This window comes from Empidonax traillii, unplaced genomic scaffold (assembly GCF_003031625.1).
Source record: "Empidonax traillii isolate 1590-97213 ecotype Southwest subspecies unplaced genomic scaffold, ASM303162v1 scaffold448:size1359114, whole genome shotgun sequence".
Classification (NCBI taxonomy): domain Eukaryota; kingdom Metazoa; phylum Chordata; class Aves; order Passeriformes; family Tyrannidae; genus Empidonax; species Empidonax traillii.
Window position 1 is genome coordinate 814,909 of NW_020955641.1, and position 128,373 is coordinate 943,281.

The 128,373-nt window shown below is 59.4% G+C and overlaps 17 protein-coding genes across 31 annotated transcripts in view; 10 read left to right on the top strand and 7 right to left on the bottom strand.

Moving 5' to 3' along the window:
- The window catches only part of CTNNBL1 (catenin beta like 1), a 48,293-nt gene extending 24,104 nt beyond the window's left edge, over window positions 1-24,189 (bottom strand). The window contains exons 1-10 of one of the 2 annotated variants that reach the window (XM_027894993.1): window positions 24,092-24,189; window positions 16,978-17,166; window positions 14,638-14,744; window positions 13,634-13,773; window positions 9,872-9,969; window positions 7,495-7,588; window positions 6,791-6,882; window positions 4,134-4,206; window positions 3,799-3,857; window positions 3,325-3,473 (exon numbers count right to left, since the gene is read on the bottom strand). In XM_027894993.1, the coding sequence (XP_027750794.1) occupies window positions 3,325-3,473; window positions 3,799-3,857; window positions 4,134-4,206; window positions 6,791-6,882; window positions 7,495-7,588; window positions 9,872-9,969; window positions 13,634-13,773; window positions 14,638-14,744; window positions 16,978-17,166; window positions 24,092-24,121 (1,031 nt within the window). In that variant the 5' untranslated portion in view covers window positions 24,122-24,189. The remainder of the gene's footprint in view (window positions 1-3,324; window positions 3,474-3,798; window positions 3,858-4,133; window positions 4,207-6,790; window positions 6,883-7,494; window positions 7,589-9,871; window positions 9,970-13,633; window positions 13,774-14,637; window positions 14,745-16,977; window positions 17,167-24,091) is intronic. The other variant, XM_027894994.1, reaches the window with a different exon arrangement.
- Window positions 24,190-37,526: 13,337 nt separating this feature from the next.
- LOC114063055 (WAP four-disulfide core domain protein 2-like) lies at window positions 37,527-40,124 on the top strand. Of its 2 annotated transcripts, XM_027895067.1 has the most exons (4): window positions 38,253-38,562; window positions 38,821-38,955; window positions 39,696-39,848; window positions 39,929-40,124. In XM_027895067.1, the coding sequence occupies exons 1-3, from the start codon at window positions 38,268-38,270 to the stop codon at window positions 39,845-39,847; spliced, it is 582 nt and encodes a 193-aa protein (XP_027750868.1). In that variant the 5' UTR covers window positions 38,253-38,267; the 3' UTR covers window position 39,848; window positions 39,929-40,124. The 2 variants fall into 2 exon arrangements, with proteins under 2 accessions (XP_027750867.1, XP_027750868.1); XM_027895066.1 differs by lacking the exons at window positions 39,696-39,848; window positions 39,929-40,124 and having other exon boundaries at window positions 37,527-38,562; window positions 38,821-39,492.
- Window positions 40,125-40,935: 811 nt separating this feature from the next.
- LOC114062983 (WAP four-disulfide core domain protein 8-like) lies at window positions 40,936-43,220 on the top strand. The gene is made up of 6 exons (XM_027894956.1): window positions 40,936-41,401; window positions 41,531-41,671; window positions 41,808-41,956; window positions 42,585-42,720; window positions 42,902-43,045; window positions 43,188-43,220. The coding sequence occupies exons 1-6, from the start codon at window positions 40,936-40,938 to the stop codon at window positions 43,196-43,198; spliced, it is 1,047 nt and encodes a 348-aa protein (XP_027750757.1). The 3' UTR covers window positions 43,199-43,220.
- Window positions 43,221-44,327: 1,107 nt separating this feature from the next.
- Window positions 44,328-49,311, top strand: LOC114062984 (keratin-associated protein 16-1-like). Its single transcript, XM_027894957.1, has 13 exons — window positions 44,328-44,513; window positions 45,522-45,671; window positions 45,953-46,096; window positions 46,332-46,472; window positions 46,723-46,857; window positions 46,967-47,110; window positions 47,220-47,369; window positions 47,557-47,706; window positions 47,798-47,944; window positions 48,029-48,148; window positions 48,654-48,788; window positions 48,873-49,007; window positions 49,301-49,311. The coding sequence occupies exons 1-13, from the start codon at window positions 44,435-44,437 to the stop codon at window positions 49,309-49,311; spliced, it is 1,641 nt and encodes a 546-aa protein (XP_027750758.1). The 5' UTR covers window positions 44,328-44,434.
- A 9,928-nt stretch (window positions 49,312-59,239) lies between these two features.
- Window positions 59,240-63,715, top strand: DNTTIP1 (deoxynucleotidyltransferase terminal interacting protein 1). Of its 2 annotated transcripts, XM_027895075.1 has the most exons (13): window positions 59,246-59,380; window positions 59,455-59,525; window positions 59,681-59,777; window positions 59,936-60,034; window positions 60,508-60,576; window positions 60,920-60,976; window positions 61,225-61,286; window positions 61,727-61,772; window positions 62,232-62,290; window positions 62,472-62,532; window positions 62,851-62,922; window positions 63,160-63,215; window positions 63,525-63,696. In XM_027895075.1, the coding sequence occupies exons 1-13, from the start codon at window positions 59,294-59,296 to the stop codon at window positions 63,661-63,663; spliced, it is 975 nt and encodes a 324-aa protein (XP_027750876.1). In that variant the 5' UTR covers window positions 59,246-59,293; the 3' UTR covers window positions 63,664-63,696. The 2 variants fall into 2 exon arrangements, with proteins under 2 accessions (XP_027750877.1, XP_027750876.1); XM_027895076.1 differs by lacking the exon at window positions 62,851-62,922 and having other exon boundaries at window positions 59,240-59,380; window positions 63,525-63,715.
- A 407-nt stretch (window positions 63,716-64,122) lies between these two features.
- Window positions 64,123-86,924, top strand: UBE2C (ubiquitin conjugating enzyme E2 C). 3 transcript variants are annotated; one of them, XR_003572495.1, is made up of 7 exons: window positions 64,123-64,405; window positions 64,489-64,516; window positions 64,621-64,707; window positions 64,868-65,072; window positions 65,197-65,256; window positions 65,402-65,510; window positions 82,169-82,181. XR_003572495.1 is itself a non-coding variant. In XM_027895073.1 (6 exons), the coding sequence occupies exons 1-6, from the start codon at window positions 64,305-64,307 to the stop codon at window positions 86,813-86,815; spliced, it is 1,029 nt and encodes a 342-aa protein (XP_027750874.1). In that variant the 5' UTR covers window positions 64,123-64,304; the 3' UTR covers window positions 86,816-86,924. The 3 variants fall into 3 exon arrangements, 2 of the variants coding, with proteins under 2 accessions (XP_027750874.1, XP_027750875.1); XM_027895073.1 differs by lacking the exons at window positions 65,197-65,256; window positions 65,402-65,510; window positions 82,169-82,181 and adding exons at window positions 84,276-84,294; window positions 86,039-86,924 and having other exon boundaries at window positions 64,868-64,884; XM_027895074.1 differs by lacking the exon at window positions 82,169-82,181 and having other exon boundaries at window positions 65,402-65,594.
- On the bottom strand, window positions 65,689-78,196 carry LOC114063062 (regulator of G-protein signaling 9-binding protein-like). Of its 2 annotated transcripts, none has more exons than XM_027895079.1 (2): window positions 78,186-78,196; window positions 65,689-66,634 (listed from the first exon to the last, which is right to left on the bottom strand). In XM_027895079.1, the coding sequence occupies exon 2, from the start codon at window positions 66,549-66,551 to the stop codon at window positions 65,814-65,816; it is 738 nt and encodes a 245-aa protein (XP_027750880.1). In that variant the 5' UTR covers window positions 66,552-66,634; window positions 78,186-78,196; the 3' UTR covers window positions 65,689-65,813. The 2 variants fall into 2 exon arrangements, with proteins under 2 accessions (XP_027750880.1, XP_027750881.1); XM_027895080.1 differs by lacking the exon at window positions 78,186-78,196 and having other exon boundaries at window positions 65,689-66,247; window positions 66,359-66,730.
- TNNC2 (troponin C2, fast skeletal type) lies at window positions 67,381-69,137 on the bottom strand. The gene is made up of 6 exons (XM_027895081.1): window positions 69,037-69,137; window positions 68,225-68,276; window positions 67,985-68,128; window positions 67,784-67,898; window positions 67,571-67,707; window positions 67,381-67,492 (listed from the first exon to the last, which is right to left on the bottom strand). Exons 1-6 carry the CDS (start codon window positions 69,037-69,039, stop codon window positions 67,461-67,463), a joined length of 483 nt encoding a protein of 160 aa, XP_027750882.1. The 5' UTR covers window positions 69,040-69,137; the 3' UTR covers window positions 67,381-67,460.
- Window positions 70,950-72,980, top strand: SNX21 (sorting nexin family member 21). The gene is made up of 3 exons (XM_027895072.1): window positions 70,950-71,292; window positions 71,435-71,589; window positions 71,892-72,980. Exons 1-3 carry the CDS (start codon window positions 71,019-71,021, stop codon window positions 72,561-72,563), a joined length of 1,101 nt encoding a protein of 366 aa, XP_027750873.1. The 5' UTR covers window positions 70,950-71,018; the 3' UTR covers window positions 72,564-72,980.
- On the bottom strand, window positions 73,343-75,625 carry ACOT8 (acyl-CoA thioesterase 8). The gene is made up of 6 exons (XM_027895004.1): window positions 75,495-75,625; window positions 75,261-75,397; window positions 74,841-75,066; window positions 74,439-74,596; window positions 73,881-74,072; window positions 73,343-73,713 (listed from the first exon to the last, which is right to left on the bottom strand). The coding sequence occupies exons 1-6, from the start codon at window positions 75,623-75,625 to the stop codon at window positions 73,595-73,597; spliced, it is 963 nt and encodes a 320-aa protein (XP_027750805.1). The 3' UTR covers window positions 73,343-73,594.
- ZSWIM1 (zinc finger SWIM-type containing 1) lies at window positions 75,668-77,921 on the top strand. Its single transcript, XM_027894947.1, is given in 3 exon segments — window positions 75,668-76,065; window positions 76,107-76,334; window positions 76,494-77,921. Coding segments are annotated over 3 exon segments (1,389 nt in total). The 3' UTR covers window positions 77,257-77,921.
- NEURL2 (neuralized E3 ubiquitin protein ligase 2) lies at window positions 79,296-82,138 on the bottom strand. Its single transcript, XM_027895078.1, has 2 exons — window positions 81,007-82,138; window positions 79,296-79,647 (listed from the first exon to the last, which is right to left on the bottom strand). The coding sequence occupies exons 1-2, from the start codon at window positions 81,680-81,682 to the stop codon at window positions 79,532-79,534; spliced, it is 792 nt and encodes a 263-aa protein (XP_027750879.1). The 5' UTR covers window positions 81,683-82,138; the 3' UTR covers window positions 79,296-79,531.
- CTSA (cathepsin A) lies at window positions 82,422-89,388 on the top strand. 2 transcript variants are annotated; one of them, XM_027895071.1, is made up of 16 exons: window positions 82,422-82,501; window positions 82,688-82,857; window positions 82,929-83,040; window positions 83,162-83,212; window positions 83,488-83,574; window positions 83,669-83,824; window positions 84,174-84,265; window positions 84,390-84,474; window positions 84,607-84,698; window positions 84,903-84,981; window positions 85,072-85,220; window positions 85,294-85,369; window positions 85,481-85,570; window positions 85,701-85,802; window positions 85,945-86,048; window positions 89,379-89,388. In XM_027895071.1, the coding sequence occupies exons 1-15, from the start codon at window positions 82,460-82,462 to the stop codon at window positions 86,026-86,028; spliced, it is 1,467 nt and encodes a 488-aa protein (XP_027750872.1). In that variant the 5' UTR covers window positions 82,422-82,459; the 3' UTR covers window positions 86,029-86,048; window positions 89,379-89,388. The 2 variants fall into 2 exon arrangements, with proteins under 2 accessions (XP_027750872.1, XP_027750871.1); XM_027895070.1 differs by lacking the exon at window positions 89,379-89,388 and having other exon boundaries at window positions 85,945-86,050.
- Window positions 86,816-91,202, bottom strand: PLTP (phospholipid transfer protein). Its single transcript, XM_027895068.1, has 16 exons — window positions 91,033-91,202; window positions 90,162-90,277; window positions 89,861-89,960; window positions 89,660-89,788; window positions 89,376-89,531; window positions 89,176-89,239; window positions 88,996-89,059; window positions 88,788-88,879; window positions 88,482-88,658; window positions 88,274-88,333; window positions 88,014-88,175; window positions 87,760-87,827; window positions 87,642-87,684; window positions 87,425-87,488; window positions 87,261-87,337; window positions 86,816-87,167 (listed from the first exon to the last, which is right to left on the bottom strand). Exons 2-16 carry the CDS (start codon window positions 90,268-90,270, stop codon window positions 87,009-87,011), a joined length of 1,524 nt encoding a protein of 507 aa, XP_027750869.1. The 5' UTR covers window positions 90,271-90,277; window positions 91,033-91,202; the 3' UTR covers window positions 86,816-87,008.
- A 1,674-nt stretch (window positions 91,203-92,876) lies between these two features.
- On the top strand, window positions 92,877-104,380 carry PCIF1 (PDX1 C-terminal inhibiting factor 1). Of its 3 annotated transcripts, XM_027894944.1 has the most exons (18): window positions 92,877-92,986; window positions 93,230-93,338; window positions 95,927-96,065; window positions 96,243-96,367; window positions 96,818-96,955; window positions 97,108-97,238; window positions 97,474-97,628; window positions 97,834-97,981; window positions 98,196-98,279; window positions 99,026-99,125; window positions 99,312-99,474; window positions 100,666-100,838; window positions 101,250-101,336; window positions 101,821-102,005; window positions 102,101-102,194; window positions 102,399-102,574; window positions 103,334-103,611; window positions 103,926-104,380. In XM_027894944.1, the coding sequence occupies exons 3-17, from the start codon at window positions 95,942-95,944 to the stop codon at window positions 103,584-103,586; spliced, it is 2,136 nt and encodes a 711-aa protein (XP_027750745.1). In that variant the 5' UTR covers window positions 92,877-92,986; window positions 93,230-93,338; window positions 95,927-95,941; the 3' UTR covers window positions 103,587-103,611; window positions 103,926-104,380. The 3 variants fall into 3 exon arrangements, with proteins under 3 accessions (XP_027750745.1, XP_027750743.1, XP_027750744.1); XM_027894942.1 differs by having other exon boundaries at window positions 103,334-104,380; XM_027894943.1 differs by lacking the exon at window positions 93,230-93,338 and having other exon boundaries at window positions 92,970-92,986; window positions 103,334-104,380.
- A 2,079-nt stretch (window positions 104,381-106,459) lies between these two features.
- LOC114062972 (E3 ubiquitin-protein ligase RNF182-like) lies at window positions 106,460-107,631 on the top strand. Its single transcript, XM_027894945.1, has one exon. It carries the CDS (start codon window positions 106,570-106,572, stop codon window positions 107,293-107,295), a length of 726 nt encoding a protein of 241 aa, XP_027750746.1. The 5' UTR covers window positions 106,460-106,569; the 3' UTR covers window positions 107,296-107,631.
- Window positions 107,632-111,374: 3,743 nt separating this feature from the next.
- ZNF335 (zinc finger protein 335) lies at window positions 111,375-120,139 on the bottom strand. 6 transcript variants are annotated; one of them, XM_027894939.1, is made up of 27 exons: window positions 119,853-120,139; window positions 119,249-119,522; window positions 119,019-119,096; window positions 118,471-118,800; window positions 118,208-118,339; window positions 117,974-118,132; window positions 117,608-117,866; window positions 117,337-117,514; window positions 117,143-117,255; window positions 116,932-116,950; window positions 116,607-116,723; window positions 116,445-116,521; window positions 116,193-116,353; window positions 115,849-116,075; window positions 115,662-115,773; window positions 115,485-115,579; window positions 115,078-115,361; window positions 114,825-114,966; window positions 114,365-114,754; window positions 114,136-114,278; window positions 113,654-113,787; window positions 113,356-113,456; window positions 113,198-113,275; window positions 112,926-113,009; window positions 112,725-112,790; window positions 112,469-112,550; window positions 111,375-112,125 (listed from the first exon to the last, which is right to left on the bottom strand). In XM_027894939.1, exons 1-27 carry the CDS (start codon window positions 120,051-120,053, stop codon window positions 112,007-112,009), a joined length of 4,155 nt encoding a protein of 1,384 aa, XP_027750740.1. In that variant the 5' UTR covers window positions 120,054-120,139; the 3' UTR covers window positions 111,375-112,006. The 6 variants fall into 6 exon arrangements, with proteins under 6 accessions (XP_027750740.1, XP_027750739.1, XP_027750737.1 ...); XM_027894938.1 differs by having other exon boundaries at window positions 111,375-112,122; window positions 113,356-113,459; XM_027894936.1 differs by having other exon boundaries at window positions 113,356-113,459; window positions 119,853-120,138.
- Between the last annotated feature and the right edge of the window lie 8,234 nt (window positions 120,140-128,373).

Genomic DNA, 128,373 nt, shown 5'->3' on the forward strand with positions numbered 1-128,373 from the left:
TTGATTTTATTTGAAATATTTATTCTGCTGGAGGGCAAGCAGTTTATCTTAGTCTCATCTGTGCTTATCGAGGGAACTTTCAGCTGAACACTAATTTACAGACAAGCATATGTGAGGATCACCAAATGGGGAGGGACCTCAGTCTTCATGGGAACTCTGAATTACAGCTTTATTCACTAACCATTGTTTTCCTCCTTTCAACACCTTTACATCCGAGAGAACTCCTTTGGTAAATCTATTAATTCAAAAAAAAGAGGTGCTGACATTATTTGGACTTTCCACATTAGCAGAACACAGCCTCTCACTTTCCAAAATCCTGGCTAAACCAGAATACTTGATTTCCTGGGAAAAGTGCTGCATAAAATGGTTCCGTTTAATTAACCAGAAGATTTAGTAAAGAGACAGCCTAAGTTTTCACGGGGTCATTAGGAACAGCAGGACAAGAAAACATAAAAATATTTTAATAATCATAAAAAACATATACCCTGAAATAGCCACAGCCAAGCCTCAGGGAGCTGCATGGACTTGACTGTTTTCACCTTGTTTTTCTGAGCAGGAGCAAAAGCTTTATTGAGGGTCAAGAAAAGCCTCGGAGCAGCTGCAGGACACAACATCGTGCTGCCCAAGTGACACAGGTCCCTGGGAGCTCCCTGGGTTGCCTTTGTCCCTGTGCATACACATGTTCCTCAGTTAATAGCAGGGAAAGCCACACATCATTTTCACGGAGAATCTCCCTGACAGGTCCCTTGGGAGCGGCGCGGCCGCATCTCCTCAAACCCGGCACAGTTCCACAGCCAAAGCAATGAGCTGCCCGTCAGTGTGGGCCAGCAGCTGACAGGACAAGCACGTTTTCCTCTCTTTTGGCCTTGGAAGGTACACTGCAGTTGGGTTACCAAGGCAAGGCCGAGGGACTGAGCACTAAGAAGTGCTTCCGGACCTAAAAAGAAAATTAAATTAAACTCTACGGGACATTTCTAAAAACTTTCCACTGGCGGCTACCACCTTGGTAAACCATCTTGTTTGTGATAAAGATGCTACACAAAATAGATGAGCCTTCCTTGGTGCAGAGGTGTAAATCAAATAATTATATCTACCTGTGCTCTCATCCTACTTCCAAACCTCCTACTTGCAGTTCTGCTGCCGTCGACTCAGCCCCTCTCAACTTGCTCTTCTCCCAGACCCTCTGCTCTCCTCCCATGTACCTGTTCAGTGAGGCCCCCATTCCTCAGGGCCAACTGCAAGTCCCAGACCCACCTGCATGAGTGCAGGACCCAGCTGGCCACGGACATGCACATGAGGCACATCAGCCCCACCAGGCTCATTTTCAGGCACTACCCCTTTCTCCCCATAAACGAGGAGAAGTTCACATGACACAACATCACCTTTCGCTGTTGGCCACCCATTTTAAGGCTCAGCACAGCAGAAACCATCCTGTTCTTATGACTGTCTCTAGGAATATCAGGAGCACACTAAATACTCATCCAGAAGCTGATGCCCCTCTCTGCAGGTCTGTGTGCACGACCATCAATAACAGAATGGCTTGGCTGGACGGACTGGGCAGCACCAGACACAGAAGGCTGTGTTCCCCACGACAGTAATGGAGATTCAAGCCTGATATCTCTATTCTCACACAGCTTATCTATCTCACATCATGTCAATACACTTTCAACTTTGCCTATTTGTCCTTTCATCTGCACAGGCTGTGGTACAATGATTAACCACCTCCGAAGTAAAACCAAAACGTAACAGATCTCTGCCCCTGGCCTTCAGAGGACACTGACAGGAGAGAAAAATACTCTGCCTTGTTTGTGGGCGAGGTGGTCAATCACAGCTGAACGGCACACCTGTTCTCTGCTGTTTATCTTGAAGGTAGCAAGAAGATACAGATGTTCGATACACCCGGGGCAGCTCCAGATCACAACCATCCCGGCTCGCTCCCTGTTTACAACATCAGACTGTGGTCACCTAAGCCACTCTGTCCAAGAAAAACTGAGCACTTGTGAGAGCTTCTAAGCACCAGAATTATATCAGAAGAGTTTAAAAAACGTAAAATAATCCACTGTCAGTATAGCCCATGCCTGTGGACAGTAGTGACAGAAGCTTCTAGAACTCGTTCTGTGAAATGTTAGTTTTTCCCCTCCCTGTCACTTTACCAACCCCATTCAAACTGTACAGTGGGTTTGGGTTCTAAGCATCCACAGCTTGAGGTCCTGGAAACTCTGCCTATCAGACAGAGCTGCTGCTGCAGATCAGTCACGCTCTGTCCCTCTCAAGCCCTTTGCAACTACTGCAGGGGGCAAAATGCAGCCAGGGAGAAATTTTCCTGTTGTCATAATTTTCCAGCTGGGATCTCAGTACAGAGAGTGGTAAACAGTAGAGTCCAAAAATGGGGAAAAAGCTATTAAAAATCCAAACACTGGAGTCCCACCCACATGGCATAAGAACTCCAAGTAATTAGTTCTGCAAGGCTGGCTTAGCAGCTTAGGACTCCAGGCAGAGGGAGGCCTCCCTCCCATTCTTAGTTTTGGAGCTTTTCCTTAATTAGCCTCCAGAAAACCCAGTGTTCCTATTTGAATAATCCATGTTGGGTTATTTATTCAGTTCCCTGCTGCCGCATATTCCCCAGCCCTGCGCTGCGGGAACTCAGCATTCCTGGCTGGTGTTTGCCAACCTGCCAGCACACAGCCTGGCACTCCAGGGACAGCCAGACAGAGCCCACTGTGCCCTCCTGCAGGCCTGGGGAGCCAGACAGCCCAGCAGGCACAGCTCGGTGCCAGGCCAGCAAGCAGAAGCGAAGAGGGAGCAGAGAAGCCCCAGAGGTTCAGGGTGTGACAAACCACGGCACAAGAAATGTGAACTTATGCCCCGCTCACTAAAGCAATTCCTGTATCAGCAGCCACAAAAATTCAGCAGCTCAGAGCCTACACAACACAGTGGAGCCTGAACTGGGGAACAAAGGGAAAAATGCTTTCCCTAGAGACATCCAAAGGTTCTCTCCTGCCCTCTTAGGGGTCTTTTAAATCCTTAGAGCATTAGTGGCCTGAGTAGAGCGTTCTCTGTGGCAAACATCCAGTTGAAAGATCTGCACTGCTGCTTTCCAGCAGCTACTGTGGCACCCCCAATTCTTAGGAAACAAAGCTAAAGGCAAAAAGTGGAGATTCCATGTCTGAGAAGGTCCAGTTTACTTGCTGGGGGGGGGAAAAAATGCAAGAAAGACAAATATCCTAACACAGAAATTTTACAAACGGAAAACCACAATTATCTAACCAGAACATGTGTTGGTACATCAAAAGCAGGAAGAAAATCACAACATTAATGGGGCACCTGAGCATCAGGTTCATCAGCTGCAGACCTTCCCCCTTCAGGAAGCGATCACGGTTGGAGCTGAGCATTAGGCAGGAGCAAAGGGAGTCAAACAGGTTCTCCATCATTTCCTGTTCCTCTGCTGTGCTCGGGTTGTGTCGTTTAAACACCTGCATGACAAACAAAGCACAGTTACCCTCAAATGCCCCGTGCTTGGAATGAAGAATGCTGGAGACAGCCCAATTTCAACTCTGCCCATCTCCATAAAACCATAACACAAAAACTTAACTTCTGTGTACCTCAGTGTTAACATCTCTCAAACGGGGATTAACCGCCCTGACCGCGGATGACACACTGCGAGGAAGGCATTCAGGGACTGTGCCACACCACACATGACGCACTGCTAGGACAGCACTGCACCCTGGATCCCTTCCACCCCTCCCACCCAGCCCACCAGTCTCCCTGTGGCAGAGGGGGTGTGTGGGAATTACTCACAGATAACTGCTGAAGCAGCACATCGATCCCATCCAGCTCCCCAAGCAATTCTCTGTTGTCTAGACGGAGGTGGTGGGGGGGAAGGGGGAAAAGAGAGAGAAAAATGAAGCTAACTGTCAAGATTTTACAGCCATCTAACACTGATACATCAGCAAACAAAATCAATACGGCTTGACAGAGCACAAAAGCTGCAGAGAAAGAGAGGGTGGAGGCGAGGGAGCACACAGGGCAGAAAGAGCCAGCAAAAGAGAGCTGGAGGCAGGAAAGGGCTGCTGTGATCTGGGAGAAGCCTGGATCCTGCCCTCACAGACAGCAACACCACGGGCATGGCTCACCATCATTATTCTGGAGCAGAATTGCCAGCACCTCGCTGCAGTACAGCTTGTTGGCGTCAAAAGGCATCTTAGCCTGTGGGGGAAGGAACAAGAGACCCATCAGGGCACAGCTCTCCGTGTCTCACTGATTTGAAGAACACATTAATCAAATCACCGAACGTATGAGCAACACTTAAGGCAAAACACAACAGCACTAACTCTGCATTTTGCCTCAGTGGCACAGGAGTAATAATTCTCTCTGATTCAGGGGTGATGGGGGGCAGGTGTGAGCTCATGCACATGTGTTGAATCTCCACTGTGATCCTTCCTGCTTCCCTACTGCAGTAGGTTTGGCCAGCTTGGCTCAAAACCCCTGAGAACAGCCTGCAGTTGTTTGCAACATGGAATCTCTTTCCTGTGATAGATTTTCCACAACGTTACATGGGTGCATGGGGCTCATCCCTGTTCTGAAAGTCTGCACCTGTCAGCAAAACTGGAATTTCAGAACATACATCACAGTAACACTAAACAGAGACTGCCAGAGTTTCGTAGGAGGGTCAGTGTCGCAGTCAGAACATGAGATGGGTTTCGCCTGCACAGTCACATAACTTCCATTTCAGACACTCCCTCCATACTCAAATATGCTAAAAAAAAAATAAAAATCCATAATGAAATCAAAACACTGAACTTGAACAACAAAAATAAATCCCTGAAGTGGGTTCTGAACTGGATCCAACGTTTTTGAATGCTGCCAAAGCCGCTGCATCTACAGAAACAGACTGAACATTAACCCATCGGATAATAGCGCAAACCTGTTCACCGAGGGGATTCATAAAATAAAGCAAGTTTAAAAATCATCAGTTACAGCTATTTCTACTGGTCAGGAGGGGAAAGAGCAGAAGAACTAGGCTTAAAGCACATAATTTGTCACCCATTTTTTCCCCCGAACACACAACTGCCCACAGCACGATGGACAGTCCTGCCTGTGCAGAACTGCAGGGATGATCATCCCACCCTGCTGCCACAAAACAGGGCACAGTGCACAAGACACAGAAACATGGAAAGCAGGAAGACCCCAAATGCCAAAAGGTATTGACTTTTAATAAAACTTTTCATTCTAAGTTACTCCAAACCGCTCTGCAGAGGACAGTATTTACAGCAACCAGATGACACCTGCAAGCAGCCCTTGGAGGAGAGGGGAAGGTGCTCGGTGCTACAGAGCTCTGCCAGCTTCTGTCATGGGGTGACCAACTGCTGCCCTGCAGTGCTAGGAAACAACATTCTGATCTCCCAAGTCTGCATCCAACATCACCAAACCCTGCCTTGTGTTTGGAGAAGCCAGCTAGGAGCTCTCCACCTGAGCTTTCCGAGGCACCTCTGACTGTCATAATATAATTATGTGACCTGAAATGTTGTCAGAAAACAGCAATTCATGCTCTGTGCTGTGTGCCAGATGTCCTCTCTGCCATCCAGACAGAACCCCGATCCTAAAACTCATCCCACAGACATTCCACAATGCTCTACCCAGCTGCCAAGATCCTGGGTTAATCCCAATCACATCTGTCGGGGCAAGAGATCTGAGACCAAGCACTGCCAAGAGCAAAGTGCCTGGAGAGGGGTTCATTAGCTCCCCACAATAGCATGCAGGCAAGAGAAAGCCCTGCCTGATCCCAAACCCAGGGATAACACAGCCAGGGCAAAGGACAGACACACCCTGCACAAGCTTGGAATCCTCTGGAGCATTCATGTTCTGTGGCACCAAGCAGGGGAATCCTAACTGGGATTATTTTGCTTGTCCAAGTTTCTCAGTCTTTCAGCTGCCAGAATAATTCCAAGGCAGGCAGCAGTTCCTATCTGCCTGGACTAAAATTAACTACACTTTTTTTTTTTTTTTTTTTTTTAGGAAAAGAATGTAATTACGTTACTACCTGTAGTGAGAAATTACAGGTTACTTCTGCTAACAAGGATGTGAGGTGCACAGAAGGGCACCTGCACTTAGACAGCTGATGGAGCATTTCTGGGATTCAGAGGCTTTCTAATCATGCAGACATTTAAGCATGGAAGTACTAATGCCTTACTGACAGGGTTAGGGAACAGCCAGAATCTGTTTGCTAAATTTCCCTCACTAGCTCTGTGAGAGAGCTGAACTACCCACTCCTTTCCTGCAGCATTTTCCAGGGAATGTTTAGGCATCTTTTCACACAAGACAGAGTTAAACTGTGTAACTCATTGCCACAGGATGCAGAGTACAGAAAGTAGGTTTTAATTCAAGAGGCAATTAGATGAGCTGAAAGCAAAAGCTGCCCCCAGCAGCAATTAAACACAGGCAGCACTTAAAACTCAAAAAAGAGTGAGAAACATGGGAAGCAAAGGCCATTAAATGGTTAATATTAGTGTCCCTGCTCACTGGTCAGCTTTTATATTCCTACAGGTCTCAGCCATGGACTAGAAATCCACCCTACAAGAATCTTCATACGAAAAGAAAAGAGAGACAACTTCTACTGCAAGATGTTTATAAAGACAAGACAGAAGCGTGTCTGTTTAAACTAAAAATCCTGAGGACATAAGCCCTGAATTATAACTTTTTGTCCTTGTTTTTTCAAAATGCCCATGCAAGCAAAACAGGCTTATTTTAAGTGATGACTGGTCTGCAGAAGGAAGGTGGGAAATCAGCTCACCTTCAGCCTCTTGAGCAGCCACTGCATGAGGCCCTGCTGTGCAGCCTCGGTGCACATCTCCGGCCGGAACTCTGCCATGTTCTCCACAATTCCTGAGAAGAAAGACACAGAAAAAAGACATTTTTCCCCACCAAAAATTCCCAACCCCGTGTTTCTGGTCTCTCTCATTCTTCCAGTCTGGGGAGATTAGAATCCTGAATGAGTGCAAGGAGTGGAATATGGTCTGTCTGACTGCCAACAACACCCTGCAAACAAAGATTCTGTGCTGTGCAAAGATCAGGGAGCAGAGAGGCAATGATGTCCTTCCTTGAAATGCAAATGTTTTACTACCTGAAAGTTAAATATATTGCTAAAACAGAAACAAAGCACAGCTCCCAGATATGTACACAGTAAACACATGGCAGCAGAGTGCCTTCCTGGAGGGATTTAAAAGCTGTGTGATGTGGCACTTGGGGACATGGTTTTGTGGTGGCCTTGGCAGTGCTGGGGTAATAGTTGGACTCTGATCTTAGAGGTCTTTTCCAGCCTAAACAGTTCTGTGATTCCTGGTGCAGTGCCGTTTCATCCTTGTATGTGCACTTCCCAACAAAACTAGTTTGGGAAAAAGCACATTTCAAGCAGCCAAGGGACAAACTCTGGCTCCAGGGAGCAGAGTTTATCACAAACCACAGAAAGAAGTGAGGGGCTGCACAGCAGCCACTTACCCAGGGTGTTGTGAACACCATCAGCTTCCTCTTTCACGCTTTCATCGAGGCGCTCTAAATTCTGGACCAACAAGGCCACGACCTGGCCCTCCACCTAAATCCCCAGGGTCACAGGAGACACAAAAAGATAAGAAACGAGGCTGAAAAAGGGAAGATAAAGGAGCAAGAATGGCAGGAGGGGTTAATAAATAATAAAAATCAGAAAGCCCTACTGAAACACCCTGCCAGAGGCATGATCAGAAGACGTGAACAACCCTGCTGGAAAATCTCAGAGGAAGCAAAGGAATCATCCAGTAAATCTGTGGCTATGTTTGTCCTAATTAATTAAACAACTTCTGTGTTTCAGATTAAACAGAAACCCATCAGAATGTAAACTTGCACCTTGTCACAGTCTTATTTCCTGAACCAGCCTGATTGATTCATAATCCCTCAGAATTCTCAAGCACGAGGTGCACAAACCACCATGAACAGGAGAACTGTCAGCTCTGTGAGCGGCTCCACTCTCAGCTGGTCACTGCTGTCTGCCTACACTGCTCTTGTACCTTCCACCCTGGCAGGTACAAAAAGCTGAGAGAACAACACTCACACCCTCAGCTCCAAACCCAAAAGCTGAACAATCACCAGCTGAAGTCCTGCATTTAAATCCCCTCGAGATGAATGCACCAAGTGGACTTACATGAGCTAAGGAAAGCCAGACAGCCCCAGGGCAAGGGGGAGTCCTCAGATCACAGAGCCACAAATACACCTTTAAAGCTTCAACTGGACAGAGTCCAGCTTGAATCATGAACTTTCTGTTGTGGATATGAGCTTGGAAGTTAAAATAACATTTCCAATTCCAACACTGTTAACCAGCTTGGGACCCAGTGAACATGAGGCAAAAAACAAGTATGGGTTGCTGTGGAATACAATGCCACAATCTTCACTGATACCCTACAACCTTACACCTACTTGCTTTGAAAAAAAAAAAAAATTAATCTAAAAAGCAGATATCTAAACATTTCTCCCAATATAGGCCTGACCTGTTTCTTTCCAAGAGGACAAAGAAAACTCCAAAACTTGGTTTTTATCAGTGGGCTGGTGACAAGGAAAACAGAGAAAGAACTTCACTTGATTTAGTACCTCTCTGCACATTTTATTGAAAATGTCTTCTCTAGCAGCTCCTCTCTCCCATTTCATTCACCCAGCAATCTCCCCACCAAGGCACAGTAATTAACAACAGCCCAGAGGCCAGCTGGAGGAAGCAGGCTCCAGGCACTGTCATTAACCTTGGAAGGTAACATTACAGTGACTGGACAAGAAGGATTGTAGGAGAAAACAGAGTAGCCAAACAAAGCAAACAAAAGAAAAACTGTAATTCCCTGTCTTCCAATTTCAACACAATAGTTACAGACCCAGACACAGCCACAGCGACCCACAAACGCAGCGGTTCGTCAGCAGAAGCTGCCCCAAGGAAGGACAGACCTGCAAATCTCAGGTTTGGCTGGGCATCACTTGTCTGGAGGGCTTCTGCCTGGTTCTGCATCCACCTCCCACAGCTGGGGAGCAGGAGACATCCAGCACAAACACCAGAAAGAGGAGAAATCCACCCCTACAGAGGCCAAGAGGCACTCGGAGAGTTAACAGTGCAGGGAGGACTCAGTATCAACCAATGCATCTCCTACTGCACGTAGGTAATTTTCTGGGGTGATTCAATCTCCACACCAAAAAGCATCCTTATGTCTAAAACCTCCTCCCCCCTGAAGCGCATTAGCTCTGCTACATGAAAAATTTTCAGCTTTTACATGTTAAGAAAAATCCCATCCGTGCTGCAACAACAGATGTCTCAGTGCAAGCATAGAGTTTTGGGTTTGAATCAAGAGTCACTGGGTAGAAAGCAACCAGTCTCCTGTGCAAGAGGTTAGACTGAAAGATCACAGTGGCATCACTGTCCTTCAGGTAACAGTCCCTGCCACAAACTTCAGTTTTCCATGGGTGAACACAGGTCACCCTTTTCCACAAGAGGGAAGGAAAATGCAAACAAAGCTCCTGATTTCAACAGGACACTGCCCAAGTCACAAATATTATCACTTCCTTCTCCCTCCCTGCATGAAAAAATATCCCAGCCTACACAAATTTTGTAATGGGAGTGTTCCTTCCAAAAAAGAAGTGGTGTAGCAACATGCAAAAACCACCTACTCCCCAGACTCTGGCATTCCATCAAAAACACCCATCGTGGTCCTCATCACAGGCCTCAGGTACAGAAGAACAGCCTCCTCCTGGCTGCCTCCATCGTGATGTTGGTAGCACAGACACCCACAGCTGCAGAATGCAGTGCTCACTGCTGGGCTGTGACAGGCAGACTTTGAGGCACTGAAACAATCTGGAGTTTCCTACTTACAAGAGCGTCTATGAGGACTTCAGCTCCTTCTTCACTCTCATGGAGAGTATCTATATCAGTCAGCTCTTGCAGCAAGTCCACCACAGCTATGGAAACATGTGCTGGGTGTTAAGGACAACCAACAGGGAGGCAGACACATTTAATATCAAAAGCAGATGGCTCTTCGGCCAGTGTGTTCGTCGCACGACCCAAAACAACTGGCAATACATTAGCAACGTGTTTACAGTCCTACAGCAGTAGGGCACAGGATGTCAAGGGATAAAAGCACAGAGACTACTGCAGCAGACCCTCTCCTTAAGCACCAAAATTAAGGAATCCTAACAATTAGGAATCATAAAAACAAATGTGACTCTGTGCTTACTGTATCAGGCAATTTCACTGTTTCTTCGCAGTAGTTATTTTTTTTCTTTCTCCAATCAAACACGCTGGGGCTGCTACAACGAGGCAACCATCTTGCATCGTCAAGATTGAACACAGGCAAAGAGAAACGAGTTGTTATAATAATGTGATTTGGGTATTCTGCTCTCAGTGATAGCCCTGCTAACCTGACACACACACACCCCCCTAACGAGGGCACTGCCGGTAGCAGGAGCCATCACCCCCCTCTGCCCGGCCCAATTAGGGCAGCGCGCTCCTCCAACCGCAGCCCTCGCAGGAGCAGCGGAGCTTCTGCCAGCCCAATTTTCACTCATTAACTCCAGGCTGCACAACACACAGCTCCCCTGCCTGCTGCACAGCCCCCGTGTACGGCGAGATGTATTCCAGCTCATTAGACCCACTTCCTTATTCTCTCAGACGCGCTGATCAATCCTGCCCACGTCCCAGGGGCAGAACAGGAGATGTGGTTTCCTGCATGTCCTAAATAACCACTCTGTGATGGATCTCTCTCAAGTGCCCAGGCTGACAAACCAGTTCCCAGGTCTCCTATTTGTGCATTTGCTCAGACACACAAGCAGCGACAGGAACAGTATTTTCATCTGTCTCTTGCTAGTGAGGTTCAGTGGGGCTGGTGGAGAGGTGAGCTCTGCAGGAGAGAGCCCGGACCTTCTGCTGGACAAGCTGCAGGCGAGTCACCACCCTGTCACCTCAGCAGTGTCACCTCAGCCATGTGACGCTGCAGTGACAGAGGCTAATCACAGACTGCACTGCAGCAGCAGGAGCCAAACCAGCAGGTCAACAGAAGGAATTCTTACCTGCTCCTTGGCACTCAAAGGGCAACCTGCAGAGTATTTTGTTCAGGTATGGGCTTTCCCAATAAATGAGAGACCTTGATACGCTGGGCTTGGGAGAGAGGAGGACTGCTGAGGTGGTCAGAGGGGCCCAGGACACGATGGATGAGGACAGACTGAAGGAATGGGGTTTGATCAACTCAGGGAGGAAGCAGCTGAAGATTTCTGCTGCCTCCTGGGTGCTACAAAGACAGCAGAACCAGGTTCTTCTGACAATGCACAGCAAAGAATTTCAGCAGCAGGGTTCATCTTGCAGGGCATTCCTGTCTGGGGAGCTTCTGTTGAGGCTTGCAGTGAGAGTATCAGCTGCCCTATAAAATTTAGGAGATAGGAAAGCAAAGCCTCGCTTGAAGCTTTCCCGTCTTCCATTAATAAAATCTTGTTGGTGATCATCTTTCATTCACATGTTTTGTGCAAAACTGCATGAATCATTCAACAGATTATTTGCTCCCCCTGGACATTGCTTTTGTCTCCTTCCATTACTCCCTCAAGATACTACATTTAAATGGCATCTGAAGAGCCATTTGTTTAGCTCTCTCCTTGAAGAACTCCTTTTAAAAATATTTTCCCATCTGTTTTAACACAAAACATCATTAGAAAACTTGAGCTGTATCAATTTGGTTTTATGTCTAGATGCTTCACTTTAATAGAACTTCTACTCTGCACATAAGCAGCAGAAGCACAACTACAGCCTCTGACCTGCTTCCAATGGATCTCCAAACACTTCAGTAATTTTACAACAAGAAATACACTTTTCCCAAAATTGCATTTCTCAGGCCAAATTCCTACCCCTAAACTCACTGACAGGAAAGTTGCAAACCAAATAAAAAACAAGTTCACAGTGGAAACCCTGACAAGTCTTTGACAGCAGCAGTGACCCCAGGGCACAGCTTTTCATGGCTGGCAGGACAAAGCAAGCTGTACTCCTGTGCACTTCAGCTGGAAAACAGCTCTGCTATCCCAGTCAATATTCCCACAGTTCATTTTTTCCATGTGACTGAGAAATTCAGTATAGTAGTGCATAGTACATAAAAACTCTGTGGAGTCTGGTAAAAAATAAATAACAAAACTACACAAAACTGGTTTTGCATGGGAGGAGCTTCCCCCAGTACAACATCCACTGTTAACAGTTACTGGAGAGCCATTTCCTTACAGATCTTGGAAAAGGGAGGCTGTGGGATTTGCTGCCTTACAGGGACCAACACTCACCACATCAAGGTTCCAACAGATGCATGTTAAAATACCCAAACACATAAGCAGTGCTCTCTAATATAAACCGGCAAGCAATAAAATATTTATGTTTTGGTTTTAGCTTCTGATCACTGCACCCACTTAGAAAGAATGAATTATGAATTCTCAACAGACAGTGCTGTAAGGAAAAGTGCTAAAAAAGAAAACCAAGATCTGTGCATCAGACCACAACGTTCAGCACTAACAGGCCTTTTCACATTGCGTATTCTGCAACACCTCAGGAAAGCTGGTAAGTGTTATCTTCTGCTTTGCACATAAAGAAGTAAAGAATAAATGACTTTCCTAAGGTCATGGATCAATAAAAAGGGAAAAAGAAAAGCCTGCTGGAGACCCAAGTCGACATCCAGTGCCCTTTCCATGGGGCGTCACTGCTCCCTCCACTCACTGATGTTTGCCAGGGCACAGACATGTGATCTCCCAAGTCATGCCACAATTTTTCAGCTTAATCTGCTGTAGAATATTTTACAAGCAACGTGGGCTGAGCTCTGCTTTAACAGACTGTACAGTGGTGAGCCAGGCATAGTTCCAGTTATCAGCTGACAGCTGAGGATCAAGGCACCAGGATACTCAAAAAATGACATTGTTTTTGATTAAAACTACCAATATCTTCAACAGTACAGATAGGAAGCTGTCTCTGAGGTGTCCTCAGATCTTCAGAGATATGAGAACCAGGTGCACATAGGGATCAGGTTCAGTGACACCAGAACTCACTGATCATGGAAGTGTCTCTGGATATGAACTTAATCAGAGGGGCCACCTGCAGCCTCGAGCTCTGTGCACACCAAACTAAAGGCATGGGCCCGTGAAGAGCCTATCACATTTACAAACTGAGGTGTAGCATGTGGTGAGCCAGTCCAGGACAAACAGCTGCCAGCCTGATAGCTCTGCTCTCATCAAAAAGGGGTAAATGAGTTTAATTTTCACTGGGGCTATTCCAGACAAGGTTTGCACAGTCTGAGGTTATCGCTGCTAAGCCCAGGCCTTCAACTTCTCCTCTGCTGCTCATCTGTTCACACTCTCACACCACCACTCAAAACTAGATGAAAGGGTCATAAAACAAGAAAGGAGAATAACAGCACTGAAGAAATTCCAAATCAATATTACTTGAACAAAGAAGACTTTCACTGGGAAAAAAAAAAGAAAGACAACCAACACCTAAATTCAGTGTGGTGGGAAGAAGAGAAAAACACCTACAGGAGCCTGGGAAAGTGGATATGAGAGATTACAGAAAAGTCTGTAGAAAGCCTCTCCCATGAGAGCTGCCCTGAGAGCTGAAGGATATCTGTGTTGTCGTGTCCCAGCAGCCCCAGCAGAGACTGCACAGCGTTCAGCTCCACCAGCAGGTGATACAGGCCGGGCATCGTCGCGATCACGTGCATCTCCTGAATGATGTCATTCAAATCCAGTTCCGACTCCATGAACCTGAGGCAAGACAAAAACGGTCAGTAAAAAGTGCAAGAAAAGACCACTACCTTCCAGGAGACACCAGGTAGGACTTGCCACCTCAGGTGCACATGGCTCTGGCATTTCTGATCCTCCCTGTCCTACACCAGCCCCTTGAAGTTTAATCCCACAGCAGGATAAGCCTTTCTGCTACATAATTTACACGGAGTAAATAAGCAGATTTGTTCCAATTGTGCAAATCAGTTGTAGAATTTCAATTAAAAAAATCAAAGTCGAGATGCTGTAGCTACTACACATGGCAAAACCTTGCATATAAAATAAATTCTGCAGAGCACTGCACCTTCCCTAGTTACCACACATTAGTATGTGGGTTGAAGTATGAGACTGAAGTCCTTAAAAATAATTTGGGTAAGGGGAAAGAACAGCAAACTGGACAAAATAAAATGGCACTCAAGTGCAGGAAGAAATCCCTTTAACATGAATAACACCCTGAAGGGAGGAAGAGGCTCACTAGAACACACACAACACATCTGGCTCCCTGTGCCCATTCTGCTCCTCACAGCACATGTAATTCTGTGACATGAAATTATTTCCTCCCCACACAGATCTCTGGCTCATAGGCAAGCACAACACCTTCACATCAAAAGATGGGATGAAACCTTTAATTATTGCCAACCATCCTTTTCGTGCTGGTGGCCATATTTTGGTCACACTAGAGTCTCAATAATGCCATCTTTAATTAACAACGTCAATTTAGGAGGAATTACGTGGCAATACCTGCTGTTACATAAGCCTTATGTAACTGCAAATGTCTGTATATTCCAGAAGTTGATTTAGGGCTGAAACCTAGAATCAAAGGAAAAAAGCTGAGCACTATCTTACTTCTCTGGATTGTCAGGAAACTTGATCCGCAGCTCCTGGTTTTTGTAAGATCTCTTCTCAAAGGTGAGAATCATCTTCTTCACTGAACTTTCATCCAAAGGTTCCTCCTGACCAAATTGGAAAAAGCAGAAAAGTGAGTGAACTGGAGCAATTTACAGGGATGTGGTGGGACTGCAGCCGGGCCCAGAGCCCTCGGAACAAGCGGCCACCCCTGGGAGTCTCACTGCAGGGAGCTGCCAAACACGTCAAACACCATCACTACCCACTGACTTAGCCCAGCTCTGACCTCAAGCTGCTCTTCTACACCTCTTATTACCCGGCACTACCAGAACCCATGGAGGTTTTTTGCTTCTGAACAAAAAAAAAGAACAAACCTGAGCTGGTGCCTGTGCCCACAGAGAGTTTCTCTGCAGGAGTCCCCTGTGCTATTGCTTTTTGTAAGTCTACATTTAACTGCCCTGAGTTTATGTTCTTTCTCATTTTCCTCACTTGGATAAGCTTTCACTGCTACTTTAAAGCCTTTTTCTAAAGAAAAAAGAAATCAATCAATATTTTACTCTAGTACTTTCTCTTTATTTTGTAAATGTTCCTAAGGTGTTTGTCAGTTGGCATTGGATATTTACTGTACAGCAGTAATGTAACCCCAGCTGCCTCCCTGACAACTACAAACCTCATTCCTCTATTTTCCTTGTTTTATGATTTTAATGCACTTCTTTTATTAAAAAATTGATGATATAGATTTTTCCTGTGTAACCTCTTCCCTCTCTTCTGTTTGACTGTGTTACCACCACTATTTAAGAGCAGCTCTCAAAACAAAAGCCAAACCAGACCCCCTCACATCTTAAGCCAGGCTTTGTGTCCACCTCCTGCTCAGGATTAAATCAAGAGTTGCTCCTGGCTTTGAAGATTCTTTGGTCAGTGACTCTAAGCAGCAACCTGCTATGAGAGAGAAAAAACTCCATTTCTTCCCCAAACCCCATTACAATAACAACTCCAGTCCAAGCCTTCTGCTGTTATTGGATTTCCTTCATTCCTGTGCCCAACCTGTCTCATTGCCATCCCACTCATGTCACCACCCCATTCAGGGAATCAATACTACAGTGCCCAAAGCACATTCTTCCTGCAATGGGATTTCAACCCACACATGCTGACACTGCTTCCCTCTATTCCCTTTGATTTTTTGCTTCCTCTAACACGTATCACTACAATATCTCCATTAGGATCAGCTTTGTATCTGGTATTTCATTTGCATTCAGTCTCACAGTGTCCTACAGATTAGCTTCTTCCCATCAAATTTACTGGGACAAAGCACATTTTAATGGCACTTATATTAACTGCAGTCCAAGGTAATAAACGAGAGATCTGAGTTCTAAAGAAACCTTGGACTTCCAGTCTTTAAAATCTCTGTCTGGCTGGGAGGACTCCACTTGACAAAGACGAGGGACTGGCACGCTGCAGGAATCCAGAAGACTCCTGCCAGTCAGGAGGACTCTTGGTTCTGTCCATCCATCCTCCCTGGAGCTCAAACGCTACAGAAATCCTGCGTTATCTTTCCCTGCTATCAGCAACAACTGTCATGGCAATAGCTCAACATCAAAAAAACGAGGGGGATTCTCAGAGATGGATGCTGGCAGTGCTGTATACAGAGGACAATGATATTTTACAAAGCTACATGATTCTGCAGTGCTGAATATCACTTGTTTTTTTATCAAACAGGACACGGGCAGCAGGAAGCAAATATCTCCCAGATTTATACCAATCCATGTGTCACATTTATAAAGTGATCTTTTCCCTGGCCCTTGGCAGAAAGGCCAATGCAGCATTGGATTTCTGTCTCTGAGGCTTGAAATCATTTACCCTTGACAGCTGCTACCCCCCTCCTCTGACCCAAGACCTTTCTTGTAGAGAAGAATGTTTGTTTATTTGCTGCTGCTGCACAGCTACAAAGAGGGGGAGAAGCTGCATGGTTGGGGGTACTGATGAGAACAATAGTCAGGAAACTGGGTAGAACACAGAAATATCACCTAAAAATATATTTTAGAGGGTGATTTGGGTATTCCCAGACCAAAACAGAGATGAGGCTTGAAAGCCCCCTCCCTTTTGCCCTCACTTCAAACCTTCAGCTGATATGTTTGAGAAATTTGAAATTAATTAATATGCTTCAGGGCAGGAAAGCAAAACCACAACCTTAAGCTCTGTGAGGCACAGGAAAATCAAATTAGTCTCATCATCTACACGGTAAGAAATGGAAATCACAGAGAAGTGGTTCAGTGTTTAGTTTTTCTCTTATGGCTTAGAGTTTGGTTATTCTCACGGCCTCTCCTTTCCCACAGGACTTACTTCTTCATCTTCCTCTTCTCCATCCCTCTCAATTATCTGAAGGAGTTTCTTCTTCTCATCATCAGTTTCTTCCAGCGCAGCAGACTCCTCTTCCCGGTGCCGGCTGAGCTCTCGAGCACTCGCTTGTTTCCGACGCGCTTTGATTTCCTCTTCCTCTTCATCGCGGGGTCTTTTTGTCCCTCTGTTGGGCTGAAGTCAGAGAAATGAGTGAAGACAAGTCTTTCGTGGCCCCTTGCAAATCAGGACACCAACATCACAAGCCATACCGAGGAAATTCTTACAAGTTGTTTAAACCATTTGCTTACACGATGCTTAACAACTCTGAAAACTGGAAAGGAAATTAATTTAGTGAAGTGGAACATCACATGAGCAGATGAATGCCTCCGCCAAGGGCTGTGTCAACATCCTACCTTGTTTGATCTATGGACATGATTCATGGGAAAATATCTTCATAGGCAGCAAGGACAAGGAGTGCACAGACAAGGAGTGGTCGAACGGCCCTGCTCAGTGGGGTCATCAGGATCCCCAAATCTGCTGACTCAGCTGAGACAACCCCACATTTCACAGCCAGCACGCTCAGCAGACAGCAGGGAGAGAGAATTTTTCACCCGTGATGTATATGAGGTTATACTGAATTCCTGTGTGCGTCCCATTTCACCCCCATCCTTCTGCCTGAAGTTTGCTGACAGTGAAAGCAGAATCAGCCCAACTCGGCGTGGGCAGGACAGGAGCATTGCTGCTGGCTGCAGCTTTGCAGGGGCTTGGCACGGGATTAAACACTGCCCAAAACGCCTTGGTTTGCTTGGAACCACCTATTATTTTATTCCACTATTTTATGTGAGTGACAAAATTAAAGGTAATTCGCCAGGGACAAGAAAAAGCCCATTAACTCTAATCCCATCTTCTAATTTAGGCAGAAAGAAATGAAAGATTTTGCAGTGGAAGAAAAAACTCTCCCTTCAAAAACTACATCAAGTTGGGTCCAAAGAAAGATGCACAGGGAATAGGTGACAGTGCCCAGGTCCAGCACAACTGTGGGCATCAAAATGGGAATTTCCAGTTCCCTGGCAGGTTGGGAACTTTTGTGCTGCTGAGGGCAATAAACCTTCCAGGTTCATAAGGGAATCCTGCTGCAATTCCAGCAGCACAGCCCAGGGAGCAATCATCCAGGGATTTACTGCAATACAAAGGACAAGCTGGCAAACGAAAGCTCTTGTTCAAGAAAACACTGCTTTGGGTGTTAAAAAAAAACAAAACAAATACTCCCCTAAAAGCCCTTGAGGAGTTAATTATAATTAAGAAGCAAATGGACAGCAGCCTGGCCAAGATCACCTTGTTTTCAGGGTTACCGGGTTGTCATCACCTTAAGGAAGATGCAGAATCAAGTTTCCCAGACAACACATTAGCACAAATCAAAGCTCTAGCTGCTTGCTCCCAGGCAGACCTGTTCAAGCCCTGTTATCTGTCTCCTTTCCCCCTACATCTTCTCTGCCATTTCCATTACAGATGGCACATTCCCGACTTAAAACTCTTCCAAAGTGCCTCCATGCACTTTTAAAGCAGTTACTCAGCTCATAATTCAATAGCCATGATGTGAAAGCATACCCGGAGATTCTTTGAAATGAAAAATTTATTTGCTAGGAGGGTTTTGTGGATTGGGTTTGGTGGTTTGTTTTTTTTTTTTAAAGCATATTCCTATTACTTATCTTCTAGGTACATTAAAAAATAATTTCACGTGGATCCATTTGGAAACGAATGTGCCATTGACAACAACCAATAATTCAAACGCTCCTGAGCAACCAGCGACCCAATAAAGAAAAGAAAAACGAGAAAGGTGCTCTTCTAAATGATACAATCCAAGGAAAAAGCTTCAGAAATCCATATTCCTTCCTCAGTGCTCTCGATGGCACACAGATCCCTGCCCTTCTTATGCCCTTCCACTCACTCAATAACACCCAACTCATCATAAACCACCTTTGACAGATTAATGCCACAAACATAGATTCAGCAATTAGTGACATTAAGTGCTGAAATCCACCGCAAAATCCCAACACGATTCGCCTTGGATGTTCCCAGTCTGGGGAGTCAGAATCTCATTCCTCACTCTGATTCCTGAACGTCAAAAAGGACCAAAGCCCCGGTGAGCCTGAGGTGCCACGAGAGGCTGAAGGAGCTGGGGGGTCTGTGACACACGAAGTCGTGCCACGGGAAGGGACGAAACCCCCAATCAAAGCTCCATCACGAAACCCACTCCCATTTCCTCCATAACTCTCGGTACCAGAATTCACACCCTGCTTCCACCTCAGTTATTGCACCCCTTTTTTTTTTTGTATTTATGCCTCGTTGGGGGGGCGTCTGGAACACAACAGAGTCATTATGATCAATCACCGTGTGCGCTCATTAGCGCTGCCAGCAGCCCGGCAATAGGCAGTAATTGAATTCCGGGCAAACGCTATTAAGCAGCATTAAGGCTTTGCCTCTCTCCTTATTGATGTTATGCAAAACCTCCCTAAGAATATTCCCCTTTTCCCAACCAGCGCCATTAAAGCCACGAAAACCCACGGTGGAGCGGAACACCTGGGTCCTGCTCATCCCACAGTCAGGAACAACTGATTTAAGGCAGGCATTAGTTCCTGTTCATCGACTGTCATCTTGGCTTTGCATTTGTGTTTTCCGAAGGGCTCTTACCAGCCAGCAAGAATTAAGACCCTGCCTGGTGCATTTCGCTCAGCAAACACATATATTGTGTCCAAACACGTTTGTTTAACCAATTCCACAGCTTCACACATATATACAAGAAGGGTTTTTTTTTCCCTCCCTGGCAGAAAAGAGAAAGTTAATCATCTGATAAAGAAAATGTGGGGTTTTGTACTCAGTTGTGCTAAGGTGAACCTGGCAAGAAGATGGAATTCATTAAAAACTGCACGAGAAAAGCATTTTAAAATTGTTTTGTTAGCTAAGCTTAATTCTGTTCCTGTTGAATGCGGGGCATTCGCAGTGATTTATTCAGAAGCCATTTTCATTTAAATCTAACACTGATATCCCCACGCAAAAACCAATGAATACAAAAGGGTTTAAAAAAAAGCTGCCGTTTATAAAATATGATAAAATAAACAAAAGCTGGTGATCGGGAAAGGGAGAATTATCTTTCCCTTTCTCTTCTAGCCCCAGAGCTGTAGTGGCTCTGCCTGTTACTTGACATACCCTGAGCTGTCACCGCCTGGGGCCGAGCCTTTGGGCACAGACTTTCTCCAAAAACACCTCTGACACGGGTCCTGGTCTGTGCACGGCCAGGTAAGGCAGAGCCTCATGTGCCACAAGGGACAGGAAAAAAAACATCCTAAATCAAAGCACAACGACCTGCCAGGGCCCCTGGGCTCCCTCCAAGCAGTGACTGCACATTAATATCAAGTTAAGTACCCCACAGAACCTGAACACACATTGTTGAGGCCCTTGATTGCTTCAGCCTTCACCAAAAGAGCAGGAATGGTTTAGAGAAGTCTCGGTAGTTTCATATTACTCAGGAGATACTCAGGAGTTTCATATTAGTAAGGTATCTGATTTGTAAGTAACCTCGTTACTGTGAAGCTCAGAAATTATTTGTTAATGAAATCTGAAATAAATCTTCATAAATGATGCAGCTGCTTCTCTGCCCACGTCCCAGCCCGCTCCGACAGTGACGCACCAGCTGTCAGTCTCGAATCCTAAAAAGAAGCCCAAATCTCCAGAGGCATCTTCAATAACTTCCTAATTTTGTTTCCAATGTTTGTGATAAACCAGGCTACCATCAATCTCACTTTCCCTTGTTCTTCCTTCCTGAAGCACAACAGTTCTCAGTGGTGCAGGATCTGAGCGCTAAAACCTGGAAGAACCCCTGGGTCCTCCAGCCTCACTCATGAGGTTCCAAACCACCTGAGGAGCCCGTCAGGAAGGCACAGGACCAGGATCTTTCCTGACACACGTTTACAGCGCTCGGGTTTGGTGGTCAAAGACGACACACTGGGAAGTAAACCAAAGATTCACTTGTAACCCTGTGAGAGCACCAAGACAAGTCTGGCAGCGTGGGGTTGTACTCCCAGGAGCAGAGCTGAGCTGGGGTCAGCTCCTTGTTTCAACCTGCCAGCAGGAGAGGAGTTACTGGGGTCATAATGCTGTAAGCAGTCAATGACCTGCTCGGCTGAGCTGCCCCTGCCATCAAACGCGTCCATTACACTGCAAACTGACAGTAAATTATCTGTACCAGCAGCAGAAATGATGATGTGCCTCCATGGATACAGAGAGATCCACACGCTGCACTCAACCCACTCAGACAGCGAGGAGATCACCCAGCCCGGCGCGGTCTGACCTCACCCCATTAGTTACTGCTTCTCCTGCTATTTGATTTGACTAATATCCCATTTAAAAAAAAATTAGCAATTTGTAACGATCACTCACAATGATGAAGTCTGCCTTTGATGAGAACTCAAATAATCTCCCTTATTCCCTCCCAAGACAACCGAAAGAGGACTCTGAATAGCCCTGGATTTGGCTTTGTCCCCTTAATTACCCTCCAGAATCTGAGACCTAACACGGAGGATCTGGGCAAACAGCAGCAATATTTAATCATCACTTTAGACCATCTGCAACTGTTTTGCTGCAACACGTAAAGTTTATGCGTTCCTGAGCTTTGTATAAACTGCCAGGTGCTGTTTAATTGTATTTTTTGTTGCAAGAGGTTCCTTTTCCCGTTCTGGCAGGCACTTGGTGCTGAATTGGTGGCACAGTGCCTGCAGTCTTCCACGCCAAATTTGGCACCGAGGGAGAACATCTTCTTGCTGAAGCAAGGGCACAGATTACACATTTAGAGGAGAAAATTCAAAACAGCGTAAGGGAAAAGCAATTATTTTGGGTTGTGCTGAGGGAGGCTGAGAAGCCCAATTCATTTGCAGCAAGAGATTAAAATCAGGAGAGCTGAGGAGCCCACACCCCCCCCCCCAACAGCCAGTGAGGACAAACAAGGAGACCTTGAGCCAGCCCACACCTCAGCCCAGAGCAGGGAAGCTCCCAGATCCAGGGCTGGAGTGGGCCAGGAGCTGCTGGGAGAGCTGCCAAGCCACCCTCCTCTGGCCACCAGCCCCTGGCCATCATCTTCATGCCACCCTCCCCAAAGACAGACACCCCACACACAGGATGGGGAAAAACTGCTGTTTCCAACTATTTTTTTTCCCTATCTCTCAGCCAGAAATATCACCACAGGAGGGGATCTCATTTTCTCAGAACCAGAGCTAGTTCACCTGTCTCCTGCTCCTTCACTCACCATTTCACCCAGTCCTGGAGGTCTGAATTCAGCGACACCCCAGTCCAACGGCAAACCCTCCAGGAACCATTTCAGCAGCTGGTGGAAAGCTGCAGAATGTTTTTCCTCACAGCTAAGAACGATTTCAGCAGCAAGGAATGAAACTAAAACTCAGATCCCCAGCAGCCAAGCAGCACTTCTTTACCTCCAGAGAACACAGGCCCTGCTCTCACAGGCAATCACCCCCTTGCCATGTTCAGAGCTCATCCGAGGGGAAGCTGTGCCACATCCAAGTGAGCAAAGCGAAGTGGAGGGACATTCCCCCCTCCAGAGTGGGAGCTGTATATTGTATTATCACGTCTTTTCCATATGAAGACCACCTATATTAAAAGTGCACATTTGCTTAGCTAAACCACATGTTCTATGGTATCTTCTTGTAATAACAGAGATTTCCTCAAATGTTTTCTTCAGTGGTATGATTTCCAACATTTGTGTCACATTCTCTTGCATATGTAAAAAATAACCCATCATAAATAAATTGAGAAATAACTCAGAGAAGTCTTTGAAAAACAGAGGTGTCTGATTTGCATTTGCACACACACATTTGCAGACTTTCACCTCCTCAGAGCGAGAGAAAAAGCAAACAAACAAAACCCCAAACCAGAACCTGGTTAAAAGAACTTCAAAGTTCAAGTTTGCCTCCCTGTGCCTTAACCTGCATCCCAGACATTGCTATCCTTTGCAGAAGGCCAGAGAATTAAAGGAACACAAGGAATGATAATTCTAATTTGATATCAAGAAATCACATTAAAAAAAAAAAAAAAAGATAAGAGAAACACAGAAGTGGAGCAGATCTCAGAGCAGCAGGGGAAAGATGTGGAAGGATGCTCAAGACAGAGCAACACGTGGGAAATGTCCTGGAGATTATCAAGGAGGAATCCAGAGGAGCTCCAGAACATTTCGACATCACTGGGAAAAACGATGAGGAACTTCTCAAACCCAACTACAACTTTCCCTCTTTCCCCTGAGCATCTCAAAACATCACACCCCCAAAACAGGGGCTGCTCCTTTCACCCCTGTGTCCCGCAGGCACACCGGGATGGGCTGGGAGCAGGGAGCTCCATAAGGAATCCCGTGCTCCCAGCTCAGGGGCAGAACTGCCCGCAGAACTCCCACACCCACGGGACAGGTCCAGGGGTGTTTTCCCTCACCCGGGAAACCCCACAGCTGCAGGTGGGCTGAGAACTGAAGCACAGCCAACACCATCACAGCAAAGCCACCAAAACGCCATTGCAAACTGGTAAACTCCTTACTGATACAAGGGGAACCCCCAAATCTCCCCCCACGGGGGCAATAAGTCCCCGCACCCGACACGGACAGACCCGCACGCAGAGAACCACCAAAGGCCACGCTGCGAGAGGAGGAAAACGCTGCGAGTAAAGGGGAACTTCTGTGAGGGAAACTTTTCAAAAAAGACTTCGGTAAAAATGAAATTAAGCGGGGCTCGTCGCGAAACGGGGAGGGAAAAGACGAGGGACGAGCTCAGGCCTCACTCCGGGGAACCCTCCGGCCCGCCCGTGTCGGAAGCGGCGCAGGAAGAGCCGGGGCCTCGGGGGAGCCTCCGGTAAGCGGGTCCGAAGGGGGCGGAGAGCCTCCCAAAAACCTGGCGACGCCGCAGTGGGACCCCGCGCGAGCGCACTGAGAAGGCCCGCACGGCGGCGGGGCCGGAGCGGCACCGGGCCGGGAGCTGCCACCGCAGCGCGGCCACGGGCGAGGGCACCCCTGTGCCGGGCACTGCTAACCGCCCTCGGCCAGGCCGTCCCGTCCCCCCGCGCTCACCTGGTAGCTGAGCAGCTCCCCCACGTCCATCGCTCCCGCCGGGCCCGCACCGGGAACCGCCTGCCCAGCGCCGGGGCCGCGCGACACTCTGCCGTAAAGCAGCGCCAGCGGGGCGGGGGGGGAAACTGCCACACTGCCGTAAAGCAACTCTGGCCAAGCGGGGAGGGTGCCGCACCGCCGTAAAGCAGCGCGGGGCTGCCGCAAAAGGGGGGGGCAGAGGGCGAGGGGAGACCCCCGGGCCGGGACCACCCGGGGGGAACCTCAGGGGGCTCAGGGCACGGTCAGACCCCTGAGACGCCCCAGGACATCCCGCCCGGCCCCTGGTGCCGCTTAGGGGTCCAGGAGGAGGGTGGGACCCCCGCCCCCCGCGGTGACCCCGACCCCTGGGAGACCCTCCTTACCCCACGGGCACACCGGGCCAGAGGGTCCCGTTCCGACCTCGGCGGTGCCCTCCCTGGTGCAAAGTGTGGAATGTGGAAGAATTTTTCTTAATAAATGCTGTTCTTTGATGCTCAGTCTTTTGCAGCTTTCCAGCCTGATCTACAAGAAGGGAGGTTTAATCCCTGAAAGAGCGGCCAACAGGCTCCAAGTGATGTCCAGGTGTCAGGAAACAAAACCGAATTACTTGTTGTTAGGGTTGCCTTGTTGAGGTTTAGGGCTGGACGTGCTCCAGCAGTGTCAGAGCTGGGGGGGAGGTTAGCAAAGCTTAGGAAAGAAGGATAGCGGTCACAAAGAATGCGGAATTTATGGGACATCTTGGCAGAGCTCCCAAGGAAGAAACCAATAGACCCAAACTCAGCAAGTGTGATGAAATCGGCCCCAGCTGGGTAAAAGGTGATTCTGGCAGGGGAACCTTGTGACCACCCCCTCACAGACCGTGACCCAAGAAACCCCCTGACCCCTAAAGAACAGCAAGGCTGGGCATGGGGACTGATTAGCAGGAGAATCATTAACCACCAAACAGAACATTAATTAACAAGAGAACTGTGTAACTTGCAGCCAGTGAACACCAATTCCTTTGTTTGATAAAATGTGTATATAATAAAAGAAGTTTAGATAGTTGGTGTGTGCTTGATTCGTGGAATTCCACGGGGCAGCCAGGCCGGTGCAGCTCTGGAATAAACAATCAGTGTCTCCCTTGAGTGTTTAATTATTGGCTTGTTGCACACTGGGTAAAGAACCCGATTTTTGTGGACAATATCCAGAGCCAGGCACTGTTGGGACTGGGACTGCTGTCCCTGAAATACCCAGCAAAGCCCCCCTGGAGCTGCCCCGGGGGGACACCCAAAATCGGAGCTTTCTCGTGACACGTTTTTCCATAACCTTCTGAAAAATGCTTCCCCGGGGCTGAGCCAGGCTCGGGAATGCAGGAGGCTGTTTGCCAGCGTTTATTGACAACACATTTCTATTTATACCCAGCGTCATTAACCGCTGTCACCTTGAAAACAGGCCAATAACCGAGCTCTGAGTGCGGCAGGAGGGACGTGACGGCCCCTCTGTTCGCTGAGGTCGTGACAAACCGTCCTGTAACTCCACAAAAGACACAGAACCCCGGGCAGACAGAGGCATTTCTCAATTTAACAAATATGAATAATTAGGAGAGAGCGTCAACTCGGCCAAAAATCCCACTGTATTTATTTCAGCTGCGCTTTAAAAAAAACCAGTTTTGAGCTAAAGGAATTTTTCATAACGATCGCAGCATTTACGCAGTTATCTCAGCAGGAGTCTGGTTTGAGAACACTCAGGAAATTAAAAATATATATAATGTTTTCGAAGGAGTCCTCGCATCCCCCCGTTGTTTCAAGAAAATATAGGAGATCAGTCATGGCAAAATTAACTCAACAAATCTGCGTGTTAAAGATGAGATAAATAGAAGATAATTACGGGCTCATCTGGCTTTGGGGTGTTGAGTGCTCAGATAATTCCCCAGCTGTGAAACCAGCAAATTCGCAGACCCTCCAGGGGTACTGGAATATACTGGGAACAGGATTCAGCTACTGGGAAGTCTGACATCCTCCCCTCCTAGAGATAACCATGATGATCTTCAGCCAAGAGAAAACCCCCAAGCTGAGTGTGCCCAGCAAGGCCAGCACCTCCCACCTCGAGCTTCTTGTTAGACCAAGGGGCAGAAAACATTCGATTCACCTCCCTGGGGAGACTCAAGGCTGGAAGGGGACATTCAAAAAAAACAAAATCAGGAATTTTAGGAACTGAGAGGCCACGTTGCCACCCAGGGAAACCCAATTCTCACCCAGTCCTGCAGGGCAGGATTCGATAATGAGGATTTTATCCAATAAGGGGAGCTGGAGCGCAGGGACAATATACTGAACTGAGAAGTGAAACCAGGAGCAAAATTAGAGTATTAAAAAAGCTCTCAAGGAAATAAATGAAGGATGGGCACGAGTGGCCAGCCTGGATGGTGGGTGCTGCATGGGGCTGGCACCAGCCTTTCCCAGGTGGAACAAGCAGGTAAGTTGGGCCAAGGGCTGGAGCAAACCCTGGCACTTGCCTCGGTCAGGAGAGCGAGGACCCTGGAAATCCTGGCTCTGTGTCCCTGGGGACCCACCTTCCACAGGGGCTGTGGGTTCATCCCCAGTGCTGCCCATGTTCCTGGACCTTTCCTGACCCTTCTCCCTGAGGATGGGGATAAGCCCCAGCCAGTGCCAGAGTCCTAGTATGGAAACACTGATCTCTCTCGCCGGCACGGCGGGGCTGCAGGGGATGCTCAGAACCGTGGCTGGGAGCGGCGGCGGGGAAGGGGGGGAGGAAGAGGCGAGGAGGAGAATCCTGGCTTAATTTTATTCCGAGTTCAGGTTTCAACCCAGATGCCTCGAGATCTAATTCCGAATAAATAATTGTACTGAGTAACCCAGGTCCCCCGGTGATTAACTAAACACACTGAGGCTCGCTGAAATTGAATTAGTGGTGTGCACTCAGCCGTTATTACCCTCCCCACGTCATGAATATTAATGAGGGGTTATTAAGAAATGTAAATGATGCCTCAGGGGGTTGGGAGCACAGGGGGTGCAGGGCCGTGCGGGCTGATATGACAAACCATTAGGAAAACAGCCTGATTGAAGCTACTTTTTAATTATGTCAGATCTCGCTCTTTGGCGGGTGCAGCCGCGTTTCCGGATGCTTTCGTCTTTATTAAAATGAGAAAAAAAGGGAACAAGGCAGAGCTGGAATGGGAAACGAGCCTTCACAGGGAGGAAGATGCAGCAGCGTGGCACATCTGGGCCCTGCACCCCACGGGGTCCCTGCCTGGCTCAGCTCCCGGCCGGGACAGCCCCGTGCTGCCAGCACAGAGAGGGGGACACCAGCACCCCCAAGGCACCTGCCCCCCTGGCCTCAGGCCCCCCAGCCCCCAGCTCCCCCACCACAGCCCCTCTGCCTGCAGCCCCTTCCCTCGGTTCAGCCTTGCTGGGCAGCCCAGCGACTGCCACAGGCTCATGCATTTTAACAGGCTCTCACAGGGCTCCCCGCGCCGGAATGGGAGCTGACAGGGCCAGCTGAGTTAATCAGAGTGGATAATGGAGGGAAAGAGAGAAATCTCAACCCAAATTGCTGCAGAAATCATGAGCCGGGACTCAAAACCGTTGAATTAAACGGGGCTGAAGCTTAAAGGGGAAGGCAGTGGTTCTCCCAGCCTGGTGTTCCACGAAAGAGGGAAGGGAGAGCAGCCACAGAGCCCGTGTTATCCTGCAGGAGGGGATCCTGGAAGGATGCTGGTGCCGGGACAGGCATGTCGTTCTGACCAGCACTGCAGCACCAGTGGTTCACTTGTAAAACAAAGCAGGCCAGAGGCTGTTCTTTGGAGGGCAGCATCAGATCAGATGCTTTGTTGTGCTGACAGGTACAGCACCAGCATGGCCCTGGTCCTGCTGTTGCTGCCATCCTGCCCTGCCAACATGTGAGTCCATTCCACAGCATCTCTGCACACCCACCACAAAGCACCAAACCCAGCATCCAGGTGCCAGGACAGGGCTGAGCCACAGGCAAGGGAAAAACAGGCATCTGATGGAGTCCAGGCCCATCCCTGCAGCCCAACACCACCACCATGGTGTCACTGCAGGCAGATGGAACAGTCTGGGATGGGCACGCACACGGAGTTCGTTGGGATTCAGGTCTCTCCACCCTGATAGCTTCATAATGCCAGGCTGCTGCTTAATTGCACCCATAAGTGTGGAATTACTGAAGGGTAAAATGCAAATGGTGTAACCTTTCCTGAGCTTACCCAGCACTGCTGTGCCAGCTCTGTGCCAAAGGGAGCTGCCTGCGTCCCTTCTCTCTTCCTAATTGCTCACAAAGCTGCTGGGAGGTACCCCTGTCAGGCCCCAGGAGGGGGAGGACAGGCCCCTTGCCGAGGTCACATGCTGAGTCCCACCCTGAAAGCCTGGCACAGCTCCTGCCCAGGGTCCCTGCATACTTGTTCCCGGGTGATAAGGCAGACCACTGGCTGAGCCTGCAGCATGGCAGGGGCCGGAGGGGGCCAATGCTGGCAGGAGAAACCAGAGGTGGCATTACTGGTTAATGAGATTTTCATGAACCTGCGGATCATTTGGTGGGTGGGGTGAGGACTGACACGGGTAATTAAATGTCGCTGACCTGTGAAATCAAGCTGTAAGAGGCTGGGCACTGAGCAGAGGGTGGAAAGGGGTGGGATGGATGCAGGGGGAGAGAGTGGCCATGGTCAGGCTCTCCCTGCTCCCCACCCATGCCATTGCCACTCACTGTCCCAGTTCAGCTGAAGCCTTAAGGTGCTGGAGGAGCACCTTATTTATGGCTCTGCTTCGCCGAGTTAAACTCCACAAAGTGTGACAATCAAAATTAAAGATTTCTCCAGAAAGGCAGCCTGGGGGAAATCACGGCTGCAGCCGGCGGAGATTTCCCAACGGTGACTTTTAAATTAAAGGGGAAAAAAATTCCTTTAATTTGGCGGCATGCATGGGATGCAGCTCACTGGGCACGTTATTATCCAGCTCAGCAAATGCTTCCAGAATTCGCTTGCGCTCCAAATTACCAACCTCTCTGCCAGGCTGCACATCCCCACCTGTGCCGGCATCAACCAGCACTGGGGTCCTGCGTCACAGCCAGAGCCAGGCTGTGCCCTGCTGCCCCAGAGCCAAGCCCTGGCAGGTGCCCCCTCCCCACACAGCCGTGTTTTCTGCCCGACCCAGAGCAGTTGTTGCAGCGTAAGAGCTGCCCCAAGCCTTGGGGACTGGTGGCGTGGGGGGTGCAGGCAGCCCTAGCCCTTCCTACCCTGGCACAGCTCTTCCCCTCCCTCTCCCCCCGCCCCTTCACGACAAAGCAATGAAATTATTTTTCTACTTGAGTAGTTTTCAATTTAGATTAAGAAAAATCTGCGCTCCGTTAGCGCCGCCGCAGTAAATCATGCGCGGGCGGCGCGGCCGCAGCCCCATCGCTTATCGCCTGCGAGCCTTTCTTCGTGCTGACAGGCCCCCAGTGTGACATTGAGCGGGACAGCAGCAGCCTGGCGGGGACCCATGGACACAGGGAGGGGGACCCGTGCCTGGAAGCACCCTTAGGGCGCTGCAGGCAGTGCCCGGGGCAGGTGGGCATCCCGGGAAGGAGCAGGCTCAATGCCATGCCACCCGATCCCTGCCAGTCCCAGCATGGCTTGACAGCCACACCAAGTGCCTGCTGCCAGCACCTCTCGGTGCTCCAGCATTCACTAAGCTCTTGCTCCTTCCTGTCACCACTGGTGATGCAGTGGCACCCAGCACAGCTGGATGAAGCCCATCACCCCCTGCCCTGCGGTCATGCCAGGAGTGGATCCCCATCCTCGCACTCATCTTGGCACTGCTGCCTTCCTTGTGCCAGCACCATCAAAAGGAGCATTTGACAGAAAACAAACCTTTCCCCCCCCCCCCTCCGGTTCTTGCAGCTCGTTTATCGCCGGCGCGGGGCAGGCGGAGCTGTCAGCGCCTGAACCTCACTCATCCGTTTAACCTTGGGGGAAGAAACACATTTGTGCCGGATAACGTGCATCAGATGGTGGCACCAGGAGCGCCTGTAGCTGCTGCGCCTGATGGATGGGCTACAGGGGCCTCGCCTGACCTGTGCTTGTATGTTATCTGCATTGCTGCGGGAGGCTTTTCATCACGCCGACAGCTCCGGCGGCACCAGCCTGGCAGGAGAGTCTCATCTCACCAGGAATGGCTGTGGGCACCGCAGCCAGAGGGGTCCGGCCCCGCGGCCGTGCTGGCACCGTGGCACCAGAGGCAGCAAGGAGGTGGAGACCCCCAGGGAGGGGTGTCAGGTTGTGCCAGTACCTGGCTGCAGTGAGGCCGAAAGGACGGAGAGAGGGGAGCTGGTGCCAGCCATGCCGAGGGGACAGAGGATGCCCACACTGCTGGCAGTGCCAACCAGACTGGCTGCAGGAAGAGGCCAAGCTGCTGCACTTGTCCTTTGGGTGACATTTTGCCAACGAGGCATCCTGTGACAGTGACAGAGAGGGCACGGCGCTGGGCAGCCCGGAGCCCCGGTGACGGATGAGCGCTGCCAAGTGCCGACACAAAAGCCATTTGGTGTAGGGAAATGATAGATGCTAACACTAATTTTAAGCACAGGCAGCCGAATTCCTCCAGACAGTCTCGGCACTCAGGATTTAGGGCACAGCTGCTGGGTTCAGATAAGGTGTGAAATCAGCCCAGTGTGCAGGGTGTTACTTGGTAATGAACGGCCGGTGATGGATGGGGGTGGCTCAGCGCTATAACCTCCGCATTTGGAGCCTTTCAAATCTCTTGCCATCAATCCCAGTCCCTGCCAGGCACCACGAGGAGGGGCTGGGAGCTGGCAGTGGGTGCATGCTGTGCCAGGTGGATACAACAGCTCGGGCTCCCCCCTCACCACCAGCCCCATCACAGGCTGGCAGGAGCACCAGAGGGGTCTGGGGACAGATTCTGCCGGAGCTGGGGCAGTTACAGGTGGTTTTTCTGCTGCCACCAGCAGCATAACCCCACACACCACCTCTCCTCCCTCTCACTATGGAGCATCACTGGCTACTGCCGTGTGCCAGCAGCAATCTGGTGAGGAAGGGGATGGTGAGGCATCCTGCTCTCCACAGGGAGCTCACCCAGCACTGCTACAGCGAGCAGGCTCAGACCCACGTGGGCAGCTCAGGGACGTGGCACCAGCCCAAAATATTTATGGTGAAAGCCATGCTGGAAATGGCAAGTGCTGTGCTTGTCTGTAGCATTTAATCTTTCCTCTGACCTTATAAAAAAAAATCTATTTGTGTTGAGATTTTAAATTCACTTCTTAAATCACCCACTACAGGCTTCACACTGTATGAATTCCCCCTCAAGCAAATGAGTTTGGTGTTTGTTCTTTTCTGGTACTGCCAAAGCCAGGGCACCAGAAGGATGGCCACTGTGCCCCTGCAGATGTGCCACCACAGCCCGTGCTCCATCCCTCTGCACACCCCCCTACGCACACACTCACCCCTCACACCCAGCACCTTTGAAGGGATCCCATCTCCTCCAGCTCAGGGGAGAGCCCTGAGCAGGATCCTCAGTGCTGCCACCTCCCTGGAGAAGGAGAGGGAAGAATCAGAGGTGGGGATGAAGGCCAGAGGCTGCAGGGAGGCAGCAGTGGGCTCACCTGGGCTCATGCACATGCCAGGCCCCGGCTTCCCCCAGCACACCCAGGCCCGGTCACTCCTGCCTTGTGGGTCACGGGTTGCCCAGTGCCAGGCAGACACGTGGCACTGCTGAAGCTGGAGCAGAGCTTCCAGAGGAGCTCGCCAGCACAGGGACATCAATCCAGAGGCACTGGCTGCCATGGTGAGCTACGGGCAGCCCTAGTATTGAACAAATCACTGGGAATGCAAACCAGGCACACCTGGGAAAATACATTAAAGAATTACTGCTGATGAGGGTCAGAGGGCGTTCCCTGCTCACGAACTGTACCTGGCTCCCTCTCCTCCTTGGATCTAAGGGGAGGGGCTATGGGGTTTGTCAGTTGCTGGTGATGCGTGGGATGGGTGTGAGCAGGGTGAGCAGCCAACCTACCGCTGATTTATTGTCCTGGAAACGCTTAATTTAGGCAATGTATTTAAAGGAACTAATTAGAATTATATTAATATTTATGGGCTGCATGGAGAAGCTGATAGCTGCTATTGGAGGATATTAGCTGTTATCTTGCACTGGGCAGGACCGTGGCGTTTGGAGGCAACTTTAATTGTGGTGAGAGCAGCCAAGGTCTCGCCAGCAGCCGGCGACAGAAGCCCACCAGTGACTGCAAGGCCAAACTGTGCTGGAATACACAACCCTGCCCGCATGGGTTCCCTCCTCTCCGAGCAGCAAAGCATCCCTCCAGGCATTCCTCGGACAGGGATGGGAACCCCTGCTCTTCCAACCCCCTGGAGCACAGTCTCCATGCTGGACATGATGCTCCCAGCCCTGTTTCTGCCAGCACTCCCATCCCTCTGGCCTGGAGCAGGGGGCCCCAGCAGTCCCTGGCTCATCCATAACCAGCTCCCTGCCCGCGCCCGACCTCTCGCTATAGCAAAGTTCACATCAATTTTCCTTCCCCTCATTTGTCTGTAAACCATGAAGAAAAATCACCGCCGTCCGCCCGCATCAGGCCGCCGCCGTGATGTATGGCTGTAATAAAAACCCCATTTTGGGAGGCCGCCTCGCCGCGCCGCCAGCCGGGCGCCGTGCGTGGCCGTGCCACCAGCCGGGCACCGGGCGTGACGAAGAGCCGGGAGCTGCCAGTGCCATCCCAGCCCGGGGCCCCCACGCTCCGTCTCGACCTCACCGTGGTGATCACAACCCTTCCAGGTCCAGGGAGAGGGTGTTGGGGAAGGGGTGCCACCCCCCAGACTACCCCACACGGAGGTGTGTCGTGGAGTGCGTGGGCAGGGGCGCCTTCCACTAGATCAGGTTGCTCCAAGCCCCATCCAACCTGGCCTCGGACGCTTCCAGGGATGGGGCAGCCACAGCTTCTCTGGACAGCCTGTTCCAATTCCTCACTGCCCTCGAAGGGCAGAATTCCTTTCTAATCTCTTATCTAACCCAGCCCTCTCTCAGTCCGAAGCCATTCCCCCCTCATTTTGTCCCTCCAGGCCCTTGCCCGAAGTCCCCCTCCAGCTCTCTTGGAGCCCCTTTAGGCTCTCAGGTCTCCCTGGAGCCTCCTCTTCTCCAGGCTGAACACCTCCAGCTCTCCCAGCCTGCCTCCTTAGCAGAGGTGCTCGAGCCCTTGGAGCATCTCCGTGGCCTCCTCTGGACCCGCTCCAGCAGCTCCACGTCCTTCTTATGCCGGGTACCCGCCGGGGTTCAGTCCCGGCCGATGCCTTATCCAGGGATGGGAACAGGGCCGTGCTGCCGGAGCCCTGCCCCGCTCCCGGTCCGCTCCGGCGGAGCAACAGCCTCCTCTGCCGGCCGCCGCCCGCGATCGGCGCCGGGGCTGGGACGGGACCGGCCCCCGGAGCGAAGACACGGCGGGAGTGGACGGGGTGGGTCGCCAGCGGCACCGGCACCGGCGGGGACGGGCTGCCGGAGAGAGAAGGGGCTATAAGTGGGGAGGGGGCTGCTCAGGCCAGGGGGTCCGTTCCTCACACCCTTCTGGTGGCAGAAGGGCAAGCCAGGCTCACATCGCCATGTGCTCGTTGATGCGGCTCCACGCCAGTGACACGCATCAGTCACAGAGCAGCCAGGAGGAGGAAGAGCACGAGGCCAAAATCCCACAACTACCGGAGTTGCCAGCACCAGCTGAAGGGCCAGGGCTGCTCGGGAGAAGCTGGTGACCCCTCATATCGTCACCACGGCACTGCAGCACACGTCACACTGGGGCAAAGGTGTCACCCAAAGGTGACAGCATGTGACCAGGCTGCTCTCAAAGGCCCTGGTTCCCGCTCATGGTTCCCTCTGCTTCAGAGCCAGAGTCCTGGCAGCAATAAGTGCATTTGGCTGCTCGGAGTGGGGATGACGCACACAGGAATTTCCAAGTGGGGAAATACAGTCGTTGAGCTGTAAAACCCTGCATGAGGTCACAGAGGTCACGTTGGCCTCAGCCCAGATGCCTGTGTCCAGCCATGCTGGCCTTGTCACAACCCCCCCAGGCAGGGAGTGTCCCTGGTGCCCCTCAGCATAGCAGGACCCCGACCAAGGCTGTTCTCCAACTCCAGCCCCAGCACAGGACAAGTCTCTCCACCAGTCCTCAAAAACCCTGGTCCTTCCCCTTTCTACCCCCTGCAGCCCCAGCTGCCCACTGTGCCTTTCTGCAGCCCCACCAGTCCCCTGCTGTGCCCCCTAAGCCAGGCTGCCTCTTCCCAACCTGCCAGCAGCACCTGCGGGTGCCCTTTGGCAAGGCACAGAAAGCTGTGCCAGCGTGGTCATGGTTCAGCAGTGAGAGGAGCATGGAGCAGCCCCCTGGCAGAGCTGCAGCCCCTGGACCGTGCCCCTGCCTGCATGGGATGGGGTGCAGGAAGCAAAGGTCCTGCTTGGCAGGGTCTCAGGGCACAGCAGTGGCAGCACCACGGGGTCTCTGAGAGCAGGGAGTGCACCTCACCCTCCACACCGTCACCCTTCACACTCTCAGCTGTGCTGGGCTCCCTGTGACCTCCCTGCACCATCGACCTCGGGCATCCCAGGGTCGCCTCCCACCAGTCCTGGGGCAAAATGAGGTGAGAGACAGCGCCGGTGCTGACCCCTCCATGGCACCCATCTGCGGGGACACATCTGCAAGCAGCGACGTGCCGGCACCCAACCACCAGCCTGTCCCCACGGAGGAATGGTGCTCGGTGCAGGCCAGTGGGTGTGCCCAGCCCGGCACATTGTGGAGGCTTCCCACGCTCTGCTCCCCCTGAGGCCATGCTCGCCCGCAGGGACCCAGCCAGCTGTCCCCTGCGGCTCCACAGGCAGACACGGCAGAATGCGGGCACCAGGCCGGGACTGGGGCAGGCAGCGCCAGGTCCCTGGGATGGGCACAGCCAGGGACAGACCCCCAGCTACTCTGTGCCAGAACACCCCCCTGGCACACTGCCAGGACAGCAGCCCTCAGAGAACATCCTCCTCCATGGGTTCCCACCCCACAAACTCATCTAATCGCTCATCACACCTGGGCAGTTCTGGGTTCCCTGTGGCTATGGGGTGACCCCAGCCCATGGCCACATCTCCCTCTTCCCATGAGGGTCCTGAGGGTGCCGTCCTGCCCCCGGCTGCAGCCTGGTTGCCAGGGCTGGACAGGGCCAGGTAAATCATTTCTCAGGCAGGAACGTTGCGTGGCCGTCACCGCCTCGGGCACAGCTGTGGCACGCAGCAGCACAGAGTTTCGGCACACGCAGGTTGTGCGTGGCCCCTCCCCGGCCCCACGCAGATATAAACCCCACCAACCCGAGCTGCCCATCCATACCTGTGGCACTGCCATGAAGACCGTCGTCGTTTTGCTCGTGGGCATCCTGGCCCTGTGTGCCCAGCTGCAGGCAGCTCCTGCCGGGGGCAAAGGTGAGTGCTGGGGGTCTCGGGGTGGCTCCAGGAGCACTGCGGGGCCAGGGTGCTGGTGAAATGAGCAGGTAGGGGCAATCCCACCAGCGTGGAGTCAGGCACTTACCCAGCTCCAGAGCACCCACACACCATCAAGGCTGCCTCGGAGCAGGACTGCCAAGGTCTGCGCTGTGTGGGCAGGAGGGGCTCGGTGGTGGCAGGATGTGCCAGTGTGGTGGGAGCCCTCAGCTGTAGGTAGGTGCACAGCTGGACCCAAGGGGACAGATTTCCCACACCCCAGCCCATGTCCGTGGTGTGGGGACCCTGCACTCTTAGCTGAGGGGCCCAGCATCTCCAGAGGATGGGGTGTACCTCTCTATCCCTGTACTTGCTGCCCCTGCTCTGTGCCAGCAGCGGGACGCTGGGTCCCTGCTCTGGTGCCCCTTTTAATCATTGACTGCATTCCCTCAGCAGTCAGGAGACGTGACTCTGGCACCTTCCCTGCTGCCATGGAGGAGTCACAGTCACCTGCAAGGCTTGGGCGCAGCCAGCATGACCAGGCTTAGCGGTGGTGGGCACAGCTCCCCAGGGATGTGGCAGGGAAGAGCCTCTGGGATCATGCTCAGGTCTGCTGAGCCCATGTTCTCGGCCAGGATCCCCCCCTAGCCATGGGGACAGTTGCCTGCAGCCATGCTGGCAGACCCTTGCATTCCCAAAGCTGTCCTCAGCCTGTTCTGAGGAAGCACCTGGCAGAGCCAGGGCGGGGACAGCAATATCCTGAATGCCACGCACTGGGGACAGGAGCCAAAGCACTCCTGTCTCCCGGAAGGTGATGCTGACTGCGTGGGCTGGAGCCACTGGCCCTGTCACCAGCATGCTCTCTCCAGCTGCTCTGGCTGGCTGGGGGCAGCTCCAGCTGGATCGTCCCCTCAGCTGCCAGCCAGGTACCCTGGGACTGAGGTGCAACCATGGGCAAACCCACTCGCACATTGCTCCCCACAGCTCTCATCTTCCTCTGTGGTTTCCCCCTCATCTCCTGCCATGGGCCCATTTCTGGGCTCCCTTCTGCTCCTGTCCAGCTGGTCTGGTGCAGCCCCGCTGTTGGCATCTACCCTCACACCCTCCCAGTGCCAGCTGCTCACTGCCAGCACCAAGGTCACCCCACGCTGAGGTCACCCCGCACTGGGGCAAAGCTGTCACAGGGTCAGACCGGGACAATGACCCTCAAGGACAACACTGGCATGGGAACCACAGCCCAGCCATGGCGGGACACCGAGGCAGCCCCTCCCTGACAGTGGGGACAGTGGCCCTGGGTGTGCAGTGTGGGAATGGCAGCAGGGCTGCTGCTCCAGGGAAGCTGCTGCTGGGTCCCAGTGGGCTCTGTTCCTGCACATCATCATGCAGGGACAGAGCTTCTGTTCTGGTGGGCATCGTTCCCACCTCCCAGCCATTACTACCCCTATCCCACCCCACTACCACAGGACCACATCTCAGCCCTGGTGCTGGGGCCACTGGGCTGCAGCACAGTTGCCTTCATTCGTGTCACCAGAGGGGCCCAGAGTGGGAGCATCCCGGCCAGCCGAGCATGGCCAGGACCTGGCAGCGGCCTGGCAGGTCCCCATGCTGGAGGGCACAGGGACAGAGACTGCCCTGTTGATCTCCTCGCTGCCCCATGGAGCTCCCACTGCAGTGACACGCGGCGCAGCGGTGGGGCAGGCAGCTGAGCCGTCCGTGCCGGCTCCTGTTCCTGCATAAACACCCAGACAGGGAGGGGACCACAGGCAAAGGCAAACAGTTACTGATTTACTGCCACGCCACCGTGCCACATTGTTGACTGTGGGGTTAAATTACCTGGAGACGGACCCCGGCAGAGCAGACACCAGCTCGTGACTCAGGCAGGGATCATGTCCCAGCCCCATGCACCCCTGGCCCATGCAGGTTTGCAGGATGCTCCTACCCGGAGCTGGGGTAGCCCTGGCTTGACATTGGCAGGCACCATGAAGTGTCCTGGCCCACCAGACATGCTCTGGGCAGGGTATCCTGGACATGCCGAGGGAGTCTGGGGTGGTACAGCCCCAGCACCATCAAGCTCTGGAGCACTGGGTGCACGTGCTAATGGCTCATTCTCTACCAGCCACTTATCTGGTGCTGCCAGATGATCTGTCCACATCCCCCGGGCTGTGGGAGACTGCAAGGATGATGGGGGCCATGGGATGAGATGGCAGCTCGGCAGAGCTCCTGTGGCTGCTCTGGGGAAGTGCAGGGGAGCCCTGAGTTGGGCACCTGCCCAAGGCACAGGCAGCCTGAAGGGCCCTTCAGTTGAGGACCCAGAGCTGGAGGAGAGCAGTGCCTGGAACAGGAGCAGGAACTGGGTGAGCGGCAGCAGAGCCGAGCTGCAGCCCTGTCTGCACCACCAGTTCCTCCCGGCCTCTGGGCATCGGTGACCCAGGCCAGGGGCTCCATTCAAGCTCGTGACTGTGGCCAGGGCGGCACGGGGTGAGTCCAAGTGGTGACAGGTCGTGCCCTGTCCCTGGCGCACCTGGGCCTGCTGCGCTGCCCCCGAGCAGCACCTCTGCATCCCCATGGCTGATCCCTGTGCGGGGCCGTGGCAGCCCAGCACTTCAGTGGGATCAGTCTGGAGCTGCCTGGGGTCCAGCGTGCAGGGGCTGCAGCCGGTGGTGGTTGGCTGGTTGGCTGCCATTCCTGCCGGGCGAGTTCTCAGCATGGCCGCCCGGTCTCCTCGAGGCTCCCCCTCCCTGGTCGGCAGCCAGGAGCGGCAGATACCTGATACTCGGGTTGTGCAAGCGCGAAGGGGGAGCCTGGCCCTGCCCGGCCCTTGGGAACCACCCGGAAGGCCGAGCCCGCCAGCCCCACCTGGAGAGGAGCTTAAAGGCCGGCCGGGCGGCCGCAGCGCAGCCGGTTCCTGCACCATGCCCACGGCCCGCAGCGTCCTCATCTTGGCGGGGCTCCTGGCTCTCTGGGCAGAGCTGCCGGCAGCATCCGCCCAGAATGTCACCAGTGAGTATGAGCGCACGGCCCGGCACGGCCCGGCACAGCACGCCCGGCGAGCAGGCAGCATCCCTCTCTCCCAGCCCCAGGGCAGCTGCGGTGGGGGCCGGGTCGAGCAGCAGCCCATGCCCGGTGCAGTTGGGCTCAGCAGCATCCCTGGACCCAGCCCTGGGGCCGGTGGCAGCATCTCCTGCCACGGCAGGCAGCCCTCGCCCTGCCCAGGGCCGGCTGCCCCAGCGCGCCCACGGCCCCACCTTTGCCTTGCAGCAAAAGCCGGCGTGTGCCCGGACCTGGCGACGGAGGCGGTGAACTGCACGGTGGGGTGCCAGTCCGATGGCGATTGTGAGAGCACCCTCAAGTGCTGCCCGGCGGCCTGCGGCAAGGCCTGCCAGAAGCCCGATGGTAATGCTCCCTCCTGCTCCTGGCCGTGCTGCTCGGAGCACGACAGCCCATCCCAACCCATCCCAGCCCATCCCAGCTGGCAGCATCGGTGCTCCAGGGTGCGGCGGTGGCCACGGGCCTGGGAGCCGTGTCTGGCTGCAGCGTGGGGACCAGGGTCTGTGTGGGAGCCCGGCAGGCTCAGGGTGTGCTCCTGCTGGGCCATGCTCACTCCTTCCTCCTCTCAGCGATGCAGGGGCTGAGCAGGTGATCCTGAATGACACAGGCTGGGGTGGAGGGTGGGGGTCTGCGCCGCTTCTCGTCGCAGCACTCGTTGACTGCTTGGCCTTGTGGGCAGCTGCCAGCCCAGGATGTGGGCACTGTCCTGGCTCCAACTTTGCCCTCCCAATGGCATCATTCCCATCCTTGCACTGGCCACAGCCCTGCAGATGTCCAGCTGAGCACACTCACCACGCCAGTCCTGCTGGCAAGCAGCATTTAGAGATGGGCTCAGGAGTTGGGATCCACAGCTGCAGACATGTGGATGCGACCTGGAGGCTCCAGTACCTGGTGGAGGCAGCAGGGTGCAGAGCTGGAGCCCGGTGCTGATGGCAGGCAATGGGACAGTGGAGCAGGGGCCCCACACTGCCAGGCACAGGTTGTCTGGGGGCACATGATCCCGGCCAAGGCCTAGGCTGCAGGGTGGGCCCTGCCCCCCCCATTCCAGGACCAGCAGTTCTCAGCCATGTCCATTTGCCTTTCAGAGAAGCCTGGCATCTGCCCACCCGTCAGCCCGGGCATCCCCATGCTGGGTGTCTGCACCAACCAGTGCAAGACCGACGCCAACTGCTCCGGGAACCAGAAGTGTTGCAGGAATGGCTGCGGCAAGGTCTCCTGCGTGACGCCCCTCCACTGAGGTCAGCTGGGTGCATGCCAGCCCCAGGGATCCCGCTGCACCCGTGCACCTCTCCTGCTCACGGCCTCTTCTCCTTTGCAGGTGCAGACACCTCCTGCCAGCCCAGCCACAGGGAAGCTGCTGCCCAACACCCATCCCACTCACCCTGGCCGTGGCCCCGCATCATCCCCCTGGCTTGGAGCCTTCAGCCTCAGCTTCCTCCCCGGGGTCCCCTGCTCGGGGCACGCCACAGCCCCCTGCACTCTCTCCAATAAAGCAGCTTCTCCCTGTCACACCATGGCTGCCTCTCCATCCTGCGCCGTGGCCAACTTTCCCTGCCGCTCTGTGGCCACCTCTCCATCCTTGGTTGCCTCTTCGTCCCTTGCTGGAGATGCCTGGAAGGGCTCCACACAAACACCAGCATCAACTGACTCTGCAATGGCCGGGAGACAAACAGGCTGCAGTGTGTGCCCTCACATGAGCATCACCCAAACCCCTCCTTGCCCCACGCAGTTGCCCACGGCAGAAGCCTGAAGGAGCTTTGGGCAGTGCAACCCACTCACCCCTGCCACGTGCCTGTCCCCTCTTCATGTGCTGAGAGCTGGGTTCCTGCTCCTATCCTGCTCTTCCTGGCACCTCCTGCTCCTCACAGGGCTCCAGGGGCCCTGTCCCTTCTGCTCCTGCCCTGCTCCCACTCCCAGCCCCTGGGACCAGAGCAAGTGTCCCTCCTGCCTGGGAAGGGCCGGCACCCCCAGAGCACCCAGCCTTGACAGAGGACAGAGCAGTTCAATTCCCCCAGGGTTGAACAAGCCCCACACCCTGCCCAGCACTGCCCAACGCCCAGTGCCCATTCCCCCTCTCACCATGATGCAGGTGCAGGCTGGTGCACCCCAGCACAGCACCACAGCTCCACAGCAACTCTCCCTGCTCCGTGTGTGCCAGGGGGGACCTGGTGGGCACTGAAGACTGGGGACAGGACACTGCCCCTGTGTCCCATCCCTGCTCACAATGGTGGGGCTCTGGAAGTGCTGCTCGGCCCCTCGCCCAGCTGCTCACGGGTCATCAGTGACCTGGAAAGGGCTCTGTGGAGGATGTGTCAACCACAGGCCATGGGCCCAGCGCTGCCCCAGGAGTCTCCCCCGAGCCGAATTGTTCATGCCTGCCACTCCCACGGTCCTGAAACCCCTGCTGCCATGAGAAGGAGCAGCTTGGCTCGGCCAGCCCCCGCCCCAGCAGAGTTTAAATCCCAGCCCATCGCCCAGAAGCACAGCTTTGATCGCAGCGCGATGCTGGGCCAGCACAGCCTCCTCCTGGTGCTCCTGGCGCTGCTCGCCCTGGCCCAGCAGCACAGCTGTGGGGACCAGGGCACTGCTCCCACCTTCACTGCAGCCCCACAGGGGACACATCGGACCCCCACTGCCCCACCTGCCCCCCCCAAAGTGGGTGAGTGCCCGGCGGGGGTAAGTGGAGCCTCTCGGCCCCCTGGGCTGTACTGCCTGTCCGACCACAGCTGTCCCGGTGCTGAGAAGTGCTGCCAGAACGGGCAGGTCTGGACCTGCCTCCTGCCCACCACAGGTACCCTTGCTCCCTCTGAGGGATGCCAGCACAGAGGCTGGGCAACAGGTGGGATGTGGGTGGGGGCTGGTGCCTGTGGCGGTGCCCCGGTCCCTGGCACGTGGCCACACGGAGCATCTCCCTCTGCAGAGAGCCCAGGCTACTGCCCCCACGCCGGCAGCGCCATCGGGCCGAGCTGCGGGGCGAGCTGCCACAACGACAGCGGGTGCCACGCCGGGGAGAAGTGCTGCACCCGCGGCTGCTGCACCCGCTGCGTGCACGCCGAGCCAGGTGAGGTGGCCTGGGGGTCCCCATGCCAGGCTGAGGATACCCCGGGACAGCCCCAGGGGTCTGCAGCCCCCATCACGCTGTACGGCAGCTCTGGGCACTGTAGTGGCCGTACGCTGAACCTCAACCCTCCCTCCAGCCAAAGCCGGGTTCTGCCCACGGAAGCGCGCCCAGAGGAGCGGTGCCGCCTGCCCCAACCGCTGCGCCGACGACCGGGACTGCCCTGGGGACCACAAGTGCTGCTTCTCTGGCTGTGGGCTGGCTTGTGCCCCTCCAGACACAGGTACAGCCCCGCCAGCCCTCCCTGATCCCCGTGTCCAGCCCTCCACTGCACTGGGGGCAGCACGGCTCTCCATCCCCTGCGGAGCCTGGCGTGTGCCAGCCCGTGCTGCCGGACGAGCCGCAGCGGCTGTGCCCAGCCAAGTGTGCAGCCAGTGGCAGCCCTCCAGGCCCCAGGGAGCGTGTGCCACACCAGCTGTGGCTCCTGGTGCCACACACCCACCCTGGCCCCAGCCCAGGCCCTGGTGAGCCCCTGGGCAAGAGCTGGCCCTCAGGATCCCCGCACCCAGCCCCTCTGTGATGGGCGGGTGATGGTCCCAAACATGCACAGGGCTGAACACCCTCCTGCACCCTCCTCAGACTGCCTGCTGGTGGAACCACAGCCAGGGTTGTCCCTCACCACTCCAGCTATCAGCTGGCATCCCATATTGGGCTGTGACTGGTCTCACTGGGTCAGACTGGTGTGGGTGTGAGGCTGGCAACTGAGAGCAGCACAGGGCTCTGCGAAGGAGGATGGAGGGACAGACAAGGACAGGATGGAGACCAAGGCTGTGCCAGGAGCGGGGCTGAGGGACACAGAATCCCAGCACATCCACGATCCCTGCCGTCACCAGGGAGCCACCAGGCCTCGGCAAAGCCCGGCTCATGCCCCATGGTGCTGCGGGGCTCCCTGGGTCCCTGCCTGGAGCTGTGTGACACCGACAGTGACTGCCTTGGGGACGACAAGTGCTGCACCACTGGCTGTGGACACGTCTGCAAACCACCCACCAAGGGTAAGCCTTTGGCCAAGACCCCTGTGCCCTCCCCACACCCTGTTACTGTGACCTTCCTGGGGGCAATGGGAGGGTGGGGACTGAGCTGCCGTCTGATGGGCGAGGAGCTCATGCCTGCAGGCAGAGCAGCTCCCCCACGCTGGAGGAACCCCTCACCCTTCCCTCTCTCCACATGTGCCAGTGTGGCCAGGGCTCTGTCCCCCCGCAGCAGATGGCAACCGGGCAGGCAAGTGCCTCCTCCTGTGCCTGCAGGACAAGGATTGTCCCACCGGTCAGAAGTGCTGCCAGCAGGGCTGCAGCCGGGTCTGCGTCCCCCCACTGTGGGGTATGTTCACCCCCAACCTGCTGCCTCTCAGGTCCAGCCCGCAGGGGACCAAGGGGGTCCCAGGGTGGGAGCACCCCAGGACCCTCCATCCCTCAGAGAGGGAGCACCCATCCTCACTGATCCCCTCAACTGTCTCCTCCAGGCACAGCCTAGCCCTAGCCAGGAAGAACTGCACCAGGAGCTGCCTTTTTGGGGTCACCCCACACCCCTCTGCCATTGCACCAATGGGGAGAGCAGAGGTGCTGCTGCCCCCTGTGCTCTACCCTCTGCACCGCCGGCAGGATGGCATCAGCACTGAGTGATGGCTCTGTTTGGGGTAACTGGCAGCCCCAGCTGCTCCCAGCTGTGCCATCAAGGGCTGCACAAACACCCACACCACCCCATGGCCAAGGCTCCTGGCAGCCTGGCACGAGGCAGTCCCCTTTGGCCTCAGCTGCTCCACAGCATCGAGAATAAACCACCCCATGGCCACCTCTGCTCTGGGTCACATCCTTGTTCCCTGCTCTGGTTCCCAGAGGCACCAGCAGCCTGGGCTGTGTGCAGGCAGGGAGGTGCAGGCAGGGGCCAGGCAGCTGTCCCTGCAGGCAGGCACTGCCCTGGGGCAGGGAGAGGGCTCCAGTTCCATGTGGGTAACCTCCAGCCATCATCACCCCATGGTGACCATCCTGCAGGGCCCGGGGGCTGCTTGATGTCCCCTCAGCAGTCATGGACTGGAAAACCAGTTCCCTCGGATTCCTTGCTCCAAGGAAGGGCTCATTTGCATCCCGAAGTGTGAAAACCTGGTGGGAACAGCAGTCATGGGTCAGGACAGGTGGAGCACCCGGACAGGGAAGGGGGCAGGGAGCAGCACCGACCTCCAAGGGGACACATCAGGACCTTCTTACTCATGATGCTGGATCCCAAGCAGTCCCCTGCACGGAGGCTACATCTGGCTGAGGGGCAGCACCATGGCAGCAGAGCTGGCAGAGCTCCTCAGGCTGCTCCTACTGCCATGCCAGGGCCAACCCATGGGGTCTATCCACAGCCCCCACTCCAGGGAGGTGAGGGGCAAGCAGGGCTGGAGGAAACCCAGGGAGGGGGTGGCAGCCAGCTGTGGCAGGGACGGGGCCGTGCACCACGGGGGACAGCAGTGCCTGACCCCAGCTGCCCTCCCCAGCCCCGTGGGTCGTCCTGACCCCAGAGCGGGGCTCGGCCAGAGATAAGCAGGATGGCTGGCAGGGCACCAGTGGGTTCTGGGAATGGCCCCTCCTCCTGCTCCTCCTGCCCCTCCTGCCCGTGGCACAGCCAGCAGCCCAGCTTCGGCTGCCCTGGCACCTCGGGTACCCCTGCCACTGACTGTAAACCAAGCCCCAGCTCAGCTCCAGACGCTCACAACATCCTGCAAGCACCATGGACCTGGGAGTTTTCCTCCTCCTGGGGCTCCTCATCCTCAGGGCAGAGCCAAGCGTGACACCAGAGGAGAAGGGCGGTGAGTACCGGGTAGCAAACCTGGCAGCTGCCAGGCACGGGCAGCCTGGGGGCAGCTCCCTGCCCCCCCTCCAGTTTCCCTTGCCACTGTCGTGTCCCCTCTGTCCCTGCCTGGTACATGCTGGCAGGGACCACGTCCCAGCCAGCTGCAGCACCTGCTCTGATGCCTGGGGTGCCTGAGGGACCCTGGGGGCACTTGTGCACCCCCTGCACCCCTCTGTGCACCACCTGCACCCCACATGCACAGCAATCATCAGCTCTCGGGGGTGCCACATGTGGCAGGGTGTCTTCTACGTTCTGGGTGCAGACCATCCTACCCCCTCCCCCCCACCACCACCCCATGCCAGCCCCCTGCAGCAGGATGGTGCCAGGGGCGGTGGTGCCCAGCTGCAGCATGGCTCTGCCCACCTGGAGACAACGGCAGTGCCTCTTTGTTTGAGCCAAACAGCTGCTGTTTGCAGTGAAACTCCGGCAGCGTCTGTTTGCAGCCCAAACACGCAGCCGGCCGGGCTGTTGACAGGGTGGCTGCTCCCAATGCATCCCCGCTGGTGGCACAGGCCCCAGCTGGAGCTCACCTGTAGCAGAGGCAGGGCTGTCCTGATTTTCCCAGCGCAGGGTGCCAAGAGGAGGATGAGGAAGAGGAGGAGGCAGCAGAGGCATGGGGTGTGCTGCTTGCAGTGAAGCTTCCCAGGGCAGCAGGATGCCCAGGGATGGATTGTGACCTCCAGCTGGTGTGCCCTTGTAGGGCCAGTGACAATCCTCATGGCACTTGTTGCCTTGTGAGGGCACACACATGGCCCCGTGCTGTGCCGTGCTGTGCCATGCAGGTCTTGATGTGGGGGTCCAGCAGCTCCCCAGGCCACGCTGCAGCCGAGTCTCCAGCCCCCTGGGCTGTGATCCCCACCCCAGTTCCCTGTCCCCTGCATGGAAAACCATGCCCCACTCCCCGAGGATGGAGGATGAGGGGCTCTGGTGCTGGTGCTGTCCTGACACTGCCATCCCTCTTCAGGGGACCCCCAGAAACCAGGGAGGTGCCCACGGGACTTCATGCGCTGCCTGCGCCAGGAGCTCCCGCTCTGTGCCAACGACTCCAGCTGCCCCGCTGGGCTCAAGTGCTGCCCCTGGGAGTGCCGGCTCCGCTGCATCCCCCCGGCAGAAGGTACGGCACCCCCTCTTGTCCCAGGACAGCTGGCATCCTTCTCCCCCATCCCTGTCCCCATCCCTGTGCCATTCCTGTTGCTACAGAGCAGCTCTCTCTGCACTGCTGGCAGCCCCCTGACCACAGCTCCTAAGGCGTGGAGGGGTCTGGGATAGGGCACATGGTGGGGTCCAGCCATGGACAAGCAGGGTCTGGCACAAGGGTCTGGCAGGGCCAGGTTTCCCGGTGCTGCCCTCGGACACTGCGGTGCAGTCTCCCCTTTCGGCCCCTCGGTGCTGCAGAGAAGCCTGGTGCCTGCAGGGCAGCAGCCCCCGAGGGGCTCATTGCCCCCTGCTCCTTCCCCTGCCTGGAGGACAAGGACTGCCTGGGAATGCAGAAGTGCTGCCCGCTGGGCTGTGGCTCTGCCTGCCTGGAGCCGGCACCAGGTATGGACTGGGCAGGGATGGCTGGGAGCCCTGGCTCACCACGGGGACTCTCTGTGCCATAGACATCTACCACCTCCCTGCTGCCCTGACCTCTGGGGCAGCATACACAGCTTCCCCTCACCAGCACCTCCCTGGAAACACAATGCCAGGATGTGGCCTCAGGCACCAGGCAAGGGCTGGGGACCCCCGGGGTGGGCAGGGTGGCTGAATCCTTGCACCCACTCTGCCCTGCCAGACCAGCCCAAGCCCACGGAGGGCCCCGTGGTGCAGCCAAGACCGTTCCAGGAGCGGTGCCAAGGCGATGGCGACTGCCCCGATGTGCAGAAATGCTGCAACAGCAGCTGTGGCCACCAGTGCCTGCCGGGAGCGTCAGCCGGTGAGGCAGGATGGGACAGGAGGGGCAGTGCGGGCGGGGACACGGCTCAGAAATCAGGGATGATGCTGTGGGGCCACAGAGCTATGGCACAAAAGGGGCTCCTCGCCTCATGCTCGCCGGGGTGGGCTCTGCCAGGTCTGGGGTGGGGACTCACTGTGCAGCTCCCAGGCGGGCGCTGGAGGGGAGAGGGGACAGTGAGGCCACCCTCTGGTGAGGCCACCATCCCACTCTCGCCTGGTCCACGGTGCAGAGGACACCAGCCCTGCCCCAGCCACCCAACAGCCACTGCCACACCAGTGGGGGTGCCTCCAGGACCAGGACTGTCCCCCATCCCACGTGTGCTGTCACCAGCTGTGCAGCCAGCAGTGCCCAGCAAATGGCCAAGGTGAGGGGGCCAGGAGCTGCCCCAGAGGTATGACAACACCACGCACCCTGGTCCCCATGGCTGTGCCTCTAAGCAGTGGCACTGCAGCCATCCCATGCCATGTCCACAGGGAAGGATGGATTCTGCCCAGCCCGTGCTGGGCTGTTCCCCAGTTATGACTGCAGAGCCCGGTGCTGGCACGATGGCGAGTGCCCCGGCAAGGAGAAGTGCTGCCTGAGTGGCTGCGACTCTGTCTGCCTGCCCCCGTCCCAAGGTGCCAGATACAGGCAGAAGTGTCCCCCAGCTCCAGGAACTGTGGGACTGGGTGGGAAAGACCCACTGCTGCTGTTTGCACACCCAGCTCCGCTTCCTCCTGCCCCTAGAAAAGCCAGGCATCTGCCCGCTGGCTGAGGAGGCTCTGCTGGCCACGTCCCCTTGTGGCACCACTTGCATCCAGGACTGGCAGTGCCCGGGGGCTGAGAAGTGCTGCAGGAGCAGCAGATGTGGCCACGTGTGCTTGGCCCCCGAACCAGGTGAGGAAAAGCTTACCAGGACAGGGTTTCCTTCTCCTGGGGGCAGGATTCAGGATGGTCCTGCCATAGGGCAGGTGCTCAGACCCCCAGGGTGTAGCCTTCAGGGTGTCCTGAGGCTGCAGAAAAGGGGGTGCCCACAGCACGGTGTGGTCCCTCTGCCCCTGCTGCCCCTTCCTGCCCCTCTCAGACAAACCTGGTGAGTGCCCAAAGGTGAGGCCACAGCAGACTTCAGAGCCGTGCAAGGAGGAGGACTCCTGCACCCACGACAGGGACTGTCCCCGGCAGGAGAAGTGCTGCTTCTCTGGCTGCGCCATGCGCTGCACCCGCCCTGCCCGAGGTGAGCGCAGCAGCCCGGCCACCAGCACGGGACAGTAAAGTGGGAGCAGGGCTGGGACCCCCACCCTCACCCAGGTCCCCTCCTCTGGTAGAGCACCCTGGGGAGTGTCCCCGGGCACAGCCATGCTGGGACCCCTGGCGCCGGCGCAGGAGCCAGTGCTTGGATGACACCGTCTGCCAGCGAGAGGAGAAGTGCTGTGACACCGGCTGCGGGTGGGAGTGCGTGGCCGTGCCCAGAGGTAGCAGGCACAGCCTGTTTGGGGGGGGCTGGCTCCAGTCCCTCAAGGGCAGCCAGGTGACAGTGGGTCTCCGTGCCCCTGCAGAGAGCCAGGACAGCACCAATGGCGAGTGCGTGGAGGAGTGCCAGGTCGACTCACAGTGCCCCCGGGGACAGCGGTGCACCAGCATCGGCTGCGGCCACGTCTGCATAGACATCCCCGGAGGTGAGAGCCAGCCAGGCCCTTTGGGAACCATGCAGGGCCTCTCTGGGTGCCCCAGCCAGGTGCCCCCTAGCTGGGTGCTTGCCTTGCAGGCAGAGTGGGAGTGTGCCCCATCCCCAGGGAAGGGGGGACATGCCTGGACCTGTGCAGCTTCGACGAGGAGTGTCCCTGGGGCCACAAGTGCTGCAGTAACGGCTGTGGCCACGTCTGCACACCAGCCTCTCTGCAAGGTCAGCCTCTTGTACCCTCTGCCCAGTGGGGATGGAGCCCAGCATCCCCTCAACACCCACCCCCTGGTGTATCCTGGCCCTCCGATCCCAATGAGGATCCCGTGCCATGAACCCGTGCGGGGTGTGCTGAGATGGCTGTGCCCGTGGGGTCCCACAACCTCCGGGGATATGATCTGCCCCTGTCCTTCTTCCCGAGCCTCCCCTTCTTTCTGTGCAAGTGATGAGCACACACAGCCTCAGCTCAGAGTCACCAGGTGACCGTCCTGCCCTGCCTGCAGAGCGTGAGGCCGTGGCTGTGCCACAACGTGGTGCCGAGCCCTGCCCGGAGCAGTGCGAGGCCGACTCACAGTGTCCCTGGGGCCAGAGGTGCACCCGCACCAGCTGTGGCCGCGTCTGCAAGGACAGCCCCGGAGGTGAGATGGAGGGGCCAGGTGTTGCCCCGGGAGAGGTGGGGTGTCCCAGCCGGGTGCCCCATGGCAGGGCGCTCTCCCTTGCAGGCAGAGACGGAGCGTGCCCTGTGCTCAGGGGCCGTGGGTTGTGCCTGGACCTGTGCAGCCTCGACGAGGAGTGTCCCTGGGGCCACAAGTGCTGCAGCAATGGCTGCGGCCACATCTGCATACGGGTGCCCAGTGGTAAGGATGGGGCCAGCACCAGGGCTGGCACCAGGTCACACAGGGCATCAAAGCAGACCTGTGTAAGGGCACAGCCCTCAGCATGCTCCCAGCTTGGCATCATCATGAGGCCAGTTCCCGCTGCTGCCCCACTGCTCTGCTTCCAGCAAATACACTTTCAGGGTGGGGGGATCTCAAGTGACATGGAGCAGAAGGAAGCTCTCACAGAGCTGGCCAGCATGGCTGCAGACATGGCCGCTGGTCCCTCACTTCTCCAGCCTTGTGGCTCCCTAAAAGCACGTCCTCCTTTTCAGATGCTGCATGATGGGAGAGCAGCTCTTCTGCAGCAGGAAGACTCCTTCGTTAGGGGACGTGGGACAGTCATGGGCCTCAGCTGGCCTGTCCCCTCCACACCACCTCCAGCAATAAAGTGTGTGCTTGGCCACCTCCAGCTGCCCCACATGCTCCTGGAGCAGCCTGGAATAAACTGTGGCTCCCAGGGAAGGAGTGTCCCCGGGGCCAGGGGGCTCAGTCCCTGCCAGTGTTGGTGAAGCAGTGCAGACACAGACCTGGGTCAGGGCAGGCTGGGGACAGGCACCCATTGAGTTGGTGGCCATTCCTTCTCCATTCAGTGGCTTCAGCTCCCAGCCAGGTCACGTTGGCAGCTGAAGGGCAAAGCTGGGCTGGGAGCCCATCTGAGGCAGTGGGAGCTGCAGGGTGGTGGCTGGGTGAGCCCCAGGGCCACCATGCTGTGCTGCTGGAGGCACCCATCACCCCGTCCCCATGAGGGAGGGGAGCCAAGAGGGATGGGCACTGCCTGCTCCAGCAGGAAGGACAAGACCCAGACGTGCTCATCCAAGGACCCACCCTTGTATTGAAGTGTCACAGCCTGAGGGGAGGGATGGGCTTCTCTGGTCAGGCATCATGGCACAGGAAGGGGCAGCCATGCTGTCATCATGGGGCACGTGTCCCTGTCCTCAGGCCAGCAAGCATCCCCAGTCAAGCCACAGCCCCCCAGCATGGCCACCCCAGCCAACAGCACTCGTTGCCACCAGCCCCACAGGGAATGGTTCCTGCAGGGTCAGGGATGTGACCACCAGCAGCAGCTTCCCCTGGGCTGGGGCCATACAGAGGCCACTACACCCCCTAGAACAGCACTGTCAGTCACCTGGAACTGAGACACGGGGTGTCAGGAGCGGGGCCGGGAGCAGCCTTCATCTGTGGCACACAGCCCACGGCACGTTGCTAGTTACCGACGTGGGAACAGGCCTGGGAGCACTCGCCCTTGGTCTCGAAGTTGTTCCTGTTGCCGCCGCAGCCGCCGTAGATGAACTCCTCGCACTGCTGGCTGGAGGCGTTGAAGAAGAAGCGGCGGAAGAGCGCCTTGCAGTTCCCACAGACTGAGGGCAGGTAGCAGAAGTCTGCATGGTCCAAAGGGGACAGGCTGAGCCAGGGGCAGGATGGGGATGCTGCCACTCTCAGTGCTGCCAGGCCCCTGGGAAGGTCTGCACAGTTCCAGTCCCTTCCTACTGCCAAACCCTTTGTGCCAGTAGCCCGTGGCCCCACGCACCAGCAGCTGGGGCGCTCCCCCACCGCACAGCGTGGTGCCCCTTGTGGTCTGCAAGGACCTGGCAAGACCCCGGGAGCACCCCAGGGACCTCCCATCCTAGTTTGCATCCCGGTGTGAACCAAACAGCCCCCCTGCTCCAGAGCCCCACTACCATGGCACCGGCCCCTCACCTAGCACCGGCTCCTGGCACGTGTAGCCGCACTTGCTGGGACAGCACTTGGTGACACCGTGGCAGTCGGCATCGCTGGTGCAGCGGGCACAGGAGGCGTCCATGCGGCAGGCGCCACAGGCCTCATCCGGCGGGTCCTCCACCTCCGAGATGTGGTAGCAGTACCCGGGCTTTGCTGCGGGACACAGCGGCCAGAACGGTGGGGAGAGCCCCAGAGCAGGGCCCTCGGCAGCCCCCCCAGTGCCCCAGGGCCGGACCCCTGGCACCCACAGTCCCAAACCCCTGCAGGCAGCACAGCAGGCACACTGCCCAAGAGCGGCACTCGGGTGTCCCTGTCCCCAGGCCATGCCCTGGCCACACTCACCCATCCCCAGCTCCAGTCGTCCATGTCCGTGTGGGGCCGGGCTGGACCGCGTGGTGAGGGGGAGCAGGGCAGTGAGGAGGAGGAGGAGGAGAAGGCAGCCAGGCAGCAGTTCCATGGTGCCCTGGATGGCCGGGTCTGGCCCTGGGTGTGGTGGGCTGGGATTTAAGGTGCGCGGGCGGGGCAGAGGGAGCAGGGCTGTCGCCTGAGCCCAGGTAATTCCTGCCATGCAGGTAACGAGCCGCACCTAGGCAGGGCCCAGCCTCCCCAGTGGCATCCTGGCCACATCCCTGGAGCCAGGGGGACCGGTAGGACGGGACAGCTGTCCCGGAGTGGCCCTGGGGGAACCCAGGTGGGTGGCAGTGGCGTGCCCAGGCTGAGCTGGGGGCACCACCGGCAGCAGCTGAAGTCTTCTGGGGACAAGCCTGTGGTGGGGACGAGCATGGGGAGGTCGGTGCTGGCCTCTGTGCTGCCAGCAAGGACGGCAGTGCCATGCCAGGCCATGGAAAGCCGCCGGCTTTGGCACAGCCATCAGCCAGGGCAGGGCTGGGGCACGGCACGCTGCAGCACCGCTCCCCTGCACTCCCTGCAGTGCAGGGCCGAGGGAGAGGCTGTGTCAGAGCAGAGCGCTGTGCCCTTTCACCCCTTTCTCCTGTGCTCCCTCACAGGTGACAAAGAGCATCGCAGATGGGATGGATCTACACGAGGTGCTGAGCCTGTGGGTCCCACCTCACTGCCTGCCGTTGTGGCTCTTGAAGGTCCCACAGCACAGTGATGTTCCCTTCACCCACCTCACTTCAAGGACTGCCCACCCTGAGCCGTGCCCTGTCCCCCCCTAGCAGTCCCCCGCTCCTGGCAGCAGGTCAGGGTCCAGCAGCTTCATCGTGCTGGTGCAGGGAGCATTCCCTGGGGATAGGATATGGCTCATAGCCCTCCAGGCTTCCAGCCACGGGTCCAGATCCACAGCAGCGCAGGGCTCAGAGAGCTGGGCTGGGCGGCACCCACCGGCACTCGTGGGCGGGCGTGGGGTGAAACCTGCCAAAAGCATGGAGAAACAGATTAAGCTGTTTCCATTCAGCAGGAATAATTGTCTTCCTAATTACTGCCGTAATTACTGTCCCAAGGGGGAAGCGGAGGGAAAGCTCCGTGGGGAGAGGCCAGGAAAATCGGACTCGGGGTGGGGTTTGGGGGGCGGTGCTGCCCCGCGCCCCCTGCCCACGCCCCACCGCATCCTTTCCTGCTTCTTCTCTAAAGCCCCAAAACGAGATCCTGGCAGAAACCCAGGCGTGAGACACGATGACGTGTCCAGTCCTGAGCAGGGCGGGAGCAGAGCCGGAGGGACGTGCCGGAGGCGGTCGGGAGCGCAGGGTCAGGGTGGGCAGTGGGAAAGGGATCCCCGGGCAGGGACCGTGGTGGTCCCGGGACCTCGGCTCGGCGGCCACCCTCTGTACGTCTCCCACTGCCTTGAGCCATCCGACACATTCCCGGCGGCACAGAAACTCCCAGCCCCGCACCCACAGGAGGGCAGGGCCACAGCGCCAGAATCCACCGGGGCTGCATTTTTCCCGCTATCTCCGCAGGGAATCACAGCCGGATGATCCCTGGAACGACTGACGGCATCTTCCAGAGCAGCTCCGGCTGTCCTCGTACTGGCAGTAACGCCGTGGCCGGGCTGGGGCGGCACCGCCCTGGATGCGGAGCCGGTCCCGGGGGTTGCTGGGGTTTGGGGCACGGCGGGTGTGAAGGGGTGCTGTCCCCAGGTAGACGTTGGGGTTGCACATGATAGAAACCCCCCCGGAGGTACCCCCTGCCCTGCCCTGACACCAGGGATCTGCAGGGTTGCAGAGCCAGCAGCCAGATCTTCTCCAGGGGGAAAACAGTGACCGGGGCTCTCGGGAAGCACCCAGGAATGTGGCATCTCCCAGGACGGATGCCCAGGTGGCACGGGGACAGGGGCGGCGCTGTGCCACCGGGACGATGTTCCTGCCCGGGGCGGGATGCACGGCAGGAGAGGCACCAGGGGAGCCGAGGGACGGAGCGGGAACACGCGGAGCGTGGACTCCACAGGCGCACACACACGTGTGCACACCTGGCTTCCACGTGTGCACACACATGTACACACACGTGCAGGCGGCTGCCCGGGCGGGGGTGTGGAGCCCTCCTGCCTCTCCCAGGGACAGGCGCTCCCGGAAAGGGCCGTCAGGGAAAGCCCCGGCAGCTGCGGTGCCGCCGTCCTTGCAACACTTGGACACTTCGCAGTGGCCGGGGTGGCCGGTCCCATCAGCCCCGTGGAAGGGAGCGGGAGGCAAGAGGCAGCTCCAGCACCCCCTGACAGGCAGCTGGGCACCCACTCTGCCTCTGGCAAGGCCACGGGACCCGGTGCTCCTGCCCTGCAGTCCTGGTGCCCACACAGAGCCCCCACCTCTCCGTTCCCAGCACCAGGACCCCCTGGCCCCCTGGCCTGGCCTGGTCTCCAGGCTGGCTGGGAGATGCAGGGCTGAGGGGCTGGTGGCAGTGCAGGGCTGTGGACCGTGTCTGGTCACAGGACGTCCCTCAGGAACCAGCGATTGTTCCCAGAGGCAGAACAATGCCCGGAGAGCTGCCAGGGCACCACGGGCTGCTCCACAGTGCCCGGCCAGGGAGCCACCTCTGCTGCCTCGGCCAGGCCAGCCCCAGGCAGGGTCCCTCGGCCCCTTGCTCCCACCTGTCCCCTACCTGTCCCCTGTATCAGGGAGTTTTGTTGGCTGCTCCTGTCATGTGGCACGGCACGGTTCTCTCAGGGCTGCACCTTTGTGCCTCCCCTGAGGCTCGTCCAGCAGCAGGAGGGAGGGGACTGGGGGGTGTTCACGCTTGGATGGAGCACGTCAGGTGCTGGGGCACTGGCCAGGTCGTGGGGACGAACCTTCTGCCCCAGGAGGATTTAAAACCCTGCCTGTGCCCAGAGAGGCAGCCCCCACTCTGCCCATCCATGCCATGCGGCTGCTGTCGCTGCTCCTGCTCTTGGGGTTCTGCTGCCTCTGGGCCCGGCTGGTGTCTGCAGGTGAGCACAGGTGGGCATGGGTGGGCACAGGGAGATGTTGGAGCAGTGGGACAGCACTGCAGGAGGGTGTGTGGCCATGGGCACAGGGGCCAGAGTGGCTGTGGCTGGGGTACAGCATCCTGCACAGCAGTGCTGCCCCCCTCACATCCTTGCATGCTGCAGAAGTGACAGGCAAACCCCCCACAGCTCCCTGGGAAGGGTGTCCGGGGTCTCTGGAGCCCTCAGCCCCAGGGCCCCACTGTGGGGCCGACAGCTGTGCCCTGACATGCTACAAAGTGAGGGCTTGGACACAGATTCCTGTCTCTCCCCAGAATTCACCTAACCCCCATCTGGACCTGGACTGAGGACCCAGAGCGTGCAGCCAACCTGCCCCAGACAGACAGACAACAGCTGGACAGCCGGACAGCCGGCCATGGAGGGCTCCATCAGCTGCTGGATAACCACTCAGCACCCTGATCCCACCTCCATCCCCTCGCCCTCAGCTCTGTGCTGACCATGGGGCTGGCAGCCCCTCACCTCCCAGTAAACCCAGTCTGCGATGAACCCTGTCTGGCTCCTGCTGTTTCTGTCTCCTGGCAAGGCCCTGCCGGCCTCTGTGGGTTCTTCAGCCCCCATGGGAGGGATGAGGTCCCTGTCCTTGTGGCTCATGGTCAAGCTCTGCCATGGCAGCTGCTTTTGGAGGATGCTGGGGGCCTTGGGCATGGAGCAGCTCACCCCAGTGAGCCTCAGGGAGGTGGGATGATCACGAGGATGTTTCCCTTGCCAGAGATGCTCTGCAGGTCCCTGGCAGGTGCCCGGCTGGGGCTGTCCAGGGGGGTCTCCCGTGGGGGACAGAGGCATGCAGGGGGCCCTGCCAAGCCCATGCTGGGCAGGAGCAGATGCCAGAGCTCCAGCTTTGCTTTTCCTTAATCTCAATCTTCCCTCACACGCTGTTTTTTTCCCTGACTTGGGTTTCTTCCCAGGGGCATTACTGTAAACATTTAGCGAATGTTTATACCCCTATGGTAGTTTGCTAATGGAATATCGTTCCTTCCCAAGGAAATGCAAATTTCTTTTTATCCTCCTCTTATAATGGGGTCATAAAGAACACACCCATGGGCGTGTGGCTGCAAAAATCCCATTTTGTGCTGCAGCTGAAGTTGGGTGTTGTGGTACATTAGTGATGGTTGAGTCAGTGAGTGCAAGTGCTGCACAGAGCACACACACTGCACACACACTTCAGCCTCCTGATTTCTGTCAGGGTTAGGGCTGGCATTTGAGCTGAAGGGCCATACCCACGTGGGAATTTGAATGTTTGGAGTTCAGAAGGACTGAAATGGGCAAGTGACTGAGTGTCCCATCTGTGTTGCCAAACTGTTAAAGAAAGTTTTGACACTAAGCTGTCATCTCCCTCAGATACATTTACTGGCACAGATCAGTCACAAAATCTGCTAGCCCCAGCTGTGTGCCACGAAAGAAGGACCCAGAAATCCCTGGAAATCCCTGGGCAATGATACCCTTACAATCTAAAATACCCATCCCCGTTATCAGCACCATTTTCATAGCTACTGAAGTTATCAGTTTCACTGCTGTTGGAGTCACCATTTTCACTGCTACTGGAATTGTCACCATCGTCACCATCGTCACCATCATCATCACTGTCATTGTAAGGGTCACTGTTGCTATCATCACTATTTTCATTGCTGTTAGAATGGTCCGTTTCATTGCTGCTGGAGTCACCATTTTCATTGCTTCTGGAGTTGTCATCATCATCGCCATCATCACCATCATCATCATCATCATCATCATCATCATCATCATCACTGTCATTGTAACGGTCACTGTTGCCATCATCACCATTTTCATTGCTATTGGAATCGTCATCATCATCACCGTCATCACCGCCGTCGTTGTCACTATCATCATTGTCATTGCCATCATGAAGCTCATTTTTATCACCATCATTACCATTGTCACCACGGTCCTTGTCACCATCATTGTCACTGTCACCATCATCACCCTTGTCATCACCGTCATGGTGATCATTGACATCACCCTCCTTGCTGTCATCCTGCTTGGATCCAGGCTTCTCTCCTGCCCCAGGCTTTCCCTCACTCTCTGGCTTCTCCTCCCCCAGCACCTTTTTCTCTCCAGATTCTGGCTGCCCACCAGCCACTGGCTTTTCTCCAGTCTCTGGTTTTGCCACAACCTCCGGTTTTTCTCTAGTCTCAGTCTTTCCCCCACATGCTGGTTTATCCCCTGAACTGGGTTTCTTCCCTGTGTCCAGCTTCCCCAGCGCAGGATCTGCAGCAGCTGCCGGCACAGACCCATGCAGGAGCTGGTCCTTACCCGCCTGCTCCGCACACAACTCCTGCTTCCCACATGAGACCACCTTGCCAGGCTGTGGATCAGGCACCTCGCTGGCCTCTTCCCCAGGCACATGGCTCTCACCCAGCAGAGCCCTTATGGGCTCCCCTGGTGGTGGCCACCCAGCTGGAGCTGCTCCATGGAACTCTGGAGGAAGGAGAAAGCAGCAGTGTCAGCCCTGCTGTGCTGCCCTCCCACCCAGCAGCCTGGTTTGTGGCTGCCTTCCCCTCTGTACCTTCTCCTGGGGGGTTTTCAGGGCTCTGCCCGACAGTTGCCGCCCTCACAGCCAGGATGGCTCAGCCCAAGGGCCATGCTGGTGCTTCCCAGCACATGGCAGAGTTGTGGTGGGACCAGTGCCTGAGGGGCCCTCCTGGGCACCTCTGCCCCGGGGCCAGCACCCACCTGTGCCTCCAGCTGCATCTGGGAGGCAGGGAGAGATGACGCTGTGCCACAGCCCACCCTGGCACTGCAGCGAGCCCTACATGCCTGGGCTCATCCCATCCCGCTCCCACAAAGCTTCCCTGGCTCTCACAGGCAGCAACTTGGCACCTGCAAAGCACCTCCAGTGCTTTGGTCCCTTCCAACCCAAACCATTCTGCAATTCTATGAGAATAAAGAAAAATATTCTTAAGCCCCCGAGAGGCCCGGGGTTCCCACCTTCCCGTACTTGCCTGCAATGGGTGCTGCCTGCAGCTCTGCCCACAGGGCAAGGAGCCCCAGCAGGAGGGTGCCTCGTGCCATCCTGCTGCCCAAGTCTATGTCCAGGGCTGTGCCAGGTGGCAATTTAAAGTGCCTCGCAGGCAGCCCGGGTCCAGGAATGGGAGGAGGCAGCTCACAGGTGACTTCAGGAACCTCCCACATGTGGCTGTAACTCTGTTTACTGGAGAGCAACTCCAGCTGCCTCTCTCCACCCACAGCCAAGGCTGGAGCAGGATCCAGAGCTGGCTGCCTGCCGAGTAGGACAGCGCAGGGACTGGAGGTGGGAAGGAGAAACCAGGACTGCACAGAGGCAGATTCTTCACTGCTACTCTCAGGAGGAATCCCCACCATGACCTTTGTCAATAGCAGTGGCCCCAAACCAGGCTCTGCCCCCATGCTGGGCTCTGCCTCAGGCAGGAGTCCACCTGGCCCTGCCATCCCAGACAACAAGCACAGGGCAAAAGCACCCACCTGGCAGCAGCACCCGGAGCTCCAGCTCTTTCAGTGTCCTTACTGTCAGTCGCCAAGTCTGGGCACCCAAATGAGCGAGCTGAAAATCTCAGCAAGTTAACACTGTCCCCTGGCCCCACGGTCCTTCTGCTTTGTGGCCTCCCCAAGTGCCCCGTTATCACAAGGCAGCCCCCTGTAGCCCAGAGTTTTTAGTACGTTTGAGAGAGCAGATTAAGCTTAACTAAGTTTCAATTCTGTCAACACTAACCATTTACACTAAGTTATTCTCTAGTCCCCCAAGAGTGCTAGTTGGAATCTGATTTTGCAGTTTTTTCCTTCCCTATTTAATTATCTCTTCCTGAATTACACACAAACCAAAATGTAATGAATAAGATAGGAGAACTTAAAGACTGGTCTGCCCAGGACGCATCAGCACCAAGCATGAGTGGGTCAGGCTTGCTGGCTCAAAAGACAGGCTTTAAATCTGCAACTGTGGGGTGAGTGAAATTAATTGGTTTGAGCTCGACGTTATTTCTATGACTCCAAGCAAGTGCTGGCAAAAAAATGCTTTAACTACAGGCTCATCCTTCTCCTGCCATGACTCAAGGCGGATGCAGTTCCTCTGTGAGGAGGAACCCACGTCCACCGGAGATCCGGTGCTCCACACGTCACGGCAGAACCCGACGGCCCGGTGCTTATCGTGTGTTGCTGTGGCCGGTAATCCCTGCCCAGCAGGACACACTGCCGACTCCCTTCCACGCACCTGGAAAACCATCTGGAACAACCTGAGGGATCACAGGGCTCCTACCAACCCCGGGACTGCCGCCGTCCCTGTGCTCACCCGGCAGCTCCTCCTTCCTCTCGGGAACAACATCCAGTGCCACATCCAGTCTTTTCTTAAACCCCTCCAGGGATGGTGACTCCACCACCTCCCTGGGCAGCCCATTTCACCCTTTCCACAAGACACCCTTTCCAAGGACAGGGACAGCACCCGGAGATGGCTGCTGGAACACAGCTCTGCTCTGCACAGCAAGACCCTGAGCAGCCTTGGCATCCTGCACTCTGGGAAATCCCCCTTTGCTTCGTTTATCTCACCAGATCATCTTGGAAGAAGGAAAAACATGACCAGCAAAACAGCAAATGCCTTTTAATGGAAACTGATATCCAGCTGACCCAACAGAAAAGCTTCTCGCTGATTTTAACACAAATTGATATTCAGTTGACCCAACACAAAAGCTTCTCGCCAACCATGACAGGAGGTAAGATGATCTAGAAAACGACAGACAAGTTGTTTTGACTATTCTGCACACGTTAAACAAGATGAGGAAATGCTGGTTTGGGGTGTTTGCTCAGAGAAACAATGAGTTTCCAGAAAGATGAGAGGCGGGAAATTACACAAGGAGCACAAAGATCACGGAGGGAGCAGCATTCACTCTCCTGCAGCTTCAGGTACTCGGCTCTCAGGGGCAGGGGCCACGCGTGACCAGCTCCACCAGCTCCACAGGTCCCGTTCAGGGTGGGACAGGGCAAGTTTAGGGCTTTGGGAAATGAGGGCTTGGAGCTGGGACCGGCTCCGCTGCCGCGGCAGCGCCGTCACATCCGTCGGGGCCCGATGATGTAGCGCGGGATCCCCGCGCATCCGGCGCTCGCAGCCGGAGCCGGGAGCGGGGCCATGGGCGCCGCCCGCGACGCGGAGCAGCAGCCGGGGCCGCCGGGCGAGGAGGGCCCTGGCGATGCCGAGGAGCAGCTGGTGGGCACGGTGAGGAGGGGGCCGGGCCGGGCCGGGCCGGGCCGGGGGCGGCGGGGCCGCGGCTGACGCGTTGTGTCCCGCAGAGCCCGTGGAACATCATGATCAAGCACCGGCAGGTTCAGCGGCGCGGGCGGCGCTCCCAGATGACCACCAGGTAGGGCGGGGTGGGCGGGCAGGGCAGGCGGCGGGGTGAGGGGAAGGGTGGGACAGCGGGACTGGGCCGGGCACCGGTCTGGGGGGAAGATCTCGGTTAGACCGGGCAGGGGCAGGGAGGGTCCCACACCCCTCGCCTGACCCCTCCACCCGCAGCTTCACGGACCCGAGCGTGTCCATGGACCTGCTGCGCGCCGTGCTGCAGCCCAGCATCAACGAGGAGATCCGGGCCGTCTTCAACAAGTACATGAAGGTGAGTGCTGGGCACGGTGGTGGGGACGTGAAGGTGTGTGGGGACACCTGGGCTGTCACCGAGGCTGTCCCACCAGTCGGTGCGAGCTGGGGCCTGCGCCTGCCCCGACACTGCCCGGCTGCACAGGCTCTCACCCTCTCCTGCCTTCTCCTCTCCAGTTTTTCCAGACAGCAGCAATCAATGTGCGTGATAATGTTGGGGAGGAGGTGGACCCGGAGCAGCTCATCCAGGAGACCTGTCGGAGCTGCCTGGAGCAGGTGGGTGCTGGCGAGGGGTTCCTTGGGCACCTGACTGAGCAGAGCAGCCTGACCAGGATGTGTCCTTCTTAACAGCTTTGCTGTCACTGTGAGGGGACATCCACAGCCCCTGTGTGGCTGCTGTGCTGGGATTCATTCTCACTGGGAAGAGGGCAGTGGTCAGCTCATGCTACCACTTTTCACTGCTGCTGTCAGAACATGGCACGCAGCTAGACATCCCACAGAGACCAGCCCCCAGCAACCAACAGAGGGTCCTGGTGGTGTGGGGGAGGATTTTTTCCTTTCACGTCTTGCTTTTTTGCCAGTTGACCAGAGTTACGATGCTCAGATTGTGCTTTTGCATCTGGTCATCTGTGGAACACGGCCTAGTAGCGCTCCAAAAGCAGAGCTGGTGCAGGGCTTTCAGGCAGATACATGGAGATGGGGCCCCCTCTGAGCCCAGAATCCCTGGAACCTTCTTTCTCTTCTTGCAGGCCAAACTGCTGTTCTCCGATGGCAAAAAAGTGGTTCCCAGGTTTCCCCATGAGCAGGCAGGGACGAAGGTAAACTTTGTGATTGTACCCAGAGGCTTAAATGACTTGTAAGAGCTGGGAGGAAGAGAAGGGTTGGAATCCCTTTTTTTCTCTGCCTCTTCTTGTCCTCCAGCACAGTAAAGCAGAGGCAGAGCAGGGGATGTTGGGCTGGAAGGGAATATAGGGCAAGGAAAAGCTCAGGTGCAGGTGCTGCTTCTTATGGTGTGGTGCTGCTGACCATCGTGGGCTGGGATCAGTGTTTACCTGCAGAGGAGAGGGGGTCAGCGTTTACCTGGCTTTTGGGATGCAGGGGGCCCCACACGACCAGGAGGTGAGAAGGGCCCTTCTCATCCCCCTGCCCTTCCTCTTCCAGCGTGCCCGACAGATGGATGAGGAGCTGAGCCGTCGAGGGAGTCCCGTTCCCAAAAAGGTGTGAGGGTTTTCTGCGCCAGAGATTTTATGTTTGGGCAAGTCTGGTCCTCCTTCCTGGCCATTCCCACCGTATGAGTGCGTGCAGGTGCACAGGCAGCTTTTGTGAGGCCTGGGAGGTGCTTGCTCTGGTGCCAGGGAGCATTTCTGCCCGTGACAAAAGGAGCAGCTTCTCTGGGATGGGGAGAGTCACTGAGAGGGTTCCCTGAGCCAGCACAGCCGAGTCACAGAAGGGTTTCTTCCATGCAGAGAAAGGGGCGGCCTCCAGGACAGAGCCTGTCGAACGACCGCGGGGTCTCGGGCATGGCAGCGTGAGTACGAGTCCTGAGCTAGAACCCCTGCTTGGGGAGGGCAGGGGGAACGAGGCTGCCCATATGGGGGAGGCACAGAAACCCCATAATCTCCTCCTCTCCTGCGGAGAGGTGATGGGAGTTCTGGGGGCAGGGAGGGGTCTTAGATTGAGGTGTGCCCCTCCAGAAGGCCAAGACCTTCAAGGAAAAGGTTTTAAAGAGGCCCAAAAGGGTGAAAAGATCCAGATGGACCATTCAGAGCGAGCAGTGAGGCACGGGAGGGGTGAGATCTGGAGAGGAGAACATGCATCAAAGCTGAGGGTCCAGAGCTGGACGCCGCGGGGGAATGGAAGGTGTGAACAAGGGTGGATCTGGAAGGGCCGGGGCTCACTCCCTGCTGCTGGTGGTGACTGTGCTGGTTCTGCAGGGCCTCGTTCTTACCCCATTTTTCCTCCCCTCAGGTGGAAGCTCAAAGTCTCTGAGCCTGTGAGAAGGGATGGACCAAAGGTATTGGCTGGCCAACACTGCTGGGCTCCCCCTCTCCTCCCCTTTGCTCCTGCCTGCAGCTGCAGGAGCACAGGACAATGCAGGCTGTGCTCTGCCCCGACGGGGCCCTGGGGTGGTGGGAGGGGGCAAGACGAGGAGCGAAGTGCCCGGAGGCCTTTGCTGGTCTCCCCAGGCACCGTAGCCTGTAGCTGTGCAGTGTGGTGCTGCTGAGGGAGACCTGGGGAGAGCAGGAGTAGCCAGGACAGTCCCACAAGTGTTTCCCACAAGGGAAACTACTCAGATCAGCCCAGAATGGAATGTAACGTCTTTGCCCTGCGGAAGGCTGGAGGTCTGTGGCCAGCTCCCTCCCTCTCAGGCCGGGGGCAGCTCTGAGGTTCCCTGTCAGAGAGCTGAGGCTCGTGGAGCGTGGCCGGGACCAGCTTCATTTCTAATGCTGCCCCTTTTCCAATTGCTCTGTAGTGGGATCCATCCCGACTGACTGAAACCACAACCTTTGTGCTGGGATCTCGAGCAAACAAGTAAGGAACGGCCCTGTCGATGGAGGGTGGTGTCCCCAGGCAGGAGCCCGTGACACTCCTCCCGTCACTTCGCTTCTCTGCCTCCAAAGCAGTAGGAAGGGCTTGGGGAGGAGAGGGGTGTCCCCATGCCGCTGCAGCCACCCTCCCAGCAGCCCTGACACCCCTCGTCTTCCTCTTGCAGAGCTCTCGGGATGGGAGGAACAAGAGGGCGGCTCTACATCAAGCATCCCCACCTCTTTAAGGTCAGACGCCGCGGCCGGGCAGTTTCCCATGGGAACCGGGGGCACATGCGCTCCGGCTCGCTTGTTCACTCCCTCCCCCTTGCCCTCGTTTGTTATCTCGAATCACATTCCCGAGGTCTTGGCTAGCACATGGAACGGGAGCCGACGCGGTGGGTTTTGCTGGAGCCGGGGCTGAGGCTGGAGCGGGGCAGGTGGAGCGGAGCCGAGCGCTCCCCCAGCGGGCAGCGCGTGGGGGGCACAGCGTCCCGCAGGACGGGGAGGCCTGAGCCGAGGGTCTGTCCACCCGTGCTCAGCTCGGTCCTCGCTGCTTTATTGCAGTACGCGGCCGACCCGCAGGATAAGCACTGGCTGGCAGAGCAGCAGCACATGAGGGCCACTGGGGGCAAGATGGTGAGTACGGCCGGGCTCAGGGCCCGCCGCAGGGCCAGCACGGGCAGAGGAGCCGCGGCACAGGCGGCTGCGGCACGAGGTCAGGCAGGGCACGGGGGCACAGCTGCCCCCGGGGTCCATCCCCTGCCCCTGGGGGGCACAGCTGGATCAGACAGCGCTGGCCAGGGGTGAGGGGGGAGGTGCTGCCCCAGCCACCCCTCGCGGGTGCCCTGAGGTGTCCCCCACCTTGTGCCACAGGCCTATCTCCTCATCGAAGAGGACATTCGGGATTTGGCTGCCAGTGAGGATTACAGGTGAGGACCAAAGCAGAGATGCTGCTGTGCCTGGGGCTCCTTCCCTGGGGGCCCCCACTATCCTCTCCCTCACTGCATGGGAACCCCAGGATGGATGAACCCTATTCCATGCCAGTGGGGGAGGCTTGGTGTCAAGGGTTGGGGGGCTTGGTGCTGTTTGGGGGTCTACAGTAGGTTTGGGCACAGTGCTGGTTCTGGTTGGTCCATATATAGCAGGTGCTATGGTGGGTTTGGTAGGTTTGGGCTTGGTACTGGTTGGGTCCCATGGTGGGTTTAGGGTCCCTCTGCCTCACCCCCTTCCCTCTCAAGGGACTCGGTGGACCTGCGGCTGGAGGAGCTGAAGCCCTTCATCCCACCAGCCTGGATGACGGAGAAGATGCAGAAACACATGGAGACGCTTCGCCGCGGGGGGGACGCGCCGCCCCCCGAGGACCCCCCCGAACCCTGAGGCCTCGCCCCCCACCTCGAGCACACCTTTTTCCCCCCACCTTCCCAATAAAACCGCTTCGCACCCACCTCGCCGCCTCCTGGGCACCGGGGAGGGGCGTGTGGCCCTTTAAGGGCCTGCGGGACTCGCGGCCCCGCCCCTCGGTGAGCAGTGGCCAATCACGGCGCGGTGCGTCGGAGCCCGGCGGTCAATCAGCAGCCACCGGCCGTTACCGTGGGAGCCGCATCCCCGGCGGGCCGTGATTGGACGGCTCGAACGGGGCTGCGCGCTGATTGGCGGGCGGGCCGCACGCGGACACATTCAAACGGGGCGCGGGAGCGGGCGGGGCCGTGCGGGACGATCGTGACGGGGACGGATCGGACCGGGATCGGGACTGGCGCCGAGCCGCTGCTGCACCGGGGTGTCCGCAGAGTGTTCTGCACCGCCCTAAGCGCCCGCCGCACCGGTGAGTTCCACTGGAAGAACCCGCACCACCGCTCGGCACCGGGAGAGCCGCAGCGGGGCCCGAGTCCTGCCCCGAGCGCAGGGAGGAGGGACCGGGCAGACCCTGGTGCGGCGCCGCCCGGGAGGGGGAGCCGCGTCCAGCTCGTGACCCAGCGGCGGCGGAGGCGGGTGCGCCCGTCGGTGCCCCCGGAGCCGCCATGGCCTCGCAGAACGCTGACCCCGCCGCCGTGTCCAGCGCAGCCGCTCGCAAAGCGGCCGAAACGGGAGCCACGCCGGCCCGCGGCGCGGTGGGGAAGAGGTGAGCGGGGACGGGAACAGGGGCTGCGGCCGGGGGCTGCCCCTCCGGGCCGGCCGGTAACGTGCTCTCCCCCCCCTCCGCAGGCTGCAGCAGGAGCTGATGGCGCTGATGGTGAGTGGGGTCGCCGAGGGTTGAGGAGCCGGGTCGGGGTTTGGGGATGCCGGGGCGGGAGGGTCTCGGGCTGTCCAGGGCCGCCCTGACGTGCTGCCCCGCAGATGTCCGGTGATAAAGGCATTTCCGCCTTCCCCGAGTCCGACAACTTGTTCAAGTGGATTGGGACCATTGACGGCGCCGCTGGCACGGTGAGAGGCAGGATCCCGGGCTGGGGGGGCCCTGACCCCGCTCCGCCCTCCTCCCTTCAGCTGAGGATGGTCCCAGTCCTCTGCTCCCCCTGTGCAACTTTTTCCCCTGAGTCTTCCCCTCCACCACGTTGACTCCTGCCCCCGTCACTCCCATCCGCAGCCCTACGAGGAGCTGCGGTACAAGCTGTCGCTGGAGTTTCCCAGCGGATACCCCTACACGGCGCCCACCGTGCGGTTCCTGACCCCCTGCTACCACCCCAACGTCGACACCCAGGGCAACATCTGCCTCGACATCCTCAAGGAAAAGTGGTCGGCCCTCTACGACGTCCGCACCATCCTGCTCTCCGTCCAGAGCCTGCTGGCAGGTGGGTCCCACAACTGTGCTGCCCTGGGGTTCTGGGGTGATGGTGGGGATGGGGATCCCCTGCCCACAGCAGAGCTCTGAGGTGTCCAAGTCACCCCACCAGCTGACCCAGCCCCTGTTTTCAGAGCCGAACATCGAGAGCCCCCTGAACACACACGCAGCCGAGCTCTGGAAGAACCAAGTCGGTAAGTGCCTGGGACAGAACTTCCCTACCCCTCCCCTCTGGGGTGGGCAGCAAGCACAGCCCCCAACCCTGCTGTGTCCCACTGCCTGTCCAGCCCTGGCAGCTGCCCTGGGACCCTCATCACCATGTGCCCCCTCTCTTCTCAGCCTACAAGAAGTACGTGAGGGAGACGTACAACAAGCAGGCCAAGGGCCAGGAGACCTGACCATCACCACCATCCCCCCAACATCCCCCCTCCCGCCCAGCACCCTCCCCGTTCTGTATCATAGGCTGTTTTTAAATTAATGTCGCAGTCCGAGCCACGGTTAATGTATAAATAAATGCACATTTATGACTTCTAGAGAGGGTTCTGTGAGTGTGGGCAGGGATGTGACCCCCAACTGGTAATGGGCTCTATCAACATTTGGGGGGCCCAGAGTGGTCCCGTTCCCTCTGCAGGGTAGGGGCAGCCCCCAGCAATGCACAGACAGGGAGCAGGGGACTGTGGGGGTACATAGGGGCCCCTGTACCCAACTCTGTGACAGGGGGTGCCAGCTTTGCTGCCTCCTGGCCTCCCCTTCAGAGCACCCCACAGCAGTGCCCAGTCCAAGGCCCTGCCCAAGCCCCCCTGGCTGCAGTGCCACCTATCCCTGCTGGCTGTGTGGTCTCCGTGGCTTCCACCGTCCATGGCGGAATGTTGGCTCCGCTCTCCATCTCTGCCAGCATGGCCCTCACCTGCTCGATCTCTTCCTCTAAGCCCTGGGCCGCTGGGGGCTGTGTGTGACTCCCCCCTCTCCGCCCAGGCAGCCCCCAGCCCCCCATCCCAGTGCGCAGCGGGGCCACGCCACCCTCTTGCACGGAGAAGAGCTGACAGAGGTGGTGGGCTCTGCGTAGGTCCTGCAGGAAGAGCTCCAGAGCGGAGAGGAAGAGCACCCACAGCCGCTCCAGCTCCCGCCGCTCCCGGGGGCTCACTGGTGCCTGCCTCACCCCTGCCAGCAGCACCCGCCGCAGCCCTGCCGGACAGGGGACACTAAGCCACGGCAGCACTAGAGCCCCTCCGTGGCCCTGCTGTGGGTCCAGGGGGGCTCTGTGCCTGCTGCCCAGTGTAGCAGCCCCCTCCTTACCGGTGCTGAGCTCACGGGCCTCCGTGCTCCTCCTGCGCCGCTCCTCGCGCAGCCGAGGGCTGTCACCGCTGCCCCCGAGCTGCAGCACCAGCTGCCGGTGTCCGGCTACGGCCTTGCAGAGGGCAGCCTGTGCTGCTGCACATGTCCCCACCATCCCCCGCCCGCGGCACCCGTCCCTTCTGCCTGGTGCCATCGCTCCCCGTGAGAACAGGGCAGGGTCAGGATGCCCGAGGTAGTCTCTGGCCCTCCTGGGGTTTTAGTTTCCCTGTGCCACGGCTCTGCGCTGAAGGGATGTGACCAGCTCTGAGCTGTGTCCTGCCAGCTGCACTGCTGATGGTCCCACCCACGCTAACTGGGAACTGTGTTCCCCTCATTCCCCCCACTCCCCGCTGTGCTCCGCCCCAGTGTGTCCCCAGGGAGCTGTGCTGTCCAGCAGGCTGGCATGGCATCTCTGGATGCAGAGACTCCACTGTCACCTTGACCCTGCAGGGAGGAGGCTGGTACTGCCCCTCCACCATATAAACCAGTCCTTAGGGTGAGAGATGCGGGTCCCAGTGGGGCAGGTGGTAGTGGCTCCCTAGAACCCCTGTGGTCCCACAGTCTGTCCCCAGAGAAGGTCCCTTGTGGCCGGGGCTGTGCTCCCTCACCCGCTGGCGTGTGAACCAGCTGCTCTGAACGGAAACTCTGAGCTCAGCACTGGCGCCTGCCCAAGAGCCCGTGGGAACCACAGCCCTGTGCTGCCCCTCCAGCACAGCCCTGTGGTGTGAGCTTGCCCACAGGGCATAGGGCACCAGCCAGGCATGTTCCCCTCCCTGGGGAACAGGGCAGGGGCACAGTGCCACAGCCCTGTCCCCATGCACCCCTTAGTGAAGTTCTGCACCAAGCAACTCAAGCTTTTCCTCTTTTATTGAGGCTTGAACCAAAGCCACAGGTGACAGATGGGAGGAAAAGCTCAGTCTCCGGCGGTGGGATGAGACCGAGGCCCTGGCATGGAGCAGGGTCCCAGCCGGTGCCGGGGGCCAGGTGCTGTGGAGCTGCTGCTCCCTGGGCAGGGGGGGAGTGGGGCTGGGTGCAGCAGCTGGCCCGAGGAATGTCTGGTCCCTTACTGCACACCCTCCATCATCTTCAGGAACTCTGCAAGAGAAGGGCAGCCTCAGCCCACAGCCCTGCCCCGGTGCACAGCACAGGCACCCAGCCAGGGCTGCTGCTCACCATCAAAGTCGATGCGGCCATCGTTGTTCTTGTCTGAGTCCTTCATCATGTCCTCTATGTCCTCATCGGTGACGGGCTCCCCGGTGGCCCTCAGGATCTCACCCAGCTCCTCAATGTCAATGAACCCATCCGCATTCCTGAAGGAGGGTGAGTGTGAGATGTGACCTTGCTCACCCCTGTAGGCAGGACCGGCCACTTCACCCCTCCACTCACCGGTCGAAGATACGGAAGCAGTTGGCCAACTCCTCCTCAGACTTGCCCTTGGCGTCCTCTTTCATCTGGCGCACCATCATCACCAAGAACTCCTCGAAGTCGATGGTACCGCTGCCTGTGGGGAGGAAGCCAAGCACAGGTCAGGCTGCCCACCCAGTGCTCAGTGCTCACCCCTGTCACCCACCACCGAGGGCTGCTCACCATCCTCATCCACCTCCTCAATGATGGCGTCCAACTCTTCTTTGGTGGGGTTCTGGCCCAGCATCCTCATCACCGTCCCCAACTCCTTGGTGCTGATGTCTCCACCGCCATCAGCATCAAACATGTCAAAGGCGGCTTTGAACTCTGTGGAAGAGGGAGGTCAGGGCCAGGCAGTGGGGCAGAGCCAGGCCGCACACCATAGCCGTGTCTGGCCCCTCTTCCCACCGCCCCCACGCTCACCCGCAATCATCTCCTCGCTGAGGAAGGCGCGGGCTTCTGCCTGCTGGTCCGTCTGTGAGACAAAGGAGAAGGGGTCATTGTGGCCACCCCATCAGGTCATCAGGCCAGAGCCCCCTTGCACAGCGTGGCCTGACAGCGCGGGGCTGTGGAGAGAGCCCTTGCCCTGCTGCAGGATGATGCTGTGCCAGCCGAGCCACAGCCCTCAGCAATCCCCACAGTTGCAGTGCCTCGTGGGTGTCCATGAGCACAGTGAGCTGCAGGGAGCTGCCTGCCCAGGTCCCCCACCATGTGGGGGGCTCCATGGTGTAGGGGCCATGGTCACTGTGTGCAGCCTCGGCATCCTAGGCACGCAGCGCTATTTTTGGAATCTCCTCAGCTCCCCTTGTAGGGATCACTGGAGCTGGAGCCGCGGCACCTGTCGGTCCCGATCGAGTTTCTCCTGGAGGCGCAGGCTGGCCGTGGAGCCGGCGGTGACACCGTGTCGTATGACCCAGCGCTCGGCTTTCAGCCACCCCCTGCCACTGCCACCTCTAGACAGCCCTGAGCTCCGGACAGGGCTGAGTCCCCAGGAACCCACACAACCTGGGCAGCCACTTGGTGTCCCCCAGGCATGTCCTTGGGGGGACCCTGCACCTCCCCAATGCCCTCCTGCCCTCACCGCCACGGTCAGCCCAGCCCTGGGGACTCTCTCCCCGCCGCCCTCCACAGAGGCACCTCCATAGCCCTGGAGCATGCGGTGCCTGATGCCTCCTGCCCGATCAAGTCTCATCCTGGCACACAGCACAAAGCACACAACACGCAGGGGCTCTTACCATTGTGGGAATTTACTGTGCTTCCCACCCCCAGAGAATCACCAGCTCCTGCAGCAGGAACTCCCAGAAGCACCGAGGTATCCCTGGCACCCCAATTTGTAGCGTCGCCTCTGTGGGCCGTACCCCAGCTGCTGCCCCTTGGCCCCCGCAGCCTATCAGCACCCTGGCAGCACCCAGCCCCGCTCACTGGCTACTGGCGCCTTTACCTAATTTAGCCAAAGCTTTATTGGCCAAGGGCTGGGATTAACGTGGTGCTGAGGCTGGGATGGAAATTCAAGCCCTCCAGGAGGGACACTGGAGCTGTGGCAGGAGGGCGGCTCTTCCCACCCCCATAGCACCTCCTGCCCGGGGCAACTCAGCAATGAGGGGGTTAAAAATAGCCCTGGAGCTCTCAGCATCACCCAGGCAAGGGGGTCAGGGTCCCCCCTGCACCCGGGGGGGGCACAGACCATCACCCACTGCCCCCAGACCTGCAGCCCTGCCTGGGACAGGCTCCCAGTCTGAACCTGGGCTTCCTTGGAGCAGCATCCCTCCCCTGCACCCCCATTTTCTGCTCTGGGGGACCAAGGCAGAGCAATGCTGCAACTCCCTGTCCCAGGTGAGGAAGGGGTCCCCAGTGAGACCTGGGGCACAATGTCCCTGGAGGATTTCGGAAAATAAGCCCTGTGGTTTGGGGTCCCCAGCGCCATTGGCACCTGGGTCCGGAAAAGGCTCTGTCTTTCCGTGCTTCAGGGGAGTGGGAATTACGCCCAGTGCCTCCTCGAAGGCTCTGCCCTCACACCTGCAGCCCGTGCCAGCCACCGCTGCCAGGGTCGGCTGGGGCTGGTGGCTCTGGGGACACACTAGCCAAGTAGCCCGTGTCCTGTGGTGCTCCGAGCCTCAGGGCTGCAGTGGGGTCAGGCAGGGGTCAGACAGATTCCTGTCCCATAAACTCCCGGTGACAGGGACACACAGGGGTTCTGTGGCTTGTGGTTTTGCTGGGAACCCCATTCCTTGGGTGAGATGTAGGTACTGCACAAGCCGAGCCCCCCGCGCATTCCACCTTGCCCAGGGGAGCGCAGGGGTCCTGGGTGCCGGAGCAGGGCGCAGCGGGCAAGCAGGGCAGAGTGATGGCAGCAGCTGGGCTGCTTCCTCGATATTAATAGACATTCCCAAGGAAGAGGTGAGGAGTGAGCAGGCGGACACTAAAAAAGGCCGGACGAGCACTGAGGGTGAAGCCTGACCGCAGGGCGCGTGGCGAGGCTGCCTGGGGCCAGGGTGGCGAGTGCCAGAGTGGCCGGGGGGACGTCCGACTGGGCAGCAGCCCAGGGGAATCGGGAGCCTGTGTCTAGAGTACCAGGATACACGGATGTTGGGGTACCAGGATGTCAGGATACTGGGATGCCAGGCTACTGGGGTACCAGGGTATGGGGTATCAAGACCCTGGGATCCCACAGTGCTGGGCACCTCAGTGCTGGCTCCTGTGGCCCCAGGGCGGGTACCAGGGGCTCTATCCGACCAGGACATCTCGGATAGGGGACAGCGGTAGCATTGGGTGCAGCAGCGGGCAGGGGCTGCGGGCAGCGCCGGGCTGAGCCCTGTCTCCGACCCGATCGTGCCAGGAGGTGCCAAAGTGGCCTATCCTGATCCCGATCGTGCCGGACTGTGCCGGGAGGAGCCGATCCCGACCGTGCCGGGCGGTGCCGCAGGAGCCGATCCCGATCCCGGTCGTGCCGGGCGGTGCCGGCTCCGCCACCCCGATCCGGGTTCCCGGCGGAGGCGGAGCCGCGCAGGGAGGATCCCGGGACGAGCCGTGGCGGAGCGGCCATCGCTCGGCACCGCCTGGCTCGGCCCGGCCCGGTCCGGGGCAGCGCGAACGGAGCGGGGCGGGGGCAGCAGCGGGGGGTGCCCCGGGGCCGGGCTGTCCCCGCGCGGGGCCGTGCCGCGGTGGGCAGCCCCCGGCCCCGCCGTGTCGGGGGGCCGGCCCGGACCCCCTGGCAGCGATGGCCGCCCGCATCCTGCACCGGCTGCGGCACGCGCTGGCCGGCGAGGGCGGCCGGGAGGAGCCGGCGGGAGGCGGCGGCGAGGCCGAGGACTGCCCGGAGAGCTCGGAGCTGGAGGACGACACCGAGGGGCTGTCGACGCGCCTCAGCGGCACCCTGAGCTTCACCAGCCACGAGGACGACGAGGAGGAGGAGGAGGAGGAGGACGGAGCTAGCGACGAGCTGGAGGAGCCGCCGCAGGCGCAGGGGGCGGCAGCAGGCGGGGAGGACGGAGGCGAGTGCTGGGGCGGTGAGCTGGGGGGACTGGGGTGACCCCGCTCCCCAGGGCAGCAGCACCCCGGGGCAGCCCGGAGGTGTCGGGGGGCTGGCGGAGCACTGTCCCCACGCTGGGCAATGACGCCCCTCTCCCGGCACAGAGTGGGGCTCCGCGGCGGAGCGCCCCGGCGGCAGCCTGCTGACCCGGCAGCTGCAGGAGCTGTGGCGGAGGTCGCGGGGCAGCCTGGCTCCGCAGCGGCTGCTCTTCGAGGTCACCAGCGCCAGCGTGGTCAGCGAGCGCTCCTCCAAGTACGTGGTGAGTGAGCCCGGCACGGCTGGGCGGGCACAGGGTGGGTGTGGGTTTGGATCTCCCCCGGGTCAGGGGTCCCAAGGGGCTGGCGCTTATTTCTCTCTCTTTCCCTGTGCTGCTTGGATGTTGCTGGCGGCTCAGATGAGCCTCAGGTAACTATCACTGGTGGTTGCTGTGGTTGTGGCAGCCCAGCCCACTCCCTCCTGCCCGGGCAAACCCCCCCAGCCCTTCTGTGGCCACTCACCCGGCTCTGCCGGCCCCAGGAGCAGCGTGCCCGAGGCAAGGGCTGACACCCAGCTCCCCCGCAGCTCTACACCATCTACCTGATCCGCACCGGCCAGTTTGACAAGGCCCCCGCCACCATCGCCCGGCGCTACTCGGACTTCGAGCAGCTGAACCGCCGCCTGCGCTGCCGCTTTGGCTGCGACATGGCCGGCGTTGCCTTCCCCAGGAAGAGGCTGCGCCGGAACTTCACCGCCGAGACCATCGCCAAGCGGAGCCGAGCCTTCGAGCAGTTCCTGTCCCACCTGCACTCCATCGACGAGATCCGCCGCTCCCCTGAGTTCCTCGAGTTCTTCTTCCTGCCGGACCTGCGGGCCGCGCAGCGCCTCACCTGCACCGGCATGTACCGCGAGGCCCTGGCCACCTGGGCCAATGCCTACCGGCTGCAGGACCGGCTGGGGGTCTGCAGCTCCGGCCGCTTCCTCCTGACGCTGGCCGGGCTGGCCGTGTGCCATCAGGAGCTGGACCAGCTCAGCGAGGCCCACGGCTGCTGTGAGCAGGCGCTGCAGCTGCTGGAGGCCCAGGGCAGCCACCCGCTGCTGGGGCCCTTCCTGCAGGCCCACGTCCACCTGGCCTGGAAGGTGGGCAAGGACAAGCGGCGCTCGGAGGCCCGGCTGCAGGACCTGCGGGAGGCTGGGCTGCCCCTGCAGCAGCAGCCCTCCCTCAAGGAGTGCCTGATCAAGGAGCCTCTGGAGTGAAGCAGCCCGTGCCTGCATGGGCAGGAGGGCAAGGGCTGCAGGGGGCTTGCACCCATGGCGACCAGGAGCAGGGCAATGCCATGAGTGGGGATGTGGCAGGGGGGCAGCGCCACATTCCCATGGCAGCACGGCCCGTGCCTGGAGCTGCCTCTTCAATGCACTTTCTCTGTGGTTAGTCTGTCCGGTGGGACCAGGGGCTCACAGGGGTTCACAGAGGCCCACCACCCACAGTGACACTGCTGGAGCCACTCCCCCTCTGTGGGGGATGCTGGAGTGGCTGGGACTTTAGCTGGGATGTACTGGCAGCGCACAAGGAACGGGAAGGCTTCTGGCAGGGTTTGGGGCTCTTGCCGGGAACTTCCCATAAAACTTATATAATAAAAAGGACTTTATTAAATAAAGTCTTGGCAGGAAGAAGAGCAAAGTGGCTGCTGTGTCTATTCCACCCCATGCCCCCAGGGCACCATCAGTGGGAGGCCTCAAGCCTCCACATGGAGGTGGGAGCTGCCTCATCCCATTTCCCTGGCTCCCAGCTGGGCCCAAGCCTGAGCCCAGCCCTGGGGAGGAGCCCAAGCGCAAGCAGAAGCAGCAACTGAGGCACTGGAGCATGAGTAGGGCAGGAGAAGCGAGAAAGGGAAGCAACATGTGCCACAGCAGCACATGTGGCACAGGTTCCCCTCCTGTGACCCAGCCTGCGCCGGGGGCAGAGCTGGCCCCCCCATTAACCCAAGCACAGTCACAGATCCAAGGGGACAAACTCCAGGGACAGAGTCCAGCTCTTCACCCAACGGCTTTATTTTAATGTGGGTGAAGGATGGCTGATGGCAGCGTGTGGTTACACACTGTGCAGCAGCCAGTTTGGTCACACTGATGCTCTGTGGGTCACCATCCATCGCAGACACCTCTGGCACTCGGACTCCCCACTGGGCTGGATCCAGCCTGGTCTCCTTCCTGCTGCTGTCCAGGTCCTGTCTTGATCCCAGAGTCCATCTCTTGGCATGCCTGAGCCCCAGCTTGTGGAGGCTCCTCAGCTACAGCTTGCTCTGGTTTTGTCTCTGTTCCACCCTGATGACTCCTTCTTGCGCGCAGGTGACAGCCAGGACCCCGTCCCTGCGCCACAGCCGTCCCTGCACCAGGCCCCGGCACCCGCCTGCAGAGAGGAGCTGTCAGAATGCAGCCACCACCCCCGGGATGGGTAAGGCAGGAGAAGTGAGAAGGGGAAGCAACGTGTGCCAGAGTAGCATCTTCCCCTGCCGTGTCCCAGCCTGCCGTAGGGATGGGCTGCCCTTGGCCTTGTGGGACACAGCAAGGACTCACCAGCCCAGGGGCTCTCACACTCGTAGAGCATCCAGTGGTCAGCTCGGAAGGGCGCGTGGAACCACATGGAATGGTCGAGGGACACCATGAACTTGATGTGGTACTGCCGGTGCGGGAGCAGGGCCGTGCCCAGGAAGGCGTAGTCGGAGATGTAGGCAGCCACACAGCAGTGCACCTTCATGTCCGTCTCCCCTGCGGAGCAACCAGCACTGCCCGTCCCGTGGGTGCCCATGGGACACATCTGGGGCACAGAGCCCCAGTGCCCCAGGGACAGCTGCTGGCCAAGCACAGTTGAGATTCTTCCAGACCAGCTCCCCCTGTCCCCCAGCACAGCTCAGGGCATCACCTCATGCTCCTCACCCACACCTGCATTTCAGCCTCAAAATGCCCAGGCTTCCCCACAGGCTGGGGCGCAGGCAGCCCTCAAATCACAGCCCTGGCAGCCCCCAAATCACAGCCCTCCCAGCCCATTCTGTTGTGACAGTGCTCCACAGTGTGAGGTGGAGCCTGAGCCCTCAGCTCAGGAGGCACTTGGACCACTCTGCCAGCAGGACCCACCTATGTAGCCTCGTGCTCGCACCCAGAAGAGCTGCTTTGGCTCCTGTGGCTCTGAGCTGAATATATCCGGTGGGTTCACGGGTTTAATATCAATCGGCACATCTTCGGCTTGGATCTTGTTGAGATGCTTCCTGTACCTCTCAGCCAGGTTAGGATTCCTGCAGCCCAGCATGGCGAAACAAGGTTAATGCCAGGCAGGCAGGGGCATGTCCTGCTGGCTCCAGCCCAGGGACCCAGAGGCACACAGAGACAGGAGGAGCATGGCTCCTGTCCTGCCCCTCTGCTCCCCTCCCAGGCATGTTTGGGAACTCTTCAGGCAGTCACCACAATCCTCCCCCACACCTCCCTCTGTCCCAGCTGCAAAGAGGGGCGTCCCCAACATGCCCCTTCTGCCCCACTCACTGCAGGAACTTCTGGATGAGCTCCTCCTGTGTCAGCAGCTCCTCGGGGGGTGGCACGGTGGGCATGGTGAACTGGTGCTGCACTGGGCTCGCCTGGGAGAGCTGGAAGGAGGCCTGGCAGGTGAAGATCGGCTTTCCGTGCTGGATGGCCTTCACGGAGCGAACGGAGAAGCTCTTCCCTGTACGAGTCCTCTCCACCTCGTACAGCACCGGCACCTTGGGGTCCCCTGGGAAAGCACAGGGACGTTCTGCCGCCGGGCAACGGAGGGGACCTGCCCTGCAGGGGCCGAGCCCGGCGGTGCCACCCGCACCCTCCCTGCCGGGATGGGGTCGGGATGGGGCGCCTGCTCACCCTGCGGGCTCCCCGAACCCCCCGGCAGCCCGGCCCGGCCCGGCCTCCCCCCGAGCCGCGGTTCCGCACCTGCCCGCACGAAGTAGCAGTGCAGCGAGTGCACCTGCTCGTCGCGGCTCACGGCGCGGGCGGCCGCCACCAGCGCCTGCCCCACGATCTGCCCGCCGAAGAGGCGCTGCGTGGCGGGCACCCAGTGGTGCCGGCCCCTGCGGGGAGAAGGCGGTGGCGGTGAGCGGCGGCGGCGGCAGGGTGCGGGCAGGCCGCCCCGGTCCCGCCGGCCCGGCGTCCCCCCGCGCAGCGCACCTGAAGAGATCAAGCTCCAGGCGCTCCAGGTTCAGCACGCTGGTGATCAGCACGCTGCGCAGGTCCCCAGGAGGCGGCGGTGGCCGCCCCGGCCCCGCGCCGGCCCCGCCGGTGCCGCCCGGAGCCTCCATCCCCCCCGCGACCGGCGGCCCTGACAGCTGACACTTCCGCCCATGACTCACCGCCCGCCCACGGGGAGCGCACCGCCAGATGATTGGATAGTAGAGCTGTCAGTCACCTGGGCAGTGGCACGGTTGTCTGTGCTGGTTGGCTTGCCTCCTGTCAATCTGCAGAGAACGGCTCTGATTGGTCAGGATCAGGGCGTGGGCGGTGCCCCGGGGTTTAACGGCGGTCCCGGGGGTCGCGCCGGGGAACTGAGCGCCCGTTCCCGCAGCTTCCAGGACTTCGGGGAGCGCTGCCGGGCCCGCAAGCCGGAGGATGTGCGCTGGGTGAGCCAGGACTGCCGGAGATGCACCTGCTACTGCCACCGCCGCTCCCAGCTGCCCTGCCGGCACATCCTGGCCGTGCTGCCGGAGCACGGGGGGCGTGCGGAGAGAGCCGTGCTGTGCAGGCGCTTGGCAGCGGCGATACCGGCACCCCTCATCCCCCCAGGGGCAGCTCCCCAGGCCATGCTGGGGGCTCGGCGGGCAGCAGGGAGGAGGGAGTGCAGTCGCTCAGCCTCGTGCTGACCAGCCTGCTGCAGAGCAACGGGGAGCAGCTGAAGGAGCGCAGCTCCGCGCTGGCGGCCACCCGGGCCACCTGGGCTCGGTCACCGGAGCAGGCAGCCGGGCAGGAGCCGGTGCCAGAGGGCCGGACACACCGAGGAGCGGTGCGCTCCCGGTGCGATGCGCGGCGACCTCTCCAGGCGGCGCCCGAGCGCTCCGGTCCCGCCGCGGCGGGAGGAGTCGAGCCCTACGGCGGCGATGATGCTCCTGGCGGAGCGGGACACGGACCGGGACAGGGACTGGTGATGGCGTAGCCCTGTTCCACCTCTGCAAGTGGCTGCAGCAGCTGGCCCTGGAGCACCACACCGAGCGCCTGGCCCCGACGGCGGCGGGAGCTGTTCGCCTTCCCGAGGGACCTCATCGCTCCGGACTTGCTGCCTCAGCTCCTCCTTCACTGGCTGCTCGATGACGGGATCTGGGCTGCGCACAGGGAGGGCAGCTGAGGGGAGAGCAGCGGCTACTTCGTGGAGATGGAGGTTGTCATCCAGGGGCTAAGCCAGGTTTTCAGTAGTGGGTTCCCTCTGGAGAGCTGCGTCACCACCTTGGCCCAGCACTATGAAAAGTGTGATTGTAAGAGCCCTCCTGATGCTGTGACGTGCTCTGCTCCCCATCCTGATGACTGTGCTGTTCAGGAGCTCCCCAAAGCTTGCCCCTTGCCCTCTCTGGTGTGCCAGGGTAACACATCCCAGAGCTCCAGCCAGGCTTCCTCTACTGTGGCAGCAGCTCAGCAGCAGCTCTTGTCAGCCTCTCTTGCAGCCACCAGGAGTCCTGTGATTGTTCTCCAGAGTCTACCAGCAGTTCCCCAGCTCTTTGAGGCTCTCCAGTGTCAGCCTGAAATCTCCCAGTCTCTCCTCCAGGGCGAACCCACAACCCCTCACTCCCTGTTATATCCTTCATCTCCTCCAGTAAAACTGAGGGCCACAGAGGCCCCAGAGGATGACAGCAGGGAGGAGATTAACCAAAGAACTGAAGAAGGCATCAAACAGTCTCTGAGTGTTGAAGAGAACTGGGCCAAGGATGGAACCCTGCAGAACTAGTGACCAGATAACAATCTGTTGTCAGTCACTACAACTGTTTGTGCCTCACCTGTGAACAAGTTGCTCACTATCCCATAATACAGTTATCCAGCTGTGGGCTGGACATTTTGTCCAGAAGTATCCTGTGAGAGACAGTATCAAAAGCTTTGCTGAAGTCCAAAAAGACTATATGTACTGGCTTTCCTAGGTGAACTAGGTGAGTTACCCTGTTGTTGAAGGGAATCAGGTTCAACAAGCAGGACTTCCCCCTCCTGAAGCCATGCTGGCTGTGGCCAATGTCAACAACAGTGTCAAAAACACCAGGTGTTTTTTAAGACCTCCCAAAATAATCTTTTCTATGATTTTACCAGGTACTGAAGTGAGGCTGACAGGCCTGTAGCTTCTGGGGTCCTCCTTTTTGCCCTTCTTAAAAATCAGGATAATGTTTGCCAGCTTCCAGTCAGCTGAGACCTCTCCAGATTTCCAGGACTGCTCAAAAATCATCGAGAGAGGCTTTGCAATGACATCAGCTAGTTCTTTGAGGATTCTCAGATGAATCCCATCTGGCCCCATAATAACATGTGACAAAATTATTTCATCTGTGGCCAGCGCCCACAGGTCCTTGCACCATCCAGCTGCGGGGGTTGTGCAACAGAGCCAATAAATCAGCCTTGTGCTGTTTGGGAGCTGCCTCTGTCCCTGCGCCAGCTGCAGATGCCCCTCCCTGCCCAGGGGATGGAGTGCTGGGGGTCAGGCAGGGCTTTGGGCAGTGCTGCTTGGTGGTCTTGTGCCACCAGAGTGCCCCAGGTGGCGGGAGGTGGCAGCTCCTGAGGGGGACAGCCCCACTGCGCTGCAGCCCCACTTCACAGAAGGGGAGTGGTTTATCTGGTTTCAGCAGCTGCTCTCAATTTCTCAAGAAAGAGGAACCCACCCTCTTGTGCACGGGTCACTGCCGGGCAGATTACGCCGGGGGGTAGGTGGGGAGCAAAGGCTTCACGCACGGGTGGGGGAGGGAAAACAGCTTGGAGAGCAAAGGCCTGGCCCACGGGTGCTGCTCTGGGGTGGGTGAGCTCCCCGGACCTCTTACAGCCGGGGCAGCTCCAGCAGCTCCCAGCCCGTTGGTGGGACATGGCAGGGAATGTCACAGACCTCACTCCTGTTGCTATGGTTCGGCCACCATCCATGTTTTCCCCTATCAGCGCTCCCTTCATTAACACTTTGGTGTTGATGCAGTCGGCCGTCACTGCGGGCTGGGGATTTCCTTTGAGCCAGAGCTTTGTAACATGATCTGATACTATCGAGTCTCTGACTAAATATAGCATCATGTTTCCTAAAACACCTTTCTTGTAAGCTTGGAGCTGCTCAAAGCCCCCCTTGGCCGTGTTGTGGAAGAGGCCTGGAAGGCTCTGCCAGCCCCCTCACCGTCTCTCTGGCACCTGTGGGTACCCCTCTGGTTTTTGGAGGGCTCTTCCCCACCCTGCCTGTTGCTCTACACAACTCCTACCTGCCCTGCCTCCCCTCTCCAGCCCAGCACGGGCGCTGCTGGATCCTGGCTGCCATCCCCACCAGCCAGGGGATGAAGGGTTTGGCTGAGGGCACAGAGCCGAGGAGTGCTGGGCTCCCCTCCCCGGGCAGCGAGGCGGGATGGCTGGGCCCTGCACAGGGTCACCGTGTCTGGCTCTGTGGCCACAGGCACGTGCCCAAGCAAGGGCTGCTGCCAGCGCTGCTCTCTGGGTGCTCCGACGTCCGCCCCCGTCCCCCTCCCAGCTGAGCACACAGGAAATAACTCATCGCTCTCCGTGTAAACATATTTCCCAAGAGTGAAACTGCCCGGCCAGGACAAAGCGTCTGGCTGTAATTTACCTCCACGTGAGTGCCCTCCCACGCTCCACCCACGCCAGCACTCACTCTGATCCACCCAGGCGATCCCAGCATCATTCCTGAGCCCCACAGGGCTGTGTGTGGCCCGTGTTCCTTTCCTTGCTGCCGGGGGAACTGCTCCCACGAGAGGCTGCTGAACCATGGGAGGTCTCAGCCCCCCTGAGCCTCCTTTGACAGACTCTTGTCTGGAAGTGCTTTATTGCTCTCTCTGAACCACATCAGCTCCCTGCTCACGCTCTGGCCCTGCAGCACCGTCCCTGTGTGGAAAATCCCACCACCACGCTGCCTGTTCTCAGGTTGGCCCTTTGGCAGCACATACCGGGGTGAGGGGGCAACAAGGGGCACGGATCCTACCAGGCAACCAGCACTGGGATGCTGTTGGCAGTGGGGGCAGCCCAGCAGTGCCCTCAACACCTCACTCATGTTGGCAGAAGTTCTTGAGCAGTGGGGGCAGGTCCAGGCCCTCAATGGCCAGGCGGTGCACGATGTGTTTCTGGATGACCACCCGGCACAGCGTCTGCAGGGAGGGAACTGGAAGAGAACGGAGAGAGAAACTGAGCTGGGCGAGTCAGTGGTGAGGCTGAGCACAGAGGGGTGTAGGAGCTGGCCTGGGGCTCCTCAGAGGCACTGGGGTTAAGGGCAGTGGTAGGGTGACTTTGTTTTGCAGCATCATCCTGCCCCAGGCTCGAGCCGGCTGTGCAGGACCTGGTGCCAGGCTGCTGCCCCAGGGCTGGGAGCTTAAGGGCCCCAGACAGCAAAGCTCTATCCATTAATAGGAGGAAGGTTGGGAAACAGTTATGCGCCCAAGCTCTGCATGACCGGGGCTTGTTTGCATTTCTTTCTCTGGCGGCTCTTGAGCGGCTCCCCCAGGGTCTCACATGCCCACACTGGGCTTCCCTTACATCCCACTCCCTTGGTCTGCTTCCACTGGCACCAGCACCAGGCTGGTGAGTGGGTACCCACCGGCCAGGGCTGCGCTGCCTGCACAGACAGTGCCCACCGTGCTGTTGGGACAGACCACCATCAGCCATTCTCCCTGGGTGCCTGCCCAGGCTCTGCCTGGCTCTGGTCCTGTGACACAACACCCTGTGGGATTCCTCCTCCCAGAGCCTCAGGTGGCTCCGCAGCACAGGTGCTGTCCACTGTGGCCAACACTCCCCTCAGGTGTTAAAACCATGGAGAATCCCAGCCTTGGGACAGAAGCAGCTGCCCTTGGCACCAGTGAGGGAAGCAGTGGCTCCCTGTGGAGGGAGCTGGTACCCTGGTGCTTGCTCTCCTTCTTGCTCAGTCTTGCCTGATCCTCAGCATCTGCTGATTCTTCCAGCGCTAATTAGCCCTCGTTAGCCTGGCCCCTCCCATCCAGCCAAGGGACACAGGATAATGCCCGGGCTGTGCTGGCATCATGGGATGTCTGCCCAGGGAAGGCTGTGTCCTGAGCACGTGGCAGGTGCGGGGGTGCAGCGTGCCATACAGGGGTGGGCGGCAGGTGTAGGTGGGTGTTTTGGTGACGGGCAGGACGTCGGTTGGCTCCGGCTGCCGCGTGGTGTGGGTGAGGCTGGGCATAGCAAAGCCTCACAGCCCTGGGTCAGCCCCAAACACCCACCCCCGTCACCCGGCTCAGGAAGGCTGGCCAGCGGGCCTGCTGCAGGGGAGGGTCTCCCCCTGGCCCCAGCAGAGCTCCCATGGCAGAGATTTCAGCAGACACTGCCCATCAGCGGCACTGTGAGTCTACAGGACCCACGGGCTCTCCTGTGCCCTGTATCCCATGTCCCTCTGCCCAGAGTCACGCTCTGACATTCCCACTGCTGGGGACCATGGGGTGACCCTGCCAGAGTCCCCCTGCCCCCGGCCCACGCTGCACGTGCTGCAGGGACGGGGGCAGGTACCTACAGCCATAATCCACTGGGATAACCCGGACGCTCTTGGTGGAGGCGAAGACATCAACGACGGCGTAGAGCGGGCGGGCGGTGGGCAGGCCCCTGGCGCTCGGGCCCATGTCCTCGCCGTTGATGACAATGTGCATGTCGGCGGTGCCGTCGGGCTGCGGCGCGTACAGCACCCCGATGCGGCTGCGCCGGGCGGTCGCGGGCAGCACGTTCGTCTTGTACAGGTCGTCTAGGATGTGGCTGTAGCGGCCGGGCCGGCTGCGCCCCACCAGCGTGTCGCGGGGGATCCGCACCCGCTCGATCAGCAGGAAGGGCTCCCAGGGTGAGCTCCGTGCCCGCACCTCCTCCCCGTCCACCGCCACGCGGTTGTGGCTCCGGGTGATGGCGAACACCCAAGTGTCCCCCATATTGACCAGGTCTGGCAGTGAGTACTCAGGCACCACCTCCAGGCTCTGGGGGTCGTGGGCTGTCAGCCCCACGCGCAGGTGCCCGCACCAGCCCAGCTCCTTCTCCTCGATCTCCACCAGGAAGATCTGCCCGGGCGCCAGGGGCTCCTGGCTGAAGCAGAGCCCATTGGCAAAGCTCTCCACCCGTGTGGCCAGTGTGCGCGAGGTGTCCAGGCGGATGTTGGTGCCGTGGACGTGGTGGAAGCGCGCGGCGAGCCGGCACCGGGCAGCCATCGCCGCCGAGGCTATTTTTAGCTGTCCCTGTCACAGCTGCTGTGAGGTGGTGACAGCCTGTCCGGGAGGGACAACCAGAGGGCTCAGAGGGATCCTAGTGCTGCAGGGGAGGCAGTGGGGGGACCTTGCTGCTGCTGGGGCACAACTGGGCTCAATCCAGACACACGGAGACTTCGCACAGTGCCTGCCTGGTGCTGCCTGTACATGGAGATGACTGGCTGTGCCCATGATGCCTGGCAGGGACTGGTGGTGCTGGCTGTACATGGCTGTACCCAGTGACGCCTGGCAGTGCCTGGTGGTGCCCAGCTCTACCCAGTAATCTCTGGTGGTGCCCAGCGGTACCAGCTATACCCAGCAGTGCTCAGTGGTGCTGCCTGAACACGGGGATGCCTGGCAGTGCCTGGTGATGCCTGGCTGCACCCAGCAGTGCTGGGTGGCGCCCAGCTGTGCCCGGTGGTACCCAGCGGTACCGGCCATACCCAGCAGTGCCCGGTACCCAGCAGTACTGGGTGACACCCGGCTGTGACCGGTGGTGCCCGACTGTGTCTACCCCACCGCCGGCTGCTCCCGCTGTAGTGCGGGAGTTCCACCGCTCCCCCCTCAATCCCCCGCTGTCCCCCGGTATGTCCCGGTCCCGATCCCGGTCCCGGTCCCGCTCCCGGTCCCACGTGCGCGGGCGGGGGCGGGGCCGGGCCGGCCGCCCCCCGGGGCGCTGATTGGCCGCTGCCGGGCCCCGCCCCGCTCACGTGAGCGGCGCAGGTCATATGGGCGCGTGTCATGTGCCCACCGGGAGCGGAACCTGCGCCGGGAGCGGCCGCGGTCAGCGGGCTCGGGGGGAGCGGGGACGGGGCAGCGGGGACGGGGCCCCGGTACCGGGGGAGCGGGCCGGCCACGGGGGGCAGCCCCGCACGGGGGTCGGTCCTGGGGCAGCCGTGCCGGGGCGCTCGCGGGGCGCGGCCGTTCGCGGCCGGCAGCGCCCTGACCGTGCCCTCCCGCCCGCCGCAGATGGGGCCGCTGCTGCTGTCGTCGTCGCTGATGCTGCTGCTGCTGGGGCTGGGCCGGGCCGCCCCGCCGGGGCACGAGGTGACGTACCTGCCCGGGCTGCATAAGCAGCCCTCCTTCCGCCACTTCTCTGGCTACCTGTGCGCCGGACCGGGCAAGCACCTGCACTACTGGTACGTGGGGCTGAGCCTGGCGCTGGGGGGGCATCGGCTGCCACCGGGCACTGACGGCTGCGCGTCCGCAGGTTCGTGGAGGCCCAGAGCAACCCCCAGGGCAGCCCCCTGGTGCTGTGGCTGAACGGGGGTCCCGGCTGCAGTTCCATGGAAGGCTTCCTCAAGGAGCATGGCCCCTTCCTGGTTAGTAATCACTGCCGTCCTGTGGCTGGGGAGTGCAAGGAATGACCGGCTGCGTGGTATGAGCCATCATGCTGTCCCCAGCCCAGCTCAGCCCATCGGTCACCGCCTTCTGCTTCCCCAGATCCAGCCCGATGGGGTCACGCTGAAGTACAACGAGTACGCCTGGAACAAGGTACGGGCGCAGGCAGTACCGCCCTCCGTGGCTGCCGGATGGGGTGGCCCTGAGCCAGTTCCTCCTGCCCTCTCCACGGAGCCAAACCTCCTGCCGCCCCCCCCGCCCAACACACCCTCTTCTCCAGTCTGCTGAGCAGCACAGGAATGTGGCCACCCCAGCACAGCCCTGGGGCGGGCCAGACCCGTGGGTGCTGTCGTGGGCGAGGCCAGCGGCGCCTCGGTGAGCCAGAGGAGGGTGTCCCCTGATCGCCGGCTCCTCTGCTGTCCTCGCAGATTGCCAACATCCTCTACCTGGAGTCTCCCGCTGGCGTCGGCTTCTCGTACTCCGATGACAAGAAGTACGGCACAAATGACACAGAGGCGAGTGACCAGCGTGCTGGGAAGGCCCTGACCCCATCTGCCCCCTGGCTGGGGTCCAGCCTCACCACCTGACCCTGCCTCCTCCTCCTCGCAGGTTGCTCACAACAACTACCTGGCGCTGAAGGATTTCCTCCGCCTGTTCCCTGAGTACTCCAAGAATGATCTCTTCCTCACAGGGGAGAGCTATGGGGGGGTCTACATCCCCACACTGGCAGAGTGGGTGATGCAGGACCCCAGTCTCAATTTGAAGGTGGGTGCTGGGCTCTGCTGGGGAGCAGAGGGCTCGGCACAGCCTCGCTGGGGCCCTTGAGCCAGCGCCAGGGTGGGGACTGGCTGTGCATTCAGCGTGCAGGGCTCCCTCCAGGACATAGGGCGGGCCTGGCCCTGCGGCCTTTCATCTCCTCCTGGGGTGCTGGCAGCGGCTGCCGGTGGACGTGTCCATCCCTCTGCCGGGGAAGCGTCCTCAGGCACCCTCGACCCTCCCTGTTCCCTCTGCAGAGTAAACAGTGCCACATCTGCTTCCTGCCTGGGGCCGCTGTGCTGCAGCCGCCCCGCGGGGAGCTGGAACACAACAGGGTTGTTTTCTTCTTGCCCCGCAGGGAATCGCTGTGGGAAACGGCCTCTCATCTTATGAGATCAATGACAACTCCCTGGTTTACTTTGCCTATTACCACGGGCTGCTGGGGACCGAGTAAGAGCAGGGGGAGTGCTCGGTGTGCCATCCCTGTGCGAGCAGGAGCGGGGCATGGTCAGGGCTCGGGCTGGTGGTGTTGCTGCCTGGGCAGTGCGGTCCAAGCCCTGGTCTCTCCCCACAGGCTGTGGAAGGACCTCCAGGCCTTCTGCTGCTCTGAGGGGAAGTGCAACTTCCATGACAACTCCAACCTGAACTGCACGCTCAAGGTGAGGGGCGGCGGAGCCCCCTACACGTGCCCAGCATCAGTGTCTGTGAGCAGCACCCACCTGGCTCTGGGTGGGCCCACGATCCCAAGAGGGTCTTGCTAAGTCCCAAACCCTTCTTGTGGCTCCTTGCAGATGGGGGAGATGATTCAGATTGTAGAAGAGTCTGGCCTCAACATCTACAACCTCTATGCCCCGTGTGATGGAGGCGTCCCTGGGAGCATGAGGTGAGAGCGGCCCCAGGGAAAATGGGTCTCCAGGCACCGTCTCACTTTAGTCCCACTGGAAGAAGGACGTGGTGGGCTGGGCAGGGGGTCCTTCTGGGACAGGTGGAGAGTGTCTGGCTTCTGCCGAGGACTCCCTCAAGGAGGGCCCTGAGCCCTCGTTTCCCCAGGGCTTTCAGCCTGTCCTCGTGCTCATCCTGGCTACAGGTACGAGGGTGATTATCTCATCACACATGACCTGGGCAACTCCTTCATCCGGATGCCACTGAGGTTCTCCTGGCGGCAGGTGAGCCGAGGTGCCCGTGCTGCCGGGCTGAGAGCAGCCTGTGCCTGCTCAGTGGTGCTGCTGTGACCATGACTCTCCTGCCTCTCCCAGAACCTGTTCCGAATGCCAGTCGCCCGGAAGAAGGTCCGTATGGACCCGCCCTGCACCAACTCCACAGCCCCCAGCATGTATCTGAACTCCCCGGAGGTGCGGAAGGCTCTGCATATCTCCCCCGAGGCGCCGGAGTGGGAGGTGTGCAGGTGAGAGAGCTGTGGGCGGGCAGGGAGCACCCCGAGCAGGAGCAGCTGCATGATGCCGACACTTCCTCCGCAGCTTCGACGTGAACCGCAACTACAAGCGCCTGTACATGCAGATGAACGAGCAGTACCTGAAGCTGCTCGGGACCACGGTGCGTGCGGGGGAGCCCATGGGCCCTGGGAGTGGCTCTGCCAGCCCAGCCTCCTGCCAGGCTGGGGTTGGTGTCCTGGCTGAGGGCTCACCCCCTCTGTCTGCTCTGCAGAAATACCGGATCCTGGTGTACAACGGGGACGTGGACATGGCCTGCAACTTCCTCGGGGATGAGTGGTTTGTGGACTCCCTGTGCCAGAAGGTAAATGGGCTGGGCACGGCCCAGGCCAGGCCAGGCCCTGGCTCCAGGCTGTGTGCTGGGGCTGGCTGTGGTGGGAGGGAGTGTGGGCAGGGCCAGCCCCTGGCACTGAGGGCGCTGCCATCGCTTCCAGGTGCAGGTGGCTCGACGGCCCTGGCTCTACACTGAAAATGGTGAGAACCAGATTGGGGGCTTTGTGAAGGAATTCACCAACATCGCCTTCCTCACTGTCAAGGTAGGGCTGAGGACTCTGGGAGGCAGGGACGGGGCTGCGGGTGGGTGTGCTGGCCACCAAGGCTGTGGTCAGGGTGGGGTGGTGCTGGCTAGGCTGTGGCAGCACCACAGCCATGCTGACCACTGCTGCCCTTTTCCTGCAGGGAGCTGGCCACATGGTGCCCACGGACCGGCCGCTCGCTGCCTTCACCATGTTCTGCCGCTTCATTAAGAACCAGCCTTACTAGGAGCTACGGGGACTGCCCTCACCACCCCTCTGCCCTCACTGCCGGCACCTCGCACAGCCCAGTCCTCGCTGCTGCTCGGCTACACCACAGACCTGTCACACCTGCAGCCTTCCTCCCAGCCAGACAGGGCTGCCTGCTGTGGGTGGGGGACATGGGATTGAGTCCTGAGGGCTCTGTCCTTGATGGGAGAGGAGTCGTGTACCTGCTGCAGCCGCCGCCTCGCTTGTGGCTTCCTGTCTTGCCTCCTCCTTGTCTGTGGCAGCAGCTGCTACCCTCGCAGGCAAGAAGCAGTCCTGGCACTTCCCCTTGGCCCTGCACACCTGGGGCTTGGGCAGGCTTTGAGGAGCAGCAGCAGTGGCCCTGCTCCTTCCACCCTGCTCCCACCTCTGCTCCCACTGAAGGAGGCTTAACCACCACCACCATGATGATCCCACTGCCAGGGCACACAATGCAGGAACTTGCAATAAACTCTCTGACCAAGGTGGTTCTGCTCCTCCTCACACCCCTCTGCCAGCCCCTGCTTTGCTTTCCTCTGCTGAGGAGCACCAGGGAGTGCCAATGCCCTGTGCCAGAGGGCTCTGGGCGTTGCCCCCTCTGCAGGGTCCCTGCAGCCTGGAAACAAGTGACCTGCCTGAGCAGCAGCAGTGCAGTCACTCAGCCCTCTGGCACTACCCTCAGCTCCGTTTGCTCCCAAGGACCGGAGCTGGGCAGCATTGTTGGCTGCCTCCTTCCCGTCTCCATGCCATGTGCCCCGCGTGGGCACATCCTCCAGACAACAGGGCCATGATTTTGGAGGCGGGTGGTTTATTAGTGTAATGAGAATGGGTGCAGCAGGGTTTCCCAGAGCATCCCTCTCCACCTTGCTGCACCTCAGCAGGGCATGGGCACCCTGAGGATGTGCCAGTGGTACCAGGGAAGCTGCTTCCTACCTACAGTCTACGGGTCCAGCCCGGGATCTGCCCTTGGTCCAGGGAGAAGAGCTACAGTGAGCTGGGGTCCAGGCTGGGCTCTGTGGGCTCTGTGGGCTCTGCGGGCTGGGAGCTGGGATAGGCAGCGGTGGTGGGCACAGGGCGGTATTTCTCAATCACCTCCCGCAGCCCCTTGGAGAAGTGGAGATCAGCTCCCACTGTGAGGAATCCCTGCGGGGGGAAGAGGGTCAGTGTGAAGATGGAGGTGATGGTGCCTTGCACAGCAGGGTGTGGGGGTCTGGGCTGTCTCATCCCACCACGTACCGCGTGGTTGGTGACCACCTCCCTGGTGAAGTCCATGCCTTCGGGCAGGGGAATCTGCACCCCCTTCTTTGTCCTCTCTGCAGGGAGGGAAAGACAAGGTGAGTGAGACTGAGCCCTGCTGAGCCCCTGCCCAACCCAAGCTGCACAGGAGCAGTGGTGCCTACCGTTAATGATGGGCATGATGGTCAGCTGCAGGAGGGTCTTCAGCGGGGCCTGCAGGGAGAACAGCTGTGGGAGAAGAGCTGGGGTCAGTGCAGAGGCAGAGCTGTCAGCCAGGGTGGGGAGGACTGCAAGTGGGAGTCCTGGGTGGGCAGCACCTCCCCAGCCCACCCTACACTGTGGCTGGGTGGAAGGGTCCCCAGGCCATCACCATGCGCTCACCGCCAGCGACTCCAGCGCTGACTGCTTGGAGTAGATGCGAAACCTAGAGAGGAGGAAGCAGCCGTGAGTGGGGTGCGGACAGGACCGTCCCCGTGCCCCCACGGGACCCCAAATGTACCGTCGCAGGTCCAGCTGCACACGCAGTGCCTTCCCTTGCAGAAACACCTTGGCACTCAGCTTGGTTTCCTGGGGAGAAAGAGCACTGACTCGCAGCAGGCAGAGGGACAGCCAGGCCAGGCCAGCAGCTCCTCTCACCCCACTGGCCCAGTGTCCCTCTGCACTGGGACACCGGTGCCTTCCCACACAGGATGGCAGATGTTCCTCCTGTGTGCAGCACAGTGGCCTCACAAAGAGCCCTGGCCTCCCCCTCACCATGGCCATGCTGGAGAGCTGGACGGGCGGGCGGTCCGGGGGCACCAGTGAGATGTTCAGGAAGGCAGAGACAGAGACGGAGGTGCCCGAGGGTTTGATGATGCAGCGGGGGGGAGCCGAGACCTGCAGCACCAGCTGCAGCGGAGCATCCACGGAGGGGCTCTGGGGAAGGCAGGTGAGCTGGAGGCAGGGAGCAGGGCAGGGCTGTGCTCTGCCCCCAGGCTCTCCCGTGCCTCCCACCCCATCCGGGGGCTCCTCACCAGCATGAAGATGGTCCCGAAGAAGGTGGCTCTCAGCAAAACCTCCAGGTCCTTGGGCACCTGTGAGGAGAACAGACCACCATGGGGGAAGCGAGGCGCTGCTGTGGGTCCCAGCAGAGCCGTTCCCTAAACTGCACCTCTTCTGCTCCATGGCACAGCCCAGCCCTCCCTCCTGCCCATGCATGGCCAAGTGTCCGGCGCTCCTTACCTTCTCCCCCCGGAGCTCGATGTTCAGCACTCCCGCCTGGAAGTACGCGAGCATGGCCGAGTCGAAGAAGTACTCGGAGAAGGCCACGTAGACCATGCGTTCAGTCTCCTTGATCACCGGCTCCACTGCGTGGTTCTCCAGCTCCTGGTCTTCTCTCACCCGCGGGAAGAACATGCCCTGGGCCAAGAGCAGGAGAGGTTGCCACAGCCATGGGGCAGCACACCCTGCTTGCTCCGCGAAGCCCAGCGTGCCCAGCCCATTCCCACAGGGATGGGAAAGATCAGCAGGGCAGGACCCAGTGTTCACCTTGAAGTCGAGGTCAAGGTTGTCATTGGAGATGGATGGATCCCGCAGCAGGGAGTAGTCAATCCCGATATGCTCATCCACATAGCTCCTCACTGCCAGGGAAGATGTGTTGGCGTGACCAAGCCTAGAGCTGCCCAGCAGCCTGATGCCCAACCCTGCCTGCCCCGAGGTGAGCAGGATCCAGTCCCTGTCCCAGGGCAACACTCACCAGGCACCGTGTCCAGCAAGGAGTTCAGCAGCACCAGGCTGGCGTGCTCCAGGGACGGGCAGATCTGCAAAGCAAGGAGCTGGGCTGAGGGGAATCGCTCCCAGGACTGGATGAAAAGCTGCACAGGTAGGGCACGGCCTGGCCCCCCAGGCTCCATCACCTGTCTGCGCTCAGCCCTACCTGCTGGCTGAGGAGGTAACGCATCCCCGTGATGATGAAGGTGCTCAGGAACTCATAGACCTTCCTGCAGGACACGAGAGCAGCTCTGCACCGCCTGCCCTCCCTGCGGCTCCATCCCCATTCCAGAACACAGCTGGGCTGGGGAAGCACCCCAGGAAGGAGGTCAGGGAGCCGGGCACAGGCTGAGGGGTCGGGTGTACCTGAGTGTGCCGGAGAAGCCAGCGTGCATCCTGGCAATAGAGGCATTGCAGGTGATGTTGGAGATCTTGGGGCGCCCAGCCTCGTCCTTGGCCAGCCGCAGCACCGTGTGGATGTGGACACCGTCCGCAGAGGCATTGATGGACCCAATGTCGTAGCTGAAAACCAGGGAAGCGGATGAGAGGAGCACAAAGCTCCTGCCAACTGCAGGGCAGCAAGGTGGCACCCAGCAGGCACAGCTATGGGGTGGGCTAGTGCACGGGCAGCAGGAGGGGAGGCAGCTCACAAGAACCAGTAGAGCAGCTGCCTGCGGAAGCGCAGGCTGATGGAAGCATTGTTGATGTTGAAGACGAGATGCTGCTGGGGCTGGAAGTTCAGGTCCGAAGACGCCAGATGCAGGTCCGTCACCCTGACTCTGCGGGGAGGGGATAGGGATGGTCAGACAGACAGATGGACCCAGGGAGTCGTGGGCACAGGCAGCACTCACTGGCTGATGTTGTAGTGGAACTGCCCCTCTTTCCCGTGCAGGTCTGAAATCGTGATGTTCTGCAGCTCCTGCTCCACGAAGCGCAGCCCCTCCTGCTTCACTGCAAGGCAGAGCGAGCCTGGGCTGAGACAGCCGGGCTGCGCTGCCCTCCCGGCAGCATCGCCCCTGCCAGCCCCCTGCTCCTCCCTGGCCACCCCACGCGTGGGCAGTGCAGGCAGAGCCCTACACAAGTGCAGACCCCAGGAGCCAGGTGTCCAACCTCCCTCTTTCCCAGGCCCCAGGATCACGGCCGGCCCCTTACCCAAGTCCAGCCCCTTGGAAGTTATCCGGATCTTGCAGCCAGGGGGGCTGTGCGAGGCTGTGACCAGCCAGGGCAGGAGGAGGAGGAGGAGGCAGCTGCCGGCAGCCATCTCGCACCTGGAGGCAGAGAGCAGGGTCAGCACGGGCTGGCCTGGCAGGGTGAGCGGGGGTCAGCACGGGCTGGCCCGCAGGGCACACAGGGCGCTCCCGGCCACCCTGGCAGGGAGGTGGCTGCTGCCCAACCTGCCTGGAGCAGGGGATGGCCACAAGGAACACCCCACAGTTCTGCTGTTCCCCCCGAAACCAAATGCTGCCCAGGTCCCCTTTGCCTGAACCCCTGGTCCAGGAGCCCACGAGGACACAGCCCCCTCCTCAGGGTGTAAGCCCCACTACTGGTCCTGCGGGGCCCGGGGGTTCCACATCCCCTAGGCATACCCACTCCAGCAGTCCCCCTGCCTTGAACACACCCCACTCCCCAAATCTCTCGGCCGGGCGCCAGCCCCGTGCGTGCTGCTGCAGCAGGGAGCCCCGCGGTCCTCACTGCCCACCCCCGAGATGTGCCGCCCGTCTCCAGGCTGGGCTGGGACGGGAGCTGGAGCCTGTCCATCCCACAGCAACAGGCACAGCTCCCTGCAAGGCTGTGGGATGGGACGGGGCTCCCCCACAGCATTCTCCACCAGTTCTGTGAAAGGGGGGGATGGGGGACCCCTCTCCCCGGGGCTGTGGGGTCGGACGGGGCTGCACCACAGCGTTTTCCCCAGATCTGTAAAGGGAGAGGATGTTGACCCCCCGTCCCCGGGGCCCAGAGCCACCGTCCTGCCCTGAGGCTGGAGGGTTCCCCCGCACAATGCCGGCTCAGTTCGGGTACTTACAGCGAGGATTTCTTCGGCTTCCCGGCGTGGGGAAGCTGAATCACGTGAAGGCAGGAGAGGGGAGAACACCACTAGCTCCAGGAGTTTCTTTTGAGCTGGCTGAGGTTCTCCTGCCTTTATATATCCCCCAGTTGCCACTCCTTGCTGGCCCACAGCTGGGAGGAGACAGCGGGACAGACGGACAGGGAGGATGCAGGTCCGTGTCCCGCCGAGCCCGGCTCGCTGCCAGCACCGGCAGGACAGCGGCTCGCTCGGTCGCTCGGCTCCAGGCTGGCCACGCAGCCTCCTTCCCCCCAAAAAACCACCGCTCCTCGCATATCCCGCACACGCAGCCACAGCCCTAGGCCTGCCCAGCACCCCCCTGCGAGGGGCACGCGTGGGGGTCGCCTGGAGGGTCTGTGGTTATAAAACCCGTGCCGGTGCTGAGGTCCCCCAGCTCCAGCACAGGTTCTGTGGCCCCAGACTGGGGGTGCTGCCGGAGTCTGGTTTGTGCACACGTGTGACATGAGCCTGAGCAGAGAAGCTGCTCACTGGGGCTGTGGACCCTCAGTGCTGCCCCCACAGCCACTGCCCAGAGTTCTGCGACCACCCGGGCAGCTCTGGCTCTGCAGGACGTGCCCCTGGCTGGCCTTGTCACTGTCCTGCTCCACCCCCTGTCACGGGGAGGATAGGCCTGTCCTCGGCGTGGGGCTTCTTCCCAAAAATCCTGCCTGGGCAAGCCACGCCGAGGGGCTGCCCCTGCCCTCACCACCCCCTGGGACACTTGAGCCGCCTCGCTCCGAGGACACTGTCCCTCCCCAGAGTCCCCTCTGCCCCCGGGGGTCGGTCTGAGCCGGCCCTTTGCGCCCCAGGCAGTTATTGGTGCTCTGGGCAGCAGAACCGGGCTGCAGGGAGCCCAGCGCAGCAGCCTCAGTGCTTACACAGCACTTATCCCCTCCAGAACTGCTGCACCAGCGTTATCTCATCAAACTGACCCCGGTGCTCCCGGGGCAGAGGGCAGGACTCCGGGAAGAGCGAGTGGGATGGGAAGATGGGAAACCCCTTGGAAAGCCTGGCAGCGGGGATACCCTCAAGGGAAAGTGCAGAAGAGGGACTGTGGCTGGGGGTGATGGCCCCGTGGCTGCTCCTGCCCGTCTCCACGGAGGCCGTGGGCCAGCACCAGCCATCAGCAGCACGGACACTCTGCAGGGTGGGTGCGCCGGGGGCTCAGCTCCCGCAGCCTCCCAGGGACACCCCGACAGCCGTGTCCCCCTCGCCCGTCCCGTGTCACCCTCCAGCACAAGCTGCACAGCAGCATCAGCCACGGGGCAAGGGAGCGACCCCGGCGAGCGCTGCACCGGGATCTGCGGGACGGGGAACGGCCACGGCAGCGGCGTGGGGAGGGACATGTGAGCGCCGCACTCGAGGGACCGCCAGGACCATGAGGGACCGCCGGGACCTTCAGGGCCCCGCAGCGGTGGCGGGGCCGGCCCGGGCCGAGGAGCGTCCGCTGTGCCCGGCGGGTGGCGGAAGCGCCGCGCCCGCAAATCAATGCGGCCCCCCCGGCCCGGCCGCGGCCCCGCCCCGGCGCCGCTGCGCTTCAAAGACCCTTTGGTGGCGACCGCCGCAGCCGCGCCCTGTGGGTGCCGGGAAGCACCCGCGGCGGGCGGGAGGGGCCGGTCGGGGCCGAGGGCCCCGGGACAGCCCAGACACGGCCCGAGCCCGGCCGCGCCCCCCGCGGGGCGGTGCCGCCACGAACATGGCGCCGGCCAGGCGGGGCGACCGCGCTCCCTCAGAGCGCATGCGCCGCGCGGCTCCCCCGAGCGCGGGCTCCGCTCCACGCATGCGCCCCGCGCCCGCGGCCCGCGGCCCCGGCGCAAGATGGCGGCGGCGGGGCGGGCGAGGCGGAGGTGGGGCGGCGGCGGCGGCGGACGCAGCGGTGCCCGGTGCCTGCAGCCCCCGGCCTCACGCCCAGGTAAGCGGCGCGACCGCGAGGCCGCGGCCCGCCGTGCAGGAGGAGGCGGCGGGGGACAGGTGGCGGCGGGCGGGCGGGCGGGCGAGCGGCGGAGGGGAGGCGGCGCAGGCCCGCGGCCGCCATCTTAGAGAGCGGCCGCCGCCGCCGCCGCGCTCCCGCCGCTCTCCCCCGCCGCGCCCCCGCCGCGCCTGCGCGCCCCGCGGCCCCTCCCCGCGGCGCCGTAACGGGCTCCTGTCTCCGCAGCCGCCCCCGCGGGCCAGGCGCGGGACGCCCCGCTATGAGGATGCGGCCCCGGCGCGCCAGCGGCGAGCACGGAGCGACGGCCACGCGTCCCGCCAGGCAGCCCGCCACTGTAAGTACCCGCCCGGCCGGCCGCCGCCCCGCTTAGGCCGCGCCCCCGGACCGCTCCCGGCCAGCCTGCAGAGTTGTCGCCGCCGCCGCCTCCGCTCCGCACTCGCTGGGTGCCCGTGGCCGCCCGCCGGTCCCGGCCCGCCGCGCCGAGGAGCTCCATGCCGTCTCCGCCGCCGGCAGGGCAGCCCCCGGGAGCTGCCCGGCAGCTTCCCCCGCGCAGACACGGTGCCCGGGTCCCCAGCGCCCCGGTCCCGCTCTCGGGAAGGGGATGGTACCGGCGGGGGAGGCGGTGGCCTGGCTCCCAGCCTCCTGGAGCAGCCGCGGTTCTGGGATGAGGGAGAAGCGGGGGTGTCCCGAGGGGCTGTCGCTGCTCTCCTTTGTCTGCATTTGCTGTTGTCTTGTACAAAATCCTACCTCAGTGAAATGGAAACAAATACCGGTCCTGTTTGCTGTATTTCTCTACTCTGTGTCTCCTTCCCCCTCGCTGTGGTCTCTGGTTGTGCTGCTGCTCTAGGTTGTAAGCTCTCTGGGCAGGGACAGCGTTGTACCGTGTCTGTGAAGCACTGTATGCATTGCCATGGTGTATAAAAACATTCCGTAATCACCACAAAATGCTTCCTCTGGATCCCTGTCACTGTCTTAAGTCCCAGTGTAGTTACATAAAAGTAGAGTTGTTTCTGCCAGGATTCCTGTTAGTTTGGCTGTTTCCTTTTCCCAGACCTTGAGGGTACTTGGATTTAATACTCGTCAACACTGATCAAGTGATAAAGCTTCTTGGCTACTTCCACTATTCCAGTTTATCCATAAATGGGAGAAGGCAGAGCCAGTGACCCTATTTGACAGCTCTTTTGAGCGATGGGTGGTGAAAAAACACTGGCAGGTCCCTGGAGCTGGCGTGTGCCATCTGGGCTGGGCAGGGCTCGGTGCCCAGCGCCGTCTGTGTATTGACCTCCATCACTTTGGGAGCCCTGGTGACCCCAGTACAGACCAGTTCACCGCGGCGTGTGCTCTGTGCAACGTGCAAGACACAGCAGCAGGTGCCTGTGCATGTGTGGTTTTAGCTTGAGTAGGAGAAGGAGGGGCTAAACATCCTTCAGAGGTTCGGGTGAGGCTCCTGCCTTGTGGTGCCTCCAGCTTGGTGTCCCTGCAGGTCCTGTTACCCACTGCTTGAGAGGAATCAGGCTGCCACCCTGCCTGCTCTGCCACTGGCCTGGCTCACCTTGGCACCCTTGTGAAGTGACTGTGAGGGCACAGCGGGGTTGGAGTTCAGTGTGAAATTGCGCAACGTTCACCTGCTGAGGCCGTTAAAGGCAGAAGGCACAGGGATCGTCACCTGCCCGCTGCTCAGCAGAGTGAGCCAGACTCTGCAGTGTCCCACACCTTTCCTTGCATACCCTACCTGGAAGGATGGAAACATCTTCTGAGGGGCTGAAAGGGTCAAGTTCCCCAACTCAGATTCTACAGGCAGCGGAGCTACTGATAGCTGCTGCCCCCTGCCATTCTGCTCTGCTGAAATAGCTAGTGGGCTTTAAGCACAGGAAGGGCAGCAAAGGTGATTAAATCCGAATGATTTAGCCCACAAAAATCCAGAGCTTTTACTGAAGAGCTGCCGTACGCCACTCCTGCTGCCGGCTTCTGCCGTGCTCAGGTGAAGAGCACGCTGGGCACAACACTGTTTTACTGCTGCCCTGATAGTGCTGGTGTGTCCTGTCGGCTGTCTCCAAGGCCTGAATACAGTTTGGTATCCGAGGTAGCTGGGAATTACGTAAAATGCCTCGTTTCCCCCCAGTTCATTGCCACTGCGTTCGGGATGCCAGAGAGGAGCAATCTGCGGAGCTGTTTCAGAAACTTCCCCGGGGGAAGAGTGGTGACTAAGAGAGGAAAAGCCTGGCTGTTTCTCTCCAGCTGGCAACATTAGATTATGATTAAGAGGAGCTTTATTGTTCCAACAGACCTTCTTTTGCATAACTGTTGTTATGCAGATGAAAAAGCACCAAGGGCCAAAACAGTCTGGCTGAGGCCGAGCAGTTACTGTGGGCCTGGGACATATGGAGGAAAATAATTTGGGAGGTCCCAACGCCCAGCCTGCGGTTCTCTGAACCACAGAAGTTGTTAGTGAAGCTCCAGGGCTATTTTATGTAGCAGAACTTTTTTTTAATTAAAGCCTTTTGTTTAAATGATGTGCAGTTATGTGTGGGTGAGTGTTGATTTAAACTGTCTCTCAGGATAACAGATCAGACATGGCCGGTGGTATTGGCAGGGCAGAGGGTGGCTCATAATCATAGAGGAGTGCATGGTTTTTTTTACACTCTCAGAGTCCTGATGCTCCACTCTTAGGAGGACCTAGATGAAAAGTGAATATTTTGAATGCTGGCCTGAAGAACACCCTGGCTGGCCCCATTTAACACTCAGCATTCCTCATAACTGGTTGTGTCCAGGATAACAGGTGCTTTTCAGGGCTGAGGTGCTGTTTGTGTGTACTGGCTCAATCCCTGTTTTTTATTGTCAGAATGAACTTGTAGTGCTGCAGCCGAGTGGATCTGGGATCATTCCTCCTATAATTCTGGGTGTTATGTCCGTTTTTCCTAGTGTGGTTGCTGAGAAATGGCCAATGAGAATCACAGAAGCCCTGCGGAGGAAGCGTCTCTCATGAGTCACTCACCTGGCACCTCCAACCAGAACCAGCCCAGCTCCCCCAAACCCATGCGCCTGGTACAGGACCTGCCAGGTACCAACTGCCCTCGGGAATTCTGCAGGGCCCTGGGAGCAGGGAGAGGGGTGGAGTGGGGCCACCAAGGGAGGCTGGGAACGATGTGTGTTGTGCGTGTGCTGAGGCAGAGCTGGGACCTGCGGGGCAGGGCTGTCGTGCAGGATGCTCCTCTCCTGACTCCCCCTGTCCTCTCAGATGAGCTGGTGCAGGCTGGCTGGGAGAAGTGCTGGAGCAAGCGGGAGAACCGCCCCTACTACTTCAATCGCTTCACGAACCAGTCTCTGTGGGAAATGCCTGTGCTGGGACAGCACGATGTCATCGTAAGTGCACACTCACCTCGGGGGGCTGTGCCAGCACTGGCATGTTCTGCAGGAGCAGGGGCCACAGTCTGTGGACTTCAGATTACAGGTGTGGGAGGGTCCTTTGTGCCTCAGAGCTCCTTGCTCTGAAGCACGGTTTTGGCAAAATGTTCCTCCTTCGGGTGCACCCTCAGGTAGTGCTGTTCCAGGTGTGCACTGCTGAGAGAATGCTCAGGTGGGGGAGTTGTGATGAGCTTTCCTCATCCAAGTCTTTAAAAAAAAGTGTGCAGACACAGGTCTAGAGGAGAACCTTTTAGCTTTGTGCCGGTGTGAATAGCGGTGTCCTTATTTCCATCCACGTGGGAGCCGGGAGCAGTGCAATGAGAAGTTCAGAGCTTGCTGCCTTTGTTTGGGACACCGTGGTGGCAGCGGGTGGGCTGACGTGTGCTGCTGTTGTTTGGACTCCCACAGTCAGATCCTCTGGGATTGAACGCGGCTCCAATGCCACTGGAAGGTGGGGTGGCAGATACCTCTGTGGAGAGCAAGCAGAGGAAGAGGAGGTTCTCAGAGGAGGTTCCACCAAGTGGCAACAGTGTGAAGAAGCCTAAGGTGGGTCTGGTGCTGTGAAACAAATGTGTACAACCTGAAACCGAAGGGGGCTGGAGAGTTCATGGGGGTCTCCTGCGTGGTGTTTTGGTTTACCAGTCTGCTTCCCCTTTACCTGTGTCTGTGGTGGAATAATTCATCTTTCCCACACACAGACCGATGTCCCTGGGAACCAAGCTGCTCAGCCAGTCCCCAGCTCTCCCAGTATTCCAGGAACCTCTGTTTTGAAGGCATGGTGTGTTTCACCTGAAGACAAACAGCAGGCAGCTCTTCTGCGACCAACTGAGTGAGTTGTCTCCATTTGTCTTCTGTTTCTTTCCCAGTGGAGGGTTACAGACACAGGCTTTCAGACATCTTTGGAGAAGAACCTGGGGTATATAACACCCCCCTGTATCTTTGCCAGGAGTCTTGGTAGTTCGTTTTCCTGGCTGGTGAAAAAGTCCAAGGAAGCATCTTTAGGAGGAATGTCTGATAGTCAGACAGTGATCTAGCCATCCTGATGACATTTGCTTCTACCACAGAGTATACTGGGACCTGGATATTCAGACAAACGCAGTGATTAAGCAGAGGGCACCGTCAGAAGTGCTTTCTCCACACCCCGAGGTGGAGCTGCTTCGGTCCCAGCTTATTCTCAAGCTGCGGCAGCATTACCGTGAGCTCTGCCAGCAGAGAGAGGGTGAGTTCCTGTTGGGTTCCCTGATCTCCTTCTCAGTCCTGCCGTGCTGTGGTGATCTTCCTTTTGGCTTATGCCTGTCTTGTCCCTGTGATCTTTTCGTGATGATTGTGAACTGATTAGGCTGAACTCCGTGTGATGATCCTTATCAGAGCTTCTGGGCATCTCTGTATTGTGTTGATTAAACTGTTTTTCTCTGTGTCTCCAGGGATTGACCCCCCAAGGGAGTCCTTTAATCGCTGGATGTTGGAGAGGAAGGTGGTTGATAAAGGGACAGATCCTCTTTTACCGAGTGACTGCGAGCCAGTAGTGTCTCCTTCCATGTTCAGAGAGATCATGAATGACATTCCCATCAGGTACCATTCACAGACTGGGTACCATTCACTGATCACCTTACTGGGATCATTCTGTGTTGGTTTGGTTCTGGTGATTTACCTGCCATGGTTCTGTGCTGTGGTGCTTCCCTTTGCCTGATAAAGTGGTGGAATGCTGGTGATGGAAAGCTGGGGAACTGGACGTGGCCTCCATGCCTTTGTGAGACTGATGCATGCGAATTTTAATTTACCTCAGGTTATCCAGAATCAAGTTCCGTGAGGAAGCCAAGAGATTGCTCTTCAAGTATGCCGAGGCTGCGAAACGCCTGATTGAATCCAGGTGGGAGCTCCTCTTGCAGTGCTTGTCACGTTCAGAAAAGAGAAAAGGATTATAGGGGCTGCTCATCCTGCCTTATTCAGTGCTAGTCATAATCTTGTTGGGGAAAAGCAATGTTAGGAACATAGAGAAGAAAAGCAGTAATGTTGGAGGCATATTTTGATAGTGACATTACTGTAAAATGTAATGCCGGGAAGCTGCAGTGTGTGTGGAGACAAGTGAGGGTCAGTGAAGTTGTCTGTCATCCCTGAGATAAAAGCAGGAGTGCTTGAGAACTCTGCTATTACAGAGCAACAAGCTTAGGGTGGCATTTTGTATACCAGGTGGGGTTTCTGTGGCCAGTTCTGCCACAGAACAGAACTGAGGAAGATTGTGGGGAGAACCTTATGGGGCAAAAGAAAAACCTTGTTAACAGGGTAGTTTTCTTAGAGTCACAAACCCCTAGCAATATTTGAAAATTAAAGGTGATATCAAAATGGACTGTTGCCATGACAGATGGAAGTTTTGTGGGCCTCTCCTGTTGCAGAGAGGACAGCAGCCAGCTACACTGAGTTTTGGAGAAAGCATGGCAGTCTCTAGTCATGTAAACATCTGGAAGTACTTTCTAAAGGAGAACTGGGACGGGGGGTGACAGGGCAGGGCCTTGATCAAGTGTCAGTGGCCACATTCCCCACTGACAGAGAATGTTGTAGGGGGGTGGAATCCCTTGCTGTGCAGCTCTGGGTTACATTTTGCCTCTGTTTTTGCAGGAGTGCTTCCCCAGACAGCAGGAAGGTTGTGAAGTGGAACGTGGAGGACACCTTCAGCTGGCTGCGACGGGACCATTCCGCCTCCAAGGAGGACTACATGGTCAGTGTCCTGCTGGGAGCAGGGAACCGGGAAGGGGGGCACGAGGGCACAGGTGCAGGTCCTTCTGGAGACAGCTGCCATTGCTTCCCCTCTCTGTGTGCCGTGGGAGAGCAGCCTGGAGTCGCTGAGTGCCCCCGGGGAGCCGGTGGTGGCTGTGTGAGGGACTCTGCTTCTCTGGTTCCGCAGGACCGCCTGGAGCACTTACGCAAACAGTGCGGGCCCCACGTGTCTGCTGCAGCCAAGGACTCCGTCGAAGGCATCTGCAGTAAGATTTACTACATATCCCTGGAATACGTCAAGCGGATCCGGGAGAAGCATCTTGCCATACTCAAAGAGAACAATATCTCTGGTACGCGGCCAGCTCTGGAGATCTGTAGGGGTACAGCACTGCAGCTAAAGGCCTCCTGCTGTGGTCTGTCCCCGTTCAGACTGTCACCTGCTGGGAGGGCAGCTCTGCATCCACGGGGTGGGATTTCAAAGTCAGAAACAGCCTGTCCAGCACAGGCTTCAGCTGTCAGTCTCACGGTGCCTGTGCAGTGACAGACTGTCTTCCCTCAGTTGCTGCGACTGCCTGTGACATCAAATACCATAAATGTGTGATTTGCCAGGATGAAGTAGCTCGTTAGGAGCTTGTGACACTGAGCAGGGGATTTGTTCGTTTCCCTGGACCATTACTTTTTGCTCCATGAATTCCTGGCGACAGCTGGCATCCCTAACACTGAGTGTTCTCCCTGTATTCTCATTTGCCACATTTCTAGTGTTCTGAGCACCGTGTGCTCCCCTGTACCTCCCAGCATGTCACTGTGCACCCTTTCCTTGCAGGGAGTTCATGCTCCTTGATCTTTTCTTGGCTCTTCCTTGCTAATTCATGTCTGTATTTCTGCCTCTGGTCACCTTTTCCTTCCTCCATGGGCCCCACTTCTTTCATCACCACTGTTTGTAGATCTTTTCCCTTTTGGGTCTTGGCCCTCATCAGACTCCCTTCAGGTCCCAGTGTCTGCCTTTTGCCATTGTTTTTGCTGCTTATCTTCTAACCCTACTGAGTCAGGGATTCCTTCCAGCTGACCTTTTCTGTGAGCTCTCCCTGAAGCCGAGGCGATGGGTAACCACAAGGTGCAGGGAGATTCCTTTGCCTTCTGCATTTGGCAGCCTCAGGATTTTTGCTGTGCATTGGATGACTTTGGGGCAAACTGAAATAGAAACGGTAGCAACAGAGAGAGTGTTTGTGTGTCTGGAACGTGCCTCAGGACGCTGGGGTGGCTGTGTGCTGTCTGCAGCTCTGCTGGGTTAGAGATGCAGAAATGCTGTGAAGCGGGTCTCCTCTGTGCTCTGGCAGTGAGAGATGGAATTAATTTGGGGAGTCAGCACTGAACCTAGGTAGCTGCCTGCGAGATCAGTGAGGGACCACCGCAGTGATTTTTGGGAGGACCACCCTGCTCTTTAGCCCTATTCAGGTCACTGTGTGTTTTGGGGTGGAAGGCAGATTGGTCCCGAATGCCCTTGGCTTCTCACGGGCTGCCTTTCTCTCTGTTCTCCGTAGCTGAGGTGGAGGCTCCCGAGGTCCAGGACAGGCTGGTGTACTGTTACCCCGTGAGACTGGCCATCCCCTCCCCGCCACTCCCCAGCGTGGAGATGCACATGGAGAACAACGTGGCGTGTGTGCGGTACAAGGGGGAGATGGTCAAAGTGAGCCGCAACTACTTCAGCAAGCTGGTAAGGGCTGGGCACCGCGCCCGCCACCTGGGGCAGCCTCACCTCTGAGGGCAGGGCGGGGCAGGGGATGGCCAGCTGACCCCACAGAGCTGTGAGACGCAGCCACAGGGAAGGGGGCAGCTACTCTCAGCTTAGTCGGGGTCAGGCTCCTGCTGTGTGCTCTGGATACGTGCTGTGCAGCCAGAATGTTGTATACTCAGAGCAAGGCAGCCCTTGCCGAGAGACATGTGCTGGTGTGGGGTTCATTCATGCTGGTGACGAGCTGGTGGCTCACACAGTGACAGCAGATGTCTGACACACCTCCCTGCGGAGCCCACCTGCTCCTCAGCATCCCTCTCTCTGTCACGACATGTGTGTATCCCTTTCCTTTGCTGTTCCTGGTGTGTTCAGTGGCTGGGCTTTCTTTTCCAGTGGCTTCTCTATCGGTACAGCTGCATCGATGACTCGGGCTTTGAAAAGTTCCTGCCCAGGGTTTGGTGCCTTCTCCGTCGATATCAGGTAAAGTCTCGCCGCAGCTGTACATCAGAAAGCCTTGGCAGCAATGGGAATTGAACTTGTTGTTGCTCTGGGGAAGGGACATGGCTCTGGGAGCCTGGAGCAACACAGGGTTTAAACTTGGTCTGCTGTCTGCTTGCAGTATGCTGAGGTAGGAGTGTGGTCTGGGGAGTGGTTGTAGTCTTGACATGAGGGTAAAGATTTTTGTGAAGGTAGCCTTCAATAGCTCCTGACTCTGAGGGGCAGCTGTAGGCTCATGGGGGTACAAATTTAAAATGATGGTTTTGTGGGGCCAGAGTTGGAGGAAATGTCTGAAGAGCATTTTTGGGTACATGCAGGGACCTCCACGAATTTGAGGAAGGACGAGGGGGCCCTGCGTACCTAGAGGAGGGGGTGCATGGATGTGTGGCTCTGGGTTCGTGGTCAGTGAGGGGAGCAGCAGGAACAGCGAGCGCAGGCACAGCTCACCGGGGTTTGCTCTCCTCAGATGATGTTCGGTGTGGGGCTGTATGAAGGGACTGGTCTGCAAGGGGCACTTCCCGTGCACATCTTTGAAGCCCTCCACAAGCTCTTTGGAGTGAGTTTTGAATGCTTTGCCTCGCCCCTGAATTGCTATTTTAAGCAGTACTGTTCGGCCTTCTTGGACACAGACGGGTATTTTGGATCCAGGGGGTGAGTCTCACATTCCCTTGCTCTGTGTCTGTGTGAGTGAGTGCCCACGGATGACTCGGGTCGAACTGAGAGGGATCTTTTGCCTCTTTCTCCAGCCCGTGCCTGGATTTCTTCCCTATAAGTGGCTCTTTTGAGGCAAATCCGCCGTTCTGTGAGGAGCTGATGGATGCCATGGTCTCTCACTTTGAGGTACGTCTGCTCACTGGTGGGGTGGTGTGGGATGGAGCTGTGCCATCCGTCCTGTGCTCCCCCTGGCAGGGCTGAGGGCAGGGGCAGAGGACAGTGACGGCTGCAGCACCACTCGGGAAGCAGAAGCATTTCCTTTCCTCAGGGCTCATTAGACACGTCATTGCTCAGCCGGTGCTGAGATTGTTCCTTTCCTTGTTGCACTAGAAACTGCTGGAGAGCTCCAGCGAGCCGCTCTCCTTCATTGTCTTCATCCCTGAGTGGCGGGACCCCCCCACGCCGGCCCTGACCCGCATGGAGCAGAGCAAGTTCAAGCGGCACCAGCTCATCCTGCCGGCCTTCGATCACGAGTATCGCAGCGGGTCCCAGCACGTCTGCAAAAAGTAGGCTTTGTTCTCAGATCCTTCTGGGAACGCGGCTCCGAAGCCGTGTGACAGAAATATCCTCTCCCAGGCTGAGATCAGTGGGAAGCAGGGAGCAGGCAAGGACAAACGCAGCGCATCATCACCCTGGGTGTTCAGGATGAGCAGACAGCATTGTGAATTCCGTGTCTGCTTAATGACTGCTAGCAGAGCTTGTGAGAGATGTGTGCCTTGGGCACGAGTACAGCCGGAGCAGCTCACACCTGTGGTACTGATCTGTGCTCCTCTGCCAGCCCTTGGACCCGTGAGCCGGCTGAGCCACAGCAGCTGGGTGTCACTGGGGAGAGCAGAGGCAAGGGGCAGTGGGGGATCAGTCCCCAGTGGGGCAGACTGGCCCCTGCTTTGTTGCTGAGGCAACAAGTTTGAGCAACAGCTTGTTTAGGCAACAAGTGCATGAAAACTGAAGTTCTCCTTACCTGGTCAGGACTGATGACTCACTGTGCTGAGTCCCTTTGGCAGGGACAGCGAGGTCCCAGCACATGCTGGCAGAGAGCAGTGGGGCTCTGCAGCACGAGTGCTTCCCTCTGAAAGCTCAGGAGCCTCTGCCATACTGAGTGAGAACTGCCCCAGGCTGCGCTGTGCCTCCACTTTTCCTCAGAATAATGAGAGAAAGGACAGGGGCAAATACTTGTCTTAAAGATAGTGGGCAGGAAGAGGAGGAGCAGGTGCCAAGTGCTGGGGGCCGGGGGAGGTGCTGATGCCTGTGCTCTTCCCTTGCAGAGAGGAGATGTACTACAAGGCTGTGCACAACACAGCCGTCCTCTTCCTGCAGAACAGCGCCGGCTTTGCCAAGTGGGAGCCCACGCCGGAGCGGCTGCAGGAGCTCGTTGCAGCCTACAAGCATTCGGGCCGGACCCTCAGCTCCTCGTCTTCCTCCTCCTCGTCCTCCTCCTCCTCGTCCTCCTCCACAGCGGACAAAGAGCGGGAGCTGGGCCGAGAGCAGAGCAGCAGCCGAGAGACTAATCCCAACTAAGGAGAGGTGCGAGGCAGCAGGGGAGGTGCCGGCGGCCCCGGGGCTGGCCGGGGCAGCAGAGACTGCTGAGTGTGCAGCACCGGCCCGGGACTCCTGCACAGCAGCTCCCCGGCACCTGCTCTCCTCTGCGAACTGCACGCCGGCCCCCAGGAGCCGGGAACGCCCGGCCGCCCGTGGGAGAGGAGGCTCAGCCGCGGCCCTCGCTGGGGGCAGGGGAGCCCAGTGCGGCGCGGCAGGAGGAACCGGCAGCCCCGCGATGCCGGAGCGCCGAGGGAAGGGGCAGCCAGAGCTGGGCGGAAGGACGGTGGGACAGATGGAGGGACGGATGGCAAGCGCAAGTGCTGGGCGCTGAGCGCCGCGGCCGGAGGGGCCCCGGCAGGAGAGGGACGGGCAGAGCCCGGGGGCTCCTGCGGCCAGACCGGCCCCAGCACGGCTCCGTGTCCATAGTGTAAATAGTTCTGTCCGTGGCGCCCACGCTCCTGGCGGGGCTGCTCCCATCGCATCCGTGTTTTTTTCCCATGTGTGAGTCCCGTGTTTGCCGACACTGTGTCCTGGAGAGGGAAGGAGCGGAGGAGAGGAGTTTCTTTGGTGTGTAAAGACGTCTTTGCAGCTGTTTTGTAGTCATTGTGGTTTTTATGCGGAGCCTCTGGGCTTTATTTAACCTCCTTGGGTTTTGTTTTGTAAGGATTAATTTAACACCGCTAACCATTTTATTACTTTTATCAAGAAGAGCAAAGTCTATTTTTGATTTCTGTTTCCTAGTTCTTAGGAACATTAAAACCAGCATACAGCTCCACCTGTGTCCATCCCTTTTCTTTGGCATCAAGGGTCCGTGTTCGTCCCCTGTCCAACCTCTGCCTGGGTGGAAGGTAGAAAAACATTGGATTTTGTTTTTTTCAGGACCATCTGGCATCTGCCCTGTTCTGTACAGCTGTGATCTGGTGAGTTTTGTTTCCTAAAGACCAGTATGAGCCCCTGAAGCAGCTTGACCACCCCGCTCTTGGCCACTCTGGTGTGGTTTTGGTGCTCTCCCCTCAGAGAAGCGCAGTCAACTGGACTGTCCTTGGACCCCTCGGGGCAGCACAGCCAAACTCTTGTGAGGTGCCACAGCAGTGCTGGTGCTGGTACCATAGCAGTGCCAGTGCCTCTCTGGAGGGGCAGGAATTGCCCACACACTGCCTACTCCCAGGGACTCTGCAGCTCTCCAGAGATACCTTCAACAGAGGTGAGGAGGGCTTTGATGTACTTAAAGGATGCTCGAGACAGTTGGGAACGCTGGCTGCAGAAGTGGCAGTTTGTGAAGCCTTTTTTTCCCTTTTATTCATTGTTTTGAGCCAAGACTGGATGTTCCCGAGGTGCAGGTGAGCAGAGACGTGCTGATTCTGGGAGTGTGTCTAACCCACCCCTTGGTCAGTCAGTCCACTTGGAGGCCTTTGCTGCTCCCTCACATGAGGGACTGTTAACCTGGGTAAGGATCCAGTGGCCGTGGTCTCACAGGGGAGGTGTAAGCGACCTCAGTGGTCAGCAGCCCGGTGGCATGGCTGCTTCTAGAACGTGTCCTTTATTCAAACAGAGCAGGAGACAGTCAGAGGGGTGTGTCAGCTTGACACTGGGAGTTTCAAGGGCAGGTAGCCGTGCTAAGCTGTCCAAGGGGCAGCTGAGGTGGGCAGTTGGGAGTGGTGGGGAGTACGGGCAGGGCTGGGGGAACAAGGCACACCAGGAGCTCAACCCCTGGCCTAAAAGCTCTCAGACTGTGCCAAACCTGGATGATTGAACTGAAAGGCCCTCATTAACGCTGCCCCCGTGGTTGTTGCTGCTGCTGCTGTCCGGCCTGGCAGGAGGGATGGAGGTGCGGGGGGTCCCTGAGTGCTGCTGTCCCCCGGGGCTGCTGGAAACCTCCTGTAAGGGCAGCACAGCAGCCTGGGGTGGATCTGACGGGGCTGGGGAGACACAACCTGCAGAGCGGGATGTGCCCGGAGCTCGGCTGTGCCCAGCACGACCTTGTCAAGTGCTGCGTCCCCCGAGTGCCCCCGACTGGACTCCCAGGGAGTGCCGGACCCCAGGGGCCGCTGCCGCAGTGCTCAGGCCGGGAAGGAGCATCCTCAGGGCTGATCAGAAAGAGGGGACCGCGGCACGCAGGGAACTGCACCTATCCCGCACTAAACCCCGCACCGACCACTGCATAGACCCCTGCGTTGTCCTCCCGCGGCCCGGCGGGGCCCGGTTCTGCCCGAGGCGGCTCCGCGGGGCCCCGGCCCGGCCCATCCGATCCCCCACCCCGTTCGCCGCTCCCCGTTACCGGGCCAACGCCGCGGCGCTGCCGGCGGCCCCTGCGCCGCGCTCGCCCCCGCAGCGCGGCGGGCAGCGCCCCGCGCCTCCCCCCATGGGGCTGCCGGGTCTGAGCCCGCCGCCGCGGAGCCCACCGGCACCACCGAGCCCGCCGGGACCGGCGCTGTGTCCCCACCGGGAGCCGCGGCGGGGAGAGCAGGTACGGGAAGGGGATGCGGTGCGGGCCGGGAGCGGGGGCGGGGAGTGCGGACCGGGAGCTGCTCGCCCCGGGAGAGGGAGTGGGGTGCGGGATGGGGATGTCCTCGCCGCCGGCAGAGCGGGTGTCCGGAGCCGTCCTTGCCCCGGGGACCCAGGGGACCGGCACGCGCCGTGAGGGCCACGGATGCACTCGGGAGCTACCCCTCCATGCCAGTGCCCTCCCTGGGAGCGATGTGCCCCCCAGAAAAGGGGACTGGGATGAGGGCGAGTGCCAGCAGCAGTGGCATTGACTGGGGATTGGAGTCTGGCCCAGGGAGGGCCCCTCTCCCCCAGCCCTGCTCCCCCACCGAGCTCATGGGGCCCACCAGGACACTGACCGTGGGGTGCAGTGGGGCTGGGAACCCACCCGTGGGAGCCATCAGGCCCAGGACCTGCCTCCAGCCCTGGCTGACATCTTCCCGCAGCCCAGGCAGCCCCCAGCACCCCTCCAGGAGCCATGGCCCAGCCAGGCAGCGAGCCGGGGTCCCCGCCGGTGGCACCCACATCCCCCGAGCTGGAGTGCCAGATCTGCTACAGCCGCTTCGACGCCCGCACCCGCAGGCCCAAACTGCTCCACTGTGGCCATCGCGTCTGCACCCGCTGCCTGCGCAGGATGGTGTCTCCGGGGGACGCATCAACCCCCCAGCTTCGCTGTCCCTTCTGCCGCCAGCACAGCCCGGTGCCCGGCGGGGACGTGCAGCAGCTGCAGGATGATGGTGAGGCCCTGGCGCTGCTGACAGGCCGCGAACGGGCCAAGAAGCGAGGTCCCCCCCGATCCCCTGAGGTCCTCCTTTGCCCTGGCGTGCTGGAGCCCGCCCCCAGCCCCGACTGCCTGGTTGTCACCATCCTGGAGGTGCCGGAGGACGTGACCCCGCCGGAGAGCCTGGGCAGGCTGGAGGTGGTGCGGCTGTACCGCTCCACCAGCCTGGGTGCACTGCCCTGCCACAGCCCTGGGCAGAAGTGCCGCTCCTGGGGGTGGCGAGCCGTCCCCCGCTTCATCCTGGGCGTCCTCTGCCTCCTTTACTTCAGCTCCCTGCCCTTCGGCATCTACCTCCTGCTCATTGAGCACCACAGCCTGGGCATCATCCTGGTCAGCCTCGTGCCCTCCACCCTCCTACTCTGCATTGTCTACAGCCTCTGCCAGTGCCTATGCCTGGAGGTCTTTGGGTTCCCCCACTCCTGACCCTGCCAGGCCAACCCCTGTACCTGTGTTGAGGAGGGTTTGGGTTCCTTGGAGTGTCTTCCCTCGGGGTACAGGTGTTCCCTGATCCACAGCATGCTCTGCCTGGACCATGGGGAGAAGCTCAGTGCCTGGTGCCTTCCTGTGCAGAACAGCACTGGAATTTCCATGTGGGAGCCCACACCTGAGTGGCTGCAGGAGCTCATTTCAACCTACAAGTGGCTGGGCTGGACCCTCAGCTCCTCATCCTCCTCCTCCACAGCGGACAAAGGGCAGGAGCTGGGCTGAGAGCAGAGCAGCAGCCGAGAGACTGATCTCAGCTGAGGCAGGGTGAGTGCTGGGGGCTGAGCGCTAGGGACGGGCAGAGCCCGGGGGCTCCTGCGGCCGGAGCGGCCCCAGCACGGCTCCGTGTCCATAGTGTAAATAGTTCTGTCCGTGGCGCCCACGCTCCTGGCGGGGCTGCTCCCATCGCATCCGTGTTTTTTTCCCATGTGTGAGTCCCGTGTTTGCCGGCACTGTGTCCTGGAGAGGGAAGGAGCGGAGGAGAGGAGTTTCTTTGGTGTGTAAAGACGTCTTTGCAGCTGTTTTGTAGTCATTGTGGTTCTTATGCGGAGCCTCTGGGCTTTATTTAACCTCCTTGGGTTTTGTTTTGTAAGGATTAATTTAACACCACTAACCATTTTATTACTTTATCGAGAAGAAAAAAGTCTATTTTTGCTCTCTGCCTTGGATCTGCCCTGCCCCCCAGGGACCGCTTGCAGCACCATTGGCACTGAATTTCACCACATCCCTGCTGGTACATCTGCATCTCTACCAGCATCCCCACCAACACCCCACATCCCTCCCAGTACCCCCAGCAGCTCCCATACCAGACAGGCAACACCAGGAGGCCCAAGACAGTCTCATTTATTAACACCGTGTGTCCCTCCCTGTCCACATCTCTAACTCTTCTTGGCTGGGCAGCTGCCAGGTCTCATGTCCGTCTGTCCTGCCATGCCCTTGGGGACAGGACATGACCACCCCAGCCCTACGCCTGCTCCAGCACCACTGGCACCCCCGGCGGGCACCCGTCCTTGTCGGGGGGAGATGCCAGCATCGCCTCCACACTCCAGATCTTGGGTTTCTGGGGCTGCTTGCCCTGCCCAGGGCTTGGCCCTACTTCGGGGCTGCCCCCACACCCATCCTGCAGGGGGCTGGAGCTGGGAATGGGTTCGGTAGCTGGTGGGCCCCCCTCGCCCTCGCTGTCCTCGCCGTCCGAGGCGCCGCGCGCGGCCCAGCCCGCCTTGCTCTCCTTCTTGAGGCGCCGGCGGGCGTTGGCGAACCAGGTGGAGACCTGGGTGAGGCTCATCCGGCTGACCACAGCCAGCATCACCTTCTCCCCCTTGCTGGGGTAGGGGTTCCTGGGGTGCCGAGCCAGCCAGGCCTTCAGTGCCCCGGTGCTCTCCCGCGCTGCCGCCGCCTTCGCCCGGCCTGGCTCTGTGGGAAGCCCCAGCGGCACCTCGTAGGGTGGGGAGACCTGGAGGGGCAGAGGGGTGTCAGGGTGGGATGGGGTGGGGGGGTAACACGGCCAGAGGAGAGGGGGTGAGGGATGTAGGGGCTCCTACATCACTGTGGGAGGGAGCAGAGCTGTATCCCTCCTGTCCTTGTCCTTTCCCATGAGGATCCCGATGTGTCGGGGTGCAGGAGGGGGTGTGGGGGGGGGGCAGGGGAATGCTGGGGAGGCTCAGGGGACTCGGGACAGCAGGTCCCCAGCCCCCACCCCAACCACCCCACACAGCCCCATCTCAGTCCTGGGAGGGTCCCATGTCCCACCCCCCCGGATCTGCAGCCCTGTACTTACCAGGGGTGTCAGGAGACTCACGGGGGGTGGCAGGAGGCTGTACCCAGCCAGCATGGGGCAAGGGCAGGGGTAGGGACAGGGCAGTAGGGCTGGAGGGGGTCCCCGCAGGGTCCCCCAAGGCCCCCCGCAGCTCCCCAGCTCTTGTCCTGGGCTCCTCTTGCTCCGAGGTGCTGCCATGCTGCAGGAGAGGAGCTGGGGAGCTGCTCCTGGGTGTTTTATAGCTGCTGGGGTCTGCAGTGACTGACAGCTGATTAGGGGGTATTAGCACCCACGAGAGCAGCAGCAGGATCTGGGGCACCCAGTACCCGCCCCGGCTACTGTTGGGCAGGGACTGGCAGGGACTGCCCTCCTTGTCTGCCTGCCCCTGGCCAGGACCCTGTTCCCAGCCCCCCAGTTCTGCACAACTTACACAGCCCCCATGGATGGGGTGCAGTGGGGCTGGTGCTCAGGATCCACATGAGCTCCACAGCCACAGGGACACAACACACCTGGGGGTTTACTGCAGTGCCAAGAGCATCAGCCCTGCCCATGACCCCAGCCCTGACCTGGTCCTGGGGCTGGCAGAGACCCCCATGCTGTGGTGGGCTGGGTTGGAGGGCCAGGTGGACTCATGCCTGGTGGGAGAACAACCCCCCATGTTGCCCTGTCCTGCTCCTCCTGTGGCTTGGCTGGGTCCTCACCCAAACCCCAGCACTGCCACGCCTGCCGCTGGATTCCCGGCAGCAGAGCAGTGAAGGGGAAGGGTCTTGCAGCCCCAAGGACGGCTGGGGGGCCCTGCAGGCACCGAGGGGGGGGGGCCCCTGTGGCTGGTGCAGCGGGGGCAGCGGGTGGGCAGGGCAGTGGTGGCCAGGGCAGTGGTGGGCAGCTGTGAGAGGGGCCCCCAGAGCCCACGACCCCCCGAGCCGCCCGCTCCTGCCGCCGCGCCTCCCCGCTAAGACTGGGATTATCCCACAGGTTGTATCCGTCATTAAATACCGACTAATAACGCTCTCAGGATATTAAATATGTAACAAACCCGCTTAGCGCTGGCCAGGACGGGAAGGAGAAGGTCACCGGTGCTAATGAGCCTGGACGCATCCCCGGCTCCCTGCAGGCCCCAGCAACAGCAGAAGGTCCTGAGGCTGAGGGGCCAGTGCCAAGGGGACCCAAGCCCCTGCAGTGCCCCCATGGTCAGAGCCCCAGCAGCACCTGGAGCTCCCAATATGCGTCAGCTGGAGCTCTGGTCCCATCCATCCCACCGTGCCTGCTCTTGTGCCCTTGAGCAGCCCCAGGTGTGGAAGCCACAGGACAACTGAACACTGGTGGCTGGCTGGGACCTGCCCTGGCCACGGCCCTGCAGTGGCCCCATAACCTTGTCCCCACGGGACTCCTCCTGCCCTAATCAGTGCTGCAGATCCACTTGATTAGATAATGGGGCTGTAATCTAGGAAAGCGCCTGTGGATTGCTGCGGCACACCCTGAACCCTGCACAGCACAGCTGGAGAGGGAGGGCCACAGCCAGTCGCCGGCACACACAGCTGGACACTGACCGAGCCACGGCCGGGCAGGCACAGCCACGCACCAGCACCACTGGGCATGGACAAGGCTGGTGTGAAGGCAGAGGGATGGAGCCACAGCTGGGACAGAGCCACAGCCACAACCAGGGCTGGTCACCACGGGGGGCCACACACACCTCACCGCCCTGGCGCTCAGGGGGTCCGGCCCACACCTCCCACCCCTACCTAAGTAGGACAGGGAGAGCACATCACAGTGCCTGGGGATGGCACTGCCCTGGTCCCAGAACTGTGGGGCTTGGGCCTCACAGAGGCTCTCCCCGAGGCTGGGTGGTTCCCGGCCTTTTTCCCCCTCCGTGGATAATCAGTTTAATGCAGGAGCAGAGAACTAAAACTCCGCGATTAGCTGTTATAATCGCATGTAAATACGCCCAGACAAGCCGCTCAGGAGGGCGCTGTGGGGCTCGGGACAGAGTTACACGGGATTTAGGCTGTTTACCACTCGATTAATTTCATGACTCCAGCCCCAAGCTCACCGCTGTCCCAGCTGCCCGGCTCACTTCCCAGGAGTCAAGGTCACTCGGGCGAGAGGCAGCTGATAGCCCGGAGTGTCTGCCAGCAGGGACGGCCCGGCGCAGCGCTGGGCTCTGGGACCCCTGTGCTGCATCCCCAGGGGATGTGCTGGGGAGGCTGGGCTGTCCTGTCCCTGCTGGCTGGAGCCTGGACCCCCAGGCAGGCACACACCCAGGTCTCCATCCCTTTTTATTCGTAAGCATAGTCAAAGCTTGAGAATGTCACAGCTGAACCCCTCCCACAACCACCGACTGACCAATGCCAGAGTCCATCCCCTCTTCAGAAGAAAAATAGAGCATCTTCCACCTCTGCCTCCTCCTCCTCAGGTTTCTCCAGTCCAGAGCCCTGCTGCTGCCTGCCTGCAGGCCGGAGATGCCACGGGAGGGCCGGATGCTGGCACAGCAGGACCACAGGCCCCATGGCTGCGGGGAGCACGTGGCTGTGGCTGCACACACCTCTCACATCACACACCACACAGCTGTGCCCGGCCCCACGGCTCCCCCAGGACCCTCATGTGCTGGGCAGACACCGATCCGTGGCTGCTCACACAGACAGTTCAGGAGAAGGGATTTCAGACCATCAAGTGCAACAGGCAAAGAGACCGTCCACACACGGGCTGCCCCTGCGGCTGCTGAGCAGTCCCTGGGGGATGCACAGGACCCCACTGGCACGGGGCTGAGCAGCAGCGTGTCCGTGTCGCTCCAGCTCAGGCGTGTCCCTCGCAGCCCTGACTCAGTAAGGCAACTGCTGGCTGGGGCCGCTGCCGGCGTGGCCGCCTGCCCAGCGCGGTGCCCAGCCCTGCCCGGTGCTACTCCGCCAGCGCGATCACGTCGTAGTGGATGCCCGGCTGCAGCTGATGGATCTGCTCGGCCGCTGCCTCAGTGCTGAAGACACCCTGGGCCTGGGCCATCGCTGCATCTGCCACTGCTGCAGGGAAAGGGGGATCAGCGCCGCCTCACAGGGACCCCGCTCCGTGTTCCCCACCTGCTCCCAGGGAAGGGACACACGGCCACCTCACTCCTGTGGGGCTCATGCTCTGTGGAGCCCAGCTCTGGTTAACCCTGTTCCAGAACTGACAGGCTGGGATCAGGAAAGATCCGCCCTTGGACACCACGGTTTGGCAACACAACAGCAATCCCGGCTTGCCTTCCCAGCCCTTCTGCCCAGGGAGCTGCACAGCTCCCTGCCAGCCCCAACCACCCCTGCTGGCAGGACCGGCACTCCAAACCCTAGGAGGACTGTCCCCTTCGGCCCAGGGCCCTGCTCCTACCTGAGACAGCTGAGTGTGCTGCTGCTTCCAGCTGTGCCTGGGTGACGAGCTGCTGCTCAGATGACACAGGCATGTACTGGATCTGCACAGGAGAGAACAGGGGAGGCCTGAGGAAAGAGGCCCTTCTGGAGCTGCTCTGCCCACGGTCACTGCATTGAGGTTCCAGCCCATGAGCACCCTGTTTCACATCGCCCTCTCCAGGCAGGCTCAGGGATCACCTCACAGTAGCCCCTCCAGCTCCTGCCTGGTGCCTTACCTGCGACTCCGGGAGGAACTGGCTGCCCTGCTCGTACTGGATGTGGGTGATCTGACCGTCCTGTACCTGGGGACAAGCAGTGTGTTAGGGACTGTGGGTGTCCAGGCCCCCAGCAAAGCTGTGACCTGAAGTGAGTAAGCTGAAGGGGGCTCAGCCCCACACATGGCACCATGTGAGCCCCACCCACCCTGTGAAGCTCACCTGGATGTGATGTCCCTCTGGGACAACAACATATTCCTGGGGAAGCAAGTGTGGGACACCTTCCTGGGCAATTATGTATTGAACCTGCAAACACAGGAATTCAGACCCAGCAAAGATCATCCACCCCCGCTCCTGCCACAGAGAGATCTGTCTGTGTCCTATGCCTGTTTTGACCACCCCAGTGCCTCCAGCTCTCCCTGCTGACCCCGCTGCCAACAGCTCTCCCAGCTCCTGCTGGGCAGAGTCCCCATCCCTGGGCTGTGTCGCCTCACCTGGTTGTCAGCAGTCACCAAGTGCTGTACTGTCTGTCCGTCCACAGTCGTGATCTCCTGGATGTAGGCTGCCTCCTCCTGCAAGGAAGTGCCCTGTGTGGTCAGGGGAGGGGTGTGGTCCCCTGGGAGGGAGGTTGAGGCCAAGGGGCCTGACTCACCTGGCTGGTGACGCTCTGCTCCTGTGTGACAAGGATGTGCTCCTGCCCCAGAGCCTGCTGCAGCCTCTCCGGAGCCAGCACGGCCTGCCCGGCCTGCAGAGCTGCTGCAATGCAGAGAGAGCTGCTGGGGACACCAGTGGGGACACTGCAGGGGCTGCCCATGGCCCCGCTCCCCAGAGGCTGCTCCTGACCCTGACCCCACTGAGCCCTGCCTGGCCCACGGGCTGGGTGAATCCTGCACAGGGTTCTGCCTGCAGGACACCTGCAGGTCAGCCCTGGTCACAGGGACACGTCTTACTGTGCAGGGTGGCCAGGGTGTCCTCGTCACTGTTGAGGATGATGGTCTGCTGGGCAGCAGCAGGCTCTGGCCTCTTCCCCTCAGAGCTGTGCAAACGCTGCATGTGGAACTTGAGGTGCCCTTTACGGTTGAACCTACAGGAGGAGCAGAGCAAGGTGGAGTTTGCCATGGGACCCCGTGCTGTCTCAGAGACACAGCCCACAGGCATCACAGGCACATCCCTACAGCATGGCCCATCCCAGTTCCTAGCATGTTCCCATCAGTGCCCAGGTACTGAACCTCCTCATGCAGAGCTTCCTTGGGGATGAAGCTGGGCCCACCTGCAGCAAGAACTGCTCCCAAGGGCAGAGTCCCCTCTACCAGGGGCTGCTGCTGGGGAAGGGCTGGCGCAGTGAGCTCTGCAAGATCCTGTCTCTCCTCTGGAACCTTGCAGAGCTCTGTGGGATCTCCCAAAGCAGTAACAGCCCTGCTGCATCACTCACCTCTGCCCACAGACCTGGCAGGCAAAGGGCTTCTCGTTGGTGTGGGTCAGCATGTGCCTGCGCAGGTCCTTCTTGTTCTTGGAGGCAAAGCTGCAGTGGGGGCACTTGTGTGGCCGAAGACTGGCGTGCTGGACCATGTGGCTCTGGGACAGGAGGGCAAGAGCCAGGTCAGAAAACCTGCTTCTCCAAACCCCTTGTTGCCAGGGATGCTCTGTGTCAGGGAACCTACCCGGACCTCCGGCCAGAGCGTGGCAGTGAAGGTACAGTCGGGACACTTGAAGGTGCTGGGCCCAATGTGGGCTCTCTTATGACTCTCCATCTCCGCTCTTCCTGTGAACATGGCTGTGCAAATCCTGCATGAAAACTTTTTGGCTGTGGAAATCTTGCACGAGAGCTTCTTGGCTGGGGAAACCTTGCACGAGAGCTTCTTGGCCATGCCTTGGAGCGCAGGCCACTTGATCTTTGGGGATGAGACTTCCTGCCCCTCGGAGGCTGGGGATAAAGACGAGTCCTTCTGGAGCTGCCTGGTGACACACTGCACCAGGGGCCACTTGATGCCAGCGGGCTGAGCCTCCTGGCCCTCCACAGGCGAAGGAACTGCAGCATCCCCGCTGAGGGGCTGCGGGAGAAACACCAGTCACATCTCCTCGCACTGCTGCCCGGGACGGGGAGCAGGCTCAGCTCCTTACCTCCACGGTCTGGAACTCGCTCCCTGGGACACTGGATGACATGATGTAATGATTGCTATGGTCCTTCAGAGCCTCCTCCGTCATCACAGCCCCGCTCACCACAACTGCGTGGGAGGTCTCCACAGGGCTCTCCTCCTCACTGCCGGTAGAGGACAGGGTCAGAAAGGCCCTGCCTCCTCCTCCTCACCATTTAAAGCCTCCTCACTGGAGAGCAGAAGTGCCTCCACCTCCCTGCTCCTCCCCTACAGCTGACCTGTACAGTGTTCCGGGGGCCTGGATCTCCTCGCTGATGGGTGCAATGATGCTGTACTCCGCTGTCCCTCCAAAGGGGATGGTGATCTGCTGCAGCTCCGAGCCACCCAGGCTTGCCTCCCTGTAAGCCTCCTGCACCAGCGCCTGCCCGGGCTCTGCCACGTGCAGCATCACCAATTTCTGCTGCTGCTCCTTTGATTCCACCTTTGCCGCCTCCTCCTCCTGTGCCTGTGGCTCACAGGGACCTGGTGTCTCTCCTGGGTCATCTGGTTTCACCACTGTCACCTGTGTGAGACAGCGGCTCCGCTGAGGGGAGCAAGGGGAGCAAGACAACCCTGCAGAGGAACAGGGTTGGGAAGCCTCCCTTTGCCACCTGCAGTAGGTCTGGCCCCCCTTGGCCCTGCTCACCTGCAGCGAGCCCGTGGCCAGCTCTCGCTGGGCGCTCATGTTCAGCAGCAGATCCAGGGCTGTCTGTGTGGCCAGCTCTGCTGATCCAGCCACATCTGGGGGGGATGGATGGGGAGGGTCAGGCAGGTGCTCGCCCACGTCCTCCCCGTTCCAACCCCTTCCTGGGAGCTCACTGACCTTGTTCGTAGATGATGGTGGCCCCTTCCAGGGAACTCTGTGAGAGGACGGGGGGTTCTGCTCCGGTGACAGCCTGCACCGTGTGGCAGGTGATGGGGCCAAGAGGCGCCTGCATGAGAGAGGGAGCTGACAGCGAGGCAGGCAGCAAGCACCGGGATGAGCCGGGGCTGGGCTCGGCACTCACCGCTGGGCTGGCCTCTGGCTCAGCTGGCACCTGCACCTGGCTGTGCTGCTGCTTCAGCTCCTCGATCTGCTGCAGGGTGAAGAAGGGGCGGCGGCGGCAGGGCGGCTCCTCAGGGTGCCGCTGTGCCCACTCCTCGAAGGAGTCAGCGTGGCGGCACTGCACGTGCAGGCGTAGGTTCTTCTTGTGCTTGGTGGTGAAGTGACAGAACTCGCAAGCAAACGGCTTCCCTCCTGCAGGGTCCGGGAAGGGGAGTCAGGCACAGGGTTCCCGAGGGAAGGCAGGGAGAGCAGGCAGGCTCTGACCTTCTCCGGGAGAAAGGGGGGTGCAGGACATTGGGCCCCTCTCACCTGTGTGCTTGACTGCCATGTGTGAGACCAGGAAGTCCTCCCGGAAGGTGGAATACTTGCAGACGCTGCACTTGTAGGGCTTGTCGTTCATGTGTGACAGCTGGTGGTTCAGCAGGACCTTCTTGTCCTCGCAGACGTAGTCACAGAACTCACACTTGAACCTGCCAGGACAGAGCTGCCTGTCACAGGGGCTGAGGGGGAGTGGGACACGGGCTCTGCCAGGGCACGCCGTGGGTTGTGCCGGGCTCCCACCTGCGGTTGGCGATGGCCTGGATATGTGTCAGCAGGTGCATCTTGAAGGTGTAGCGCTTCTTAAAGGACTTCCCGCACTGTGGTGGGACAAAGCAGAGCAGTGTTCACCTCCTGCCCAGCCCTACTTGCTGCCAACCCCTCCCCAGGCTGTGCCTCCCTCACCTTGTCACACATGTGAGGCTTCTCTGTGCTGTGTGTCTTCATGTGCTGCGTAAGCCTCTTCTGCATGGGGTAGACACGGTTGCAGACGGGGCATGGGAAGGAGTTCAGCTTTGGTGGCTGGATGGAGAGCATTAAGATGAGCTCACCTGGACGGGCTCACCAGTTTCCTTACCCTCTCCCCCACTGCAGGACCTGGGCTGCCTTTCCTCAAGAGATCCAGAAACAATGCCCTCAACAAGGCATCGAGAATTTGTGCAAGATCCAGATGTGCCTCTTCCCATACTAACAGTGCTGAGAAACAAGCCAACAGAGTACTCAAACTCACCGGATCAGCCCTCTTCTTCCTAAAAAAAGAAAGAAGAAAAAGCCCCTTGTGTGAGCCACACCCCAAGTCTGAGCCGCCTTGTATCCAGACACCAAAACTCCCCTATTTGAAAAGGGCCAGAGGTCAGGGGAAGGGGTAGCCACAGCTGCCCTCTCAGGGCAGGAGGAACAGTGTCAGTGCCATTCAGTCCCCAGGACTGCGCTTCCCTCACCTGTCCCGGTTGTGCACCGTGGAGTGCCGGATGACATCCTTCTTGTACACACTGGTGTAATTGCACTCCTCACACTTGTAGGGCTTGCTGCCCACATGATTGAACATGTGCTCCTGGGAGAAGCAGAGCAGGGCCGTGAGGCCTGGGGCTGCGAGGCATCTTCGTGGGGTCGGGGCAGGGCAGACAGAGCTCACCTTGAGGGAGGACCAGCGCCGGGAGCGGTAGCTGCACTGCAGACACTTGAAGAGCTGCGGGTCGTTGGCCTCGTGCGAGTTGACGTGGAAGCGCAGATCGTCGTGCGTGAGGAAGCGCGAGCCGCAGATCCGGCACAGGTACGGCCGCATCAGGGGCTTGGGGGACTTGTAGTAGTACCTGCGGGAACGGGAGCAGAACTCAGAGCTGTGGTGGCCAAGGGGCTGGACCGGCCCTGGGCAGAGGCCAGAGGGCCCAGCACACCCCCCTCACCTGCGCCCCATGTACTTGCGGTATTTCTTGCCCAGGAAGCGGCGGGAGGGCCGCCCGCGCCGCCGGGGGATGGTGTCTGCCTCCTCAGCACCCGTGTTGGAGGAAGGGTCCTTGTTCTCGGAGTCGGACTGGCTGATGCTCGGCTCTGCCAGGCTCTCGCCGGTCCCATTCTCCAGGCCAGAGGAAGTGGCTGCCTCCGAGTTCTGCAGCTCATGGCTCGGTGTGCTCTGGGATGTCACCAGGGGCTCCACCTCCCCTCCTGCTCCACAGAGCGCAGCACAGCTCTGTCATGCCCCCGCTGTGGGCTCTGGGAGCTTGTGCACCCCTCCCTGCCCCAGCACTGCTGTTGCCTCCCACCTCCTTCACCTTCTGGCACATCCTGAGACATGTTCTCCAGACGAGGGAGCTTGCGGGGTCTCCCTGGGCGCCGGCGCGGCCTCTCCTCGCTGGATGTGGGGACAGTGCGGCCGTACTTGGGCTGTCGCCCCCGGGGCTCATCCTCAGCTGGGTTGTAGTCGCTGTCCTCTGAGGGCAAACACCCCAAAATGTCAGACCGACAAGAGGCTAAGCTACTTAATATGTGGGGAGAGCAAGTCCTACCTTCAGGGTCATCAATAGCACCAGCATCCATGATGTCATCATCTTCTTCTTCTGGGGCCTCCTCCTCCTCTGTCTTCTGAGCAGCTCCCCCCTTTCGTGGTCGCCCTTTCTTCAAAGCCAGAGCTGAACCCACTGCCACAGAGAACAGGGCGATAACTCTTTACCAGATTCTGTGCCAGAACAGACCCTTATGCTCCAACTCCTCCCTCGTTTCCTCCCCAGAGAGCAGAGCCCATCTGCAGCAAGGTGCCCTTGGCACTCACCAGGCTGGAAGTGACGCTCTTTCATGTGGTTAATCAGCGTTTTCTTGGAGACACTCTTGTACTGACACATCTTGCACTTGAACTGCTGCACCACCACCACCTCCATCATCTCCTCCAGGGTCTCCATGTCCGGTTGGTCCAGCTCCTCCCCGCCATCTGCCTCTTGAGCCTGCTCTCGCTTTACGGGCAGCTCCAGCACTTCCAGCTCTTTGGAAGGGTCTGAAGGGCCAGGCTGCTCAAGGCACGTGGAGGTAGGTCCATCAGCAACAGCTTCTATCACCAAACTATTGGCCAGAGCAGACGTGGCCATCTGGGACACCATGGGAGCACCTGAAACACCAAAACCCACTCAGCCCAGGGGCAGACCCTCCCCTGCACCCAAGGCTGCACCGAGGGCACAGGGCTGAACATGAGCTCAGGGGTGGCTTCTGACAGGACTGTGGTACAGGTGCCATGGCTGATCCAGCTGGGACACCCCCTCCAGGCCCCACTCCAGTGGCACAGGCTCACAGAGTCATCCACATGGACAGCCCAGGGTACTCCCTCACCATCATCAGGCCCTTGCAGGATGAGGTACTGTGTGGTCTCCGCTCCTCCATCCTCCGCACTGGTCACGGCGATGCAGCCTGGCAGGGAGAGCACAGAGGTGACTGCCAGATCCCAGGGCCACTGGGGCTCACTGCGGCTCTCCCAGCTCAGACACAAGCAGGGAAGTGTGAGGAGGGCCTGGCTCCCTGAATGGAGCCTGTTTGGGCTCTGGGTGGGAGCACACACTCACTCTGGATGATGTCCGGCCCGATGGTGGACTCGATGATTTTGTCAATGGCAGAGCCCAGGTCTGAGGAAGTGGATGCAGTGGAGTCTGACACGACCGTGGCTCCATCAGTGACCACACTGGAGTGGACGAGGACTTGTGGGGACTGTGACACCATGATGGACTGGCTCACAGTGGAGACACTGGAGACCAGGGTGGATTGGGCGATGGAGGATGAGTCTGGCAGGTAAACCCGGGGAGCGACTTCTGTGCTGGAGCTACTCTCTGAAACCTCTTCCTAGCAGAAGAAAAAGAGTCCAGCTCAGATCAGCTCAGCTGAGACACTTTTCCCAGACCAAGCCCCTGGGGCAGCCAACATATGCAAATGACCCGGTGTATTACTACAGAACTGCCAGGAAAGGCACGAGAGCAAATCCTCTGGTACCGACAAGGACCTGGACATCCAGGACTGTCCTTGCTATCAGGGGCAGTCCTGCTGCTCAGACCGGCAAGCACACACGGCACCAGAAGCATAACAGCGCCTGCCGAGGCCCCAGAGCTCAGTGTGTCAGAAACGCCCCGAGAAACCCCCAGGAACCAGAACCGCGGCCGCTCCCCCGGCGCCTACCAAAGAGGCCGCGCTGCTGTCGGAGCTCTGCCCCACGCCGGAGTCATCGGCGCGGGAGAGGCGCCCGGGCCCCGCGGCGGCGTCGCTGCTGTCCGCCGACACAGCGTCCGAGCTGCCGACGCCCAGCCCGCTCTCGGTGGGCTCCTCCCGCGCCGCCTGCGGGGCCGCGTCGCTGCTGCTCTCCACCGCATTCTCCTCCATGCCCGCCCTGCCGGGGCCCGCTACGCTCGACCTGCGGGGGGACCGCCGCCGTCAGGGCCGCCGCCGCCCGCCTTTCGCTCCGGGCCGGCCACAGCCCCCGCGGGGGTCCCGGAGCGGCCGCGGGCCCATCCCGGGGGTGCCGCCGCCGCCCGGTGCCCGGTCCCGTCATGCCCCGCGGCCCCGCCGGGCCCTCGCCCGCCATCTTTGCCGCGGGGTCCCCCCCGCCGCCTCCGCGCGCGCGCACACGGCGGGGCGGCCCCGGTGCCGCCGGGGCGGGGGAACCGCCGCCGCGCCGGGGAGAGGGAACCCCGCCGCCGCCGCCCGCCCGCCGACCCGCGCCCTCACCCGGCTCGCCGCGGCCCGGCCGCGCCCCCGCCGGAGCCGGCACCACGGCGGCCGCCATGGCCCCCCGCCCTCGAGCCGCGCAGCGATACGGCCGTGCGGGCCCCCCGCGCCGGGACTACTTACTGCCGCCCGGCCCCCGCCCCGCCCGCGGCGCTCGCCGCCTCCGGGGCACGCTCCTCGCCCCGGCCGCCGCCGCCGTCGCCTCCCGGCGGCAAACGGCGCCTCCCGCCTCCCGCGGGAGGGGGGAGGGCCCAGCTCCCCGCCGGGGGACTACTTTTCCCGCGGAGGGCTCTCGGCGGCGCTGCGTCCGTGCGTCATGGCGTCAGGAAGCGGCGCCCGGGCCCTGAGCGTCGGCGTCGCGCCGGGTTGCGCTGGTCACGTGACGGGGAGGCGGAAGTGGCGGCGGGGCCGGGGCTCGGTCCGCCCGGTCCGCTCTCGCCTGGCCCGACCCGGCGGGGGCTCCGCGGCACCGCCCGCCCTGCCACAGCCCGCGCCCCGGGAGGGCCCTGCCGCCCTGCCGCTCCGCTTCCCGTCCCGTAGCCCGCGGTGGGCGCTGAGACCGGCGCCCCTCGTGGGTGGGCGCCACTCATTCCCAAGCCGACCCTCTCCCGGGGCCTCCACTGGGCTCTCGCTCACCTCATTCCCCGCGGCGGTTCCTCCCCGCTCAGGTGGCAGAGGATGCCCGGTTGCTCTGCCTTGTCTGCCCTTTTTCGGGGGGCACGGGTGGGGGGGCTGCCCTGGGCTGGCCGGGGACAGCTCCTGATGCCTCAGCATTCCCGCAGGGATGTGCTCAGAGCTGAGCGCAGTGCTGTGCCAGATCGTCCAGCTGAGCTCAGCTGTGCATGGCCTGGGCTCGGCCTCTGGGTGAAGCCCTGCTCCGTGCTGATGTTTTTACCCAACCCCGGTGTTTAATGTTTCTCATGTTGCAGTGCTATTCTGAGAACGACTCTATCTCCCGATTTTTTTTTTTTTTTTTTAGAAAGGCAGCTGTGTTATGACTGCGCTCTGCTGGGCCTGAGCCTGCCTGCTGGGCTGGGTCCCCACGGAAGGGACACAGCGGGCGAGGGGAGTTCAGAGCTGCCCAGACAGAGCCAGCCCTCGGTGCCACCCTGTCGCTGGCCAGGCCGGCCGGTGCTGAGGCGGTGCCAGGCACAGCAGGACAGACGGTGTCTCATCTGTGAGCGGACGTGTCACCCGCCAGAAATCTGATCCAGTGGGTGTTGGGCTGGATCAGCCCTCTGGATCAGCCCTCTGGATCAGCCCTCTGGATCAGCCCTCTGGATCAGCCCTCTGCAGTGATCGGCCCTGGTGCTCTGCCCTTGGTGGGGCAGGCAGTGCCTGCACCAGCCCCTCCAGCCCAGGGCTGCTCTGGGGGAGCTCTGCGAGTCCCTCCTGTGCTGCTCCGGAGGCTCTGTGTGCCTGGCAGAGGAGCTGCTCCGCCAGCTGCTGTGCCAGCACCTCCCGGCTCTTTCTCAAGCTAATTAAATGCATCCTTGAAAGGTTTATGCCCTCATCCATCAGCACAGACAGCAGCGGTGAGCGCTGTCCCCGGGCTGGCCGTGTGATCGCTCCCGCTGCCTTGGGGCTGAGTCCCCACGTGCTGCTGCCGTCACCAACGCGCCAGAAGCCTGAGAGAGACAGCTGAGGGGTTGATTGCCTTTTTTTTTTTTTTTTCTCCATTTACTGCTCTTTAAAGTAGCTCTGTGGGAGAAGTGGAGCCAGGCAGGCCTTGGAGGGCTCCAGGGCCTGATGTCCCCCCTCTGTAGTCTCGTGGCTCACGCTGGCACAGCCTGACAGTGCCTGTGAGCAGCCGTGGCCTGGCCGTGTCTGGGCTGGGGGTGTCTCCCTATGCTCCCTGTCAGGGGAAGCTCTCTGCATCTGCCAAGGATGGGGAGTGGTGTCAGAGGAACCCCTGGCAAAAGCTGCCTCCCAGGTGTAGGGAACGGGACAGATTTGTGTCAGCCCAGCTGATTTCCCTCTTCCTGCCTTCAATCAGCTGCCCTGTGAGACAAGTGAAGGGTTTTCCCAACGGGTGGTGGCTCCAGGGCAAAGCAGCCTGAGCTCCGGGGGGCCTCAGGGGTTCATACGGGCCCTCCCGGTGCTGGCTTGGCCCATGGAAAGCTGCATCGAGCTTCCCTGTTGCCCTTCAGAGGTGCCCCACGTCCTCTGTCTCAGAGCATTGTCCCAGCAGAGCTTTGCTGCGATGGGTAACCTGCTATTTTTAAAAACGCCGTGTGCCCCCGGGCCGGGTGAGCGGGGGATTTCCAGGGCAGGCAGAGCACAGCTCTTCACTGATAATGCTCTGCTGCTGCAGCTCTGAGCCTGAAACCACTTCAGAGCCAAAGAAAACACGAAATCTCGGCAAGAGGCTTAAGAGAATCCAAAAACACGCGTTGGATGTGCATCCAAATACCTTAGCGGGGGGAGCAGCAGGTTAAAGGGCCTTCTGGGAACAGGCTGAGGAGACAACACAGCACTTGTGCCTGGACAACAAAGCGCTCGGGCTCGGGTGGGGTATGATATGAGGCTGGTTTTGGTGGGCTGGTGGATGAACTGCACCAACAGGCAGTCCCAGGCCCGGGGAGGGGTCACAGCTCTGTTCTCTCCAGCCTAGATGTGGCACTGGGAAGAGATACAGCCAGGCAAGCTGCCACTCAGGCACGGTGAGAACACGCTGATGGGTGACCCTGGTTGGGGTCCCATTCTCGTCCCATAGCCGCTCTGGGCTGCCCCTCCCCAGCACAGTTTGCTGAGCCACCACAGCTCCTCCGTGAGCTCATGGCCTCGGTCACCACCCCAGAACAGGAGTTTGTGCTGAGCACAGTGCCCAGGGCAGAGCCTCAGCCTCTCCCCCCACCCCTGCAACCCGAGCCCCCGACTTCCACCGCCGGTGATTTTGTCATCTGTGCTTGTTTGTTCCTCCTTGTTTCCTTTTTTTCTTTTCCAAGAAAACATTGCTGCGATGTTTGTGTAGCTGCAGGGCACGAATCCACATCAAGGCTTTGTATTTATATCCCACCTGGGAAGGGCGGTTGCATCAGCACATTTTGTAAAACGTTGAGCAAAGCAGCCCTTGCTGCAGGAAATGGTTTTTCTTCACACCAGATTGCCTCACTGCTCTGTGCCTTCCCAGCAGCGCTGGATCATGGAGAAGGCTCCTGGGGCGCTCCTGGGGGATCTCTCCATGCTGGAGTTGCAGTGAGCTGCCTGTCCCACGGCCTCCTGCACCATCAGTGCCTGCCCTGCCCACTGGCAGAGCGATGGCCGTGCCAAACATGCACTTCCTCCGAGCGTCTTGCCTTGCTCCCGTGTCGGAGCCATTCCCGCAAGGCTTTGGGACCATCAACAGCCTTTCCAGGATGCGCTTGGAGCTACTGGATGCAAACAGCTGGCTCCTCCGTGCCTGCCAGAACTGCTGCTCCCGCTGCTGGATGTTTTTTTTCCCTTTCTGGAGGGAACCTGTGGCTTCCTTCCCAGACCCTGAGACCTCGGAGCCACGGTCCAAGGCCACTGGCTTCCACCCTCTCCCGTGCTGCTGATTCATCACTGCTGGTTAGTTAAAAAATGGTAATCAGCAAATTACTGAAATATAAGTAAAATAAACAAGGTGGGCAGAGAGCTGTGTGTGTTGCAGGGCCCCAGAGGCCTCGGGTATGTGCTGTGCTGGGCTCTTCCCCTTCCCTGTGCTCAACCCCTGTGCGGGGCCTTGCCTGGATGAGCTCCCCTGAGTGGGGAATCAGTACCCAGCACTGCCTTGGGGCTCCTGAGCCCTGCCAGCCCTGCAGCCCTGCCCATGATTGGTCCTGGGGGACTGATCTGCTCAGTCCCTCCCTCCTCACCCCATGAGAGGGTGTCACTAGACCCCAGGCCGAGCAGGCAGGCTCTAGGGTCACTGCCCACCCTGGCAGCACAGCAGCTCTCTCCATCCTGGTGCTCCTGCAGCCCAGGGGCTGCCTTCTTCCCCTTCCACGATGCCTGCTTTTGAAAGGTTGTGTGGCCATGGCAGCTCCCGGAGGGCAGCCAGGCCGTGTGTGCCATTCCCGGGCTGCCTGGGCTTTGTCCATATGCCTGTGTTGACAACTGAGCCTCTCTGAGTTAATTTGGCAGCCAGCTCTAGAACAGTTGTCAAATGTTTTACTGAAACCCGAGCGTGTTGCATCCACCGCCCTTCCTTCTGCTTCGCGCAGTTTACAATTAAATGCCACCAGTTTTGCCCATATTCCACCTTCCACAAACCCCCGCTCCTTATTCCCGAGCCTCTCCGTCTCTGGCAGCCGCGGATTCCCGGGCGCTGCGTTGTCCCCTCGCGTGCGGGCACGGGCGGGCAGGTTGCCCGTCACTGTCACCATTGCTGCTCCCCCTGTTTTAGCAGGCAGCTGCCGTGCCTGTGTCACCATTGTCAGGCACACAGCGCTGCCCACCCGTGCTGTGCCGTGCCCCTGATGGCCCAGAACAGCAGCTGTGCCCTCTGGAGCTGGCGGCCGCCCAGCCCTGTCCTGCCCCGCTCATCTCCCAGCTCCTGCCTCACCCCCATGAGGTGCCTCCACGGGGCTGATCCTGCAGGTCACCCCACAGGAGATGTGGAGGGGGATGACAGTCTTGGGGGGGGGAGCCCATGAGCCCCCCCTTCCCAAAGGCACCGTGGGCGACCTGGACCCTGCGCCCCTCTCGCCTGCCTGACCACCCTGCGCTCCTGCTCCCGGCGGGTGGGAGAGTTTGGTAGAGCAAAGGTTGGTCAAAGCTGGAAGGCAGAAGCTGAGGCGGGAGGAGGGTCAAGGGATGGGACAGAGTTTGCAGCAAAGCGAGCCCTGAAGCACAAGAGCCCTGCAGCGTTTGGTTGTGTCGCTGTGCTGGCCACTGGCCCTGGTGCCTGGTAAATGGAGCTCTGGGTGAGACCCCAACAGACCCGGGGAGGGGTTCCAGGGTGTGCAGCGGCTGGGGAGGGCACGGAGGGTGATGTGCCAGCCCAGCGTGGGGAGGTGACTGTGCCACCCACCTGTGTGCCTGGAGCAGGTGTGGCAGCCGGGGGATCTGTCATGTGTGTTTTGCAGCTGGGAGGGGTGGTGACACAGCAGCGCTGGTTTCAGTGCCTGCAGGGAGGGGTGAGCTGCCCGGTGACACTGGCCACGTCATCCTCACCCAGACGAGAGGCTGTGGGAGCAGCAGCACCAGGGCTGGGGGCAGCGGAGCTGAGGGGGCAGAACAGCACCTCCTGCCCTGGGCAAACAGGGATGAAACACTGGCAAGAAACTGGTGCTGAGGTGTGGGGAGTTCCCCAGGTGAGGCAAGGGACAGGCAGGGACAGGCAAGGAACTGAGCAGGTGCATCCACAGAGTTTGAGGCAGGCAGGGAAGGGGTGCAAGGCTGGGGACTGGTGGTGCTGGAGTGCTGTGGGGCCGTGGCACGTGGAGTGGTTTGCCAGGAAGGGTCCTGGGCCCAGCTGGAGGCTGCAGTCCCAGCCCACGCGGCAGCACATATGGGAAGTGTGTGCAGGAATGTTGTTTCTGTCTGGAGCCCTTGAGCAGGAGTGATGGGACTCCAAGCCTCTGACGCAGAGCTGCTCCCTGTGCCCTGCCCTGCTCCTGTGCCAAGCATCCCCAAGCCCAGGTCACCATGCACAGCACAGGCTGGGTGTCAGCTCTGCTCTCTGGGATCCGAGTGCTGCAGAGCCCACGGCATGGGAGCAGGGATGGGCTCAGGGCAGGGGGGCTGACAGCTGCTTGGCCTGGCTGGGAACTGCTTGGCCTGGCTGGGAACACACACTGATGCCCTGCCTGCCGGCTGGGGGGCATGGCTGTGCCATGGCAGCCGTGGCACTGACTCTCCCTGCCAGGTCCAGCTGCTCCCTTCCCTCTGCACAGGTTGTGTTCTCCGCGCGACCGGCGCTTGGTGTGCCTGACCCTCTGCTGTCTCACCCGCACAAGATGCTGACTCTCTCCCACCCCACTTCCCCTTGCCACCACGCTCCTGCCTGGCCCCTCACGCTGGTGGAGTGCCCCATGCCATCCACACACCTGGGTCTGTCCTTTGCTCCTGTGCCCCCCCTGAGCCCTGCCCGGGGTGCCAGGTGGGAGGCAGTGACCGCAGTGACTGTGGCAGCTGCATGTCCCTTCACCCCCAGCTCCTCAGTTCTCCCACACCTTTGTCACCCTGGTGCACCCCGTGGCTGTGGCTGTTCAACCTCTTCCCTGGCCAGCTGGTGCCATGTTCCCTCCCTGGCTGATCCCCCTCCTGCTCGCCTGCACAAGAGGAATAAAGCTGGGGAGGGTCCAGGCCCTGGCTCCATACAATCTCCCCAATTCTCACTGCTGGCCCAACCAGCAATTCCCGACACCTGCAGCCACACAGAGATGTCACTGTGTCACAGAGTGTCCTGTCAGCCCCGGGCAGGGATCCAGGCAGGCAACCAACCCCTCTGCAGTGTCCCAGACCAGCTTTCCCACAGAGGGTCTTCCTGAGGGTGGCCGTGAGTAAGGGCGTGGGAAGGGGCTGCGGTGGCTGTTCCTTCCCCTTTTGGGAGCAGCGGTGGTGACAGGCACCCTCGTGGCTCGGGCAGTGTCTGGGATGGAGGATGTCCGCGTGGTTTTTTCCATCTCACTCGTCTTCTCGGAGGTCCTGGGAGTAAACAGGGCCACAGGCAGCCCAGGCTGGGCACAGCTCCTGGGGTCCCTGCCAGCCACAGCCCTCCCCTGCCTGTGGCACCGCCCCTGCTCACCGCTGCCCTCCTCTCCTGCCATCCACAGCATCCCTCCACACGTGCTAAGGGACCTGTGCCTTGCCCCGGCTCACAAGCAAGCTGGCCCAGGCAGCCTCTCATGGGGCTCATGCCAGCAGTGCCAAGCCCATCCCGTGGAGTTCCCTGCCTGGTATGGAAGCTGCCAGCGCTGCCAGACACGGGGGTTTCCCTGCTGCCCTGGCCCTGCTCCCTGCCGAGCCTCCAGAGAGTCACCAGAAAATCCCCCGGGATGGTGCCAGGAGGAAGCTGGTGAGCAGGACCGTGAGTCAGTGGGAGCGGCCAGGCCGAGGGCAGAGCTGTGGTCAGCAACCCCCCACCGGGGCTCCCACTGCCCCAGGGCTGGCCAGAATGGGGTGCACTGGCTCTTGGCTCCCCCTGCCATCGCTTGCTCCCCTCCCAACCCCCTTCCTGCCAGTGCTACCCTGTGCTGCTGGGCCGTGGCTCTGCCCGTGGGATGCCACAGGCACTGTGCTGTGCTGTGGGGGTGCCGTGGCGGTGTGCCCACGCTGTGGGAGCTGTGGCTCCTGCATGCGGTGGAAATGAGGGATGGGAATAGCATGAGAAAGGCCCAGGGATCTGCCACAGCGCTGGGGAGGACAGAGCCGGATCTGACCCTCTGGCTGCATCCGGGAGCTGGCATCAAATGTCACCTTTCCTGAGCTGCCCTGGGGGTTCTTTAGCACCCAGCTCCATCAACAGCTCTGTGCTGTGGGCTGAGATCCTGGCAGCCTGGAGAGTGGGGGATGTGGAGCAGTGCCTGCTCCCCACATGCCTCAGGATCCATCAGCTGCAGCAGGTTATTGGAGCACTGTGACAGAGCCCCCTCCTTGCCTCAGCCAGGCAGGGAGCACAGGGAGCCTCCTGCCTGGCAAAGGGCTGGGCCATGCACAGGGGCAAGGGGGGCGGGCTGGAAGGGGCAATAGGAGGACGATTTAGGAGGCTGTGGGGTCCCTGGGCTGTGTCCCACTGTGAGGGAGGCTTGGCTGGATTTGTTTCTCACATGGGGCATAGGATGGTGGCTGCTTGTGGAGCAACATCCTGCACCAGGGAACGGGGGCTGCTCTTGCAGGACTGTGGTGGGGAGTGAGGCAACCCCCTGATTTCTCACTGTTGCTTCCTCCCAGTGAGAGCTCCCTGTGCCTGGCCAGCCATGACCCTGAGCTGAATCCTGCCAGCACTGGGCACCTGGCAGGTGATACTGCCCCAGGGATGATCCCTCCCTTGGATCCCCTCCCTCCC

Excerpts from the sequence above, each read along its gene's own strand:
- LOC114063055 (XM_027895066.1), top strand. The coding sequence starts at position 38,127 with ATGGCTGATCCCTGTGCGGGGCCGTGGCAGCCCAGCACTTCAGTGGGA. Across the intron at positions 38,563-38,820 it reads ATCCGCCCAGAATGTCACCA|CAAAAGCCGGCGTGTGCCCG; the intron begins GTGAGTATGAGC and ends TTTGCCTTGCAG.
- LOC114062983 (XM_027894956.1), top strand. The coding sequence starts at position 40,936 with ATGGGCCCAGCGCTGCCCCAGGAGTCTCCCCCGAGCCGAATTGTTCAT. Across the intron at positions 41,402-41,530 it reads CTGCCTCCTGCCCACCACAG|AGAGCCCAGGCTACTGCCCC; the intron begins GTACCCTTGCTC and ends CTCCCTCTGCAG. Across the intron at positions 41,957-42,584 it reads CCCCTCCAGACACAGGTACA|CCCGGCTCATGCCCCATGGT; the intron begins GCCCCGCCAGCC and ends GCCTCGGCAAAG.
- LOC114062984 (XM_027894957.1), top strand. The coding sequence starts at position 44,435 with ATGGACCTGGGAGTTTTCCTCCTCCTGGGGCTCCTCATCCTCAGGGCA. Across the intron at positions 46,473-46,722 it reads CCTGCCGGGAGCGTCAGCCG|AGGACACCAGCCCTGCCCCA; the intron begins GTGAGGCAGGAT and ends TCCACGGTGCAG. Across the intron at positions 48,149-48,653 it reads CTGCATAGACATCCCCGGAG|AGCGTGAGGCCGTGGCTGTG; the intron begins GTGAGAGCCAGC and ends CCCTGCCTGCAG.
- DNTTIP1 (XM_027895075.1), top strand. The coding sequence starts at position 59,294 with ATGGGCGCCGCCCGCGACGCGGAGCAGCAGCCGGGGCCGCCGGGCGAG. Across the intron at positions 62,533-62,850 it reads AGCATCCCCACCTCTTTAAG|TACGCGGCCGACCCGCAGGA; the intron begins GTCAGACGCCGC and ends GCTTTATTGCAG. Across the intron at positions 62,923-63,159 it reads GGGCCACTGGGGGCAAGATG|GCCTATCTCCTCATCGAAGA; the intron begins GTGAGTACGGCC and ends CTTGTGCCACAG.
- UBE2C (XM_027895073.1), top strand. The coding sequence starts at position 64,305 with ATGGCCTCGCAGAACGCTGACCCCGCCGCCGTGTCCAGCGCAGCCGCT. Across the intron at positions 64,406-64,488 it reads CGCGGCGCGGTGGGGAAGAG|GCTGCAGCAGGAGCTGATGG; the intron begins GTGAGCGGGGAC and ends CCCCCTCCGCAG. Across the intron at positions 64,517-64,620 it reads AGGAGCTGATGGCGCTGATG|ATGTCCGGTGATAAAGGCAT; the intron begins GTGAGTGGGGTC and ends GCTGCCCCGCAG.
- LOC114063062 (XM_027895079.1), bottom strand. The coding sequence starts at position 66,551 with ATGGCACCAGGCAGAAGGGACGGGTGCCGCGGGCGGGGGATGGTGGGG.
- TNNC2 (XM_027895081.1), bottom strand. Across the intron at positions 68,129-68,224 it reads CAGCGAGGAGATGATTGCGG|AGTTCAAAGCCGCCTTTGAC; the intron begins GTGAGCGTGGGG and ends CCTCTTCCACAG. Across the intron at positions 67,899-67,984 it reads TGAGGAGGTGGATGAGGATG|GCAGCGGTACCATCGACTTC; the intron begins GTGAGCAGCCCT and ends TCCTCCCCACAG.
- SNX21 (XM_027895072.1), top strand. The coding sequence starts at position 71,019 with ATGGCCGCCCGCATCCTGCACCGGCTGCGGCACGCGCTGGCCGGCGAG. Across the intron at positions 71,293-71,434 it reads AGCAGGCGGGGAGGACGGAG|AGTGGGGCTCCGCGGCGGAG; the intron begins GCGAGTGCTGGG and ends CTCCCGGCACAG. Across the intron at positions 71,590-71,891 it reads AGCGCTCCTCCAAGTACGTG|CTCTACACCATCTACCTGAT; the intron begins GTGAGTGAGCCC and ends GCTCCCCCGCAG.
- ACOT8 (XM_027895004.1), bottom strand. The coding sequence starts at position 75,625 with ATGGAGGCTCCGGGCGGCACCGGCGGGGCCGGCGCGGGGCCGGGGCGG. Across the intron at positions 74,597-74,840 it reads CTCATCCAGAAGTTCCTGCA|GAATCCTAACCTGGCTGAGA; the intron begins GTGAGTGGGGCA and ends GCTGGGCTGCAG. Across the intron at positions 73,714-73,880 it reads GTGTGAGAGCCCCTGGGCTG|GCGGGTGCCGGGGCCTGGTG; the intron begins GTGAGTCCTTGC and ends TCCTCTCTGCAG.
- NEURL2 (XM_027895078.1), bottom strand. The coding sequence starts at position 81,682 with ATGGCTGCCCGGTGCCGGCTCGCCGCGCGCTTCCACCACGTCCACGGC. Across the intron at positions 79,648-81,006 it reads TATCCCAGTGGATTATGGCT|TTCCCTCCCTGCAGACGCTG; the intron begins GTAGGTACCTGC and ends GTTCTCTTCCAG.
- CTSA (XM_027895071.1), top strand. The coding sequence starts at position 82,460 with ATGTGCCCACCGGGAGCGGAACCTGCGCCGGGAGCGGCCGCG. Across the intron at positions 83,041-83,161 it reads AGGAGCATGGCCCCTTCCTG|ATCCAGCCCGATGGGGTCAC; the intron begins GTTAGTAATCAC and ends CTGCTTCCCCAG. Across the intron at positions 83,825-84,173 it reads ACCCCAGTCTCAATTTGAAG|GGAATCGCTGTGGGAAACGG; the intron begins GTGGGTGCTGGG and ends CTTGCCCCGCAG.
- PLTP (XM_027895068.1), bottom strand. The coding sequence starts at position 90,270 with ATGGCTGCCGGCAGCTGCCTCCTCCTCCTCCTCCTGCCCTGGCTGGTC. Across the intron at positions 89,060-89,175 it reads GTTACCTCCTCAGCCAGCAG|ATCTGCCCGTCCCTGGAGCA; the intron begins GTAGGGCTGAGC and ends CTTGCTTTGCAG. Across the intron at positions 87,828-88,013 it reads AGCTCTCCAGCATGGCCATG|GAAACCAAGCTGAGTGCCAA; the intron begins GTGAGGGGGAGG and ends CTTTCTCCCCAG.
- PCIF1 (XM_027894942.1), top strand. The coding sequence starts at position 95,942 with ATGGCCAATGAGAATCACAGAAGCCCTGCGGAGGAAGCGTCTCTCATG. Across the intron at positions 99,475-100,665 it reads CAAAGAGAACAATATCTCTG|CTGAGGTGGAGGCTCCCGAG; the intron begins GTACGCGGCCAG and ends TGTTCTCCGTAG. Across the intron at positions 102,195-102,398 it reads CCATGGTCTCTCACTTTGAG|AAACTGCTGGAGAGCTCCAG; the intron begins GTACGTCTGCTC and ends TTGTTGCACTAG.
- LOC114062972 (XM_027894945.1), top strand. The coding sequence starts at position 106,570 with ATGGCCCAGCCAGGCAGCGAGCCGGGGTCCCCGCCGGTGGCACCCACA.
- ZNF335 (XM_027894936.1), bottom strand. The coding sequence starts at position 120,053 with ATGGAGGAGAATGCGGTGGAGAGCAGCAGCGACGCGGCCCCGCAGGCG. Across the intron at positions 119,097-119,248 it reads CGGGCCGGACATCATCCAGA|GCTGCATCGCCGTGACCAGT; the intron begins GTGAGTGTGTGC and ends TCTCCCTGCCAG. Across the intron at positions 112,126-112,468 it reads AGCACACTCAGCTGTCTCAG|CAGTGGCAGATGCAGCGATG; the intron begins GTAGGAGCAGGG and ends CTTTCCCTGCAG.